The 141,811-nt window shown below is 40.9% G+C and overlaps 11 protein-coding genes across 14 annotated transcripts in view; 6 read left to right on the forward strand and 5 right to left on the reverse strand.

Annotated features, from left to right (window-relative positions):
• The first annotated feature begins 5,204 nt into the window (after window positions 1-5,204).
• On the forward strand, window positions 5,205-46,084 carry ripor2 (RHO family interacting cell polarization regulator 2). The gene is made up of 22 exons (XM_080045458.1): window positions 5,205-5,405; window positions 22,047-22,167; window positions 25,566-25,721; window positions 26,102-26,180; window positions 26,788-26,811; window positions 27,258-27,311; window positions 34,932-35,081; window positions 35,618-35,681; window positions 36,008-36,051; window positions 36,315-36,440; window positions 36,547-36,695; window positions 37,684-37,813; window positions 38,824-39,591; window positions 40,034-40,215; window positions 40,505-40,667; window positions 40,793-40,925; window positions 41,050-41,211; window positions 41,979-42,152; window positions 42,596-42,798; window positions 42,887-42,970; window positions 43,141-43,231; window positions 43,521-46,084. The coding sequence occupies exons 2-22, from the start codon at window positions 22,073-22,075 to the stop codon at window positions 43,619-43,621; spliced, it is 3,132 nt and encodes a 1,043-aa protein (XP_079901584.1). The 5' UTR covers window positions 5,205-5,405; window positions 22,047-22,072; the 3' UTR covers window positions 43,622-46,084.
• Window positions 46,085-48,515: 2,431 nt separating this feature from the next.
• Window positions 48,516-51,785, reverse strand: gmnn (geminin DNA replication inhibitor). Of its 2 annotated transcripts, none has more exons than XM_080046080.1 (7): window positions 51,672-51,785; window positions 51,245-51,313; window positions 50,107-50,208; window positions 49,846-49,999; window positions 49,679-49,761; window positions 49,260-49,370; window positions 48,516-49,065 (listed from the first exon to the last, which is right to left on the reverse strand). In XM_080046080.1, exons 1-7 carry the CDS (start codon window positions 51,759-51,761, stop codon window positions 48,880-48,882), a joined length of 795 nt encoding a protein of 264 aa, XP_079902206.1. In that variant the 5' UTR covers window positions 51,762-51,785; the 3' UTR covers window positions 48,516-48,879. The 2 variants fall into 2 exon arrangements, with proteins under 2 accessions (XP_079902206.1, XP_079902207.1); XM_080046081.1 differs by having other exon boundaries at window positions 51,245-51,317; window positions 51,674-51,730.
• A 99-nt stretch (window positions 51,786-51,884) lies between these two features.
• Window positions 51,885-55,740, forward strand: cUnh6orf62 (chromosome Un C6orf62 homolog). Its single transcript, XM_080046082.1, has 5 exons — window positions 51,885-53,497; window positions 53,678-53,854; window positions 53,949-54,074; window positions 54,225-54,359; window positions 54,464-55,740. Exons 1-5 carry the CDS (start codon window positions 53,369-53,371, stop codon window positions 54,587-54,589), a joined length of 693 nt encoding a protein of 230 aa, XP_079902208.1. The 5' UTR covers window positions 51,885-53,368; the 3' UTR covers window positions 54,590-55,740.
• Window positions 55,741-55,775: 35 nt separating this feature from the next.
• Window positions 55,776-57,419, reverse strand: acot13 (acyl-CoA thioesterase 13). Its single transcript, XM_080046083.1, has 3 exons — window positions 57,210-57,419; window positions 56,913-57,097; window positions 55,776-56,219 (listed from the first exon to the last, which is right to left on the reverse strand). The coding sequence occupies exons 1-3, from the start codon at window positions 57,291-57,293 to the stop codon at window positions 56,063-56,065; spliced, it is 426 nt and encodes a 141-aa protein (XP_079902209.1). The 5' UTR covers window positions 57,294-57,419; the 3' UTR covers window positions 55,776-56,062.
• tdp2b (tyrosyl-DNA phosphodiesterase 2b) lies at window positions 57,016-60,544 on the forward strand. 2 transcript variants are annotated; one of them, XM_080046079.1, is made up of 7 exons: window positions 57,016-57,028; window positions 58,702-58,823; window positions 58,937-59,086; window positions 59,248-59,339; window positions 59,535-59,653; window positions 59,763-59,933; window positions 60,046-60,544. In XM_080046079.1, exons 2-7 carry the CDS (start codon window positions 58,732-58,734, stop codon window positions 60,325-60,327), a joined length of 906 nt encoding a protein of 301 aa, XP_079902205.1. In that variant the 5' UTR covers window positions 57,016-57,028; window positions 58,702-58,731; the 3' UTR covers window positions 60,328-60,544. The 2 variants fall into 2 exon arrangements, with proteins under 2 accessions (XP_079902205.1, XP_079902204.1); XM_080046078.1 differs by lacking the exon at window positions 57,016-57,028 and adding an exon at window positions 57,596-57,874.
• A 7,471-nt stretch (window positions 60,545-68,015) lies between these two features.
• Window positions 68,016-77,186, reverse strand: tmem64 (transmembrane protein 64). Its single transcript, XM_080045155.1, has 3 exons — window positions 76,026-77,186; window positions 70,260-70,415; window positions 68,016-68,500 (listed from the first exon to the last, which is right to left on the reverse strand). The coding sequence occupies exons 1-3, from the start codon at window positions 76,734-76,736 to the stop codon at window positions 68,309-68,311; spliced, it is 1,059 nt and encodes a 352-aa protein (XP_079901281.1). The 5' UTR covers window positions 76,737-77,186; the 3' UTR covers window positions 68,016-68,308.
• Window positions 77,187-86,142: 8,956 nt separating this feature from the next.
• On the forward strand, window positions 86,143-112,740 carry necab1 (N-terminal EF-hand calcium binding protein 1; the record flags this gene model as incomplete). Its single annotated transcript, XM_080045849.1, has 11 exons — window positions 86,143-86,318; window positions 88,058-88,083; window positions 88,331-88,428; window positions 96,560-96,696; window positions 104,215-104,336; window positions 106,089-106,165; window positions 108,148-108,195; window positions 109,931-110,043; window positions 111,006-111,083; window positions 111,804-111,895; window positions 112,535-112,740. 11 exons carry the CDS (start codon window positions 86,143-86,145, stop codon window positions 112,561-112,563), a joined length of 996 nt encoding a protein of 331 aa, XP_079901975.1. The 3' UTR covers window positions 112,564-112,740.
• A 1,411-nt stretch (window positions 112,741-114,151) lies between these two features.
• pip4p2 (phosphatidylinositol-4,5-bisphosphate 4-phosphatase 2) lies at window positions 114,152-127,854 on the reverse strand. 2 transcript variants are annotated; one of them, XM_080046045.1, is made up of 8 exons: window positions 127,639-127,854; window positions 122,528-122,676; window positions 121,827-121,933; window positions 121,315-121,438; window positions 120,835-120,909; window positions 120,261-120,313; window positions 116,352-116,442; window positions 114,152-115,624 (listed from the first exon to the last, which is right to left on the reverse strand). In XM_080046045.1, exons 1-8 carry the CDS (start codon window positions 127,742-127,744, stop codon window positions 115,481-115,483), a joined length of 849 nt encoding a protein of 282 aa, XP_079902171.1. In that variant the 5' UTR covers window positions 127,745-127,854; the 3' UTR covers window positions 114,152-115,480. The 2 variants fall into 2 exon arrangements, with proteins under 2 accessions (XP_079902171.1, XP_079902172.1); XM_080046046.1 differs by lacking the exon at window positions 120,835-120,909.
• Window positions 127,855-130,300: 2,446 nt separating this feature from the next.
• Window positions 130,301-136,940, forward strand: LOC307263637 (uncharacterized protein). The gene is made up of 3 exons (XM_080044836.1): window positions 130,301-130,625; window positions 131,954-132,512; window positions 135,364-136,940. The coding sequence occupies exons 2-3, from the start codon at window positions 131,965-131,967 to the stop codon at window positions 135,509-135,511; spliced, it is 696 nt and encodes a 231-aa protein (XP_079900962.1). The 5' UTR covers window positions 130,301-130,625; window positions 131,954-131,964; the 3' UTR covers window positions 135,512-136,940.
• chrac1 (chromatin accessibility complex subunit 1) lies at window positions 135,930-138,958 on the reverse strand. Its single transcript, XM_080044839.1, has 3 exons — window positions 138,782-138,958; window positions 138,464-138,590; window positions 135,930-137,040 (listed from the first exon to the last, which is right to left on the reverse strand). The coding sequence occupies exons 1-3, from the start codon at window positions 138,938-138,940 to the stop codon at window positions 136,961-136,963; spliced, it is 366 nt and encodes a 121-aa protein (XP_079900965.1). The 5' UTR covers window positions 138,941-138,958; the 3' UTR covers window positions 135,930-136,960.
• An 879-nt stretch (window positions 138,959-139,837) lies between these two features.
• The window catches only part of gatad1 (GATA zinc finger domain containing 1), a 2,269-nt gene continuing 295 nt past the window's right edge, over window positions 139,838-141,811 (forward strand). The window contains exons 1-5 of the mRNA XM_080044898.1: window positions 139,838-140,291; window positions 140,942-141,064; window positions 141,306-141,365; window positions 141,476-141,659; window positions 141,753-141,811. The exon at window positions 141,753-141,811 is cut by the window's right edge and continues 295 nt beyond it. Coding sequence (XP_079901024.1) covers window positions 140,103-140,291; window positions 140,942-141,064; window positions 141,306-141,365; window positions 141,476-141,659; window positions 141,753-141,811 — 615 coding nt within the window. The 5' untranslated portion in view covers window positions 139,838-140,102. The remainder of the gene's footprint in view (window positions 140,292-140,941; window positions 141,065-141,305; window positions 141,366-141,475; window positions 141,660-141,752) is intronic.

Consider the following 141,811-nt stretch of genomic DNA (forward strand, 5'->3'; position numbering starts at 1 on the left):
AGAGGTAGTACAGGTGAAGAGAAGGTGTTTGCAATGCCACGTGATATTCGGACTAGGAGATCCATGGTGGTGACCAACAGAAGCAATGGAAGGAAAGGGACCGCTCTGCTGGGAGGTCAGTGGGGGTTTAGTACTGCAGCAACGATGGACAATAAAGTAATGTTTGCTTCCTGAGAAGAAATTCTTAAGAAGATACAGATACAGCCAATGCTAAATTCAGCTGTGATTTTGACTGGCAATGTCTATAAATAGCTAGTTATGTATCTGTGTGCAATGCATCTAAGTGTGAGTTTTTGTCTTCTTATGTATGGCGTGTGTTTGTGCAGGGAGTGTGTGTGTGTGTGTGTGTGTGTGTGTGTGTGTGTGTGTGTGTGTGTGTGTGTGTGTGTGTGTGTGTGTGTGTGTGTGCATGCGTGCGCAAGTGTGTGTGTGTGTGTGTGTGTGTGTGTGTGTGTGTGTGTGTGTGTGTGTGTGTGTGTGTGTGTGCGCTGTGGTTCTTCAGTAAATATAGCTGCTAGTCAGGGGCTGTTGATGACAGCCATAATTACAGGCTGAGCTGTTCAGCAGCTGAGAGCATAGGAGACTGAATTTATTTGGCAGCCCAAGGTGGGAAATCTCACTGACAACAGAACATGCAAGAGCGAATTATTTGAACTTCAAAGAGATGATGACTACTATTTCGATGCATTTTTAAAGGAATTATTCGATTTTGTAAATGCACTATTTTGCTTCTTCTTTTGTTTATACCTAGTGATTTGAGAAGACCAATACCCTACCTTCCATGTTTATGTGTCCCTCTATGGCAAGCCCCAACCTCAGCGATTTTTACCAGCATCCAAAAAGGAAGTGACCACAACTGTAGTAACCCGGAAGTGCCACTGGGGGCTGGATGCAGAAGACAGCCATTTCTCATTGACTCCAATGTTAAACATGCCGTTTTCACAGCATTATTAAACCTATTTCAGGCCTGGATTAAAAAAACATTCTAGTCTGTATGTTTAGGTCATATCTCCATGACAACACTGAGGGGGATGATTTTTTTTGGACCACGCTAGTTTTTATTCTTTTGGAAGTTAAAATGTATTGGCGCGATCTCTTGAGTGACAGCTCTCCGCCCGTTGTCCCTCACTTTGCCTCGGAGGTATACGTCAGCTATTTCCCTCCCCCCGACGTGAGGCGGAGTAAAAATCTCACAAAATTGCGACGCGCACAAACCAGGATTATTGGATGCCGTGTGAATAACTGAGGTCAGCACAGATGCTACATCCATATTATTTACTATCTATGGTCCCTCCCTCTTCTTCTTCCTGGTCCTCTGCCTCTGAATCTATGTTTATTTCTCATTCTTCTCTCTTCATCGCCATTGTCATCTTTCTCTCACCGCACAGATTTCTGTATTAAATTCCATCTTTTGTCCTATTCTCCCACACCGCGACTGGATTCCCAGCATCAAGCCCAGTCTCTGCTCATTTAGTAATTATGACACCCTGCCGTATCTCATCGATCCCCCAACCCTCTGAGGACAGCTGTCTCGTCGCTTGATCTTGACTGAGCATGAGTTCATTGTTGACTTTGGAAATTAAAGTTCAAAAAATTGCTTTTAGAGATTTAGACTGCGCATCAGTGGATGGAGTTTGCTCTGTTGTCCTCAGCTTCTCTTTGACTCTCCATCCAGCTCTTATACAGTAGGCTTCATCTCACAACAGCTTTCTATCCTGCATTGAAGCCATCTCTACACATGTACAGTCCCCTCCATAAGTATCGGAACAGTGAGGCCAATTCCTTTATTTTTGCTGTAGACTGGAAACATTTGGGTTTGACACCAAAATATGAATATGAGACAATAGATCAACATTTCAGCTTTCATTTCCAGGTATTCACATCTGGATCTGATACACAACTGGGAAGATAGCATTATTTGTAAAGGAACACCACATTTTTAGGTGAGCAAAAGTATTGGAACAGATAGACTTAAAATAAATTAAAGTGAATAAGACTTAATATTTTGTTGCAAAGCCTTCGCTTGCAACAACTGCATCAAGTCTGTGACCCATTGACATTACAAAACTTTTGAATCCTCTTTTTTGATGCTTTTCCAGGCTTTCCCCGCAGCCTTATTCAGTTGCTGTTTGTTTACTCTCTTCAGTCTCCTCATTAGAAGGTAAAATGCTTGCTTTATAGGGTTTAAGTCTGGAGATTGACTTGACCAGTCTAAAACCTTCCATTTCTTGACCCTGATTAACTCCCTTGTTGTTTTTGCAGTGTGTTTTGGGTCATTATCTTGCTGCATTATGAAGGATCTTCCAATCAGTTTGGTTGCATCTTTCTTTAAATTGGCAGACAAAATGTTTGTGTAAACTTCTGAGTTCATTTAGCTGTTGCCATCATGTGTTACATCATCAATGAAGATTAATGAGCCCATCCGAGAAGAAGCCATGCAAGCCCAAGCCATGACATTGCCTCCACCGTGTTTCACAGATGAGCTTATATGCTTGGGGTCATGAGCAGATCCTTTCTTTCTCCAAACTTTAGCCTTTCCATCACTTTGGTAAAGGTTCATCTTGACAACAACACAGTAACACATGATGGCAGCAGCAAAATGAACTTAGAAGTCTACAGAAACACTCTGTCTGCCAATTTAAAGAAATATGCAACCAAACTGATTGGAAGATCCTTCATCATGCAGCAAGGTAATGACCCTAAACAACAAAGGAGTTAATCAGGGGCAAGAAATGGAAAGTGTTAGACTGGCCAAGTCAATCTCCAGACTTAAACCCTATAGAGCATGCATTTTACCTGCTAAAGAGGAGACCGAAGGGTGTAACCCCCCAAAACAAACAGCAACTGAATAAGGCTTGGAAAGGCCTGGAAAAGCATCACAAAATAAGAATGCAAAAGTTTTGTTATGTCAATGGGTCACAGGCTTGATGCACTTATTGCAAGCAAAGGATTTGCAACAAAATATTAAGTCTTATTCACTTTAATTTACTTTAAATCTGTCTGTTCCAAATTTTGCTCACCTAAAAATACTTTTGCTCACCTAAAAATGTGGTGTTCCTTTACAAAAAATGCTATCTTCTCAGTTGTGTATCAGATCCAGATGTAAATACCTGGAAATGAAAGCTTAAATGTTGATCTATTGTCTCATATTCATATTTTGGTGTCGAACCCAAATGTTTCCAGTCCACAGCAAAAATAAAGGAATTGGCCTCACTGTTCCGATACTTATGGAGGGGACTGTATGTAGCTTTTGATGTTCCCTAATCCCCAACCCTAACCCATGTTTTATGATTGATTCCTAACCAGCACCCCAACAATGAAAGCTTCCTCCCTGCTGCTTTTTGCCTTTGAGGAAAAGTTATCCTTATCCTCCTTTTAGAATTTTGCCTACAAGGAAACCACAAATTTAATTTTCTTGCCACACGTGTCAGAGGCTAGGACCAGAGGTGAGAAAACCTCTGAACCTAATTTAAGATTAATCAAATCAGCGAGTCATTATGAAATCCCTTCCTCTACTAATACCAAAGTGATGGATTAAAAGGGACAAGCCATTTTCTGCTCTCTTTGCTTCTTGGAAGGGCGAGCTGAATTGGATTTGTATGGACTCAGCGGAACAGCATATCCACTTATGAAGGGGCAATTATGATGGCAGGAGCACTGAAAGACGAGTCACTCTCACTACATAACGGAAAGTTGTCCCAAAAGAAACGTATACCCCCCCCCCCCCTCAAATAGCAGCACCTATGTGTTTCGCTCTGTTTCCTGCTCCTACAGATGGATGTGTTTGTCTTTTTCATGGTTCACTTCCATGTAATTCAATTTGTGCGTCACTCGCTCGCTGTCCAAGGGAAAAGCAATCGCTGTTAACCCACTTGAGGCCAACGGATTGGAAAGGCAATTTTGAGAGAGCCTGTGTTGTTCAAAAAACTTAATCACAGATAATCACGCCGCCATTTTCACAAGCTGTCAATACATTTTTTGAGCACAAATAAAACTTGTTTCACGTGCTGGTTAAATGCTGCAGAGTGAAAAGTGTCGTGCTGTACCTCTTGTGAGAGTCCCAGTGAACACAAACAGTCTAAATTTAAACACACAAGGCTTTAAAAGATGGTATCAGCGCTCTATCGTCAACACTGGCCCTGCTACTCTTCCAGAGCACATGGGCAATGAGAAAGAAATGTTAGAGACAGTTCATAAGGTGACCGCTGGTTAAATGTGGTGCCCGGACGTGGATTTGCCCCTCGGGCCAGACATGGCGTGCAATGGAAGCAGAGAGAGAGTGAGAGCAGCTAATGCCCGTAGCAATGCAACACAGACTGCATTGCATGTGTGTGCAAGGGCTGCAGAGAATACAGAGTTCATGTCCGGAATATTTCCCGAAAATAGGTTGATTTGAGTTTTGCCGAGGTGCATTTTACATTCTATAATCAGCAGTTAGTTACACATCACACAGGGCCTTTGGGATTATCTTTTTCACACAGCTTGCTACAATCGCCACAAACATATCTTTACACAGCTGTTTCATATATATAAATGTAAGATAGAACAAAATGATACAAGAAGTATCCCAGTGCATTGAGTATTGCTGTTTGATAATCTAACCTTGTCCAATTGAATTGAAAGAAAAATGAACTGTTTTTGGTGTGGGGTTGACATGAGTGGCAGCACTTGAACTTATGACCCTGGCAGAGACAGAATCAAAGACAGAGAAAGAGGGGAGATTTTATGTGAAATTCTAATTTGCAATATGTAGTCTCATTTAGCATTGACAGTGTTCCAACCCTAAAATCCTTATCAATAAAGCTAATGTGATTTGATATTGATAGACACACGGATTAAGAGAAAGAGACAGGGGATACTCAAAGCTTTATTCATGCTTCCAGGGTGTGCACGCGCACGCACACACACACACACACGCACGCACACACACACACACACACACACACACACACACACACACACACACACACACACACACACACACACACACACACACACACACACACACACACACACAGAGAGAGAGAAAGGAGCGTTGGAGGCCATGGTTGGAGGGGCACAAAACAGTCTGTCCCCGCCCTCCTGGTGACATCCTCGGCTTCTGATTGGCTCGCTGCGGCTCAGGAGGAGCGCTGCAAACAAAAACTGGAATGTGTGTGAGGGGGCTTCAGTGTTTGCTCTGCACGGCCGCCGCGTCAAGACTCGCAGGGAAACAAACGTCGCTCATCCGGAAAGGCTGCTTCATTCGTGTGGGACTGAGAGATTTATTTTTTGACATTGCGATCGGTACTTGAAACCGCGCGTAAAAGGTGACTTATCCTTTTTTATTCACGCATGGATGGAGGGGCGCAGGTAGCCGCGCAGAGACGCCGCTGAGGAGCTACTCTTGTGAAGTTTTTACTGTGGTAAGTTCCAAGCATCGTCAGGTGCAACTTCATGGAGGCAATTTGAAAAAGGCGGTCAATAACACGGGCTTGTGTGGTGCGCTTATAAAGCGAAACACTACTTTCTCCCGACTGTGGTGGAAAGCTTGTTCTCCAGGGCAGTAGGTTAGTAGATCACAGCGATGCGGTAACTGAACTCAACAAGGATGCGGCTCATTAGAGAGGAGAAACCCACTAAAAGCCCTAGATATTTTCATTTGTATGTCGAGATTTCCTTCAAAAACCTGCACAGAATCATTTTGAAATAACAAACTTGATCTTTCGTGAAGCAAGCTCTGGTTTTGGAGATGCCTTTCTGAAAATATAGGCTAAGTTATTGTTAAAATGCTACATATTTGCCAATAAAATTTAATTCCAAGATAGCAGAATGTGAATTACAGATATTTTGAGCATCTTAAACCCCCTAAAGATATGTTCACCGCGTGATAATCAGTAGGCCCACCTCCTCTTAACAGATGATGTGTTGCTGGGAAGTAAGCCTTGAAGTCTCTTTTTTTCCCTGGAAACAAACACGTGACATTCGTTTAAATGGGGGGGGGGCTTTTGTTATGAAGCTTCTGTCACCGTGTTCATGTGGATGGGTGTGTGCTTTCCCGAGAGTGCAAAGGGGCACGCATGAAAAAATGCCCCTCCAGGTTGGTTGAGGGTGGAGTTCAAAGGGCATCAGTCTTCTATATTACACACTGATACCACCCACTGAGGATCTTCCAGCTCGACCAGAAAAAATAAACAGTTTCTAGGAGATATCCAGTGGTTTCTACCTGCCAGATGGTCTGAAAATCACTTTTTCTTAAAAAAAAACAAGAAACACCCTGCCTTGCTGCCTTCCTACATTGGGAGATGTGCCAATTCCTTGACATTTTAAAATCTGCTACTTTTTAAGAGCTTGCCATGCCAACCGAGCAACTTGGGAGGCCATTCAGCAGAAAAGATAACGCCAACTTGGTATCTCCCCTGGCCTCCCAAGTTAATCAAAAGTAACAATTTGTCAAGCTATCCCTTTAGTCCCCAATCTGCCTCAATACACTTGGAATTGAAAAACAAGAGGAATATCTTTCGCCTGAATAAGCATGCAGCTTTGCAGACAGCTCTTCTTCCCTGCGGCTCCTGCTCACGCTGTTTCCCAGAGAAAAGAGACGTTTTCTTTTTCAAGGCTAAAATGCTCTTTCAGTTCAGCGCCAGGCCGACTTTGATATGGTTAAGTGGAAGGTCTTTGCTTCTCTGCCAGCCTGTTTGGGCCACGGATAAACTGTTTGAAGGGGGCTGGAGACGAGGGGGCAGCGGGTTTGTGTGCCAAGCCGAGACTGCGGGGATGCTTCTGTTCCCAGACTCGGGCAGACCATCTCTTCCTCACCTTCTCTCTACTTCCTTGCATCTGCTCTTTCTTTCTTTCTTTCTTTCTTTCTTTCTTTCTTTCTTTCTTTCTTTCTTTCTTTCTTTCTTTCTTTCTTTCTTTCTTTCTTTCTTTCTTTCTTTCTTTCTTTCTTTCTTTCTTTCTTTCTTTCTCACTCACTATTTCCTGGCCTTTCACTTTCTCTGTCACACACACTCACACTGGCACACACTCACACTCTTCCTCTTTCTCTCTCCGAAGCCTCATTAAAGGAATTATGACTCTGTGGTTTGGAGGAAATTCAGACGCTCTTTTTCGTCAGGGGGTTTTCCCCAAAACTACTAAAGCACAACACTGCAATGTTGACTACGTGGACTGAATGGGATTCTAAAGGAATTTCCTACATCACCTGAAGAACTAACCTTTGGGCTGGAACCAAAAGATTATTTTCAATAGTCAATTGAAAATGCCAATTGTTTTCATGATTAAAGCTGGCCGGGGTATGTGATTTCTGATTGGTCAAAATGAACATGAGCTGTACACTTTGACCAATTAGAGCGAGGCTCTGATATTCTGTTCTTATTGGCTATTGGGACTGTCCATTCACTTTGGCACGACTGTGTTGGTGTAGAGCGTGTCAGGGAGGTACCATAGGGGAGGGACCAAAGAGAACAAGTGGAGCGGTTGAGGTATTTGGATTCGAATCTCTATGCCAACTGCCATTTTCTCCCCAAATCCTCCACCCCAGCTTTAATTATCCACAATTGGTAAAACAAATAATTTCAAATTCCTCAGAGCATAATAAAGTCTGGGTTACATCTTTTCATCTAGCCCCATCGTCAGGTCACCATATACAGTAGTTAGTCTTATCTTGTTGATTGATCTGTTCTCCTAAATTCAAGTTCAAAACCCAAATATATTCAAATGTATTATTAATATAATCCAAAAGACCTAGCAATATGATCTGGTAGTGCAAGCAGCCATTTAAAAGGACTTCAGTGGTTTAAAATCAATCAAAGTCTCACACACGGAGCACTTGACCTTTTCCTTTTTCTTGAGAACACCCACTTTCACTTGTTTGGAATACTGCCTTCCCCTGTGTGAGCGTGTGTAGGTGGCTTTGTGTTTGCATTCGCTATGTCTTTCCATCTGGGAGGATAGGCCTATACGTGTGGTTTGTTTTTTGGGGCGGTGTTAACGTAAGCCTTGCATTCTTACAGGAGGAGCAACTGCTTAAAGTTTTCACAGCTGATAGTTATTTCATAAAGCTTGTATAAGCTGCAGAAAGTTTAAAGTGCTCCATTGGGACATTATTTCACTTTGAGGTTTTGCCTTTGCTTTTGGGTACACCGTGAGAATTACACCATAAAGAAGATCTAAATTATACATTCAAATCTCCTGCTAAGTTTTGAACATCCAAACTTCTAATTGAACTCACTCGACCCTCAGGCTGCTTCTTCATAGGATATGCTTTTTTTCTGGTTCTTTGAGGTAACTTTGATGTTCCTTTAGCGGGAATTGGGTCTTTCTGTCACAGGTACTGAACTGTGTTGTATTGATACTTCTGCCATATATCTTGTACTTACAAACTGGTATTGGTTCTCATCTTGTCCTCTTGTGCTGTGATGTGCTGAAGTGATTGATCACACACAGAGTTGACAGTTACAAAACCTCCATTTAGATTGCGGGTTAGTGGCACCAGAGTCTGATAAAAAAAGAGGCCTCCCCGGCTGTGCTCCGAGTCAGAGGTTATCTGGTCTCAAGATGATGGTCTGGCTTTTCTCGCCTGCCCCAACATGTCTTACCCCTCCCATAACTGGTTCCCTGTGAGGGGGTGGGAGGTGTTTTATGGGTGTTGGGAATTTCTGCTGTCCAGAAGGTGGGCTGTGGTTGTTACACTGGGGTTAAGTGGAATGTGGAGGGAGGGGCAGCGGCAGGGTGTGGAGGGTTGACTTGGGACAGTGGAGACGCCAGCTTGAAGGAATGAGGAGTGGGTGGGAGGGAGGGTGGGGCAGTATATCTCAGTGGGAGGGGGGTTGAGAGGGATGGGGGGGGTTGAGGAAGAAGAGAAGAGTTGAAGAAGAGGGTAGGGTATGTCAGGAATGTCGGTCCAGCCTTTTGGTCTAGACTTTGATATCTCAACAGCCATAGGATGAATTTCAATAACCTTTGTGGTCCCCAGAGAAACAACTCTTTTTTTTCTGTGCCACCTATTAAGCTTATTGAAAGTTAATTTTCCTTGGGAGTTGGTAAAATTATTATAACTGGAGCCCTGGACTGTTCACCAAAACATGCCAAATGAATTACATTACCGACAGCATCAGCTGTACTTTGTATTTAGTACCATTTAGCAAATGTTAGCATGCCTACACGGATTTTAAATTTATGTTTAACTAGTACACATTGTCAGTCTTTGCATGTTACGATGTCTACATTAGCAGGCACCTCGAAGCACCACTGTACCCAAGTAGCCTACAGCCCTCACAGAGTTGTTAGCATGGCTGTAGAGTCGATGAGGCCACAAGTTAAAAAATTAAATGAATGAATAGCATAAGCTTGTAGAATAGTTATCGAGGGCTGAGCTGTCCTGAGAGAAATCAATGCTTTCTTGGACACTTGCTGTGAGCGAGAGTGAGGAAAGATTATTACATCTAGGCCACTGGCAGTTACGTCATGAAAATCTGCATGTCCAGACAACACAGCATGCATTTATATACACAGATGCATACTTGTGCAAAGTGTCAGTAAAAGTGTGTACATGTGTTTCTGCGTGTCTTTTTTTTTCTCTCTGATGACCTCATGAGTAAGAGGCAGTGATGTGTGAAAAATTATGACCGGAATCATTATGTGCTGATAATGGACTAATGAGGGAGTATGTTTGTGTGTGGGGGCATCTTTTATTATATTATATTATATTATGTTTTTTTCATCACTTTCCCTCCCTCCCTTCCTCTACCCTCCTCCATGTCTTACTCCAGTCCTATCCCATCTGTCCCCCACTTCCACCCCCCTTCTTCTACTCAACTCCTGGATACAGATGGAGAATTTATGGAAGCCCTCACCCCTCCCCTGTTGTCTCTTAGCAGATCAGTACAGCATTTTTTGGTGAGTGTGTGTTTGCGTGTCGGCATGGTGGAGGTGTTCCCCCATTAATCCCCTCCTGAAACTGTGACCACCATGCTATGAGGGGACACGCATTCACCACATGGGACATGCTCTACTCTAGACGTCATCTGCAAAGCATTATATTTGACGCACGCACGCACACACCTCTGGTCAGAGCAGCTTGGAGCTGTAGCAGCGTTTTGATTGCGATAAGCGTTTTAGGGTTCTAAGCTGATAATCTGTCTGTTTTGGTATTTGGTGCGATCCCTCTGCAGCTTCCAGCAGCTGGAAGGACCACTATTGGTTGACGACATCTGTGCGTCATGTTGGATTTATGTCCGTTTCTTTGTTTGCCAGCATGAGGACCACAGGCAGATACAATAATGGTGTGTGTCACGTCCAGTGCCAGCAGTCCTGACAGTTTTGGCCACAATTACTCATAATAAATAAGTAGTATATACAGTATGTGCTGTCATCATTTTTACAATATTACACTTTACCTTCCAGCCTCCCCTTTCCTCTGTCTCAGCTTGTTTTAAGTGTTATCATTGTCTCCTCTCACTGTTCTTCCTTGCTCTAAGTGCAGATGTTGTTTTTGACTCTTCATCTTAGCCATAGTACAGAGCGCTGAGTTTCAGCACTGTAATCCCATTTAGTACCAGACTGCATATTTTTTTTTATAGACAAGAATGTTTTGCACCTTTCCATAAATGTGGTTCCTTTTGTCACACAGTGGAGTTTTTGGAGGCACTGGGAAGTGGCTGTTCTCATTACACCACTGCCTGGGGTAAGCCGTGACACAGCGCTGTGATGACGGATGATTCAAAGAGTAGGGAAAGTGGGGGAGGCATGACAAGTGCTCCTTGGTCCTGTGGAGGGACATTGCCAGCCTGAATGATCACTCCTTTTGAACTGTGCTTCTCCTCGTGCAACAAGATCTGTCGCAGCTGCCCAGTGTGCTTATGATTATGCCGCGATCATATTTTGGGTACCATCTCTTAACCCCCCAAAAATGTCCCAGTTGAAGCTGGAGATGCGCTGTTTATCGTCAGCACTGAATTGATCCGTCGATCAACAGGACATTAGTCTGCCTAATTGTTAACAATCGATTAATCAATTCAGACAGCAAGCGTTCAATGACAGATCAAGTTGCATTATGGGAATGGTTGGATCCAGCCTTTTTAGAGCTTGAGCCATTGTAGCGAGTAATATACCATTGTTTTTTTAAATATGTCTTTCTGCTTACTGTATGCATTATCAATACTATGTGAATGTCCATCCATACCCCTTTTAAGTTATTTGAACTGAAACATGTAGTTTGCAGCTTTCTGCTTTTTGGTGCTTTTTTACTGTCTTCCTCTTCCTGAATCTATTTTTTTCTAGTTTTCCTAAAACTGCTTGGGAACTTGCAATGGGTATTTGACAATGTAAAAATAATCATCTTTTGTTGCTGTCATAGATGGGCTACTTCAGGTTGGCCTGGGAAGATGTCACATCGGAGTTGAGATGTTTATGTCTTTCTTATCCCCTGTTGGAAAGGAAAAGGTCAACCCTAGTTTAAATTGAGCTGTAAAATATGAAGGGCCATTGAACAGAAAGCAAGGCCTTGTACATTAATCTCCACTTTCCCCTCTACCAGCACTGAGAAAATGTCAGGGAATACTCCTGCACATACAGTATAAGGTATAATTTATTTGTCGACCAAAATTATTATTAAATATTATTATTAAATCATTTAGATTATGTTGAACAAGATTCATCTGAGCCCCTCATTATACTTTGAATTAGGATTTTATCTATTTTGTGTGCTCTGAAATGATAAATCAGGCTTTTATTGATTCCGCTGCATGTTCTTAGGAAGCACTTATGCTTAATGGCAGTTGCCTGCATGAACTTATCAAATAAATGGATAGCATTCATTATATAGACTTCCCTTTTGAGTGGCTGTTGACCCTTTTTTTTTGCATATGTCTTATCTTTCCTGCCTGTGTTGATAGGTACAAGAACGCTTAGAAAATAGAACAAGAAAGGGAAGTAATTTGTGTAAGAGAAGACAGTGGTGCCAGATGAGTGAGCAGGCAGCTTTTTTCTTTTCACTTCATTTTCACATCAGGTCTCTCTATTCAACTACATCCACTTCAAACAACTAAATAAGTAATGGCTTGATTGTTACTGTGAAAGTTTAATGTATAGTGTGTTTAATTTCCAGTCCACACGCTTTACAAGTGGCCATGGCAGCACTACAGAGCTTCAAAAGGCACTCCATATCTCAGTGCCCCCTGCTGAGTCTTTACCCCGGATAGCATGATACCCTCCACAATTATCTGAAATATTAAAATGTGGAACCACAGTTTAGGGAGATAGGGAACAATTGTCCCCTCCAGTGTATTTCTCTGCCAGGGAGAGCTCATTTCATGAACATGTGGAGATGTCTTTATTTAATTCTTGCCTCAGCCCTTTTTTCTCCTGCCGTGTGTCTTTTTTTCCCTTTGTCCAGCCACTCTTTAAATCGTTTATTCTGCTGTTAACATTATGGTAATGGCTTAGTCAAGGCTGCGGGAGCCATGATTGGGACATACATCCACTGTGACTTCTGTTTGTAAATGACACCCACATTCTGTTATGCATGAATCCTCACCAGCAGTATCACCAGAAAGCAGTATGAACAAAATACTGTTTGTTGGTTTTGTTGCTGTCATAGAACATATTGTACATAGTTGTAGCGTAAATTGCTGTTTTTTTTTAATTCAATTAATTTTTTCTTTATACATTTTGAGCCCTTTAAAGCTTTTGGTTTAGTAATCTGTCATGTGCACCATTTCCATGTCTGACAAAAACAGCTGCGTCCTAAAGACTGGGAACAGCTTCCCAGCTTCCAAGCTTATACAGCGCAGTCATGAATTGTGACAATAGCTGGCTGTTTTCCCACGGTTGGCCAATTCACACATAGCTGTACTGAGGGTGTATTATCACAGTCACGGCTATCAGTGAAAAGAATGCTGTCTAAAAATAACAAATGGAGCTGAAATAACCGTCAAAATCCTGTTTGTTAGCTGCATTCCAGCGTTTCAGCATAGGTGGTCACTTTCAATCAGAGACGTACATAATGGACAAATCAAAGAAGTACAGCAAAGTGGGGAGAACTGGTTCTCATGCTGGCCCCAATGAGACGTAGAACAGGAGAGGTGGTCAGTCCACTCTGAAGTCATTTCACAGAAATAGGTTTTGGTTAAGTTCTTTTTCTTGTTATTGGTGTAATTTTCCACATGGACAATGTGACATCCTGTGAATAAAATTTGACATTGTGTTGCCCTTTATTTGCTGAGAATGCATTTATAACAAACAGCTGACTAAAGTAAGCTTGCTCTTGTTGTTGTGGGGATGCCAATGTATTCTGGGAAATGAAGGAGGGTTTTAACTTTTAAATAAGGCTGAAATCAGGGGCTCCCTTTCCTCTCTGGTTGACTGTTTATAAAGAATAAGTTTTCGCGGTATCCACCCCCAGCCCTCGGATCAAACAAGCACAGCAGCAAAGGCTTTTGAGAAGTGAGTATCCACGTCTCCTGGAGATGGACAAAAAATGCTGTGCTCAAAAGCTGCATGCTGTGTCATGGTGTCACTAACTCGAATCTGTGAGACAGGTCTCAGGCTGTTGAAACCTGGACATCGGCGCCGTGTTTGATACCGACTTTTGATATGGTTGGTTGAATTATTGGTTGTTAGTAATCCCTCAGACGTGTTATTGATACTAACTGGATCATTCTGGTAACGTAGCGGCTGTGCAGTAGTGTCACAGTTGCTGATGGTGATGAGGTTATCATGTAACGACTTCATTATTGGAGTTATTGTCATTATGTGTAGACTAAAGTCAGCAAGAGACACATCATGTGCTTGTGTTTTAGGCTCTTGTCTCTCAGATGCTGCTGCTGCCGCCTTCAAATGTGCCGTCTATAATGTATTAAATGTTGTAAGAAATTCCTTTAATCTAGATTGTGCATTTACTGGTGTGGTTTACAGTTCTCAAAATTCATAACACACTGCTCTTCACTGAAATGTCAGCAGCAGCTGCTTGAATGTAACTTCAGCCCAGACACGCCTCAGTAAATCTGGTTATCTGTACATTTAAATGCCACTCCGTAGCCTGGCCTTAATTCTTCCACTCATGCGCTGCCCCATGAGGACACTGAGGACCTATAATTAGAATTGAGCGAGTATGATCGTAATATAACGACGTGTGAGGAAGTATGAACATAGTTAAGCGCGCACACACACACTGGGGCCTAACGAGCAATCGGTGCCTTCGAACAGGGGAAAAGGTGACACATTGATGGAACAGGATTACTGTAAATCAAGCCATCTTGAACCCATCTCTGAAAGTTAGATGTCGGACTAAATGTTATCGCGTGTGTGTTTTTCTGCGTCTATTCCTGCTTGTATTTTTGTGTGTTTTTCGGCAGCTTGTCGACTGTCATGTGACGGAGCTGGCACTTCCTTTCACAAAGATACACAGACACAGCACAGACTCTGTTTGATTCCTACACTTTGGCACTCACACCACAGTCACATCCCCTCTGCATCTGCATCAGCTGATTCCGGTTAATAGTATTTATAGAGTCCAGACTAGGTAAATGTTGACCTGATAAAGCTTTGGTTGTTTTTTCGTCAATCATTTGTCATGGGAAGATGCATTGATTTAGAGGAGTCTGATTATTTGGGTCAGGATGTTTGGCAGCTTGTTTATCTTTGGTCAGAGAAGGTCCTGATACAGAAAAGTACTCTTTCACACTGTGATTTGGGGGAAATATGCTTTTGTTCTTTCTGGCCATGAGTTAGATGAGTATATTGAGTCATGCTCTCTCATGTTTGGAGGGTAATTGCTAGTAGACAGTTAGCATAGCCTAGCACAAGTACTAGAAATGAGACAACCAGACTAGATGAAAGCGTATCTTAATTAGTGAGCTGTAGAAGTGCTTGGAAGCAGATTTTGTTACGTGTTTTTTTTTATAGGGCCAGCCAACCACTAACCTTTTCTTTTTGTTGCTTGTATTTTGTTGGTTTGTGGTCACACAAGCGGATTTGTGGAGTTGCTCATCAGTTACTTTGTTTTCGCTGTGTGTCAGTTGGATGTTTTTTGTCAAACATGTTTACGTTCCTTCAGGAATGTTCCACTGTTGTGGCCAATTCATAGAAAGAGACATTGTTAACATTTGCTGAGGGGGACTATTGACCAAGCCATTGATTCCTTTTGTACCTGAGGTGTCATCGTCGCATACCTCCACCACAGAGGAAGTGTTGAAAAATTGCTACTGCCCTTTGTTTCTTTTGTGTGTTTTGTCTTTGGGCTGCAACCATAATGTCTTTAGTCAGAGTGAAGGAATGTTATTTGTCATCCTACAGGTGAGGGGAGAAAAGGTGACTACATTCATAACAAGGTCTCTGTCAGTTTCAAAGCTTTTTGCTGAATTCCTCACTGTCACCAGGTCAAGTTATTTACAACATCCAAGATATTGATTATTGCAGCTTTATTTTGCTACATCCATCGTAATGTATAGACATACGCATAACATTATGGCGTTGAAATAATACTAACATGAAACTCCTCTGTGACGTCAATCTTTCTCCTGGTTTGATCCCTTTTCCGGAAAGTATTTTTTATTTCTTTACAGTGAGTCGTCCCAAATCGAGCTGATTGTTCTGTGAACCGTCCCTTATTATTTAAGGTGTTTCATCATCACCTCACAACTTGATAAAGGCATGTTTCTCCTCTGCTCTGTCCTCCTAAAATGGTTTCCTACTGTTTCCATTTATTGTCCTCTTAGTAGGCTACCTTTTTGAGTAGCCTTTTCGATGAAGGTGATGAATAAGCACTCCTTCCCCTGGAGAAACTCACACTTTTCCTCAACCCTGAGGATAACAAGGCTCTCTTTCCCTGGAGTCATTTTGCCTCATATAAGTAGCTACCGTAAACAGCCAAATCCTGAAATTTTTTAAAAAGCCACGTCGGGATCTCTCTGCTGTATAGTATTATAGTAGAATCATCACATTTGCATGTGCTCTGCTCTGGTGTCACCTTTCATAAACATTACTGTGCCTATGATTCTGCATCTGTGTGTGTTCTGCAGGCAGATTTTGTTCGAAGTCACACAGGTTAATGGGATACAGGTTGAAAAGTGGGATTAAAATGTGCTGCTTTTCCACTCAAAGTTAATCTTATGCACGTCATGCATGCAAGGAATTATGTAGGAAGTCTGCGAGAGCTGAATTTTCCGGAAATCTTACTACTGGATTGTTATCTTCGAGTAAGAAATTTAAGAAGTTTTCATTAACATTTACTTGTGTATTAGTTTATTGTGAGCGTGGTTAATAGTAGATCGAAGTGATGCTACCTAGTTTAGTTACCTAGTTTATTTGTGACGTGATTGAGACATTTGAGGTGATCATAACAAGATGATGTGCTCTTGTAAAAGTGAATCAAGCTCTGTCAGGTTTCTTGCACAGTAACAGGAAAAGACAAAGGCAGGACGAAACATTGTATATTTTGGCTCCAGGGATGGCAGCCTGCAGCGAGTTTGGAGCTGCATCAGCAGTTAAACCCCCCCCCCCCCCCCCCCCCCCCCGCCCCCCACACACACACACTGAACCAGTTCATACAAACATGGACACGGTGTGGCACAAGGCATAACTGCACAGCTTTCAGGCACGCGCTTCCATCCTGCAGGGCGCGTTGGAACATGTTATGTTATTTTACAGTCATATGTAAACAGTATATTATCACTGTAAACTCTTGGATTTGGTAAACAGTATATTATCACTGTAAACTCTTGGATTTGGTTTGTCTCAACAGAAGCCTGACTTGTTTGTATCTTGTTACTGAGCTGCTGCGTCTTTTGACACTCTTTCTCCTATCGAATCTGTCATCATAGAATCTCTTGGCTGCTCCATTCTTCTTTAATTCCTTCCTTAATTCCTTTATCCCTGCATCCTTTCAGATGATTACAAAGAAATCAAATTTGAAAAGGACGGGACAATGAAAAGCCGCTCAAAGGGTTCTTTAGATGAAGTTGTGCAAACATTACAAGCAGCGTCTGAATATAAAAGAAAAACTTGTTTTTTTCCAAATTAAGAATTGGTGCTTTAAAAGCCTCTGCCCTGTATCACGAGGGTGTGTGTGTGTGTGTGTGTGTGTGTGTGTGTGTCCTACTTCTTGGCAGTTGGCTCATAACCATTGTTTTACATAACACACTTCATCCCTTTTTTGGTCTGCTGTTGCTATGGTGAGGCTAATATATACAGGCATTAAGAATTAGGCTCCTGTTGTTAACAAGCATCGTGGCCTGACGCTGGCCCATAAATACACACAAAGACTATTCACGGAATGTGTGTGTTTATGTGTGACTCCTGTATGATAGAGGAGCATTAAGTGGGCACAATGAGCAACGTCTTGAATGCTTGTTTTGTGCAGAAGGATTGATGTGATTATTAGTGTGAAAAAGCAGCAATGTTTGTTTATGTAAACTGAATATACCAAATATGAAAGGCATATTCCTGATATTGAGCTGCAGCTTATTTTTGGACATTTACATTGCCTTTTTCTCCAGAGATTCTTCCTGATAAATCAGTTGTTTCTTATACCTTGACTTACCTCATCACTTCGCTTTAGGTCACTTATTACAATCAATACACTTTTGTGTTTAAGGGTAGAGAGAAGATGAGGACAGAACAGAACAAACAACAGAAGTAAAGGAAGAATAAAGCAAGTAATGCTGCCGGTCGAGAGGCGAGGTGACGTAGGTGGGGAAATGATTATGAAAAATAATTTCCCCTGGACATAAATGGAGGATTCAAAAGATGAATCCATGGCTGCAAAGAAAGACAGGGAAGTTGGTTGATGGTTCTGCTCCATGTCCAGTGTCTTCCCAGGAGACTCGCGACACTAGCTGGATGCCTCCTTTCCTTCTTCCTCTCTGTCCTCCTGTACTGCTTTTAAGATGCTCTCTCATCCCTCAACCAGCTGTAACAGAAGGTACTAATGCATTAAGGAACATGGACCTAAGAGAGATGGTAGCAGATCAAGATTAAATCAGGTGTCCTGCTCTCATGCTGCCTCCCCCCCTCCCCCCCCCCCAACTCTAACCTGTGTGAGTGTGTTTCTGGGTCCACTCTAGCCAAGCCGTAGCTCAGCATACTGATTAATCAGATTAATCACATATTCCAAAAAAAACACACTCTCACACACCTCGTAGAGGGCATTTAAGGATGTTAAGCGTGAGAGTGCCGGAGAAGAAAGAGGCCAGTGAATGGACTGACTGGCAGCTATATTCAACATGGGTAACGGCTGGCACCAAACCAGCACGCATTGCGAGTCGGCCATTGTTTTCACGGTTCTGAAAGCCTCTTTTGGACGAGATGAGCGGTGACACTAAGAGGTGTAGAGGAAAAAGGTTTTTACGATTCAGTGGTTGAGCTCAGCTCTTTGTGAGGGAGTGTGTATGTGTGTGTCTTTTATCCGTGGGGAACATTGACTCAAATGAGTTGCTTTTGAAGGGGCTTTTCTGAGGCTGGGAAAGGTTTTGGGAGTGCGAACATTTAGCATAACACTCATTCTGAAATGTCTACTGCAAAGACATGAGAGTAAAAACAGGCTAAATGTTTACAATACATGGCAAATATGTTTGTGGGTGAGGATGTTGTAGCCTACATTTGAGCTTGAAAATATAGTTAATAAATGACCGATCTGGGTGAAAGATGCTGGTGTTGAAACACAGGTTTTTGCTTTGCTACTGAGGGGGAGAAGAGGCAAAATTTAATTATCTTTTCATAACATTTCTCCAGCAGTGGGTGGGCGAGCCCCTGATGAATGAATGTAGGACAGACACTTTAAGTTAATTTGACACAGCCTTACAGTCAGCATAATATATTACAGGGAGTGCACTGTGTAACTATTAGGTAAATATTAAACAAGTTTTACCGTAGGAATTATGTGAGGCGTACTCGCTGTTATTCCCTCAGGTCCTCATCATGAGCAGATTGTTCCATTTGGAGAACTTCATGGTGTAGGAAGGCCTTGAACTGAACAGCTTATACCATTTGGTTAGCCTGGCACCGCCCGCCTACCTACTTCCGCTCAATTTTCATTTCCCTTCAATAATCAGTCTGGGTCCGCGGTATATTCACGGGTTTTATCAGCCAAGATTTGTGGCTGTCCCATCAGCGAACAGAGGGAGTGGCTGAGAACAATGACGTTGAGGCTGTGCGCTTGTTTCAGTTGTTGTCAGAAGCCGGCGCATGACATAGCCTACGTCACAACCACACGTTATGCGAATGGTTGGCAGATCTAGAGTGGCACTGGGCAGATCCAATAGTTTTAAACTTCAACAGACACCCGCCTTCAAGTGAGTTAACGTTTGTCAATTGAATGATTCCAGACCCTCTGGACAAATGAAATGAAGTATATGGTCTGGTAGGACCAGGGCAGGCTACCTTTTGATATCACTGTGTACAGTTTTTAGTCTTCAAGTGTCAACATCTTCTCATCTTTCTTTCTTTCACTTTACCTGAATCCGCGGGAAATCTTTGGGAAATGGCTGAAGTGGAGAGAACTGGCCGGCCTGTTCTGCAATCACCCCGGGAGCGTTGGGTAACAAAGTGTTCCATCATCTTCCACCCACTGCTCTTCTTTTAGGAGCGTGAGTCACAAAGTCAGAGAGACAAACATGGCAAGGCAGAAAACCAAAATGGACCAAAATACTTCAGAGCATCAGGAAAATCCATAGTGCAAAATAAATAACTGTCTTTCAACACAATCATATCATGATGGTAGGATCATGCATTTTAATTCGGCAAATTTCTGTTCAGCCCAAATGAGTCATAGCCATCAGAGTCAGCTAACTGCTATTATTAGCTGACCAGTTTAAAAAAAACTGGGCTCTAATCTATCTTCAAGTCTTTGTGTGGCTCTGTGTCAATCGCTTGATGCATTGAGGTGTCTGTGGACGGAGGTGTGTGTTTGTTTGTTGGTGTGTGTGTGTGTGTAGATGCTTTCCTTTTTGTATGATGAAATGAACCCCCCACAGACAGAAAAGATCAATTCGTCAGTGGGAAAAAAAGACCATGTACAAACAGAGTGACACACATGCAGAGTCAACACGGCAGAGTTTTCTAGTTACTTTGTTTGTCAGAGTTGTTTAAATGTTAACGGTGTGGGACAGCTCGTCTTTTTTTGTGTGAGGGAGAGGGGTGCTTGTTAGTAAATGTGATTGGACCCAATCTGTTTCTCTCCTCAAGGCACTTCTGTGTTCGCAATACTTTCGCTCAGGCTCAGTTGTTGTGAAGTGATACAGAACAACATGACAAATTCCACTTCTACTTCGTCCCTGCAGTGTTTACGGTTATCACACTATTAGCAATGAGGTCAGCGTGTTGGTCAGTTGACGCTAAAGTTTCACTCCATTCAGGATTTCTTTCAGTCTGTTTCACTATGCGTGTTTGGATTTGGTAGCTTTGGGCAGACTTGCTGTGTGTGGCTACAGACTCACGCTCTGTTTGTTTCTGCTTGTATACAAGAAATCAGCGTACCATTTTACCATGACGCCAATCAATCATCAATTATCATCGTTACTTTAGAATGTGAATTCAATTTTCACAAAGACAAAAGGGGAGAAATTAATATTTGCTAAGATGCTTCTGGATACGGACTTTTTTTATTGAGTGCACTGCTTGCATTCTGACATCATAAAGTGTACTTAAATTATGTGTAGCATATTCAATTCCTGATAAGTATTAGTTTGTTGTATGGATCTATGACAGTGAGTGAGTGTTTGCGGAGGGGACTCTGATATAAATGTATCCACATAATGACATTTGTGAACCTTTTTACTGAAGTGTCTTTTGAGCATCATACTTAATCCTCTCCAGCTGACACTATCCTCCATGTGCAGTCGTGATCATTTTAACATATTTTGTCTTAGAGCTTTACCGATCTGACTCTTATTTATCTTGGGATACAGATTTTGATACCTCTACCCAAACAATCTGCTGATTTACTGTATATCTCTACCAAATTTAAAATCAGTTTACTGCATCAATTCTCAAGGTAACAAGAGATTGCAGAAATTACTGTGGCACTAAAGACAGAGTTGGCTGCCGGCCATGACTCTTTGAACGTAACTGATCTCTGATACTGAATTTAAAAGGCACAATGATATTAAATATTTAATGTTGAAAGGTAATGTCTGGCAAATACCTTATCTGCTCAATACGGTCAGTAGTATTGATCACTGCAGTGGATAGATGTATCCCTGCTTTGTCTGTCATTTAAGAAGTTTTATATTCACTGAACTGCACTTAAGGTTTAAAAGCCTGCTGCCATTAGCACCATGATCTGGACAACATCTCAACATGATTGGAAAGTGTGTTGCAGTTATCTCAGGGGCTTCTTCCCTCTGGGCTCTTCGTCCCCTGCTTGCATGCATCATTATCTATCTGCTCTACGTCCACTTTTCTCTTGCCTATTTTCAGCTTGCTCCCCAAGTGCCCACGTGAGTCACTTCACATCCCCGGCTTTCAAAAAGGTTCAAATCTGGGAGGCTGCTGTTGCTAAATATAGACACTGACGCTGATCAAAGATACCTTAAACTATCGCAGAAGCCGACAAGATAACTCAGCCCTCGGACGCTTTGGATTATTTCCTTCACATTTTTACACAAAACAACTGTGGCTTTTTAAAGCTATACAGCAGATCTGTGCTAAAGTTCAGGTGCAAAATATTTACAGAGCAGGAACTGCAATTTTCTGGAAAGTGACATAAGTCCTGTTTTTTATGACACCTACCTGAGGATGGAGAATATAAAACAGTAACACTTGAACTATGTTTGCAGTGGAGTGGTGACAGAGTGTGGGGGGGGGGGGGGGGGTTCAGACAAGTGAGCACAGGCTATAGCTGATTGCTGCTCTTCCATGGCAAGCGTCATCAACAACAGTGCTTACTCTGTTTTGCTTTTGCACAATGCTCCCCCTCTGCACTCCAGTTAACCTCACAGTTGACATGTGTTACGTGTTACATTACTGACCCTGACCCTGAATCCTTCACTAGGGTGTCCCAATGTTGTAAGTGGATACGTATACCTAATGCTTTTTGTGTGTCTTGTCTTTTTTCTTTTCTCCAGGAGTGTCGTCCCGCGTCCCGGAGATCATGGCGGCCGGCACCCACTCCCCCGGAGGGCCCAACGGCATCATCCGGAGTCAGTCCTTCGCCGGGTTCAGCACGATACAGGAAAGGCGCTCTCGGTGAGAAGAAGCTTTTAAATCTGTTGCTCAGCTGATTTTATACATCTAGGGGTCAGGGTGTGATTTGAAAAAATGTCTTCCAAAATATTGCCGCAACATGATTTCAGTTTAGGGATTAGTTTCCTCTGAAAAACCATTGATTTGTAGCTTTTAGAGAAAATACATAAATGATCACCATTTTCAAAATGTCAACATTTATCGAGGGTCACAAATGGTCCTTCATTCTCAATAACGCAATTTGATAGTCTTTTTCATTTCACCATCCCTGCACGATAATTGCCCCCATGTTGTTCAAATACCACATCCCTTTTTATAACTCAGGCTCTCTGTTAAAAAATGTGGGAGCTTTCAAGGCCTAGTTTATTTTCTTAGCCTTTTAGAAAAAGCCCCTCTAGAGCCACAGTAGACATGATTTAACTCTGTTTACAGGCGGAGTTGTACTCCTCATAAAATACCCTGATCGTCATGGGTAACATGGGAGTACCCCTTTTTTTAAACGGCAAATAACCTCCATTAGGATCTGATGATTGTTAATTTTCTCATATTTTTACGGGCTTCTAGTGCACTTCTCATCAGTTTGCATCTCCTCAAGTAGTTTCTCTCGGGATTCATTTCACCGGGAATATACTGGATTATTGGCCGTGTTGAATATTAGCATCGACCTCAGCTATGCTTTTCTTCTAATCAACTGGAGTGCAGGGTTAGGAACAGTGGGACAAAGTACCCTTGTTTTTATAGGTCAATCTTACTTCATCTGTTACAAGTGCTACTGTCAAACGTCCCATTCAGAAATCCATCACTGTCACCGCACCTGGATTCAAACATTGTTCACATAGGAAGAAGGATTTTCTACTTAACTACGTTTCACTCTATAATCTGCTGCCAAACTCCACCACACACAGCCAGTCACAGCAAGTCTAAGGAGCCCGTAGAGAGAGGGACTGAATTATTTAGAGGTGATCAGCACTCTGATTGCGTAACCAACCACAAAGTGAACTCACTTTCCGGATACTAGTTCCATTCATAGTTAGAAAAGTCTGTTACGAGAAGTTAAATATTGATAAAGTTCTTGGGAGAAGAGTGTTATCTGTGTGCGCATACAGGATGTGACGGCGCTCCACTCTATTATCACGCGAGACAAAGCCCACTCACATACCCAGAAATATCTTTATCTGATTTAGGATCATTCGGCTGTCTGCCATTGCCCTGGTCTGGAAGGACCTATTGGAAGACAAAGTTCCCCCTTCTTTCTTTCTTTCTCTGCTCAAACACTGAATAGGGTAAATTGGTTAGAAGACTCGGGTGTGTTGGCGCCTGACAGCGACTGACAAAATACCATTCTGATAATGAGCTAGGAAAGCTACAGAGACGTGGATTCTGAGGCCGATGAAGTGTGTGTGTGTTTGGATGTGGATTTCTAATGTTTTGTTCGCATCTGTGCACACATGCATACTGCAGACCCTGCAACTATAAGTTGGTATGGAATTGTATAAGCATTTATGCATATGTCTGTTTCTGTGTGTGTGTGGTGTGTGTGTCCCTTCTTATACTGCATCTTGGGTGACCCGAGGGCTACGCAGCGCTCTCATTCAGCAGTGTGTCCTAGTTGTGGCGACTTAGTTTAACTTGTGCGGCGTTTCCCTGGCACGTCCAAACTTGTCGAGACACTGGAATTGGTTGTTGTCGCGGTGTCCCTGAGACTGAATCCGGGAATCATCTCAAAGTCATGAGGGAAATTTGTCAGCTCAGCCTGCAATAGTTTTAAAATCTGACGTGTGCATGATGATGACTGGGTAAGATGAGGCTGACCTAAAATGGTTTGATGTGCAGTGAGCAAGCTTTTGCGGTGGCCATTCTGTGGAGAAAAGTGGTCCTTTTTTTTCTTAAATTTGAACATAGAAAACTAGGCTTAGACACGGTGCTGAAACCATTAATGGAGTTCTCAATGAACAATTTTGATAATCTGTGAATGGTTAAAAGTGATTAACAAGCAAAAACGCCAAACACTTGCTGATATCAGCTTCTTAAATACAAAGATGGGCTGCTTTTCTGTGTTTAAAATTATAATATGTTCAATAGATTTGGACCTTTACACTTTTGATGATGTTACCTTTGGGTCTGAGGTTTTTACTGTTTACAATGTTTTATAACCCAAACGATTTGAATTAATAAATCAAAAAAAGAATGAAAGGAATCATTTATAATGGATCATTTGTTGCAGTCCTTTTGTTAGTATATGATGATACCATGTAAAGGAGCCTGGATTGCTGAATTTTACGCACACATATCAACTAATGAACCCTGTTTGACTCGCTCCAACTTTTTGTTGGCTTCCCCCCCATTTTAGTCAGTCACACTGATGAGCTCAACTGCTGGAGGATTGTAGAGAAGAGACCGTAGAACACTTGAATGTCATTGATTGCCTGGAGTGTGTTTGCTCCTCAGTGTGTGTGTGTGTGTGTGTGTGTGTGTGTGTGTGTGTGTTCGCTCTAACAGAAGATAAATGGCAGCTATGCACAGGTCGGAAACAGAGAGTTTGGGTTGGAAGCACATTCTTGCCAGTGCCGGGTGTATGAGTGCATGCACGTGATTCAGCACACCCCTGTGATTGATGGAGCGGTTCACAGCTGAGGTTATGCTGGGAGGTTTGTGAGAGTGTGTGCAAGTTCGGCAGGTTTGGCTGACGGTTTTTGAAAAATATTTAGGGTAAACGTCCTGTGTGGAGTTATCTCGGGGTGAGCAGACTCGGCGAACCCTTTCCATCTGTAAAATGAATTAATGCAGAGACTAGCCCACAGGCAAGTTCAGGATGCTGTAAAGTAATACAGAAATCTCTGCTAACGCTACAATATTGTAGCCATTACAGCTGCAGGCCTGGTTAGCTTAGATTCGGTGGAAATGCTGTGCTTAATATTTAATAGGAGCTGTGATTTTGTCTCAGTTACTCTGAACCAGGGGTTTGCGGATTATGACATTGTGCAAAATCATCACTTTTGATGCTCAAGAAAACCTAAAAATCTTATGATTCTCAGGCCATTATAGTGTGGGTCTCTTTTTTCTATAACGTTAAGGGGATCTATTGACGTTTATTGTGATTGCCGTCAGGGATAGTGGTACCCTCGGAAAGTGTAAATGACCCAGTATCTAAGAACGCGTCGAAGTTAAGTCTCCAACTAGTACAAGTTGAACTTTTGATGGAAATTTTGGCTTGTGCAGAGGGCCGCAATTTGAAAGATATTTTCTATCCGTTCCCTACTTTGCTGTAAATGTTTTGCACATCATTGCACAGAAGGATTTGAGGGTTCCTGTAAACAACAGTTCCTCTACTGCACTCACTAAAATATTTGTGTGTGTGTGTGTGTGTGTGTGTGTGTGTGTGTGTGTTTGTGTTTGTGTAGGTGTAACTCCTTCATAGGGAACTCGGCAGTGCAGAAGAAGCCCCAGTCCAAGCCAAAGAAGCCCCACCTGTCAGGACACAAGGGGGGCAGCAGCTCCAGAGAGCCGCAGCCCAAAAGACTGGAGGAGGTTTACACTGCTCTCAAACAAGGCCTGGAGTGAGTCAGTCACCTACACTTTATACTGTATACCCACACACTTCTCAGTCGTGCAATGAAAAATTACTTTTTCTCCAATATGTAAACTCATTAAATGTTCCAGGGTAAACATTTTCTTTAAAGTTAGTGAGACATTTTAGTCCACAAATATTAGTAATCATCTGTCTCTTTAATTTACACATTTACAGCCCAATTTCTCCTCCTATATTAAATGTAACTGCACAAATGTTTACACTCACATGTGTTTACATTGCAGTCATTAATCCACAAACATATCATTTACATTTGTATGTTTGACGTGTTTCCGAAAAGTTTTCTAAGGTTCTTTTTATTTTTGAATTTGTACAAAACTTGTGTGTTTTTGCTTTTTCTTCCCGTAGTGAATATCTTGAAGTTCATCAAACAGAGCTGGACAAACTCATGTCTCTGATGAAGGACATGAAGAGGAACTCTCGCCTGGTGAGAAGCTATGCATCAGTTTACATTCCAGCAGCAGTTTAGTCCAGCCTCACACACAGCTAAAAGGAATGGGTGTGATTTTTTTTCCGGAAATCGGCTCATTTGCTTCCGTGCCAAGAGCTGCCTGGATGAGAGCTGATCATCTGCTGACTAAGAGTGGAACATTGAGCTTACATGCATGAGAGTTGGTGTAGATCGTTTCATCTTAGTCTATGCAAGAAAGCGAATGAGAATCTTTCCCAAAATGTGTAAGCGTTCGTTTAATAGCGGCAGGAACAACAGTTTTGTCAGCTGCCGTCACTTTTCTGGTATCTCTTTTCAATTTTAATATATCACTTGCAATAATATTAATATTACAGCAACTTAAGCATTGCAGATTAACAAATGGTTAACATATTTTGATGTGTTACACAGGCACACACATATTGTACACATATAGAGTCAAGGTTGCCAGGAAATGGTGTTTAATAAGATCTTTCTTTGATGCCAGACAACCGCAGTCTGCCATGCATTACTTGAGCAGCCTCAGCTGTGCTTGTTCTGCTGTACTGTACTAACTGTGCAAGTGTGTGTGTGTGTGTGTGTGTGTGTGTTTTCTTTATTCCAGGGAGTGCTCTACGATCTTGACAAGGTGAGTTGTTGGAGAGGAGTGTGTAACAGTCTTTGATGTGAGACGGGAGTTGAGGGAGGGAGGAAAAACAGCTATGAAGGCAGAAGGATAGGGAGGAATGGGAGTGGAAGAGTGAGGGGCTGAAGGAATTTAGGAGAATGCCTATGCAGGAGAAAGCTTGAAAGTGAGAGAAATGTGTGACAAGAGAACAGAGGGCTTGATAGGGATTATCTGTGAAATACTGTCATATAAAAACAACACATACCATTTATCACAACATTTAATGATCACAAATGTCACTTTACTTGACACGTAAGCTCAGGCTTGCAAACTGGGCGTCATTAGTAGTTTTTTCTTTTGTTTTTCTTTTGTAGTATGGACATGCACATCATTATGTTTACCATATGTAGCCAATGTTCTCACGGGCACTTGTAAATTCTTGTGCTGTGTCTGTCTTGCCTCTGCAGCAAATCAAAACCATCGAGAGGTACATGAGACGTCTGGAGTTTCACATGAGCCAGGTAAGAGCTGATGTGCTCCTCTTGAAGACGAATTGTTTTAAATGTTCTGTTCTGAGGCTTAAGTCTGATGTGTTTTCTACATTTCTGTGCTACTACACCTGGCATCCTTTAAATGGTGTTGGGGATTTAACATCTCAATACCACCTTCCACTTCTCGCCTCTCTACATCTGTAACATTCATACACACACACACACACACACACACACACACACACACACACAGTTGCTCAGAAAACCACAATGCCATTTCAACTTCTTTTAGGCAAAAGCAAAAAAAAAAAAAAAAAACTTTACCAAATACGGGCCTATGCTTTATTAGAGAGAGTTGGATGACAAGATCAATACCTCTAACGTGTCTGTCCATTATTCATGAGGCTACAGCCAGCTAAGCATGATTTAGCAAGGGTGGAGACGGTGGGTCAGAGGCCCGAATGTAACAGAATCCACCTCCAAAGCTATTTAACTTGATACGTACAAAAACTGCAGTGTAAAGACTTAATTCTTGGCCATGCAGCACGCCAGGCTTAGCTTAGCTTACACAATAACAACAGGGAACAGATAACTGTGGCTATCTGCCAATGTTACCTCTAAAGCATTGTTTTTTTTATGCGTATTAGACTTGAAAGCTAGGCTAGCTATTGCCCCTGATCTCCAGTCTGTATATGCTAACCAGCTGCTGGCTGTAGCCTACCTTCATATGGCATCAATTTAACTTATGGAACTTGCAGCAAGAAGCCAAAATGGGTACTGTGACAGTTTTTTGTTGTTGTTTATTTCAACTTATTGCTTTGATAGAATGGTGGTACTAATTTGCCACCTGAGTTTCCACACACTTTATGCTTGTTTCATGTTGTGTTTTTGGTTGACGTGTACATAGTTTGGATTTTTTGCTGGCAGGTTGTGGTGGTACGCCTGCTCCCGTCTGTTTCATGAGTTGATGTATTAGTGAGGTCTCCAGCTGTTTTTAATGCCAAGTAGGGAGATTTATTTTTTTCTTTTCCTATGTTCTCCTTTGTTGCCAGTTGGGGATATTAATCCCCCTGCAAGGTAGCAGACTTTATTTTTTCTTCCACTAGGCTTTCTGTAAACCCTGTAGTGGTCTCCCTCGCTGTGCGTCAAATCAAACGTGACAGCAGGCGATCAAAGCGCACACACCCCGAACAACAGCGCAGTACCAAAGGTAACCATAGTTACCCGAGGACAAAGCTTTTGAAGTCCTGAGGAGCCTTCTCTAGGGTGACCTTAACCCTTTATGTTCACATACATACATGGCAGACTCACCTTTTTAGATGTCTTGTAAGCAAACACGTGTACAGAACAATACGACTGGAGACAAAGAGACACTTGTGAAGGGTTGAACACTGAATCTGGGTCAGGGCAGTTAGTAGGCTGCAGTGAGGAACGATTGATAAAGTCCATTTAAAGATAGAAAATGGATGGGGGGAACATGGAAAAAAAAACCTGATGAGATTAATTTGGGGAAAATAATAGTTGAGCTTGTCTCAGAAACTGAGGAAAGGTATCTATACCTGCTTACTTCCCTTCAATTTAGGTTGCAAAGAAGATGATAAAAGAAGATATTTGAAAGCTTGTTCAGTCTTGTGAGGTCGTCAGAAGCTGCAGTTCAAACCGACACGCACTCTCACACCTTTTGTACTTAACATCCAACGCGACGCTCTTCTACTCTTTCAAGTTCCGTGCAAAAAATAGATATGAATGCACTAGTAAATATTTGAAAGAGTTACTGATTTTATCTTGTCGGGCAGGTAAAAAGCAGGTTATCAGCTGGAGATCACCTGTTATATAAATTCTCAAACATTTTGAATTGAGAATTGACGGTTTCTACTTTTTTCCCCAGTGTGTCTATGCAACAAACGCTATTTGTGCTATTTTGTGACTGCAAGATGTAGTCCTGTAGTGTTGCACAAGAAAATTATTTTCATAGGGCTTGTAGAAACATTTCAATAACGTCTTCTTTTTTACTAATGTTATTCATGTGAAGTGAATTGTAAAGTACTAATAGGAAATGCAAGCTGGATTTATGACCTCTTTTTATATACAGTCAATGATTAAAACTAATGCCAATGCCAAATATATGTGCATAACTTGATGCCCCCGTCGGCCCCAAAACACACACACAAACACACACACAAATGCACACACTCACAGGAATGGTCCATTTTCCATACCTCCGCATCAGCAGATAGCCATTGAGTGAGATCAATTGTTGAGTGTTCAGCTAAGAGAAAGAATCAGCCAATCACAAAAGCATCGGGTCAGGAAATTAAATGACACACACGCACTGAGAGAGAGAGAGAGAGAGAGAGCTGCCTCAGCCTTTATATAAGGAAGGGGCTCTAGTTGTGAACTGATGCAGAGTTGGTTTACAGTAGGTTGATAACTGGTCTTTGAAAGAGCTCTGATACTGTGTGTGTTGATTAGAGAGACAAGCACATTTGTGTTGTACAATTGGTTAACAATTCGAGCAAAATAAATCTTAACGATCTATATCAAGATTGTTTTTACGTCATGTGTTATATCCGCTATCGTTGTTGGTTTTGTTAGAGTCTCAAACTATTGGTTTCCATGTGTACATTATGTATTGTTGTCAAGCCAATACCAATTGTAGTAGCCAAGACACGCTTACAAGCTGTAGGGCGGGGCTAAACGGGAAGTACATGGAGGAGGAGACCATCACTTTTTTATATTGTACCATCAGGCAAAGTGATGATGAGTACTTCAACTGCTGTCTCTGATTAGTAACTCCTTTGTGCAGGACACATTCAGGACCTGACATGAATGTGTTTCAATGAGCGTTCCATGATCAGCCAGGGAGTATTTAGTCTATTTCATGTGTACAAGAGGAAAAGCAGCACATGATTTGTTTTACCTCACCTAAGAACAGAACGCTAAAAAAAAAACTTCAGTCATATATTCAGCAGCTGTGAGCTACAGGGGGTATGTACATATTTGTCAGCATTAGTGCTCAGGCACAGGCGTGTCTCTTTGTGCAGGACAGCTGCCGCGAGGGATGACTTAACAATCATCAATCAGCAAGTTGTTAGTATGTATTCGAGTGTTTGTGAGTCACATCAGCCCAGTCTTTTGTTCGTGATTGTGCTGCTGGCTGTCTGCAGATGTCCGAGCTGTAATTGGCTCCATGAAGGAAGCAGGTGGTCCAATACAACCTCTATGATGTCCTGCATGAGATAAGGCCGTGTGCGTGTGTGCGTGTGTGCGTGTGTGTGTGTGTGTGTGTGTGTGTGTGTGTGTGTGTGTGTGTGTGTGTGTGTGTGTGTGTGTGTGTGTGTGTGTGTGTGTGTGTGTGTGTGTGTGTGTGTGTGTGTGTGTGTGTGTGTGTGTGTGTGTGTGTGTGTGTGTGTGTGTGTGTGTGTGTGTGTGTGTGTGTGTGTGTGTGTGTGTGTGTGTGTGTGTGTGTGTGTGAGTGAATAAAGAGATGAGTGACAGAGATTGAAGGTGAGAAGAGCTGATGCCAGACGCCTCCTGTTCCCAAGGGAGGGAGAGAAAATTGTGTTTGTGTGTGTTAACTAAGTGCCCAACTCCATCCAGGATGATTGTGAATACTTAGCATGTGATTATTTTATAATATTGGGCCTTTTTGCATTCCCCTCTTTCCCTTTAATGCTAATGCTACCAACACACACACACACTCACACTTCCCCAGAGAGGAGCTTGTGTGTTTGATGCTGTCTGATGTGCTGGCCCGCCTGTTTTAATCTGCTTATAATCACTTTCCCCCCTGGCAGAAAGTGTGTGTGTGTGCGCTTATATCCTGGATCATTGCCATATCTTAAGAGGATTCTCGCATACCCTGAATATTATGCTTCTGTTTAAAATCCTGGTGGTTAAATTCAGATATACAGTGGATACAGAGACAATCCTTTAAAACTCCCAGTCATACTTAAATAAGATAAGCTTGCGAGGGACTTAAAAAAATATAAAAATTAAGAGCTATAATGGATATTTCTCCCATAATAAATATGAACACATTATTATGCTCTGGGTTATTACCCTGGCCATAATTGATTCTCCAACGGTTTTTCATAATCCTCCACTGGGTCTCTGAGCCGTGCAGCTGTGATTAATACGTGGTCTCTGTGTCCAACATAAGACTACATTTTTTAATAAATTTACAGCTCTTAACATCTGGTCCAAGTTAATTAAGACGGTTCAGGTGTTTGCTTATTTTAATGGGATGAATGAAGTCAGTCAGGTTTGATTTTTGTATTGTAAACACACTGGTGCCATATGCCAGTGTTGTTATTGTTTAAGAAAAATTGGGACCAACATTTTTTTTTATCATTTTGTTGTTTGTCACTAACAATAATTTTTTTATCTGCTTTTATTTTTCCTTTGCTGAAATATCCAAACAAAGCAAAAATGTTTTCATCTGACACCTTTACACTACTTGTTTGTCCAAACAAAGAGGAGTCAAAAACCACAATACAAAGTCACAATACTCAGTTTGTTATCATGGAAAACTAAGAAAACGTATGTTGACATTTACTACTAGTACTTTCCCCTCCTATTACATGACCGAAAACTTTAACTGATTGATTTTAAATTATTCTTAAAATAGATCAGTTTTTCTGTTTTTTTTTTCTAATTTAAATACATAAATGAGATGTGTGCCAGACATACACCATATACCTGTGTATGTGTGTTGATGTGTGTATCGAAAGGGCTTTATGAGCTATAAAAGTATAAAATGAGCTATAAAGGCCATTAGCCAACAATATCTTGTGTTTTCTTTTCTGCTCAGTAGTGTTTGCCAGTGTTTTATTTTTCATGACACATTTTATCCTTTTGCCAGTGTTGAGGTTTCTGTCTTTTTCTTTGTTTGTGTTCCTTCTCTTTCTGGGCTGAAATGTGCCCGAGGCGCAGCAATATGCTGATGGCGTCCTCTGGAGTGGAGCTTGGCTGACCTTCAAAAGGACTTTCCCTTGAAGGCAGCAAGAGGCTTTTGTATTTGGGGACAACAAATGTCTCAATTAGCTGATAATGATATGATTGTGGATTGCTAGAGAAGAATGATGGCTATTCATCAGGCCCAGTTTGGTGAAGGGGGCGTAATTTTTTTCCAAAAGAATAACTCACTGTAGTTTCATTTCATATGTGGGCACAATATAGTAGTATTTCTTGACTCAATTGGTGCAAAAGGTCACTTGGATGAACGTGTGTTCTCTTGACTTAGGCTCAGCTTGGTTCTCAACCAAAAATGGGCTCCACTGCCAATGTTTGACCTTGTCCTTTCGTAATACAAACGGCTTTCAAAGCTGTCGATCGCTGGATCTGAACCATCGCCACGCCAATCGGAGAACTGAGAAGAATAACAGTTGTGGTTGGAGTTGTATTTTATAGCTGGCTCAGCTGCTGCAGCCCCGCCACATACACCACATACCACAGACAGACAGACGGGGCTGGGTCCCAGTCGTGGGGTGGGGGAGTTGAGGGGGGCCGGTTGGTTTAAGGTGGAGTTGTTGGGATTGGAATGGGTGCTTTTTAATGTCATTTTGCCAAGAAAAGTCATTGTAACATTGCCAGGCTACGTGTCCGATTCTCTGACACACACACACACACACACACACACACACACAGACAGACACAGACGGAGACACACAAAAGCCAACCCACCACCAACAACATGCTCTCTCTATACTATACATGTAAACATGTTCACTTACTCGGTCACAGAGTCTCCTCTCATAAATGTGCCTGAGAGTGAAAGTCTCAGACACAAAGATACACACAAACAAACACCCAGGGAAACGGTCAGGACGCCCGCAGCCAGAATGGCCCATTTTCTCCCTAATGAGCGCCATAAAGAGTGCGATGCATCAATATTTCAAGACCCTCGTCAGGCAGACTGCAATACTTTCCTTTGATGAGGCTCAGCAGAGGTGTTTTGTTGTTTTGTCCCAGCTGCCACTTCGATCATGAGAATTCAGGAAAACATCAAATGAGACACTGAAAAACCCTTGACTGCTGGTACATGTAGTTTGAGTGACTCTGCAAAAGTGCATTTTTGTTTACGTCATATAAGGACAGTTGATGGACTTTTCCTTTTGATTTGGGGGGATTATAATATTAACTACATTTTGTTTTATAATAATATGTGCATGATTTTTCTTCCAGCGTTTTTGAAAGGATAACATCTGGTTTTGCATGACATTTCTCAGATTTTGAAACATTCATGTTTCACACATGCAGGACGAACTATTGTATTTTTGCTGATCCCCTGAAGTTTATTCTTCGGTTTATAATCAAATACCTGCAAAACTAATAACATTACCATCAGCTGCACTTGCCGATGTTGAACATGGTAAACATTTGCTTAGCATTCACATTTTATCTTTGCCCATTGTGTTGATGAGCAACTAGCAAGGCTAATGAATTGTATTTCACTTTGATACACTCTAAAACCAATTTTGCAATAAATACATTGCTTTATTTATATATAGCACTTTCCTGGACATAGTCGTTAAGGGTTTTACTGTAAAATATCAGAGAGGAACAATAAGATACAATTTTACCACAGCTTTTTAGATCGGAAATTCAAAGACCCAACTCTGCTAACATCATGAAATATGAATAGACAATGTAACCTTCAGACAAAAACATCAGAGGATCCATTTCACTCAGCAGAAGCCATTATGTGTAGAGTGGTTGTTGTTCAGGCCATTATCTTGTAACTAAATATATCATGAGATGAAATGTGTCCGCATCTCCACAGCATCTTAGGTTAAAAATAACTGAAAATGCTAAAATAAAGAAATGAGATTACCAGAGAAAAATACAGGAATAACAAAATTAAAAGACCCTTTTTTTAAACCAGGAAAGTAATTTAAAAGACTTTTCCACATAAGTAACTGTAGGAGCTACATCATCCTCATCCTCATCATTTCTTAAACTCCCAACATTACAGTGAGGCAGCAGGATGTTGATGGTGCTGTTCCCTCTCCCTGAGGGGTTGGGTTGGATCAGGGCTCTACTGCTGCAAAACCAAAGTGGACCAGACGTCTCTAAATGAGCTCTCAACGCCGTCTGTTGTTCCCCCTGCTTTGGGCGTGTCCCACTGGGAGTTGCTCATCATGGGCACGGCGTAGGCATCTGCAATCGGAGGCTACAGTAACACTGATACAGACCAGCTGTATCTGCTCAGTTTAGGACACATTTTCTCTATCGCTCTGTTGTTACTCTTTACTTTTATTGCCCCATCAATGCTTCCATGGCCTCTACCTTTGCTGTCTTTTTTCTTTTCTTTTTTGGAAAATATATAGAATATTTTCGAACATTTCATTTTCAACAATGGCTATACTTCTTGCTCGTTGAAGATCTGCTAATAAAAGTTACTGAATGCGGCACAGGCCCAAAGCTGTGTCGGGGCATCCTTGAATGAATCCCAATGAGATGTGTACAGTATCAAGAATAATTTAGATGGCTGTCGGAAGGTTTGTTGAGGAGTTTTTGCTTCCTTCCAAGGGATGTTTTGATGTAACGAATTGAGGGTTTTCAAGCTTCAAAAGACTTGCTTTGTTGCATTTGCAGTTTTTTCTCATGGAACATTTATTAAAAATGTGTTTGTTTGTGTGTGTTCAGATAGACGAGCTGTACGAGGCCTTTTGCATCCAGTACCGTCTGAGGGAAGGTGCCAGCCGGATGAAGCAGGCCTTCTGTTCCTCTCCCTCCACTAAAGGCACCAAGGAGAGCATCGCAGAGGTCAACCGCCGATACAAGGAATACACTGAGGTACTGTGAAGGATTGTTTTCATTGCACGGGGAATAATAGCAATAATTTACAGATTCTTCATGATTACCTTATCAGAATTATTTATAGCAAAGCTAGTTGAGTAATGGAGTCTAGGGGCGACACAATCTTATACATTTTCAGGAGAGAGGAACTAATTACAGGTCAATTGCCATGGTTTACCATTATGTAACACAGGTATAGATTACTGCCTCTGCTGTCATTTTGTCAACACCGCGTGTCTAGTCAGTAACTCACAGAATTATCCTATCTCAGACACACACACACACACACACACACACACACACACACACACACACACACACACACACACACACACACACACACACACACACACACACACACACACACACACACACCTGTCCTCAGGGCTTATGTCAGTCATCCCGTCCCCTCCGCAGTGTAGCTCTGATTGGCTTTGTCAAAATCTCTCGAGATAACATGATTGCTATTGTTGTTCTAGCCTGGTGGTGACAAAAGATGTGTTTATGCGAAGAGTCTTATCTCTCCTCTCCAGAATATGAGCACGTTCGAGAGCGAGCTGGAGAACCTGCTTGGGGAGTTTCACATCAGAATGAAAGGTATATAGTATACCCATTCCTATCCCTACAGTATAATGTTTTCTGAAATAAGAGGTATTAATTCACTTATATTTACAATACATTTCTTTGTGATTAGAGGACAGTTAATCCTCATACAGATTCACTACACAGTCCTTCCTATGGAGCAATTCCACACCCTCCCAATAACAAGAAAAGTGTCCATTAAAAGCCATATGTACTGTATTTGGGCACTACAGTACATATGGCTTTGTTTTTAGTCACCTCAAAACAATTGAGGTTGTTTGGTTTGGCCCCATGCATCCTGTCCAAATGTTCTCAGAAAATCAATTTCCTCCCTCCAACAGGTTTGGCGGGCTTTGCTAGGCTATGCCCTGGAGACCAGTATGAGGCAAGTAAAAAAAGACATTAGGAAATTTTAAAAACTTTTTGTTGATATCCATGTGTGTACTTTTTTGCAGAACTGTTTAGTTAAGAGTTAGGACAGGGAAATTGATACTTTTAGTTCAACAAAGAAAGTCTCAGTTTGGTCGTTTCCAGTAGAATTAAATGGTGATTTTTATTTATTTAAATTTTTGGGTGTATGTTAGAAGCAAAGGTTTGTCCTTTCTCTGGCTTTAAGTTTACTTATTTCTTTTTGTACTCTCCTTTTAGATCTTCATGCGGTATGGTCGCCAGAGGTGGAAGTTGAAGGGACGCATTGAGGTGAACTCCAGACAGAGTTGGGATGGGGACGAGATGGTCTTCCAGCCTCTCATTGCTGACCTCATCAACATCAAGGTACTGCAAATAAAAAAAATTGTATATTACTACAGCTGGTTGAAGAAAAAACTATTCGTAAAACAATCAACCTCAACTTATTTCTTTGGTGCCTATTCCCGATCAGGTGACTGAGCTGAAGGGCCTGGCTACTCACATGCTAGTCGGCAGCGTGATCTGTGAGACCAAGGAGCTGTTCACTGCCATGCCTCAGGTGGTGGCTGTGGACGTCAACGATCTGGGGACCATCAAACTCAACCTGGAGGTCACGTGGTAGTAAGTTAACTGTAATATGTATACAAAGAGGGGTCCGTTTTCATGAAGGTCATTGTCTATTTAGAAGTTGGTTACTTTTAATCCTCGAGGGGGAAACTGGGGTATCGCTTGACTCTATGGAAAAAAAAAAACATTCAAGGTTGGATATTGTTCATAGAAAATCAGGCATGTTAACAGTGACTTTATAAAGCTAGTTGGATTTCTGCATAGTCAGTATTTCAATTACTGGCCATATGTAAAGTTGCCAGTGCACATCTACGGTAACCCTCATTAGTATTGCATCTTTAAATTCTGTCTACATAATTTATGGTGTTCTGCCATCTGGTGGGCAAAATGAGTCATTACAAGTTATCAAAGTTAAAGGTACCGTGTGTTATATCAGAATATTTACTGGCATCAAGTGGTGAAAGTTATAGATTGCAACGTTCTCTTGGCAACCCCTCCCTTTTGAATGATTACAGAAGCTACTGTGGTCTTCAAGGACTTCAAGTCTTTCCACAATATTAAGTGATGAGGAGAAGATGTTTTTATTTATTTTATTCTAAAGTACTTCTTCTTTGTCTTCCAACGGGTGTATTTTCCCAGGACACACACTATGAAAAACACATATCCCTGTTAAGTTTGTCCTTTCTGTGCTTCTGTAGAAACATGTAGAAACGGTGCAACATGGCGGCCTCCATGTAGGGTGACCCGCTCCTGTATAGATATTAAAGGTTCATTCTAAGGAAATAAAAGAAACAACAACTTTTATTTTCAAGCGAGCATAGAATGCACTAATTAAAACATACTTATGAATATTATATTCCATTTCTACCGAGAAATGCCAATAAATTCTACACAATGCAACTTTAATCAAAGTTAATAAATCTTCCTCTGTGACTTAACCAAATTGAGAAATCCTTATACAGTTAATGTAGGTACTAGGCATGAGTAAATCACCCTGAGCGATTACAATACGTGTCTTATCATTATTTCCCTCCCTGTCCAGCCCCTTCGATGTGGAGGACCTGACTCTGTCGTCTGGCAACGTGAGCAAAGCCGCTGCGCTCCAGAGACGAGTGTCGGTCTACAGCCAGGGCACGCCGGAGACTCCCACCTTCCAGGACACCTCCTTTTTTGTGAGTCCCACACACAGGCCTCCTTTAGCCTCACTGCTGTGGCGGGAAACAGTAGTTAGTTATTGTAGTTTGTAGAACCCGAATCAATGTATATCATCATCTAGGGCAGAAAAGAACATCTGAACTTGTTGTTTTTATGGCTTATATAACTGGATGACATTTTGGCTTTTAATGCTTTCTTAGTCTCTGCACACTAACTGTCTGCACCCTACTATATGGATATCTTATCGTGCCACACAAGTTTTCTGTTGATGCATCATGTTTATGTCAGCAGCGACGCTAGTGCTACTCTTAAACTAACCCTCACCCATGTAACCTGCTATCCTCCTCTCCCCTTGCATCTCCACATAAAAAAACCATTACCCACACTCTTACTCGCCTGCCCTCGCTCGAACACCCGGCACATTGTCCTATTTGCCTGCGTGCATTATGTAAAGAAGTGGCGGCCATCCCCCGTGGAGCACCACCGCCTCTCCTTCCTGCACATGCTCCGAGAAACCCTGCTAGAGAAGCTAAGGCGCAGTCGCTCGTTTGGTGACCTGGCCTCACTCCGGCCAAGGCCCAAATCCAGTCTGGAGGTTTATGTGAGTGTGTTGTGGCCCCCTCTCAACCCTCCTAACTTGACTTGTGTGTGCACCTTCCCCCTACCTCCCTGACTTGACAGGGATGTGCTCCTCTGCCGGTTTGGACACACCTGGGCTAGTCCAGTCCCTTTCTGTGGGCTGAAAAACGCCATGTGTGGCTGTTTGCATGTTTATTTGCATGACATGCTTCAAGCTTCTGTCTTTCCAATTCCGATTTATCGTAATGCGGTCATTCTTCTGGTCACAAGAATTAAGAGAGAACACGGGAGTTCGTTTTTAAAAAAAGTATGTCTGTGATTTGCGTGAGAAAGCTTTCTCCTGTTCTTTTTTGGTCTTACCTGCACTGATTTCAAGCTACATCTCAGTCTTCCTCTTCCATCCACTCAGTTGAAGGCCTTTAACTATACCTTGTCCCTCCTTTTTCAGTCCACTTTACCAGACGATATCTTTGATAACGGCAGTTGTGGCGGCATGGCGGAGTGCAAGCGTCTCTCCTTTACTTTCTCCGACACGTCTGGCTCCACGCCCAGCCCCAGCCCCGCCCTGAGCTCCCACTCCCCGGGACAGTCCAACCCCGAGATCACCGTCACTCCTCCAGAGACCGACCCGTCACAAACCCAAATCCTCCCCACCAGAGAGGACTCTATCCCAGAGGAGCTTTCAGTAGAAGAAGAGGAAGAGGAGGAGGAGGAGTATGAAGAGGATGGGGAGACTGGCAGCAGAGGGAGTGCTGGCACCAGTGCCAGCCTGGCCAGCGATGAAGCCGAGGTGGCGGAGGACTCCGAGTGGGAGCGCACAGAGTCCCAGAGGAATTCCAGCTCCAACTGTGGTTCTGCCGCCCTGTCCCTCTATTCTGACGGACACCTGTCTACAGTGGCTCCAGAGGATGTTTTCTTGGACCACACTGATGAACTGAAACCTGTGGAGCTGGACACGGAGGAGGAGGCAGGCAGCCTGACCAGGCAGCTTGTGAAGAGGCTGACCTCTTCGGAAATGGTTGGAGCGCCAAGCGGGAGCTCCATGGAGGGAGGAGGGAGCCTGGGCTGGGCCGGAGAGGGGAGCAGGGCTTTCCTGGAGAGCAGCCTGGAGGAGGCCGTCCACACGCTGCTGATGAGGCTGGAGTCTCTGACACACCGCTGCCGAGAGCTGCAGGATCTGGAGCAGGAAGTCATGCGTCTGGAGGACCTGCTTAAGGTGACTGATTGTCTCTTAAATGTATCTGTACAGGGTTAGGGTTAGGTTTAGGGGTAAGAGACATTTTGTAGTAATGAACAGAAGAAAAGAAAAATAGCTTCAGGGAATGTTACTTTCAACAAAATGTTTTTTTTAAATTTCTTGTCAACAAAATGTTTTTTTCACATTGTGTTATCCTAATATCCCTTTTACCACATAATACTTACAAAAAGTACTTTCAAGTTCCCCACCAATGAAATTTGAAAAAAATTGACACGCGAAAAGACTATATACAGTATGTAAAAGACATCAATGGACCTTCCACTGTCCATAAGGCTTTAATTTACAAGATTCTTTTGAAATTCAACCATCAAAACATCAAGTAGCATCTGTGGGGGATTACATCTCCAGGACTGTTAAAAGTAAAGTCATTATTAACCCAATAACCCCCTCCTCTGCACAGTGTCGTCTCCCGGGTCACAGGAGCCGGTCGTCCAGCCTCAGCTTGACAGTCGAGAGCGCCCTGGAGAGCTTCGACTTCCTCAACACCTCTGACTTTGACGACGAGGACACTGGAGACGATAACACCGTCCTCAGCCTCCCCCAGAGCTCTGCGCTTTTCGATGCCGACGGAGAGAGAATCGGGTGAGTGGGGGAGACGGTCTCGGGGGGGGGGGGGGGCTTATATCATCTTACTTTGACACTGTATATTTCGACATTGTTTTATGGCATTTGACTGCTGTGTATGCACTGAAAAGCAAAAAAATAAAATGTTGGGGTTGGTTTCAAGTCAATTAAAACACAGCTATTTATTTGTAAAAGGCAATCGTTTTCAGTTGTGTGCGATTGCAATACATGTAGTATAGTAGATTGTTGTTCTGTGTGATGCTGCTGCTGCCCCTCTGTGGTGACTCTGTGGTACTTTCCTCTCCAGTGGCCAGCATCCAGAGGCCAGAGGGCACCTGAGTGAAGCCCTGACGGAGGACACCGGGGTGGGCAACAGCGTGGCGGGGAGCCCCCTGCCCCTCACCACTGGAAACGAGAACCTGGACGTGGCTATCGTCATCCACCTGCAGTACTGCGATCACCTCATACAGGTGGAGCTCCTCGGCACGCCCTGACATCGTGATTTTTTTTCAGTTTAAAAATAAATGAATAGCAATAGATGGCGTAGGTTCAGCTTGATAATAACATGACTTTGTTTTCTTCCCCGTAATGGCAGCTGTTGAGCAGTGTGGTGAGTGCATGGCAGCGTCGCAGTATTCTCCTCAAATTGTCCAGACAGACTCAGCTGTTGGAGGAGCTGGCGGAGATCAGTGCAGACAGACTGGCTTCTATTACATCTGCTGCTGACGGTACGTACAAACATGTGAAAAAGCAGTTCGCTTTACTGGCGTAGTATTGTATAAAGGAAAAAAAGGGACTTTCTGCTTGGAGGGGGTTTATGTGGCGTCTGACCTTTCTGTCCTTGTCTCCCAGTTCTGCCGGGCCTGGCAGAGCGCCCACAGCTGATGACTCTGTGGTCGGAGTGCAGCGGGTCTGCAGGACTGTTCCACACCACACTGGACCGAGTGTTCAAACACATGGAGCAGCAATACACGGCAGTGCTGCAGGAGAGACACCCACGCAGCGCGGACACAGGTTGGATCATCCTTGCTTTCTCTCTGCAAACAGGCCACAAGGTCACACTTAGAATAACATAGTTGTGTTCTGGTTTGCAACACAATCTTGTTCCCGGGGGTTTTAATTACTGTTAGGCTTCAACTGAGTCACTCATTTGGTTTGTAAATTTGTTTGTCCCTGAGGGCAAAATGAGATCATTGTAGTTGCTAAGGAGGATAATATGATTGAAAAACATTTGAAAACAGAATAACTTGGATTAAAAGGAATAAACTGTTATGATAATTTCCAGCTATTACAATTGTAAGTATATTTACTCAAGTTCTGCACGGATGTAAAGTACAAGTACCTTGAATCTTGTAGTTCAGTATTTCCCTTTTTTACTACTCAATACTTCATATAACTCATTTCAAGCATATCAGCTGCAAATATTGTACTTTTTTTGCCTGCGAGCTTTAGTTACGATCATGTGTGGAAATCATGTGTGCGCAGCCTAAATCAATAATATGCAACATACAGATTAATGCAGCAGTAATTTTAATCCAAAAACATCATATGTAATAGTAACAATGGTTACTTCTTATAATTGATGGCTCAGTATAAGTATACTTTTGCATACTTTTACTTAAAGTTTTGATTGCAGGAGTTGTACATTGCATTGTTGATACTTTTACTCCAGTACTTATCGAAACACAATTGTATAAAAAATAATATATATCTTCTCATTACAGTTCCAGTGATCTAGAAACACTTTTCTCTGACCACAGATGTCTTTCTCTTTCCTCCAGTGATCACTGTTGTTGTGGGCGAGATGGTGGACAGGAGCGACCTGGTGAAAGCCCACAACGCGCCCGCCGCTGCACTCTCCCAGGACGTCCTCACTGTGTTCCAGTTCCACAGCTACATCTTACAACAGGAGGTGCAAGACATGGAGACACACCTGCTGCATCTGGCCAGAGAGGGTGAGCAGAAAGAGCTTACACTTCTCTGGTCTGCTCAACTATTTTTTTTTTTTATTCTGACTCTAGTATAATTTTGTTAATGGCATAACAAGGTCATGTAAAGTGAGTCATATTGCGCTGCCACTCCAGGACAAGGATAAATGTGAATCATCCATCATAGACAAAAATAGAAGATAAGGTCCTAGAAAATTAATAGAAATAGAGAGGACACACACACAAAAACAAAGCTGAATAAGGCCTTTTAGCAAGTAATAAAAAACACAAAAGGTGAACAATTGATTGTTTTTTGAAATACTGTTTTCACTGATCTTTTTAAAATATAATGGATCATATGCAAACCTCAAGCTTACAGTATGTCAGGAGTGCAGAAAAAGCCCTTATGTTTGATGTTCTACAGGATTTTTAAACCTTTTGCCATCTCTCTGTGTTTGTGTGGTACTCAGAGGTGTTTGCGGAGGCCCTACACAGTGGGGATTACTCTGGCTGTCTAGCAGAGCTGGTGGAGGTGCCCGTGTCGTCCCTGTGGCCTAGTGACAGCACCCTGAGGGCCCTGGCCTCCCTGCTCACTGCTGAAGACCCTCAGGTCAACAAGGCTGCCGCAGACTACCTCACCTCCGGAGCATCGCGCAGCCACTTCAGGACCAGAGTGAGTAGTGCTGTAGAGATTGTGTGAATACAACATTTCAAATGGGTTTGACAGAGGCAGCAACCCATGTCTGAATGTGTTTCTACAGGCAGTGGAGTGCTACACCCAGGCGCTGTCAGAGGCTGGAGGGCAGAGCCAGAGGGCGGCCTGTTCAGCTCTCAGCTGTTTGCAGGTCAGTGGCCTCTTACATCACCACCACTTGTCATATTGTTTAGCCAGTCTTATTCTAAAAAAAAACCAACTGATACAACATGCAGTCATGAGTGCGTTGAGCTACTTGTCAGGTCATGGCCCATCAACATTCTGATTTGTCTGTCTGTCTGTCTATCTGTCTGTCTGTAGGCAGTAGAGAGTATCAGGGCGGTGGTAGCACTGTGTGACTCAGCCGATGAAGAGCTCCGCCATGTCGCCATAGAAACCCTGCTCACATTTGGTGAGTGATATACAGTACATCTATGGAATCCAAATGTGAATCCAGCCTCAATGTTCCTCACGTCATTAAGTATGTAGTATAAAAACTTTTTTTTTTTAATGTAGCGTGTACAGAATAATGACATTTATATCCAATAAGTCCAATAAATTATTTTATAATGTACATTTTTTAGCTTATTATTATTATTATTATTGAGACCTAAAGCTAAGATTTACTGACTACACGGGAATAGCATTGCTCTGGGCAACAGTGTTAATATGTAACATTTGTGTGTGTGTGTGTGTGTCAGGTGAGGACGGGCGGATGGCGTACGAGCAGCTGGACATGGTGCCTGGGGAAATACTCCGTTTAGGCACACGGCGAGGAAACGCCATCACCACTGCCTTCTGAGCCATCGTGCCACTGAAGACAGCACTGCCCCCCCCCTCCCCCTGCTTCTTAACCCCCTCCACACTGCACACCTCACAGGGCTGTTAATGACTGATTACTGTATTGATCTGCTTTTTTTTTTATGGCACAGACTTAAGGATCTCCAAAACCGCCACATTAGATCACTGTTCTCAACTGATACTGCCTCCTAGAAGGAACTAACCGCCTCAAAGACACACAATTTATACCCCTCCCGCACACACATGCACCTCCCCCGTTCTGCTCCCTGCTTTCTGAGCCAGGCAGACGGTCATGTTGAGTTTAACTGGACACAAAGGCGCTAGAAGCTGCTCCAAAGACTGCGGAATCTTAGCATAGCCTCTGTCAACAACACTTGTAATCACTTACTCACAAGTCCTCATCTTGATTGTTACAGAGTCAGTTGGGTCACGCAATATACTAATTATTATCTTTTTTGTAACTACTGTTTATCACATGTTTTAGTTGGTGGTTTTGCATTTAAAAAGGTTCCTGGCGCTTTCGGAAGATTTGCACTGTTGTAAGGCATGTAAATATGGCATATTTTTTCACAGCTGTGGTAATATATGTGCTTGTATTTAAGATTTATTTTAAGTTGTTTTGTTTTCTAGTACGTTCCATTTTGCATTTCAGGGATTCCTGTATGGATGCTTTTTGGGGAGGGAGGGAGGACCATTAATAAGTTGAGAATGGCTTCTAATAAGAGGCAGCGATGTGGTGGTTTCCAGGTTTAGCAGCTGTTTACAGTCTTGGAACAGATTTCGATCTGAGCTATCTCTCAGTGCAGGTAAAAGGAAAAGAACTGAAGGGCAGAGGTTAAACAGGTCGGAACCAGTGCCCACAGGTGTACCCACTCAGCCGTTCATGTCTGAGTTTCCTCATGTTTGCAGTTGAACAAGTGCAATTTTTCTGTACATACGTGACTGTTTTGCACCTAGCTGTCATGAGAAGAAGTTTGATAAAGTCAGCATTGACCGTTTGAGCCTTGATATGGGCGAACAGGCAAGTTCCTCCGATACACTCTTTTGTAAATGTATTTTTTCCTACCGGGTATGGAGCCGGTCGAGGGCAATAAATTTGGTTCCGGATCGTGATTTTGCACTTTCTCAAGAACCACTAAGAGAGAATAGTCCTTTGGGCTGAGTGAAGGTGTAGCCTCCATTTTGGCTAAGTGCACATTCATTCCACAGTATGTGAGCTAAAAGCAAGATGAGAAATTAAGCTCTTCTTATGAGAAACCGCAGACTGAAGTGTTCTGTTCGGCATGTCTTGGGTCTGTTTTATTTCCCTGGACCCTAACTGTAATGTGGGAAAAGTGAACCAGAGGTAAGCGCCTATTTCCAACTCTTCTCATTGTAACTGTACTACTGAGTCTTGTGCTCATGCACGCCGACTAAACTCACATGTATTCACACATCTTATTTATTATTTACTCCTTCTAATTCTAATATTCTTTGGAGTAATACTGTAATAGTGCAGATGGCATTGTTATGTAAGTGATTTGCCTATTTAATGTTCTATTCTGGGGCAGGTCTAGTATTTGAAATATTGTTTAGAAAAAGGCCTCCAGGTTAAAACAATGCAAATGATCTTGTGCTTATCTTTTCACGGAGTTTATTTTAAATGAATTATTATATTAGATAAATTATTATTTTGGAGAAGATTGAGATTTGCTAATAATAGTATTATATTTTCCCTGAAAAAGGTCCCTAGTGCTATGGGGAATTATATATTACAAATGTTACTTTATCACTTAAAATAAATTACTGTCACCAAAGGAAGACTTAATTTTAAACTGTTTTTTGATAAGAGCTCATAATTCATTAAGGAGAATGTATTTTCAACACATTTCCATTTTGGCCAGTTTACTCAGACTTATCTTTAGAAGCACAACTTTTTTTTTAAACTAAGGAAAACCCATAATATATGAATATTGTTACATTTGGTTCTAACTGCACAGTCCAAAAGCCATATTGATTCAAAGCAAGTGGTAATATTTCTATGAAATTTATTTTTTCTTTTGTATTATAATCTGTAAATGTGTGAAGTTGTTACTTAAAGCTGAAAACGCTGAAGTTTTCTTTTCAATACATCCTTTTGCAAAGAAAAATCCATAATTTAAGTAACTGTTAGCCTACTTTAATTTCTTCCATTATGTGAATAGCATTACAGTATTTTGGTCAAGCATCTAATTCACCCAATCATTCAGTGTTTGTTCCTTTTTTTCTTCTTCAGAGTGAGCTACTTTTTACAAACTTGCAGTTGACCAGTGTTACGTCAAGTTGATTCGTTGGCTACAGGTTGTCAAATTGTGCACATCTTTAATTATTTACTGATTGGTTTTAAGAATCACTTAGTACATTTTGCTGAAATTGATCTTTAGCTTCCATACTGATCCATTTAGTTGCGTACCACTCTTCTCCATCGTCAGTATTTCCTCTGCTCATCAACAGTTGCAATAAAGTTTATTTTTGAATAATTAAAACTGCAAAATTGTGGATTTATTTCATTCATATACCTACGTGTGTATATATTTTTTTTAAGGGGGGGGGGTGCCTGCAAACTTGTTTACGTGAAATTTAACAAGGGGTGAAAAGCATTGGTTTCATATTTAGCAATGATTTGTATTTTATAAACAGGTTTTTTTTATAATGCATAAATCTTGAAAAAGTAACTAAAAGTTGCACACAGCTCCTAAATTACTATTGAGACCTACTTGTGAAAATTGCACTGGACCAGATTCAAGAGATACCAGACTGGAACCGGAGGTAAGACTATCTTCAATATATAGCGACCAATACTATATACTTATAGAATACATGTATTGGTTTCTTACTGATTTGAGATTAATGTGAAGCAAAAAGTAAAATATCCAAAATACAGAGCAGATGAATTACAATGTTTTGCACCACAGCTCATGTTATTTTACCTGTTTATACAAGTTCTTATTTACTATGCCAGATAAACAAAAGCCTTCATCAATATTCTAGGCTTATAAACAGGATATTAAAACCTGTAATAACATTACAGTTTTTCACAATTGTTTAAACACATTTTTTGGAACATCAGACACAATGTGGACAATCTGAAACTAATTTACCAACTGCTTAACCAATTCTGCTGAACTCCAAACACATTTCCTGCCTTAGACTCATATTCTCATTCCAAAACACACATTTTTCACAACACTACACACAATTCTCTATATCTTGCACACTCTTCCTGAATTCTCTCTCTTTGTATTCACACAGAACACACTGCCAATCACATTTCTAAACTCAAAAGGCTTTTGTGCAGTTAGCTATAGAAGGGTCAGAGATGAGCTCCTGTTTGCTGTGATTTACAGTAGACTGCAGATTTTGGTACACATTGTTTTTTCCGAATACTGTAAACACTCAAAGTGACTGCTATGACCACAGCATCACAACCTCTAACTTTTATAACCATGCCCTAAACCAAAGCACCAACCCTACAAACACGATATATGCTTTACACTGTGTTTGAAATTCTCCAACACACTTCTTGAAAAAAAATTAAACTAATTGAATACCAATCAGTCTAAACCTTAGCACTACAAATAGACCCCAGGTGAGCTCAGCTCCTTTCTGAGACAGTAAGAGTCAGGGGAAGAGGAGAGAGCGACAGGAGGACGAGGACAAAGAAGGCAAAAGACAGAGACACATACAACAGGAACACTATAGTGGACCATGTTATAGATCATGGCCTATCAATGAGGGAGCCTGGACAGAGAGTGCAGCCCAACCTGAGTCGCTCCATAATTAGGAGATTTAGACTGGATATCAGGTGATCATTTCCCTGTTGCTTCTCAAAGGATGACATTGAGTGTGATGTTGATGAGGCGATGTGGTCTGCGATCTATAAAAGGATTCATAATCCAACCACCCAATTCCTTACAACGCTGTTTTTTTTTACCAGTTCCCTAATTTTACTGTAATTTTTTCTTAGTTTATACTGACACACTGAATTGCTTTAACTGCAGTCCTACCTATTCATTGTGTGTTTGAAATGGCAAAATAAACTATTCTGCAACATGTGTTAGCATTTGGCAAAAACTGTAAAGTATTTGTTGTTACTGTAGGTGAAAGTGTATGAACCATAGATAGCAAATAATAGTATGAACATGCAAAGGCATAATTCTACTGATAAAGCATTCATATAGTGTTTTCCATTTTGCACACCAGTGTTCAATGAGTGCTAGAAATGTCTAGTCGTGTTTGTCATTTGAAAAGAAAACACCATTAAGTGAAAAATTACCATTTTGAGGGTAAAGTGTGCTTTTGCAAGAGAAGTGAAGGATTTTGCATTTTGTGTTTTGAAAAAGTGAGGTAGTCTAAGAAATGTGTTCAAGCAATTGTGAAAAACTGCAACTGCTGCCCTCAAGACCAAAGGCATGAGCACAACACTTAACATCCAGCAGTTCTGAAGCAACATTTTTATTTGGAGTTGCATTTCTGACTGCCTCGCCGATAGTCCAATTACAGTAGTTGTCTTGGATATTACAAAATCCTGGGTGAAATTTTTGGACATTTGGCAGCTGACTTCACAACTACAGTATAGGTTCCGATATTTGGTATTCAGAAGAGCTACACCCTTTGGCTTGATCACAGGGTGAACCAAAACACGGCGCTGCATAGTCAGGTGACCTTTTAGTTGTTGATTTAGACATGGTCGGTAACTTGGAAGTACAGGATCACATCATCAAGAAGCAGGAGGTGCAGTTACTTCTTGCCACAGCCAGATAACATTTCATGACAAAAGTCATATTGCAATAAGATTTTTAGAAAAGTGTTTATTTTACATATTGCACAATTTACACTGTAAACCAAAACACTGAGGTACTTTTTCAAAGCACAGGTACAATAATATCAAGAATGGGCTCTGGCCCTAAGTACCAGGACCCTGAAAAAGCTAAAGGGAGTTAAGCCAACAGTCATTTAATGTACACTTCTGAGATGTGGGAAAAAAAGCCTACGCTGGCATAGTTTAACATCCTTACGAGAACAAATGGCAAAAGCCAAAAAATAAATAAAATAAAAAATAAAACCAGCCCCTGTCCATTAAGGGGTTAAAAATCTAAAATGGCTTTTCAAAAAGAAAAAAATGCAATTTGAAGTACATACATTTTGAAGAGCCAATCCAAATAGATGACCATGTTTTGCTGACAAAGTTACAATCTGCTAATCTGTACAATCAGGTCAAAGTCCCATGATTTATCTCAGTCAATCCTGCTCTCCAGAGGGTCCAGCTTGTTCATGGTCTGAAGTCTCTCCCTCTGAATCACTTTGATTGTAATCACAGTCATCCTCGTCACTCTGAAATGACACTTCATCTTCATCCTCATCATCCACGTCAAGGGCAATCTCCCTCATTTCCTCCAGGTTGTCTGGACTCTTCCCAGTCAGCCTCTTAAAATAAAAAAATAGATTAAGGTTCACTTAATTATATAGGTCCTGGTAAAGAATAAAGCTTAACACATGCACATGTTAACTATGCTTTACAATCTAACAAGATCTACCAGTAGGAAAATGGTGATTAAAATGAAATGTGCACAGAAATGTTAAAATAGACATCAGGTCATGACTCACACCAGTGTGCCTACCTCAATCATGTCTGCCATGTACTGTACGTGTTGTGCCAGCTCCTGCAGTTCTTCATTTTCACCCTGGAGTGTTGTTATCCGTTCATCTTTGGCCTCAATGTCTTTGTGTAGCTGATTTAAACAAAAAACACACATTAGGCATGATATAGAGTACATAAGGGCACAATAGGCTAACCAAGTTAATGCAAAACAAAACGCATACATCCAACCCATTCAAAATTAATGCAGTTTTGGCACCTCAGTTGCATTGCTTTACAGTTTAAAAAAAAAATAATAATAAAAAAAGTTACTTCAACACGGTGCCCTTAAATTCAATGCCAGCTAGACTGGAGCCAACTAAGGTTGAACCAGTTAGTGGGAGCGTGGGAACAGCCTCAAATGACAGCTAAACATTAGCCACCGCTAAGTGATTAACTCACCTTTTCGTTCTCCAGTAGAACATTGTACAAGGCTTTCCGGCGCTCCTCGGCTACCTCTTTCCAGTAAGTGGAAGGCGGTGTTTCTGAAAATTTAAGCACAAGATCATGTAATTCTTGAGTAGATTGCACAGTCTGTTGGGATCAGTGATTATAATGCTCCTACATACCTTTGACCATAAGCTCATATGCTTCATTGGAAATGGCATCTGTCAAACACTGAGTTTCTTCAGTTTGTGTGGATTTCACTTCTGCCTTCACCCTCTTTGGACCTCTTGTTTGTTCTGCACTCCACTGCTTCCGTTTGGGGATGATCTTACCCAGCTAAAAAACACATTTGGGAGACCATTTCAAATGTAGCCTTCTGCATTTTCAATTAGTGCGCATCTGGACAGTCATCACATGACCGTCAGCAATAAGCCACTGCTTACCTGAGCTGACCTTCCCAAGTCTTTGTTGACAGTTAATGGTTGGAGGGCCTTCAGGGTTTGCCTTGGGGGTCCCATTTCCTTTTGGGATAGTTTGAAAAAGCTCTGGAAGACCAACACAAGTGTTATCTTTTAGCCGACTACGTCACATATGAGAACCTTGAGCAGAACGACATATACACATCGCTAAACATGCATCTCAAAATTATCATTGAGCCACATGGGAAACTAACATGACCAGTTTTCTCATCTTCAATGTCTATTCATCTGGGCTTAGCGTCCCTTTACTTAAGTTACACTCACCATGGGAGAGGGCATAAGTGAAGTGCCTTGAAAGCACTGCTACAATGTACAACAGGGCTCACAGGTGTGGGAACAGGGGGAAGGGCCCAAATTATTTCAACAGCCGTGGGAAAGTTTCTCCTCACACTCATTACAGAGAAGCCGACAAGCTCAGTTTGTTAATGTTTGGCCACAGCGTAACACTGAGGGTGGAGGTGTGTTTCAGGCCTGTGAAAGACGATATTTGGAGCTGCTGATGCGTGTTTGGGGTGGTCACAGACATATATAAAAGCAAGAGACATGCCATACCACATTGACACAGTTCTAAAATAGGAGATGTAAATTGCAAAATCATAGTGTGGGTAGATCCTCACATCCAAGAAATATGCAGCTCAAACAATGCAGTTAAACAGTCTCTTGCTGTATTTGCAGAATTCTGTAACGTCAACAAGCAGTCAGAAGACATTTTGACCTGCCATAGGAGAACACAGGTGGTGTTACCAATAATTTAAAGACAGGCCCTGTTCTAGTTAAGGCCCCCCTGTTAGCCACCCCTAGAAACCATAGCAGCAAAATATAATTATTAACATTTAAACCTGAGATTGAACCTACCCTTACAGTCCGAGTACGTTTCAGACCTTTTTTATTTACATAGACAAAAGTAATACATTTACCAGTTACGAGGTAAATCCTTCCTGCCTCAGTTTACAGATGGAAATCTTTTAGCTAATAATGAAATCAAAACAGCCTTTGTAGTGAAATGCAATGTGGAAATATAAACATATATTTTGAACTTTAGCCCTAAACTCGTACAAAACACAATTTGCTGGACACACTTCAAAAACAACGAATTACTCACCCTTATATTCTCATCAGAACTCTGAAGGCTCTGTTTTAGCTTTCCACTCGAACTCATTTTTCTAGTGAGAGACCTGAGAGGGAAAACAGTAACACAACAAATTAAGGCTCGACAATGACACATTTAACCTTAAGGAAACTGCCAAAAGCACTCCCGTTTAAAATGAATAGGGAATAGCATGGTGAGGTTGGATTTAAAACGTGTTTTACTTCATACCTTTGTAAAAAGCGAGTTATCGAGCAACAGTGTTGCCAGCAATGTGTGGAAAGGGTAAAAAGGGCACACGCTAAGAAATACGTTTATTTAAAAGTCCATGGCTATAGATGGCACAAAGATAGATTCCATAATTTATATTTAGAGAGCAGCATGTGTGGAGATAAGTAAATGTAGACAATATTCACGTAGATAGCCGTTAAAAATGTAACTTACCGTCGTTTCGCCGCACCTCGTTGTTTGGACTGCTTTTCTCTTCTCTATGGATCTCGCGCCAACACGTTAAATACGCCCACCCCGTCATGTGACGAGGGCGCCACTCTCACGAGGAAGTTTGGTTTTTTTCCGTGCTGTTGTTTTTTTCCTTGTGCGGTCACATGGCAACATACGTCACATCTTTGTAGTTGCCAGTGCAGCCATTTTGGAGGAGGTTGTGGCTCGATCGCGATCGACGAGCTTGTGCCATTATTAGCTGCCCTGAAAAACACACACAAAGAAACCAAACGGACAGACGTTGGACGACACGCAGTTAAATATGGGCCCGCCGGGAGACAGAACACGCGACATGTCGACTGAAAGAGCGGAGGATTTCAGCTGGATTGTCGATTTATCTTGACATGGCATGCGGCAGGGCGAGTCGGAGGTTGTGACGACTGACGAAAAGAAGAGAAAGAAAACAAAACACCTCGCAACTTCAGACATGGGAAGGGGAGATTGTGTTTAGGCCAACGTTTATTACCGTCGTTCAGCGTTTTTCGTTGATTGGCAACTACTTTCCCAGGCTTTCCCAGAGTTTTTTGTTTTTTTTGGTCGACGTAGTTGTTGACAAGACACGACTGAAGCGAATAATACCGAGATAGAAAAAATGCTGAGCACAAGCGGAACGAGCTAGTCGGTCAAACCCTGTTGGTCTCCGGACTATCATAGCACTGGCACTTAAATTGTACCGTGCGAGAAAATGTAAACGCGTGGAAAGATGACTGTACGCTAGCTAGCCAGCCACTAACAGGCCTCGATTAAGCCAGTCAGTCAAAAGATAAGATGTAGCTATATCGTTGGTTCACTACTAGTTAGTGTCGGAAGTGAATGCCTAGGTTAGCCTGCTAGCTCACCTTAGCTAGTGTGCTAAAAATACGCCCACATCATGACTATCGGCAATGGCAGCTCTGCGGGCCGTGGGCCAAATGAGTGGCAGTAACAGCCAAGGAAATGTCAAGGTACTTTCGCAGTAGTCTTCGATGTTACCCAGTGCCAACATCTCCTGGCATCTGTATTTAACCTGCCATGTTCGTCCGTATTCCCAATCCTCTCTGTAACACGCACATAACGCAGTCTCTACAGAGAAACAAACACAACACGATAGCCATGGATGAGAGACTTTGAAATGATCCAAACAATAGAATATCTGTCTGCTTGCTAGTCTCTGTACTCCTCAATTTCACTAGCAAACAAGTGTATATTGCAGGTATGGGTTTTCTACATTAGCAGGCGTTTCTGAAGAAAAGTAAAAGAGTCAAATTTGAGTTGCTTATTCATTTAGATTTCTGTTTGTAATCCCTTGTCGATGGCAGGTTGAGAAAAAAACAAAGGCTAATTTGGCTTCAAAGTCATGTCTTAAAACATGAATTTGTGAACAAGTAATAAGGAGATGTAGTCTTAGCCCGATCATTCCCCTCCTCAACACTGCTCAATTAAAAAAAATTAAACATGACTTAGTTCCGTTTCTTATTTGTTGACCTTTTTTAGTTTGTAGTCAGTGGGTAATTCACAGATCTAAGAGTTGTTTGATGCGTTGTTTCTGCAAAGGGTAGCTTGCTCCATCCTCTATCCCAACGTATAAATAGAAACGTAGTAGAGTGTAGCAAAAATATTCTGCACACTAGAGGAAGACCCTGCCATCAAAATCTAACCATGGGGGACCCAACTTCACGAAGAAACCAGACAAGAAATCGACTTCGAGCTCAACTTCGGAAGAAAAGGGAATCTTTGGCAGATCAGTTTGACTTCAAGATTTATATAGCCTTCGTTTTCAAAGACAAGGTTTGTCAGTGAAATGGAAGAACACATTTATTCGACACAATCCTAAAGCACCCTTGTTCTTCATACCTGCACATATAATTCAGCATTTGTTTGTTACACATTTAAATGTTGTATTCAAACATGTTCCTCATTATATGACCCCTGCAAAGTGATGACTTAAAGTGTATTTTGTCGTTACAGAAGAAGAAGTCTGCACTCTTTGAGGTAGCTGAAGTGGTGCCCGTGATGACCAACAATTATGAAGAAAACATCATACGTGGTGTGCGGGATTCCAGCTACTCTCTTGAGAGTTCGATAGAACTCCTGCAAAAAGATGTTGTGCAACTGCACGCCCCCCGTTACCAGTCAATGCGAAGGGTAAGTCAGTGAAAGATGGGGCGTGGTTTGTAGCTTGAAGAAGACAATGTCTGGTTTTGTTGTAAACTTTTTCTTTCTCCCCATTTTGCCGTAGGATGTGATAGGCTGCACACAAGAGATGGATTTCATCCTTTGGCCACGCAACGATATTGAGAAGATTGTCTGCCTGCTTTTCTCCAGATGGAAGGGGGCCGATGATGAACCCTTCAGGCCTGTTCAGGTCAGAACATGGCCCAATGTGGTCCGATTGCTCAGGCTGTTAATGTTTGAAGCATGTTATTCTATTCTAACTAAGGCTGTGACTTGATCAAGTGAAGAACATGTCTTTCAACGTCCTTCTTGGCTCACAAGCCTCTCTTATGATTTTCAGGCCAAGTTTGAGTTCCATCATGGAGACTACGAGAAGCAGTGCTTGCATGCTTTGGGTCGTAAAGACAAAGCTGGGACAGTCATGAACAACCCAACTCAGTCTGTATTTCTCTTCATGGATAGACAGCACTTACAGGTGAGTCAGTAATGGAAAATCATGTCACTGATTTGATAAACTGAAACACAGACACCCTCTCTACAAACATTACCCCTAATGATCTCTGTCCACCTCTCGTGCAGACTCATAAAACCAAGGCCACAGTTTTCAAGTTGTGCAGCCTCTGCCTGTACTTGCCCCAGGACCAGCTGACCTGCTGGGGTGTGGGAGACATCGAGGATCACCTCCGCCCATACATGCCTGATTAGGGCTTCCCACTCAACCCAGCCTCATAGGGAAAAGCCCTTCCCCTCCCTCCTGCCTAAGCTTTCAGAAGCAAATTGATGTACTCATCTCCACCCGTTTCCTTTTTAAAAGATGTGAACTTGTGCTTGGATCTCTCCTTTTTTTGTTACCTACTCGTTTTCCCCTCCCTGACCTGAAGCTGATTCAGTTCCCATCCTTTTTTCACCCCCTCACACTCCCAATGTTCCTCCTCTTCTCTGCCATTTTTGGATTGGTTCCCTCATTTTTTTTCTTCTCCCTCTTCATTCCCTCCTACTCACTCATCCATTTTTGTTTATTCGAACCTGCACGAACATTGATTTTGAGTGGTTGGTTGTTCTCTTGGAGCCGCACTGTCAACAGCACCGGTCATTGAAGGAACTCTTTATGTTGCATCAAAACAGGAACAAACAATACACAGCTCTTCATGGTGGTTCTCAGATGGACGTGTTTTTATATCCTTGTTGTCATAAGAAAGGATTGTTAAAGCTTGTTTGTTATGTCAATGGGGTTTCTAGAACAACTTTACACAATCGTTTGACCAAGGACAGGTGTGATAGGCGTTAAAACACCTTTAAGAGCAAAGAAAACAAGATGGAACGATATTTGTCAAATCATATGGTGTAGGTATTGCTTCTTATAAACCGCCTTAGTTTTTTTTTTTGCTGGACTTTAAAAAAATGTTTTGGTGTCATTTGCTTTTCCTCTGAAACATGCTAGGCAGGCCTTTTCTAAAATCTCGTGTGACTTGAAAGGCATTGTACACAAAGTTGAGACATGTTGGTTAGATGTCGAAGGTCATTGTCACCGTTCATTTAAGCTACTGAAATCTGTTTTATGTTTTGTTTTATTTGGGATGTGGGTTGGTGAGAAACTGAAAATGATGACATACTTAATGTTTAACATACCTAACGGAAAGTTGCTGGAAGCTAACTTGTTTAATTTGACCTACTAAAATGAAAATACTTTGCTGCCATGTTCATCAAATTGGGTTTTGCAGGCTTTTTTTGTTCAAGAATATAAAGTACTTAGTAAATATGATTTTGCTCCTTGTTGATTCAGTGTGTTCAGTTGAAAGGGTGTAAGGCGTGTAACTCCTGGGTTTTTCTGTTGATTCTCAAATCAATACTGCTGAGCATATCCCAATACAATGCAAATTCTGAAAGCATAACTCGTCTATTTGTTTTATTGCACATGCATGTCATCATGATACAGTACCAATCATACAATAGGGCTCTGACAATAATACAGCCATTAGTTCTTGTTGATGACAAATATGTTATCTCCAGCTGACAGCTGTTAGAATGATCCGTAATACTATTTACATTTTCTGTACATACTGATTCAGGCAGAACAATTTAAAGGCAGAGGTTAGTTTACATGTGGACTCAGAGTCCCTTGTTTTGACATTACAGTTACATTGTGTGATCCACAGACAGGCTCAGAAGAGTGACAGTTTAGCTTCCAAGGTGTTTAGTGTGTCTCCCCTGTGCTATGAGCTTCCCTGTGGACTTGTCAGTGAGATCCACTGTGGCAAACGCCAGCGTCCGTCCTTGCTTCAGAACCTGAGCAGTGATGAGTACGTCCTCACCGATCTTGGCAGCATTCATGTACCTGTAAGACATTTTTTATTTTTTTTTGCCAGTCATTTGTAGTTTATGGAGTTAATCTTCAACCTGACCTGGTTAACATGCGGAAGGACAAGGTCACCCTCAGTGGGAATAAATGGGAACATACAAGTGTGGAGTCAAATTCAATACATTTTTAAGATATATTCATATTTTGATGGTTCCAATGTTGATATGAACATTAACTTTACTAAAATCTGGACTGTACTGATGACACTGAAATCATATCTGTATTTTGACTGGGCTTGTAGGAAGGAGTTTGCATCGTAATTCAACTAAAACTTAAACTAAATACTATTATTTCTTTATGCTCTGTACTTTCACGTTAAATGCGCATTCTTAGAAAATTTAATCTCAATATAAACTTTTGGTCAGTATTTCTAAAAATTATCGTAGACATGCATTTTATAAATGTTAAATTAAAATATAAGAGTAAGTTGAAGTGGGGGAAATGAAAATATGAGCGTAAATGGTGTTCTAAGTGGTAGCTGTACGTCTCAGGTCCATGTTACAGTAATCTGTGAAGGTTTATTCTACACAATTATTTCATAACATCAATTTGGATTAGTGACAACTTTTTTCTTGGTATGTCATAATGTGTCACGGTAAAAGTCTGAAGTGACCATATCCTTTCATACTATGCTTATCTGTGATGTCAAAGAAATAAAAACTAACTCACGTTATGTTCATATCCACGCTGACGCCCGGTGATCCTCTTTCACTGTACATGATGGCCACGGTGGAGATGACGTCCACCAGAGTGGCAGTGAGCCCGCCGTGCAGCGTCCCTCCCCGGTTGGTGTGCTCCTCTTCTACCCGCATCTCACACACCACCTTACCCGGGCTGGCAGACAAAATATCCACCTCAGGGGGTAACACACAACAACAGCCGCTTATTTCTGACAGTGCAGCAACGCTTGATTTGTAATATAGACAATACACGCCCGAGAAGCGTCGGAGAAGATCTTTTCTTTACCTTGCTCAGGACTCTGTCGAAGCCAGGAGTATCTATCATTGATCTCATTACCAGTTTTAACGTATTTAAAGACATAGAAACCATAGTTAACGTTAAAAAGAAAAAGCTGTCAATGTCAAACTTCTGTTTACTAGACTACGTGCCGGAAACTGCTGCGCTCGATAAATTGTCCGGGTGAAACTTGAAGCTATCCTGCTAGCTATGTACCAAATATGAAGTTTAAAAAGTAAATAACACCGCAATAATACAAATATTTGGTGTTAATTGATAACTGCACATGTTACCTTGGGTAGTAGACTTTTTAATCATACAAGTAGAATTTGCTCTATTGTACAGTCTATGGTGGGTTGTTGTAACAACCGAACTAGCAACTTCACCCGGAAGCCTTTCAATGTTACAGAAAAGCCAACTTGACTTGACAACATGGGCTAATATTTGTTTTGTTTTTTCTTCATACTTAACGTTTCTTGTTTATTTAAGCCGACTTTTTACAGTCTATGAATTCGGCCAGTAAAACAATGGCGTCAACATCGGACTCCGCAAAACCACCAGTTTCGAGTGATGAAGAAAGCAGGACTCGTCTGTGCGAAGAGTTTGCAGCCATTGCGGGAACAGACAGCGCTGTGGCTCAGTGCTACCTGGCTGAGAATGAATGGGTGATGGAGGTACAGAGTCTGACTCATGGTCTGACTGCACCAGAGGCTTCTCGATTTATTACCCCGATAGATGACTGTTGTAGCTTCTGGGTTCCTGTATATCCTTAAAAAGTATTGCTTTAAGCTGTAATGATGAAAAAATGCTAAACGACAACCGTTATTTCTTTTTTCTAAATCTTTTCTATTTAAAAAAAATTGTTTCGATGTGTTTTGGAGACATGCATTAATTAATTTCACATCACACACTGGAATTTTGAGATGTTAAAATGCAGAATCTGAATCTGTCTGACCCACAGTGTGTTTGTGGGTCTGTATCATTCATTATAAGAGGTCTGTATCAGCACTCTAGACAAGTCAAGATTAAGGCGCAGTGACGTCACCCAGTTGAAGTGAACGCTCGTTAGTAAGTAAATACTCTAGGAGTCAAGGTAATAAGCCCAAACTTTATCAAATGTGTCTAACCTGCATAAATGTGCTCATACGTGAAAGGCTATATACTCTGTCCGTCCACAGAGTTGAAACTCTTTTTCAATAGGCCTGCAGTCAATGAGACGAGTTGAAATGAATGAATGCCTGTCTCACAAGCTTAACGCTAGCTCAGCAGCTAACAGCTAATTGTTACAAACGAGCTAAAAAGAAAGCTGCCAGTGTATGCATAGACTGTAGTAGGCCCTATGTCCATATTTCCCCCATACATACCCACATACACTCCATAGGAATGTTACACGAAAAATTGCCCCCGTTTTGTAATTTTTGTAAACGTTCACACCCCTAAAAGGATTGTAAATCTTAATGCAGTTAGTCCCAATTGACCTCATCATTCACTTGTCTTTCAGAGAGCTTTGAACTCATTCTTTGAGGCTGACATGGAGAGAGTGTTTGAAGAGGATTTTCCAGAGGAGGAGACCGGCCCCAAAGCAAAGAAGCAGAAGGTTGAGGAAAAACCTCCAGAGAGCTGGTAGTGCTAAGTTAACGTTTCAGATGAGAATTATGGATGACTTTTTTTGTTATTATAACCAGTTAGCATTCAACAACTCAAAATGTATTAACAGTGTCTGTAAAACCTTCCAGTATAGATTTGACTAAGGACAGTCCAGCCCCCGCACAGAAACCCTCAGACGAAGACGACAGCAAACTGTCGCTGATCTCCTGGAATGTGGACGGGCTTGATACGGACAACCTTTCAGAGCGAGCCAGAGGCCTGTGCTCCTTCTTAGCCTTGTAAGCTTTTGTTTATATACGGTTGTCTACTCTGTTGGCATAACTTGATATTTTAATACAATGTGGGAAAATCCACTCAAGGATACAGATGTCACATATTGGACAGTTCCCCTTCTTATTAGAAAGATTTCAGTTGAAAAGTGAATCTTCTCTTCGTGCAGGTACACTCCTGACGTGGTGTTCCTCCAAGAACTCATTCAACCTTACATAGAGTACTTGAAGAAACGGGCCGTCAGCTACCTAATCATTGAAGGTACTGTGTGTTCATTGGGGCCCTTTTTCACTGAATACTCAAGGTATTTACACAATGTCTTCAGTGCTCTGGTGTAGTTGTTTTATCTTTTGTAGGGTTGTGCTAAATATGAAAAAGGCCCCACCCCAACTGTATTATACAAGACATGGGATAAACTGTAGCCGAGCTCAGTCTTTCTCTCTTTGAACCGACCAGGTGGTGAAGAGGGTTACTTCACTGGGATGATGCTGAAGAAGTCCCGAGTCAAATTGGTAGAGAGCGAGATAGTGCCTTACCCCAATACTCAAATGATGAGGAATCTGCTCGTAGCTCAGGTTGGTGCACAGATAGCCGTCCCAACATACTTGATGTCATGCACTTGAACTCAGCTTGAACTTAGCAAATACAAAGTTGGATTTATCTCTTTCTCTCTTTTAAAATCAGGTGACTTTCAAGGGCCAGAAGCTGTGTCTTATGACGTCCCACCTCGAGAGCTGTAAAGGCCAAGCGGAGGAACGGATGAAACAGCTGCGAGTGGTGATGCAGAGGACGAGAGAGGCGGCCGACGACGTCACCGTCCTGTTCGGGGGAGACACCAACCTGAGGGACGCAGAGGTAAGTCTTTGCATTATTTAAACTAAAAAAACTTTAGTTGTCAATTTTCCTCCATGCCTGGAATCACACAGGTGTACCTCCTTATTAATCATTGCCCTGGGCTCTATTTTAGGTAGCCAGGGTAGGTCTGTCCCCCGGCGTATGCGATGTGTGGGAGAGGCTGGGAAAGCAGGAGCATTGCCGCTACACGTGGGACACCAAAGCCAACAGTAACAAGAGCGTTCCTTACATCAGTCGCTGCCGCTTCGACCGGATCTACCTCCGGCCAGCCACCAAGGCAGGGGTACCACGCCTGGCCCCAGACCACATGGCCCTGGTGGGACTGGAGAAGCTGGACTGCAGGCGCTACATTAGTGATCACTGGGGAATCTACTGCAGCTTCTCTGCTGGCTAAAGAAAATGCACAAAACCACCTGAAAGAGATCTGCAGGACTATAGTGTGTTCCCAGTGTCTGGGTTCAGACCACAACTCTCTCTCTGTGAAAGAAGATGTTCTGACCTGGTTTATCTGTCTCTTGCTGGAGCAACTGTTTATGTTTAGTTTTTTTACTATTTGCAAGTAGCTAATGTACAATGTAGAAAAGCACCAATAAATGTTAAAATGCCAAAAGTTTGCACCGTTTTCAAATTAAACTTGAGCAGTTGAAAGTTGGAAGTCACCTAGGCAGGTGATGTTTGCCCAGTGGTCATGGTATTGTAGCAACTTTAAATCTTCTCATCCACATCATCCCATCAAAATGCTTCTTTCAACATGAAATAGTTTCCAGATGCCTTTCAAAATAAAATCCACTTAAGTGGATGGCTTCTGACATATATAATGTTAAAAATGAATGCAACTGATAGTTACAATACTAACTCATGAGGGCAGGACTGTGTGTTGGTAGTTATAGCATCTCACCATTAGAGAGCACTGCAGAGTTGAGCTGTAATTGTAAAAAAAAAAAACATGACCACCTCTAAAGACTGTCCAGAGCTCAATATTTACCATACAAATACATTAAATACTGAATGTTGACTCCAAATTTAACTTAATGGTGATCCATTACATCACTGTAATTTAAGCTTTAAGTCCATAAACAATGACCAAACAGCAAATTCCTGCTGATTTAACCCACTGAAACATTTATTTTTCACTCCTTATTCATCTTTAATTCTCAGCAGACTTACTTAAAAATTACTTAAATTTTACTTGTCTTATTATGAGTGGGTTTGACATAGTAAAAAAAGATTAAGACAAATTACATTTACACAAATAAAACTCACAGGGCCAGACAGAACAGATCAGTCTATATAATTAATGTAATTCACTGATTTCTTTCTACATAATCTGTTAGAATAATTAGATAATTTAGATAATGTGACAATAAACGTTGAAAAATATGTACCGATGTAAACTTTAATCAGAGGGCAATAACAACATCATTTTAAAGGGAAAATGTTATACCCAAACATGATTGAGTTTGGACGGTCCAGCTTAGCCCTGTTAGTGTATGTGTGTGTGTGTGTGTGTGAGTATTTATTTATTTGATTTTATTAGGATCCCCATTAGCTGATGCAGAAACATCAGCTAGTCTTCCTGGGGTCCACACAAAACATATACAAAAAAGAAAAACATAAAAAAAAAAATATATATATAAAAAAAAAAATAATAATTTATACAAAGAAAAACAATCACAAAACATATAGGAACGAAACCATTAATACACAAAAAAAACAAAAACAAAAAGCATTTAAAAATATAAAAATAGCAGGTCTCTAATCTCTAATGCGGACAGCAATTAGGTGTTGTTTCACATGTTTTTTGAACCCAGTTTTATTCAGATTTTTAGAGATATGCCCTGGGAGGGAGTTCCATTCAACCATAGCTCTATACAACACTGTACGTTGTTTTGAATTTGTTTTGGCTTGTGGAATAGTGTAGTTTCCACTGGTGGCATGTCTAGTGGGGTATGTGTGTGCATTAGAACTGAGTGTGAGTTGCCTATACAAACAATCAGGGGTTTTGAGTACATTGATATTTTTCACAAATGAGAGAAGGGAAGCTTTTACCCTCTCATCTACTTTTAGCCAGAGGAGTTGGTCATGCATGACGTTTATATTAGCTCTCAGTATCATGAATGTGTGCCTTTCTCAAAAGTAAGCCTTGCCGATGGGATGCCATAGACTGACTGAGAAACAAGTTAATCTACTTTCTACATTTTGACAGTCTCACTTTTTAGGTATCAGTCGAAACCTCCTCCACAGTCTCTGCCAACACACTGTCAACGCGTCTCCCTCCCCTCTCAGTGTGACACACTCTTCAAATCTCAGAGTGAGTTTTCATGTTTTTGCTCCACGAGCGAGCAGACAGCACAGTATTCAAAGTGCAGTCGCACAGAGTGAATAAGAGCTGACCTTAGGAGAGGCCACGGACGTGACTCTTTCCTGGGAGCAGACGTAGAACAGTCTTACATAGGGCCACTGATAATGATCTTCATTTTTGAATTATCATTTCATCTTAAAATTGTCCACAAGTAGTGAAAAATGACAATTACAATTTCCTAAAACCTAAAGATGTTTTGTTTTGTCCTACCAATTCAGACTTTATGAAAAAGAGACGCCAAATACTAACGTTTAAAAAGTTGGAAACACCAACATTTGTGACATCAAAAATAACTTAAATTATCATTTATAAAATATATCTATTTTTAATAATGCTTTCTTTCAATGTAATTATTATTTATTTATTATTTTAATCCTATTTTTAAAATGTTTTTTGTTGACAGTCCAGAATATAGTGATTAATAAGGGGTCAGCATGCATGACCCAAGACAAACAGGAGTGTGTTCGGTTACTTTCTGATACTAAACAATATACTGACATAAACTTATCACAGCTTCAAGCCAGTAGGGGATGGAAATAAACATCCAAACAACTGTTGGGGAGGGGAGCTAAAAAATGTTTAGATAACAGCGGTTGATTCCCATCAACATCCAGAGGTGCAATGCTTTGATCCTAGTTGTGTAAGCTACTGAGCAGTTTTCCCACTACAGCTCAAGGAGGAGGAGAACAGCAGGTCATCCACGGTACAGATGGAGGCAACAGCTGTCTGGCCCCAAGAAAGTGGCCATGTGATGTGCCTTGAGCAAAATCCCTCTGACAGAGGCCCATAAACATTTCCCTCCTTCACAAAATCCATTCACATCTGCATCATAACTTTTCCCACCGGAAGGCTGCGTGGACGTACTCCAAGATCATTTCACTCTCTCTTCACATTTCACCCCGAGACGTGTTTTCCCAAACACCAGCAGGCTCTAAGATGACGACCTATTTTAAGAGCTCTCCTTCAAAAGTGTAGCCTTCAGTGATAGCTGGGGCTTTCATTTGAGGCCCCGTCAAAATGAATGTTCTCGGCCCGTGTGGACGTATCCATGGTCCTGTGGGGAGGCTCTGGGGTGAGGTTTGTCCTTTGAGGCAGGCTTGGATGATGATGGATCGGACACAGATCTGACCCCAGCCCGGAATGGATGGGCGTGTTGAGTGGACAAAAATCTGTGCTGCAACGCCTTCTAACAGCTGATGCAATAAAATGCATGAGGAATGTGTTCTGTTGCAATTGTGATTGATTGATTGTGATTTGCTGTATTTGGGATGTGAGCAGATGGCTGCTTGCAGCATAGCCACTGTACTGGTGTGTGTGTGTGTGTGTGTGTGTGTGTGTGTGTGTGTGTGTGTGTGTGTGTGTGTGTGTGTTTGGGGGTGTGTGGGGGGGGGGGGTTTCACCAGCAGAATCTATCCTAACCATGTCTGTTAGATCATCTCCATACAGACGCCCACCTACCCCTGTACAGATAGCTAGTCAGAGGCAAGGCAAGGGCAAGTGTAAGTGGTGCTCAACTCGATATCACCCCGCCACATCCATCACTACTTCCCATCAAAATCACAGTGACAAACTGCCCCAGAAGCCAGAATTATTTCTGGACGTACAGTGCTGCTGCATATTTGAGGACTGACAGTTATTTAGAGGTTTGCAAGATAAGGGGAAAACCTTCTGAGCAAGAAAATGTTGTCTTTCATCACTCTCAAAGGGGTCAGAGAGACTTAGATTCAGGGTTGAGCTTATGACGTGTGAAGAAAGATTATATGAAATGTGTGGCACCTCAACAAAGGTAGAAATGTATCTTGCAGTGGAAGCTTTTCAACACATCTGTGAAAACATCTGTAGATAATGCAGTGTTTCCCCACCCAAAGCAGCTAATCTAGGCAGCTTTTTCCATCTTAAATAACAGGGTTGACAGATTGTTAAGTAAAAGCAAAAAGGACAGGGATTCACTCAGTATTACATAAGGATCCTGAGCTGTAAATAATTAAACAAACTGAGGAGTGGATTGGATACAAGTTCATATATAGTAAAAGTTGCAAATGAGAAGATTCCCCAAAATGTCAAACTATTCCTGTAAGAACATTTCACATTTATTACATTTATAACATAATTATTAAAAGGTGGGTTTTAAAATATATGTGGGGAAAAAAACAGATTCTTTTTGTAACAAAGATTTTATTTTCTCATAAATAACACTGAACAAGCATCGTACAGCGATAAATATCAATATTTATACACTGTAAAATTCTCTGTATTACAAAATACAGCATATGTGTAATGCACTTGATACAGATGAGAAGTATTGCATTTCATAGCACCAAACAAGACCCTTAACTCAACACCTTTAAGACAGTTCCGGTGTACAGTTCCCATATTCGAGTCTTGTGAGGGTACTCATGAAATATACTTCCCTTAGGAATCAGTTGTTGCATAACTATTATCTAAGTTAAGTTAGAGCCCACCTAGGAAGTACCAAAGCCTCTACTGTAGACCAGATCATTTCACCCATAATCTTCACTAAAATGGTATGACGTGTGTCCACAGCGGCAAGTTCCATGTGTTTGATTTTTGCATTTAAAGCTCCCATATTATACACTTTTCGGTTCTATTATACACCATATTATATGGTCTTAGTGGTCCCTAATACGTTTTTCTTTAATTGTTTGCTGAAAAAAACTTTCAGATAATTTATTGTACTATGCTGATGTTCAGCTAATCTCACAATGGCCTATTTTTTAAAAAGAGCTGCAGCTCCCCTCGTAAATATACAATCTTTGAGCTGCCCCCGCCCCCTGTCCGGAAGCGAAGCCAGATACGCCTCGCCCTCTGTCTGTCAGGGCCGTGGACCAATAAGAAATAGGGGTGTGGGCTGCACAGTGGAAGCTTCTGGCTTTCCAGTTTGTGAGGTCAGAAAAGGGGAAAATTCTGACTGGAGTATATTGGGGGGGAGGGGTGGGGGTTTCAGAAAGGGGGAGAGTGAGAACAGGAGATATTGTTATTTTTAAAAATATTTTGGCAGTCTCTAGGCACACCGTGGACCCATGGATATGTTAGAACACATTTAAAAAGTGCATTTAGCATAATATGTGACCTTTAACAAAGAGGAAGACCCACTTGCTTTCACACACGTGAGCAGAACAGTTTCATCAAATCACCCCTTATTTGGAGGGTATAGACACTTCTTTAAGAAATGTCACTGCTGGCTAGTATGTTTACTTTCTTTCTCATCTGGAACTGTGGGTAGATTTTTATCAATCTTGCAGCCATAACGTTTTCTCATCTGTCTGCAAAAGCTTTCAATTTAAGTAAGAAACCGTGACAATTCAGAAGATTTTCATGTGATAGGAGTGAGAGGTATCAATGAGCGATACGTATTGGTTTAGGTACTATCGAAAAGGTGTTGAACGAGTTGTTCTGATCACAGGTGTGTGTGTGTGTGTGTGTGTGGGACTCTTCCATGTCGGTGGCAACGCAGAAAGGTCTGTCAGAGGCAGCGGGAGGTAACAGGCAGGTCGAACACCAACACAAACCTGGGAATATTGACACTCGCCTTTTACAGTGGCTCAACAGACAACTTAAATGCAGTTTATGTTCACTTTCCGAATAGAAAATAAATGTTTACAAGCAGATCTTTAACACTGGAAGTAAACAGCTATCCTCCACACTTGGCTAAAGACCTTATTGGTAGGACTTCTATCATATATATCTATATATATATATATATATATATTTGCTTTCAAACATTATTGCTAATTTCATACAGGAAGGGGCCCTTTTAACCAACATTTTAGTGTGATAACTCACCTTTTTCAGAGACTGACAGCATGGAATGTGTTTTGGCGAAAAATCGAATAACAAATAAATTGTACAAAAATTGAATTAAAAAAAAGGTTGTCAGCATTACAAACAGGCTTTAGTGAACAAATATGGGGACAGAGATGGATATTTCATATAGGAGCCCTTATTATTCCTCAATCAGACTTTGTCTGAGGAGCAGCATCACAATAATTCATGTAAAAAAAAGAAAAAAAAAGTATTATCACAATCATCACCTAGTGTCCGTGTTGTGTTTGATTGTCGGCTTCGGAGACACATCAGTTTCAATTTATGACCAACCAAACCCCTTCCAAGTTTAACTCATCCATACGAAAATAACATTTGTTTGTTTGTGGTGGTCTGTGCAAAAGGAACCTGCAGCACGAAAGCTTTGCTGTTGCGTTATTGAGAGCTAAAACACAAAACACTGTTCACAGATCATTTTACATAATTAACACCAACGTTAAAGTAATAAAGTAAGTCACGTGTAGCCACAGCTCAGGTGTCATGGCAACTGACAATGATATCAAATTATGGCACATAAAAAAGATCAGCCGCTTTCTCTCATCTATAGCTTACTCGACTAATACAAGATAAACCTTACATTAACGTAGGTTTGTGTTATTTTGTATGCATGTCAGATTAGTTTGGTTTCAGCACTGAAATCAGACATTCATGCCATTTTGTCACATTTCTTCAACATTGCACAGCGTTGTCAAAACCTTAAGTAAAAACGTTTTCATAATCTTAACGGATAATCTCTCGGCTAAAGAAAAATGTGTGTAAAATCAAAAGGGAATTATCAACATTTAAAAAGGAATAAAATCTTGACATCTCAGTTTCAGTTGGGCGTGGGAATCTTTGGTTACGTTCCGAATCGCATACTTTCTACTATATAGTATGTAGAAAAAAGATTTAGGATGTCCCGATTCTTGTGGCCAGATTTAGGATGGTTAGAAGTACCCGGATGTCCTACTTCATGCGGCCAAGATTGTTAGTGTTGAAAACTGCATCCTATTTGGGCGATTCTGACCCACAATCCATTGCGCACGTGAAGTGACGTCACATCGACGAAGCCTCCATATGAAAACTAAAGGGGATGCGACGGATATAAAAGCAAGAGGCAAGATCAAGGCGCAATGTTATGTTGAAATAAGAGAGTAAAGTATGTCCCAATAGTATGCATACTGCATCCTAACTAGATTATTTTAATCGTCGGATGTAGTATGTAGAATAGAAAAAAGAAAGAGTATGCGATTCGGAACGCAACCTTTGTTTAGCAGAGAACATGTGGCCGTGCTACTGAGGGGAGATGATCACGCTGCACTTTAACTTTCCAGAAACATTCCTGAGTTTCCCGCTGTGAAATCTGCTCTCCTCTCCAGCTGCTCTTATCAAAACTGCAGAGGCGCTAAAACCATCTCGGGCCAGACAAGGCCAATACAGCTGACGTGCTCATAAGCCAGCAGAAATCACACAGAGGAGGGGCTGATGCTCGCGTCGGAGAGCTTCTCCCCCTCTCTCTCTAGAATCCAAAAATAAGACACTTGAAAATAAATTAACTGGACTAAAACAGCCAAATCTTTCAAAACATATGAATAATGCCCTTATTAGTTTGTGCCGTGAAGTGGCACTGGGTGTGAAACAAATCAGGATCTCAAAACAAAACAACAAAAGATGTAGTATGAAAGAAAGGTGCATAGGTTGGCATTCTTTTGACACCAACAATGGAAAAAACAATTCCTTGGTTCTCTAGAAAGCTCCAAATTGCACATTCATAGTGTTAGCAGGCAGTAAATGCCTGGTTATATTTTTGTTAATGACTCACTCACTCAGCCACCTCTGATATCTATAAAAGAAGGGGGGTGGGGGGGGTCATCATTTCATTGACATCTCTTGTAAATGTTGAGAAGTACCTTCATGAAAATAACAATAAATTCCCAATATGATGTACCGCAAAATTGTTTCTTCAAAAAAGCTTTGTGGTCCCCACATTTTCTAAAACACCGTACCGACTAAAGTTGTATGCTTTTTCATAGTTTTTCTCCCAAGGGTGGTGAGAATAAGGTATGTAAAAAAAAATTAAATACCACACCTTCCGACACTTTCCCCCACAGCGTCTAAACTCAGAGAGGGTTCCTCTCAAGCTCCACAGTCTTACAATTTTGGTGAGCAGTTCATAGGACGTTTTGGCTGGTCACACCACATTAACGCAGTTCCCCCCGCCGGCCGTGGCCCTCTTGCTGCAGTAGGAAAAGCCGCTGTGGTTGGCGGAGGAGCCGTTCATGTGTGAAGACTTCAGCTCCATCTGGCAGGCGGCGATGGCGGCGTTGAGCTCGACCTGAGCCCGGTGCACCACATAGAACATCAGGCCGATGCTGATGATGATCTGCAGAGGACAAAAAGGGGCAAAGTCATCATGTTGTGTTCGACAGGGCTGAAACACAGCATACATGTTTTTAGAGCTTTATTTTTTTGTGCTTTTGATGGTGAGCTGAACTCCATAATATTCTGATGCGTTTACTTATAGTTGGCTCTCCTCATAATAGTATAAAAGGCGAGACATACACATCTATTACCATAGTCAACATGTCTTATATAAGCCTGTCAGATACACCGAGCAGCTATAACATGTATCAACTACTAACTACCTTATGGGAGAGATTTTGGAAGTTAGGGATGCACCCATGCAACTATTTATCTATACACCCATAATCATATGATGATACCAATGCTCTTATTCCCAAATCAAAAATTAAACTCATTGGGATCATTTTAAGTGAAAGCATAGTTTGGTGTACTATGAATAAAGAGAACTGTGAACACATGTATATACTGTATAAGGCCTAGCATTCGTACAAGAGAAGAAAACAAACGTTATTCATCTCCAAAGGGAAACTGTATTGTTACTGGGGCAAAATGTAATTACAATGAAAAATCTAAAGTTCATTCAAAATTAGAAATGTTCATGGTCCCATTTTCTCTGATTGTAGCAGTCATCTGACCTCTCCCAGCACAGAAAGGAGTCATAGTTGATGGAATTATTGCCAAAAAAACTTTCTGTACCGGCTGTCAACTTCCAGTTGAGCTGAAGTATGCGAACTGTGTGTCTTTCAGAAGCCATTGCTACATCCCTTTCTTCACATAAACATACTATTCATGTAACTTAAGCTTTTAACATAGGATCATGTTTGACAGGTTTGGTAGAAGGGAAATACGTTGAGTGTGTATAGGAGAGAAGAAGCACTGACTTCACTAACAAAACATTTGACAAATGTCAATTCCTGTAATGTTGTCATTTACTGTAAGGATGCAACTCTAAGCTGTTTGTTTGCTGGAAAATTCTTATTACAGATGCAACTTTAGATTTTTGCAGATTGGGTTGCACTCTCAACCCTGCCTCTCTCAATGAGAGACCATGATTCACAACAGGGTCTATCAGTGTAGCCCTTACTGTATTTCATCAGACATTACAGCTCTATGTCTTCTAGGTCTTCCTCCACACATCCACACTCTCACTGCCACTCTTCTACCTCCAACAACCTGTCTTCCTGGGTCCATTTCCAAAAAAATATATATTTTTGAGCTTTCCCTTTACACTGTATATATGTTCACTAACAAGTCTAAACAAGACATCTTAGTGTTTGAGTTGAAATTGCAATCCGCAGTGTTTGAAAGGGATTCATTCTGTTTTGAATGTGTGGTTTATAGTTGTGGCAGCAGTGTGTTAGCATTTGAAAAAAGTGCTGGAAATCCACAGTGTTGTGCAGGCTGTGGTTAAGCCATGAGATAGGTGTGTAGAGTTTTGAAGGTTGTGTATAAGCAATGAAAAACGAGCTAAAACGAGATACAGTTTGGTCCGAATGAACCGCTGCTCTGCATACTGTTGTTAGAGTTTTGCACTTGTCGTTCCAGTTGTGCCCACTGTGGTTTAGCAATCGTAAAAAACTGTAAAGGTTGAGACAGTGATTCTGGAGAATGCTTGTTTTTTTCTCAAAATCAGTGAATTATCATCACGATCTGCCATGTGTGCTCTGATCAATCCATCCAATCAATCAATATGTCTTAACATTTGCGACATAATCCAGGTCATGAAGCATACGTGAAAAACAAAGTGTGATGTGATTCATTTATCGGCTAAGGCTCACCTGCAGGCTGAACACAAAGTAGCCGCTGACGCTCTGCTCGGCGATGACGTCCTCCATGGTGCGCAGGGTGGTGCCCAGGTAGGAGTTGAGAAGCTGAGTGGGCAACAGGCCCACAGAGGAGGCCACCAGGTAGTTTGGCAAGGACACATCTGTGATCTTTAAGAAGGAGAAACATCTTGTGTCAACTTCATATATTTACTCAAGTACTGCCCTTTAAGTACACTGTAAAATGCAGAGGAGTATAAATTGAAAGTAGCAGTATGGAAATATTCAAGTAAACCTCAACTAAAACTCGTGTTTTCAACAAATAGACCTTTCCCCTTTAAAGTTTCATGTCAAGACCCAAAGAGGTCAAATGATCAAACAATTCAAAACAAAGTTAATGTTATAGAAAAGTCCAAAATATGAATTCAGATGAGTGTATCAGAACTTGTTATAGAGAATCATTGCATTATTCTACGTTTACTTAAAGAACAGAATACTGATTTTACCAATGAGCGCAGGTCATGTGAATTCACAGTATTGACATCCGTCCTGTAGAATATAAAACTTAAAACTGCTGAATCCTCTCTCACTGTCTTTTATCGTTTAAAAAAAACATTTTCTATGTGAAAATAAACCAAAACATCAACTAGCGGCAGTTTTTGTAATAGGATAGTGCAGATGTATTAATTTCAAAATCTGCAAGATCCTATTTGGTACGATCTGGTGTAATTGCCTCATGTAATAACATTAAGCCACCGCACATCCAGCTCAGTGTCTATTTTCCTATCTCATTACAGCCACCGAAATTTAAGCAAGTGTCTGCCTCGCCGCCACCCTCGATCCCTTGATTAAGGGATGACATAATCCGCTGTGTGTCTGTGCTGGGTGTGTAAGGATGTGACCTTGGCACTGTGTGCACTGTTCACAGATAGCGGGAATGTCAGGGGCCAGTGGTGTGTTGCTGCAAGACACTGCCTGAGACAAAATGTTATCAGGGCTGAAAAAAAGTTCTACTTGATCCAGCCAAAGTGTCTCCTCCTGGTGATAGATCCTAAAGCCTCTCCTGTTATCACACTACACACTGATAAGAGCCTGGGTTACACTTCATGGGGCACCCGGCTGTTATCAAAACATGGCTGATCCCTCTGAGCATTTTTCTCCTCCTCAGTGCAATCATGTAACAGGCCTTTTCTCCTTGAAATATGTGCCCTGATGTGTCCACGCCATGTGTCAACCCAGACAAAACGCCTTCAGTTCAGTTGATCTCTGAGACATGACATGTGAGCCTGTGAGAGCTGCAGAAGAAAAAAAAGGAGTGCCCTCAGTCTTCTCTCAAGCCTATAACCTCTGAAGTGTCTTTCCACCCAGGCATCTAACATGTGCAGCTGTCTTATAAAAACGACAAGGGCTGGCCCATGGTATTTTTATAACCGTGCCGAGAACTGCTACTCACTTCTGCAAGCCGGTTTATCAACAACCCAATCTGCAAATTCAAGTGAAAAACACATCCCTTTCCTGAACTTGACATGATTTATTTAGAGCAGCTAGCGTTGCAGGTTTGAGTTTGTGCTCGTAAACAAACAGGAAGGAGGGAATATATATATATATATCTCAGGATTGCTTCTGTATGCCTTTTTATTTGGACAAGCACAGCAGGGTTTCTTAACCTTTGTAACCAAGACTGAGGTGTGCAGGGGTGATAATTGGCTGCAAAAACATGGGGTGCCTGTAGTTAGGCTCCTATAAATAACACGGCGAATTCTCCAATTGCTTCATCAGCTGGTTATGACATCAGAGGGATGGAGGCAGGCCAGCGCAGCGAGCGGTGGCAAAGGGCATAATGCTATGATAAAAAATACACCTGAATCCGCCTACTTTGTCCGCAAACATTTTTCCCGAGCTGTCCCATTATTTTGTCAACTGCTGCAGTATGTGTGTCGTTCTTAGGTTACCCGGTAAAACATAGCACCATCCACTTCAGCAGAAAGAAGCAGGGGGCACGGTGAAATGTAGCCTCGGCCCTCGTCCACTGAAAGTGCTTACCAAGGGCACAGCAGACAACACATAACTCCTGGGTGAGCCAGTAGCTAAAAGTTACCCACTCACCGTTAAGTTTCACCTTTTGTGGTTGAGAATAGGATCATAAAGATACAAAAATCAGCCAGGCTAAATAATGAGCCCCTCAACATTAGTAATATTACAAGGTGATACTGCAAGAGGCTGAGCTGAGTTTGAAACACCAGGAAGAGTAAATGTAGCAGTGGAAGCAGGCAAACTGTGGGATTCATAATTCCCCGGCAAAGGCTGCACTCTGTCTCTGACATTCACTTCACCAACTGTAAAGCTACATAACCTGCTAATTATCCATACACATGACATATCCAGCAGTTACTTAGCCACATTATTATTTAGTCTTGTTCACTAGCTAGTTGCTAACTTTGTCTGTGTCTGCTGTTAGGTACTGAGCAGGTACACGTGTTCAGTGTGTTTTTAGAGCTGTATTACGAAAAACAGTTGCCTGCTGCGTCTGACAGCAATAAGAGTGTTGAGAGTGAACCAGACACATGTAAACTTGAAGCTGCCCAGTTAAGCAATCTGCTAAAACTTGCTGTCAAGCTCTGGAATAACAACCGTGGAAGTCATACTTTGGACTTTGATTTATGACAGTTCAAAGCACTATTAGGTCAGCCAACTCCGCTCAGGCCCAACCCACGGATGCATTTGTAAAATAATAATAATAATAATAATAATAATAATAATAATAATAATAATAATAATAATAATAATAATAATAATAATTAATAAAACTAAATTTACAATTAAAAATGTGCATATCTATACATCTGTGAACCTAAAATATATAAAAGGGAACAATCTTAAAAATCAAAACAAGGACTCAACACGGACACACTGCTGTCAGAAGAAAACAAACAACTGACGGAAGTTGAGACTAACCAAATGAAATATGACAAATAAAACCTGGCATGCAACCATATATGACCTACTTGTGTAGCATCATTGTGGCTGAGCTGTCCGAAAGCTGCTTTCCTCCTCATAAAGTGTTTTATTTGCTTGTAAATAATGACCCAGAGCAAGATAGAAAACAGTATTTCTTCGAGGCTGTCAATTAGACGGCACAATTTGACCCTGGTAAAATGATTGTGGAGAAGCAACATTGCCAGTGACATAGGCAGCAGCTGGGCAGTGCAGTGTGAAAAGTCTGTCCCTTTGACATTGACACCTCATTTTAACCTCAGCAGAGTGGAGCAGTAAATTCAACGTTGTAACTACTGTTAAAGCTTGTGCCATGGTGTACTGGCATGAGAGAGAGGGCATTTCAACCTTTGGTCACAGAGATACACTATGTCCCAACCACGAGACTGAAAGTATGAACAAATGACAAACAGAAGACACTTAAAGTCAGTCAAGCAAAAAGAGACCATCTGCTGGGTTTGCAAGTCCTGCTCAAAAAAAATAACCCTTTTTTTACAGGTGAACCATCACAACGGCCTGAATCAGTCAGAAGAGTCCACCATGATCTCAGCTCAGTGTTACCAAACGACTATTTTTTGCTTGTCTAAAACTGTTGTCTTAGTCATAAATAATGAGCAACTTGCTCCAGATAAAAGTGTCGAGCTGGCAATTTTTTTTTAAAATCTGCATCTATCTTGATAATGGATTCATTGTTTGACTTATTTTTCCCCGAGTAAAAAAGGAGAATGTTTGCTTGTTCCAGTTTCTGAAATGTGAGGATCTAATGCTTTTTGTTTGTCACACGTGATAATTAACTAAAAAATTGTTTTTGAATTCATGCATATATTGCCATCCAATTCCATAACATCAAATGTATTATTCTCTTTATATGATAGAAAATAATAGATTTTGGAAAAGGCAGCCTGAAACAATGTTTTTAATGGTTTTCCAACCTCTACAACAAATAATTAGAAAGAACTTTGAATACAATGAATAAAGGAAAACTTCCACCAAGTATGGCCTCAGAATTTGGGGTTGGATCAATAACAGCCAGGACCCAACACGAGAATATTTTAATGCATTTCACAGAGTGAGGGTTGTGGTTTTGAGTGTGGATATATAACTGCCAAAAGCCAACGCGTAATCCATACAGCCCAGGAATGACTACGTAAATCATTCACCCCAGATAAGTCACAACTGCTTTTGCAGCATGCAATTACTGTGCTTGTAAAAGTTACGTCATCTAGTTTTTCCGCCTTTCCTTTGCTTCAGGTCTGTGCATCAACTCCTTCATCCCTTTAAGCTATAAAAGCCATTTAAGCCTTCACATTCTGGATGTTTGCTCTCACAAGACTGGTTTCCGTACACATGCCACATTTCAAACGGTTCCACTATTCACTTTGTCACAATGACACTATTCACTCAAACAGAATTCAAGTAATACTGAATCATGGTGATGGCTTCAACTGCATGATTTTTTTTCATCTGTTCTCTGTTTTAACATGTTTAATGAAGGTACATTTCAATTGATCTAAAATACACTGAACTGTGCCCTTCCTGCAGACTTTACAATTATTTCAATGCTAGTTTTAAGGGCTGTGAATCATTAGGAATCCTGCGATTAAATTCCGATTCCTGGGGTCACAATCCGATTCAAAATGTATTTCTCGATTCAGTTAAAAGGAGTATTTTAGGATTTACTCCAGTCCACTGTGTGCTAAGATGCGGTTTAAAGTCCAAATTAAAGTCTATCGATCTTAATTTAAGTCTATTTTAATGTGAAACTTGTAATGCATTTGATTTTAAGGCAAGTCAACAATACTGGCAGAAACAAACACATATATTTAAAAAAAAAATGAAAAAAGAAAGGAATAGCAATTTTTACATGAGTATTTTTTTTTTCACCACCCTACTAGTTATTATAATCATTTAAAGTAATCTATTGTTTGGCAGTCAATTTCAATTCCAGAGAGATATTGTGCAGTCAGGTTCACTTAGAGAAAACGCAAAGACCTCTGTTTGCAGCAGTGGCCTGTATTGGCCCAGACAGCTTAGCTTGGATGGCTACATAACATCAATTCCATTTGGAAGTATCAATGAGTTGACTGAGAAGGGTAGTCGGGGGTATAAATTATTCATGACATGGATGAAGGTCAAGGACCTCAGGTTAAGTGAAGGAGGGCAACTGATTAGCTTTATAATGTAGGTTACGTGGTGATTGTTGGGTTGATCAATTACTTTAGATTTACCTTACAGAAAGGAAAAGAGGATGTCCAGACTTTGTCTTAATTATGGACGTCACCAGATCATTTTAAGTAAAAAAAAATAATGCTCCATATGTTATTAAGTATGTCTTCACTATCAGTACCACAACTGATTCTATAAAACTGATATTTGATGCCCTTATAGGCTAGATTTCATTTTATAGCTGCACTTCTTGTATCTACAAGTGGAACAAGCTTTCTTTCTGGAATGGCCTTTTACTTTCATGTCTGCTAATACTGTGGTCTGCCTAGCTTGAATATTGAACTAACATTATCAATCGAGTTGATCAATTGTTGCTTACATGTGGCTGAAGATCCTGTTTATTATTTCTATTTATGCTCATAAGTTTTTTTTTGTGTTAGTTTTATTTTCACGTGTTCAAATAATTCACAATCTATTTTTTTCTCTCTCTGCTCCTGGCTGGTCCCTTGCTGTGACCTTTCTGCTAAAATCCTATATCAAATTACAATGGACATTGCATGACCGTCTAATGTCCTTCTGAAGTAGGAAGGAGAAGCTGGCAATAAGTGTTTTCATACTCACCGAAAAAACTGCATTTTGGAGCCCAAAAGGAATGGGGGTGAGTCTCGCTAAGGCCACAACTTTGAGTCCACTTCCTCCCTCCACCACTCGTATGACAGCGCTTAGCTGTTCACTGTTCCCAACCTTGTTCAGCACCCACTCAGTCAATAGTCGTTTGCACACCAGGTGTGCCACAAAGGTCCCTATTAAAACCCCCACCATAACTAGTCCCATGCCCAGCACAAAGCCGTAGAGGTAGCCAGCCGCCACGTTCAGAACAATATATCCCCATCCGCACGGGAACGACACGATGATCAAACCCACTATGAACAGCAAGGCTCCGACCAGGCTGTCTAAGCTCTCCACCCAGAGCAGGAGTTCCTTGAGGTATTGGCGCACCAGGGCCACAGAGGAGAAGCACACTGCGGTCAGGATACAGACCAGCAGGGCGCTCTTCAAGCAGAAGGTGGTGATACAGCACGGGTGTCTGAACTCACCGCCACTGCTGAAGGTCGCTGTCCCTGTGGCACCTATGATCTCAGGGTCTCCATCCGACTTCCCTATGGGGGCCCCTGTCTCGTTGAAGGCGCTGCAGATCAGGATGTCAATTTTGTCACAGTCTTCTGTGGCTGTCCTCTGCAGCCAGCGGTTCAGCTGGATCTGTGTCTTGCCCACCGCATGCTTGACAAGCTTGGAGAAAAGCTGGACAGTCGTGGCCCCAGACATTGACATGTTGGCCCCTGGAGTAAGCTCAGCCAGGCTCAGATGGCCTGCACTTCCTAGAGACAGCTGTGACGTCTCAGATTTCACAGAAGGTCTTTACACCCAGTGCAAGTCCATGTCTAACGATAATAATTTGTAGAGCTTCAACAGAGGCAAGAGTTTGTTAACTTTAAAGAAGATGGCTTCAGCATTGGTAAGTCATTCTTATGACATACATATTATATCCGTCACTGTCCTTGGCCATTACATGAATTTAAAACGTTTATCTTGGGTACACAGGCTGGTCAATGTACCAGTCCAATGACTTCAAAGTGCCAGTCTTGTGGTCTCTGTCTGGAACACTCGCCATATTCAGGAGTTGTCGCTCAGCTCAGGTCAATGTAGAGTCAGCGGATGGAGGAGTCTGTCAGGACAAAACAATCCAACACTTCTTTGGACTGAGATGATTAGAGTAGAAGAAGTGGCACAAGAACACCAACTTTTTATGTGTAAACCAGCATTGGCATCCAGTTTACGTTTTACAAACTAGCATTAATCACTGCGTGGCTAACTTACTCCTGTGGTTAGCTAAAAAAACAAAAACTCTCCGTGGCTGCACTCGACCGCAGCATTTCAGGCATTTAACCCGCCGTAGTCGGCCTCCTCTTCGGGCTTCTCCCGGGACAGCAAATCGGCAAACAGAACGCACGAGTCGGAGGTGGAGAAGAAGTTCCCTCGTTCCTCTTGCTAGCTGTGTGTTGTTGTTTCTCTCGTGGCCCCCCCTCCACAGTAGAAGCTGCTGAAGCTGCTGCTGTCGCTGTTGGAGCTTTTCATACTGACCACTGTTTGTGTCCCAGAATGCCAAGTAACCTCAACGCACGTGACCGACAGTTACACGCTCTCGCCCAATCACAGTGCCTCGAGCGTCATCGCGAGAATCACGCGCGACAAGATTCATGTTTGTTTTAGATCAATTATCTTTGAAGTGTTTTAGCTGTCAGCCACCACACTGCCACATAAGCAGGATATACTGCTGACAGATAAGGACCAAGGACGTGACAAGGTGTTTAAATTGATTTAACTTTTCGATTTATATTGTGTTATTTTATTTGGTAGATTAAATTAGGCCTACCGAAATTAAAAGGTTATTTCAAATCTAACCACATATCCAGCTTCACAAGGCTCAATAATGAAAAGCGCTCAATCAATAAAGGAGTTGTGGCAGAAGATGCATAGCCTACGAGAATATCAATACACAAGCCCATTAATAACATATCGAATCAGAGCTTGCTCCCTTTTCCAAAGCAGCATATTTATTTTATAGTTCATTAAATGGGATAAAATGTCATAGAATATTTGTAAATGAGCCTAAAAGCAGGTCTATATCAAAGTATTTTATAGTTTTAAGTGCGGTGTACATTTCATCTAGCTGATGAAATGAACACATTTACTTTAGAAAGAATATCTGTTTATAAACTCTGCTGATATAAGCAGTAGGGGAGAACGGGGTAATATGTCACACGGGTAGGTTGTCACAATCGTTATATCTCGGAACCAGAAGGTGCTGTCTGTTAAATTTTGGTATGTAAATATCCACAACTGGGATCAGAGGTCACCTACATAGTCTTCCTTGGAGTTAGACTGCTGAATTTGAGGTGAGAGGACTGTTAGTGTTTTTCATGTCAAATTGAAAATATTTAGCTCCTCAGTATTTTTCTTCTAGGCTTTTACACAATGGATTTATAACAAAACACTGGTTACCCTAAAAAAGTGTGAAGGGTAAGCTATAGTTTAGATTGTTTTTAGCAAGCTAATTAGTTGTCAGATGGTTGTTGGCCTTGATGCTAGCAAGAAATTCCAGTTGGGGTTGGTCGTCACATTTTTTGGGGGTTGGTTGTCACATGATATCCAAAGGGTGCAGCCAGGAAAGGAACCCAATAACAAAAGAAAATGTCAAGCTGTATCCTCACTGACACCCCAGAGAAGGAGAGAATAGAGCAGGAAAGGCAGCTAGCATGCAAAAGAGAAAAAGGGCAACAAAATCAAAATGACCCAGTGCATCCCAAACTAGACCAGTTGCCAAGGCTACTGCACCCCAGTGCACTCCACCCCAGCTGGGGAAGAAGAAACAGAAGAGAAAGAGACAGGAGGAGGAATCTTCATCAGATGAAGAGGATAGTTTGTGTTTGGTTTGTATGGAAACATTCTCCAGCACCCGTTCAGGGGAGGTATGGGAGAAGTGTTGTATGTGCAACCAGTGGGCACACAATCTGTGCTTAGTTAGTGAGCAGACCCTACATTTGCCATCACTGTAACTCAGATAGTGAATGTGTGTATTGTGGTTGAGTAGGCTATTATTGTTAGACCTACTTGTTTTGTTCTTTATGTTGTTACATACAGTAGGTTGGTCTTAATATGGATTTCCTTTTGTTTATTCCTTGCTCATTTTGTGTTAAGATGCATACAGTTATGTAGGCATATTTTTCAACTTGACAATGAAATTAAACTTTCAAATTTAGTTCTGCTTTCTTGCCTTCTTTTTAATATTTTTCCCATTAAAATAACATTGTGATTGATGGGGTTGGTTGTCACAATGTGTTAGAGTGTCTTTGATGGTAAATTTATTACAATAATTTAGAAAAAGTGAGGGGTTCACATTTCAAGCCAACACCTTAAAGGCCTACTTCACCGGTTTGAATATGAAGGTGTATTGCATTCTGAGATCCTATGTAGTATAAATGTGCAAAAAAAATTGAAATTGGTTCATCCTAGCCTGAGAAAAGGCAGAAAGAGTGTTTTTTTAACCCTATATTAATCTTACTGTGACATCACAGTAAGATAAATATAGGGTTAAAAAAAAAACCTTACTTTGTAAATATTACTGTGATTTCTCCTACTGTGACATCACAGTAATATTTACAAAGTAATTTTTTTTTTTAACCCTATATTTATCTTACTGTGATGTCACAGTAAGATTAATATAGGGTTAAAAAAAACACTCTTTCTGCCTTTTCTCAGGCTAGGATGAACCGATTTTTTTTTTTTTTGCACATTTATACTACATAGGATCTCAGAATTCAATACACCTTCATATTCAAACCGGTGAAGTAGGCCTTTAAGCTTCAATTTAATGTAGGAATGACTATTGAAAGATGTTTAGGTGATGAGCAATTCTCACTAGAGTAAAAAGTGTGCCTACTTACCCCGGTCTCCCTAGATGAAAAAGTACTTTTTATTAAAGGCGCTCCAAGAACGTTCAGTTTTTGTTCATTCCTTAACACCCTTTGGACAAAAGCGGTAGTGTTATTTTACCACTCCAGCTGTTGTTCCTGGGTGAGCTTACCCATGACAAAGGCATAAGGAAAAACATTATAAAAAAATATCATTCTTTGCACTGATGGTCTTGTTTGCTGTTAAATGTAATTTATGATCACGAGAGGAACAATTAGACTGTTTCAGAAATATTTAAAAGTTTCTTGTAGCACCTTTAAGTAAAAGGAATATTATAAAATCCAATTACTCCATGGTCAAGTAGCCTAAAAGTCTTGCATTCATTGCAATATGCTATTACTCAAGTTAAAAAATACGAGTTAACAAACAAGATGGACATACAGTAGGCTGCAAAAAGTACATATTATACACAATGGCACATGTCAGAGTTTAATAATATCACATTCAGTATATTATATTGTATTCTATTATTAGATGTATAAACATGTATTTGAATATAGCTTGTAGATTTAAAACTCATGGATTGTTATATATACTGATGTTTACCCTTTATTATGACTCATATTTTGAAATTAAGTTATTTGTTTTGATTGAATATTGTAATCTGCAACCTAACTAGTAACTGCAATAGAAAGCAAATGTGTAGTGGTGAATATTTCCCTTAGCAATGTACCTGAGATGTAGTGGCAAAAAATAATTAAAAATTGAGCTGGAGTCCATGTATTTTGGTTCATGTAGATTTTTCCCCACTTTAAGGAAGAATATGAGTTTTTAAAAATAAGCTGAAAACATAATTTACTCAAGGAAAGATAATAACACAATGTAACTTCATTACAAGTAGCCTAGTTAGTAAGTTGTTTAAAGTGCTTTATTTATAAAGCACTTTTAAAAACATACAGTTACAAAGTGCTTCCACACACAATGTAAGTGAAAGGGGAACACAGAAAGTAAAAGCAAAACATTGAAATAAAAACACCACACACAGAAAGTAGATTTTCAGCTATATTATAATAAATAACCTTTGTCGTGTAATTAACATTTCACCAAGCAGCATCATAGTATTATGAGTGGTTGAGATGGACAGTGCACCATAAGTGATAGGCTACTAATATTTTAATGTAAAATATTACTCTGCAAAACCACAGCTGTCAAATGAGTTCAAGTACAAACAGTGTGTAAAGGTAAACATATTAAGCTAAATATACTGAGGACATTTTTATTTTGAAAATCAGTTGTATGGACATTAATCAGTTATGGTTAAGTCATAGCACAATTATAAATATGAATTCATACACTAAAAAAACATATACATAATAACTGTATAGAATTACTCATATACTACATAGTTATGCATTACCTCCTAATTTTTTTAATTTTTTTAAAAAATTTTAAGACATTATTTCTGAGAGCATATATTATAATATATGGCCCGAGGGGAATCTCCCTGCCTCGATATAAATTCATAATGAGGGGAGTGAAGCAGACGATATGCGCATTCATGCATCTGCTAGCCCTCACGGCCTGGCTGTTCCAGTTCTGGCCAAAGAAATCCTGAGGTGGTAATCCTCAAAAAACTTTTTGTCATCTCCCCTTTCTCAAAGGTGTTTCTTGTTGCAGTCACTATAGTATACAGGTTGCATTTAATGCATTACGGAACATGTTTAGTTTGCCTTTATGGTGGGATCAAATGAGATGCTGTTGTAACCCTCCACCAGATGGAACTGTTGCACAGTTTTACAACCAACCCAAGCACATTGCAGTGGTTTATTTGTTTTGTAGGACTTCTTCATACTGAAAAATTTAACAATTGATATTTCATGCATTTCTTAGTTTTTTTATGGGATGCATGAAAACACCTTTTGCCACACATTCGGAGGTAAACCGTTTTACAAGCAATCGTACATGCTTGTGTTTTCAGTGTTGTTTTTTCCAAATTGATGAAGGTGTGCAAAGGGGAATCCAGACAGTGTTTTAAAGCTGTAACTTGAAATGTCAGGTCTAATATAAAGCTATGGTCATTTTAAAGCAGCACATGATAACAGATTTACAGAGTGAGTCTGTATGACATATTTCACTGTCTTTTTTTAGGACTACCAAGGGCTGAAATGTCCTTTCATCTAGCCTTTGCATCTTTTAACAAAAGGTTAGGCTATATGGCTGTACAGCATTCCTACCTGGGTAGGCAATAAGTAAGCTATTTGACCTGTTGATTTGGCTGTAGCCTATGTTTTGCTGTAGAAGTTAATTGATTGTAGTGGTGTTTCTGTTCTAACATATTTTTCAGTGACCTGCAAGACGAAATTAAATATTCTTGCAAAACAGAGTGAAAAACATTTGCATCTGATCTGAGTGACACTTTGCGCTCGTCATTGTAGCAGCTGAAGGGAATAGCGCGGAGTCAAGACCGATGGACACTAGGAAGTTAAGTGATTTTGCTTTCAAAATAAAAGCACACAGCTTCAGACCAAAAGCTTCAGTGTGTCGGCCCAATGCAAAGAAAATCCTCGGAATTATCCACATTTGGATCATATTTTAGCAACGAACGCCTGCGGCAGGAACATATGCTTAGTCAGAATGATTTATAGCCACTTGTATAGGCTATATTATCCTATTCAACAAAGCGATATAGGCCTAGTGATGCGTTGTGATTATTTAATACGGAAGTGGTGTGTTGCATTCCGCCTGACTTGACAGTGATACAGAGTGAGTCGCTCCTTTAAACCAGCGGCTGTGATCAGATAAGTGCACACGGACACATTCCCCCGCAGTTTCTTTCTGAAGCTACACTTTGAGTGATGGACTGTTCAGAGGAGGTTCAGACTGTTTCCCAGGAGGAGTCACGCGCTCAGATGGAGCTGAAGAGGGGAATGTCGATTTTCATTGATGTAGGCTAAGTAAAACTCATTTTAATATCCTCAGTTATAGTAGCATACATGTGCAAAATATCTTGCATCCTCAGTATTAATACGCAAGTGCAGAAAGCTAAGCATAGGCTATATGTTTAAAAATCATTGTATATTTAAATTGCCTATAGGTCGTCTAACAGTAGCCTTTAAGAGATAATCCTTTTTCAATGTTTTTTGGATTGAAATAGCTATCTAATGGAGGTTTTTGGATCACTTAAGTTTATTAGCACCCCACAACCTCACACACACACACACACACTATTGTGTAGGCCTATATATATTAATATAATGTGTTTTCCCGTATAGCCATACGCAAACATAATATAAGCTGGGTGCAGAGGGTTTCTTGTTTATTATTATGAATTCATTTGACAGGCCAGACATTTAATTTTGCTTCATGGTGTGAGGATGTCAAGGGCTGGAGTGGTTATCCATTTTCATATCAGTGCTGAAACCAGATACCAAGTTAGTGACTGTTAGAATTTGATCAAAGTCATGATGTTATTGATGTGCTTACCCCCCTCATCCAATTCTAGCCCCATAAAGCAAACGATAATACTGATTAGAACTATTTTACTCTTAAAAGTATTTTGAGAATAATTTACTATTTAGACGATAGGGGTTTTAATATTAACATATATAACATAAATTATGATTAATATTAATTCACACACTCACACACTTTGATTATGCATCAGTACCCAGCACCTAATTATATTCCCCTCATTCCTCTACTCTTTAATCCCGTCTAACCTGTTGGCTGCCTTCAGTGTTTGAAAAACACAGGGGAACCAAGAGTTATTAAAGGCAAAGACCTGTGTATCCACTACATCAAATTGATGTTTTAAGTGATTAACACCCAAGGTAATGCAATAAATTGCCTGGATTTGTCTGACCAGCATAAAAAATAGACAAAAATTCAAATTTACTACAATTAGAGAAAGGAAAGAGGAGCAAATTGTCACATCTGAGAAGCAGGAAAGCCATCAAATATTTGGCATTTTTCCAATAAAATTTTTTGTTGTTGTTGTTGCTGCATCAATTTACTTATAAATTGATCAGTAAATGTTGCAGCTCTAGATTTAAAATATGTTCAATATAATATGTGGGCATGGAGAAGTGATGATTGACTGTTTTGACTTTGTGACTTTAAAGTTTAAATTTTCCTTTATGCGTAGCCTATTTGTTGATTTGCATTTTTTGCCTCTTTGTAGCCCTTCCCTTGTCTCGATGGCATTTTAAAATGCATATAAAGCAAGGCCTATAGTAGGGACAATGTGTAGGCTATGTACACTCAAAGTTCAAACCCCGACAAGAAGAGCAATGCTATTTCGAGGCTGTTCGACCCTTTCTAAAGGTGATGTGGTCATTGCCACTCTGTCTTTCATCTCCTCTGAACCCAGGGACAGCGCTATCAATAATTTAATGACACACCGCTTTTGGGAGTTTGATCAGTGACACACACACACTCACACACACAAAAACACATACTTCAACTTTATGAACCCTTTGTTGACACCCTTCTTTTTTCTCACTTTGTCTCATTACAGATTCTACGAAGAGCTGATAAAAACGGTAAATCTTGCACCAAACACTCAATCCTCTGTCTATAACATTGCTTCCATCTCTCTCGTGTGTGTGTGAAAGAAAGAAAAAAACTGATTATCTCAATGAAATTCTGATCATGACTGGCTGCCGATACTCTTTCAGTTACCATGGAAACTGGAAACTGACCATGCCCACTGAGGTTCAGTATCAGAAACATTCAAAAGAAAACAAAAATTGTTGAAAATTTGTAACAGTAGGCTACGAAATATTTTATCACGGTGGTCCACGGTTATTGTAGCTGGATGTTTAGTATTTTCATAATGTCTATTGAGTCTAATTTATTCAGTCAAGTCAGTCTTATGGACTCCTCTGTTTTTCATGCATTTTTATGCGGTCAGAAAATGACAAAAAAAAATCCTTTAAAAAAACTATTGTTGGTGAATTTTTCTGAACTGTTCCACTTTAGTTATTGTCATTTGTGCATTTTTCTTAGTTTTTTGGGGAGGGATATTCACCTTATTGTACACTTAAATGTGAGTAATAACATAGATACACTAGGCCTAAAACATTCCTTTTTGAAGCTCTTATACTTGTGTGCTCCAGATAAGATTTCCCTCTGGTGCATTTAATCTCTGCACACACTCTGGACATTAAATAAGATCTAAAAAAGGTTTTTATATAATGAAAAAATGAAAAAAACAGAAAAGGGTAAAAGCCCAATGATTTTTTGTCCTCAAACTGCTAATTATATTTAACTGCAGATGAGACCACTGTTTGATTGTTTGTTTGTTTGTTTGTTTGTATTACTGTACGCTGACACCATCTGTTTATGCCAAGCTAGCACGTGTCATTAAACACAACCCTATTGACACACACTTTCACACATCCTGTTAAATACTGATGCGTGCTCATTGCTGGCACAAAACCAATTGTTTGTATCTTTAGTTAAGTCACACACTCAAATCAGGTTTCATCTGACTTTGTGAAACTGACGTCAAAAAAAAATTCCTCTCACTGCAAACATTTCCTTTCCGAATTAATTATTCGCATGGTGAGACGCGCTTCAATATTAATTACATGTGAACGGTTTGACTCTCGTCAGTGAGATGAGAGGACATCCACATGTTTGGTGTCGTGCAAACAGCTGCATTTCTATGTCAGATCTGTTACCTCTGAGCTCACTGTGCGTCACTGCATGCACGTGCGTTTGCCTATGGGCAAGTCTCTCGCTCACATCTTCTATGGCGAAGTGACAAGTCGCAGTAAGCATCACCTCCAGTACAACAGGTCAAACAGAAAAAAGGAGCCACTGGAGCCAGAGCTATGTGGAAAAATGACGATGGTTTTGTTGAATATCTTAATTTCAATGACGTACTGTTTGAATTTCTGTTTATTTTCACCTCATACATTTTTTATGTAACTTGGGCCCATTTTATTGTAATCATAAATTCAGCCTCAAAACACAGAATTATTGTTTGAGATTATACATCAAGTGTAATGGACCGAATGGTGATTGTTGGTATGTTAACAATGTTTTTTAAACTAGAATACTAAAAAATGTAGGAAGAAAAATGTCCTTTGTGTTTTGACCTTCAGGGCCCCTTTAACATTTTCCTGATAATACTTTTATTAAAGCAACATGCTTAATGCAAGACTCTTAACAGAGTATTTTTACAGTGTGGTGTTATTGTTTTTACTTTACTAAAGGGTCTACTTCCTCCACCACATGCACACAAGGAAGGTTTTAGAAAATGTCCAGCCTCACCTCACAGGAAGTTGCCATCCTGATACCACGTTGCCTTTGTGCTCTGTCCCCAGATGATGGAAAGCTGTCCTTTGAGGAATTCAAATCCTACTTCTCTGATGGAGTCTTGACATCCGATGAATTGAAGGAGCTTTTCCATGTGATTGACACCCATAATACAGAGTAAGGCGATACATTGCTGTGTATATATATTGTTTTATTATTCCATGAAGGAATTGAGATACATGACAATGAGGCACATATAACCTACTGTTTGGGGATAATGGAGCTGTAGTTGCTGCTTTAGAAAGCAGGGAACATCTGCATCACAACAGTTGACACTAAAACAACGAAACGTTAATAAGAATCGATCAAAAGCTAAGCCAATGATACTGCGAAGCCAATGACTTCTGTAAAAAGAATTGCTGCAAATTATTATGAAGTAGCGCAACACAATATGCAATGAGAGAACATTTTCTCTAGTGAAGTGTGGTGGTCGTAAAACCGTCGTAAAACAGTGATGGCGATGATTTCGAAACAAGATAATGATCCCTTTTATCCACACTTGCATTAGTTATCCTCATTGAGAGAATCGTACATTCTGTAATGATGCCATCACAAAGTATTTCATGTCAAAGGGATAATTTGATGCCCAAACAAACATATATTATTTGCAGCATAGGCTGACATACACCTGTATTCGGTATAAACAAGCAAACACATCATCCTCATCATCATCGCAGTGGCTAAATCTGAGAGAACTCCATGCTAAACCAGAACGAACAGGCGCCTCCCTCTGTGAAATTAACACATCCGGAGGAAGGCAGATGGCAAAGTTGTTAGAAAGTCATTTGGAAGTCTAAAATTGAATTCTGTATTGATTAGAGGTTAGGTTAGGAGTCACTATGCTGCAAGGTCTGCCCGACAGGCTAACCCGCCCTGCTGGTTGTCTAACACAGAGAGAATATTCCATATTTTCATTTGGTATTTTTGAAATGCACAGAATTTGCATGCAGTTTATAAATGCTGACAGTTTTCTAATGTGGCTAAAGGATTTATATAGTCACAATAACACGGAAGGATCCTTTGTGCACAATGAATGGGATTAATTATATTTCTGTTTAGCTTTTCACTGAGAATAACAATACATTTAGACACCACTACAGTTCTTCATTCTTCTAAGAGTTTTAATACAACTACATGCAGAGCTGCATTTATCTTAAAATGTCAAAACAACCCAGTATGAGCTTTTTAGTCTGTTACTCAGTCTAGTATCTGACCTGGTTCACCTCATCTGTTCTTGTCCTCTGTGGCTCTAAGTGTTTTCTCTTGTTTGGACCGACTGATTGCTTTTGCACTTTCCCCCTTGGTAAACGTCAGCTACAGTTTGTGTGGAATAGATTTAAAAAAACAGTGTAATTTCCCGGCTCCCTTGGCTTTAACAAGGAACAAGATGTCTCCTGCTGCTAGCTGTAAAGCGGGGAATACAATGGCTAATTGTCCACTTTGAAAGATTGTCTTCACTTCCTTCGCCGTCGCCTCTTTCTTTTTCCCTTCTTTATTTCGTTTTTGTTCAGACATGGATACACACCCTCAGAGCTCCCAAAAACACACTCTCACATGAAAACTTGTCACAAACAGTTGCACATCCTCAAGGGTATTGCTGTGAGGGATTGGCTGTCTTTCCTGTGTGTCTCTGAATGCACGACTCAAGGGAGAAAAGCAGCTAAACTATTAAATTATTCATGACATATTTGATATCGCTCCCATTTGTCATCACACACTGATTCACCCAATCAAAGTCTGTCCGAAAAACGTTTCTGCAAAGATGAAAGATGAGTCTGTCACCTTCTTTAACCTTGAAGCTGTTCTTTAAAGTAATTATTTTAATTTATGTCTATATCTTTTTTTTTGTCTTGCAGCAATGTGGACACTGACGAACTATGTGGTAAGTCGATCCTTCACTCGAATAAGAATTTTTTTTAATATTAGCATTAGCTTTATCATGCTTTCTCTCATCAGTCAGGAGCACCAAAGACTGAGATGCTATTTGAAATGTCTCAGCATAAGGAGAGAGCCATGTTAGATGTGATCACATGCTCCATGATCATCAAAACCCTACAGGACCAATGCTGCTTCATACCTGTCCAAGTTGTTTAACTCACAATTCTTTTTTCTTTTTTTTTCCTTTTTAGAGTATTTCTCCAAGCACCTTGGCGAATATGAGAATGTTCTTGCGGCCTTAGAAGACCTGAATATGTCCATACTGAAGGCAATGGACAAAACAAAGAAGGTGAGATGATAGAAATGCTTCCTTCTTTATGTTACATTTAATTGTTTTCCTCCATATTTACTTCCTTTGGTTACTTTAGCTGCACACAATATGTTGTACCATGTACCTAAATTAATCAAATAACAAAGCAAAATTGTCAATTGAATTATAGCCTACCTCAAAACTGACTCTAATTAAAGCTGTGTAACTGGTGAACTGGGGAAATACAAGTAAGACATGCATTGGAGGACATTTCATATAATTATAAAAAATAATAATATGCGGAGATCTGGCTGAAAATGAAGTGGTTATATTTACAAAAATGTTGTCTTTTACATTCCCTTACATTCCATATGTTCCCTCCATCTTTTGTCTTGTTTTTTACTATGAAGGTACCAAGCTTCAACATCGGCACATTAGGGAACAAGACACAAGACCCACAGCTATTCTTGTTGACCTGCGAGTCCTTAGTTTTGCAGGTATTTGGTCACATACCAAAGTACTGGACAACATTTTTGACCTGAAGAGACCACCAAATCATCAGGGTTCATACTCTTGGCACTGTGGATATCTGTACTAAATTTCATGGCAATCAATTTAATATTTGTCAAGACATTTTGGATAAAAGCCAAAAAAATGTCAACCTACCAGTGGCTCTACAAGAAAAGTGAGGGCAGTGTGGCCTAGAGTGGTTTCGCTAACAGGACTAAGACTAAAACACTTTTCTGCTAGTCTCAGAGCATATTTTCTGTTCACATTCAAACAGACTGACACACACACACACACACACACACACACACACACACACACACACACACACACACGCACATGCCACTGCACAGTTGTCATCATATTAATGATGATATGTCATGCAGTGCTCATAATGATAATAATAAGAGATGTTTGATTAACTCACAGTGTGCCCCAAACTTTCACTCTTCAATCTCTCTCAGCATGCTTCTGTGTTGCCCAGCTGGCTTCCTCTGATGTCCCATTAGTCAAATGTAAGGTACACGGCCAAAGAGGAAAAGCCATGGCTCATTCATGCCACTAATAAAACTCCAGAACAAAACACCTTAAGAGTCTCTTTGGACTTGGAATAAAATGCGCAGTGGAAAACAAATAATGCCTTCTGATCATGCTCTGGTGAAAAAAAAATCCCAATGTCCTCTTGATCCGTACTGCAGAGATGAGGCTCAAGCCCAGAACCTTTTTACGTTAACATAGACGAAGAATATGGGTGGTGATGGAGGGAAAGGCAAAACAGACAGAGATGAAGGTAGATCCTAGATATCAGATATTCAACAAAGTTATAAGAAAACAAGAGGAACAAAAACAAAGGCCGAATCATAAAGAGGAATGTGAAAATGGTTGTTGGGATGAAGAAGAGACTTGGCTTATTAGATATCTACATGGATATCTCCTTTTTCTCACTACCACTCTCTTACTCATTCATCATGATCTGGCACATATGACACAAGCTGTGAAGCTCAAATCGCCCCTAAGAACTGCACTGAAGGAGACGCGTCTTATTTTGTCTCCTTCAGAAGAAAGAACATGGGAGTCAAAGCATTCATTTGTGAGTGTTTGGTATTAAATACAATGGTAAATGGCAAAGGTTAAGTATATATCGTTTGGACTCAATGACAGCAGCGGGGGAAGACTTTTTAAGGCGTTCACAACTAATACACGTTTTCAACAGGTACGTACATAATCCTAGAATAACTTTTTCCCTCCATGAGAAATGCAGCCTTTATTTCTACAAAGGAAATGTAAGACACAGATACTTTGCCAATCCCATTTTAAATATTTTTCTAGACCTCAGTGTGCGCCCAAGCTGTGCTGAAATCCAATCCAAAATTACTTTTCTGTTCTCCAAGAGAACAGTTATAGAGCGGCAAGTGAGACGGCAGGAGAGGATCAGGAGAAACAGCACTGAGGCAGTATGGATGTGTTCTCCGGGGATGCAGCTGGATACTATTGAGTTTGTTGCAGATTTTTTTAAAGCTTTAAATGAGCAGGCATGAGGTACAAAGGAGAAACAGGACTTGGAACGTCACAGCTGTGAATCTCACAAATCTCTTTTTTTTTAAATCAACCCACTCTTTGCTTTTGTTCAATTACACACCGTGCAGTACAATATGGATATTTGAGCTCAATTACTTTGCAAACGTTGGACTGAATTGAGGAGTTAATTGACAAAGGCAAAAACTGCGAGATCGAATTGCATCACGGGTCTGTGGACTGGGAGGATTCCACCCTACAATGTCTCCCAGGGAGCCTTTTTATTAAGTTTGAGTGAGGAGTAGAAGAGATGCTGCATTTATCACAGACTTAAGCGTGATCGTCTCTCTGTTACACTGTATCTGTATGTGAGTGGGTGGTCCCTGGCTGAAGATGTGTGCGAGGGGGGCCGACTGCATGTGTGTGTTCTGCATTATTTTGCGACGTGTGCACCTCAAACCTAAATGTGCGGCAGGTGTGGGGGGCTGAAATGAGATTGTTCAACTAGATCAGAGCCAGGCACATATACATATACCCAGACACTTTGGGCCAAAACTGCCAGCTGTGACAAAACCTATCCCAGCTGACCTGATGTGTTTTACACCTGCTGATGCATACAGAAAGGGGTTGTGTTCGCACATGTAACAGTCTATTGCATTTTTAGGGATACACTGGGTTTTTAGCCAAAGATTCTAATACATGAAAAAAGCAGCAAGCACTGTTGCTGGATGTTAAAAGGTACGGATGCACAGCTGTTGGTTCGTTCAAACTTTGCCTAGTAATGTTGTCAGTGTTAAATAAATGGAGATTACCACATCAATACATTCAAACAGGTTGCACCACACATACTAGTTCTAACATGTCTGATGATGACAGTATTGAATGGTTGTTAAATTTCAATGTTTATGAGTTAGGCTCCTTTGTTACAAAAGCATGGAATAAAGGTCAGGCTGGTTAATTTTGTTAGTATTTGTAGTGTTAACCATATTTTTGGGGGTCTGGTCTGTTTGTTTTAATAATGGTGTCTTGTAAGCCATTGTGGGTTTACAAGACATATTTCTGCAAGGTGTAACTGTTGTGCAGTTAACTGAGCCTATTCTGACAATTTTACACATTTCAAAGCGCTCTTTGGGCTGTGATTTTAGCCACAGGATACCTCCAAAGCTTTTATGTAACACTTTTGTATGATAAGAAAAAATTCCGGCAGACCTTAAGCTGCTTAACATGATTGCAGATGATGGGAGGTGGACACACACACACACACACACACACACACACACACACACACACACACACACACACACACACACACACACACACACACACACACACACACACACACACACACACACACTAACACACAGCTTAGTTTACAGGAGGCATCTATACTCAGATGGTAGACAGAGGAGATTGACCTTTACCAGTTTTGTCGTGACTCACTCTCACTGAGTGAATGTGCACTCGTGTGTGTATGTGTTTGTTGTTGTCAGAATGTCAGGGGATCAAACAATATGGCCAATAGCGATTATCTTTAAAAAGGCAACTTGTTGCACTGTGGCAACAAGTTGTGAAAGCAGAGTTCAGATTGATACCTCTCATTTCAGGACAGGCAGTTCAATCTTCAGGTATACTGTTGGATGGGAGACTAATGATCCGCTCTGTATTCTGAAGAAGCTGTTCAGCTCTCTCATGGAAAGACTCCTGCTTAACATACTGTAATTGGTGTGTTTGTGTGTGTGTGTGTGTGTGTGTGTGTGTGTGTGTGTGTGCGTCTGACAAATCCTGATTTTAAAATAAAACCCTATTTGTTGCACTTTTAAACATACACAAGTATGTTCCCCCTCACCTTTCTGTCACACGGACACACACACACACATTCCTATTCATGCATTCGACTGTCTCTAATCTAACTTGCATTAGCGCCCCCATTCAACACCCTCATTGTTAGTCGAGTGCACAAACAGCTCTTGGCTGTGGGGAGCAGGTGCTGTGTGCGAACAGCAAACGGCTGCGCATAGCATCATCCATTTTCCTTTGATTAGATACAAGACAACACTCCTGCTTTGGTCCAGGCATTGCAAATGACTTCTCTCCAAAGTGTCATTGAGTTTGATATATTTTCCGTCAGCCCCCAAAACCAACACAGCAATAAATGTCCCCTTGATTGACAATATGACAAATTGTTCCTCGGCGTGAAATACAATCATATGAAAAAGTTTGGGAACCCCTCTCAGCCGGCATTATAATTGACTCTGCTTTCACAAAAAAAAGATAAAAGTGGTATGTCTTTAATTTACCAGGAACAGCTAAGTACTGGGATGTTTTCCAAACAAAGATTTTTTGAAAAGCAGTATTTGGTTGTATGAAATAAAATAAAATGTGAAAAACTGGCTGTGCAAAAATATGGGTACCCTTGTGGTTTTGTTGATTTTAATGCCTGTAACAGCATTTAAAACTGATGACTTTAAACGCAAAGTTGGTTGGATTATGTTGTTAAGCCTTGAACCTCATAGAATTGTCTGTTTAATCATGAGAAAATGTATTTTAGGTGCCTAAATGCAAGTTGCACTTCTCTTTGACTCTCTGCTGAAGTGAGACAGAATGGGATCATCAAAACAGCTCCCAAAAGATCTTAAAAACAAAGATTATTCATTGTCATGGTTTAGGGGAAGGCTACAAGAAGCTTTCCCAAAGGTTTCAATTGTCAATGTCTACTGTAAGGAACGTTGTCAGGGAATGGAAGGACACAGGCACAGTTGCAGTTAAACCCAGGTCTAGCAGACCAAGAAAAGTACAAGAGCCGCATATGCGGCGGATTGTGAGAATGGTTGCACACAACCCAAAGATCACCTCCAAAGACCTGCAAGAACATCTGGCTGCAGATTGTGTATCTGTACATGGTTCTACAATTCAGTGCAATTTGCACCAAAACATCTGTATGGCCGGGTGATGAGAAGGAAGCCCTTTCTGCGCCCACGCCACAGATACAGTTGCATGGAGTATGCAAAAGCTCATTTAGACAAGTCAGCTTCATATTGGAAGAAAATGCTTTGGACTGATGAGACAAAAATTAAGTTATTTGGTCTTTATAAAAAGCAGATGTTTTGGTGCAAATTGCGCTGAATTGTTGAACGATGTACAGATACACAATCTGCAGCCAGATGTTCTTGCAGGTCTTTGGAGGTGATCTGTGGGTTGTGTGCAACCATTCTCACAATCCTCCACCTATGCCGCTCCTGTTTTTTTCTTGGTCTGCCATGCCTGGGTTTAACTGCCACTATGCCTGTGTCCTTCCATTTCCTGACAACGTTCCCTACAGTCGAAATTGACAATTGAAACCTTTGGGAAAGCTTCTTGTAGCCTTCCCCTAAACCATGACAATGAATAATCTTTGTTTTTAAGATCTTTTGGGAGCTGTTTTGATGATCCCATTCTGTTTCACTTCAGCAGAGAGTCAAAGAGAAGTGCAACTTGCATTTAGGCACCTAAAATACATTTTCTCATGATTAAACAGACAATTATATGAGGTTCAAGGCTTAACAACATAATCCAACCAACTGTGTGTTTAAAGTCATCAGTTTTACATGCTGTTACAGGCATTAAAATCAACAAAACCACAAGGGTACCCATATTTTTGCACAGCCAGTTTTTCACATTTTATTTTATTTCATACAACCAAATACTGCTTTTCAAAAAATCTTTGTTTGGAAAACATCCCAGTACTTAGCTGTTCCTGGTAAATTAAAGACATACCACTTTTATCTTTTTTTTTGTGAAAGCAGGGTCAATTATAATGCCGGCTGAGAGGGGTTCCCAAACTTTTTCATATGACTGTACTCAGGGCCGCTGCTACGCTTTTGGGTGCCCTAAGCAGAAATTGTCAGTGATGCCCCCCCCCACACCCCTCCCAAAAAAAAAACACACCCAGAAGCTTGCGTCCGCAGGGCGCGAGCGAAATTTTTTTGCCCTTGCAAGATCTCTGCGACTGCTTTCTGGCACATTTGCCAGCATTTACTAACAGAAAGACCAGCTTAACTTGTGAAAAACTGCCTTTGCAAAGGAATTGAGTGATAGGATCATAGACTGATTATGAGATAATGGGCCCCTGGGCTTACACTCTTAAAGGGCCCCCCACTTGTCCCTATCCAGTCAGGTACACTGAATTTTCTACACGGATACATACAATTAATGGCAAAAACATATTAAGGAAGTCAGTGTTTCCCACAGGATTTTGGGGTATTGTTGGAGGGACCCTGTACCTTGTTGGGGGGTGGGTGGAATTTTTTTTACCTTTTTAAAGTAAAATGCATCAATCTGGTGCACTTTGTGAGGAAATTTTAGAGACTAGAGAGATATCAAATCCTGAGATGCAGAAGGAACATTATTTTTCAGATTTTTCTTAAACAGGTAGCACTCTTTACTCTGCAACTGTAAAAACAGTAGATTGGTCTGCAGACCCATGTTCTATGATGGAGGGGCCCATTTCAACAGATAAAGGGTGGATATGAACAATTTAGAATTCACACATATAAAGTTTATTTGTGTATGTGTGAGGGGGCCTTCAACCCCCTTAGACAGAGCTACTAATGCTATTGTTTTTAATTTGCTTTTGTATTTCTCCCCTACTAGTTGAGGGGCCCATGATGATTTCTATCTTGTTACATTTTAATGAGTACTTATATTTAGGCTATTCCTTTTTGGACCCTGTTATTGACATCAGTGACTGAGCTCTTTGACTATGCAACACGAAAAGTTACTATCAGTATCTCTGGCTAAGGGCCCCCCTGAGCCCTTGGGCCCCTGGGCCTGTGCCCGGTGTGCCTGTGCAGTAATCCACCCCTGGATAGGTTACACAATTAAGAAAAAACAACGATGGGCCTGTTCATAACTAATTTATATATTTTTTGTAATGTAATGATTATCATGAACTTTAAAAAAAAAAAAACTATTTTGGGGGGCCCCCGGACCATCTCTTTTTCCTTTTTAATAAAAAAAAAAAAAAAAATTATAATTTTTTTTTTTTGGGGTGCCCCCCCAGGAACTTGGTGCCCTACGCAGTCTGCGTACTCTGCGTATAGGGAGCGGCGGCCCTGACTGTACTTGTGGAGGCAATGAAGAAATTATTCCTTAGATTGTGATGAAAGGTGCAAGTGATTGTTTCCCATTGTTGGTGTTGTTTAAGACCAGAATGTAGAAAACATAATTTCACGACTCACCAAAATGAGACCATAGGCAAATGTAGAAGAACACAACATTTAAATTAATTCCATGAGTTAAAATGTATTTTATTGAAAAGTATTGTGACATTATATTTGCCCTAAAATGTTTATCTTGTCTGCTTCCTGCATGAAAAGATATTGTGTTTTTATTTTATTTATATGATTCAATTTTCTAGTTCCTTTTTATTAATATTAAAATAATTGTAATGTAATGGAAGACTCATTAGTTGCATAAAGAGAAATCTAGGACCCAGAGGTTTTTTTTAAGCTCAACTCAATTCAGGAACTTAAAGTCACTATACAGTATCTCGTCATTTATTGATTTGGACCAAATTCTTTTTATACCTTGTTTTTATAACAAGTTACCCAACTATAAAAGTGCTGTTCTTGATCAACCTAGTACTCATTTAATGTCAGAGATTGAATGCTGGTTTCCGGTATTAGAATTGTATTTTATAGATATATTATATCATGTTATTAACAATCTAAACCAAAAAGCAAGGCAGTAGAAGTTGCATCGATATGTGCAAATCTTATCAAAGTCAAAGTGATTGAAATGAGTCACAGTCTCGTTTCAAAATATTAACTGATTTAGATTTATCTTGCAATGACAACAGTAAATTGAATGTTCTGTTGTCTTCTAATCAGCCATTCAAAATAAATTGATCAAACACAATTTCAGAGGCATGTTTTATTATACTATCTATGGTTTTATCAGATAAAATACTGTATGTGTAAAGTGTGAAGACCACGTATTGTTCTTCTGCTCTCCTCTTATGCAGCTATCTTAAGTGAACTTTTCTTCGTGATAGATCTTGTTGACATCCTTTAATTATCCGTGGAAGTCTGGACATTGAGTGACACCATTGTCATTTCTCTTTATTGTGCCTCCCACACTAACTCCTCCTCCTCTTCCTCTTGATTGACAGGATTATCAGGAGTCCTCCCACCTGGAGCAGTTTGTGACACGCTTCCTTCTGAAGGAGACGACCAATCAGCTTCATTCACTCCAAAGCTCACTCGAGTGTGCCATGGAAACCACAGCCGAGCAGACTCGACAGGAAAAGTAAGGACAAATGGCTCCGGTCCCTCACACACACAATTAATCATTAAAACATGGACAAAGTGTATTGAACAATGGCACACATAATTACAGTTCTCCCAGCTTGTAAAATAATTTTGTCGGAGCCAAACACACTCATTTGCAGCCCACATTTTAGACTTTAATGATGCTTTTATCCAAGTTGCAGTGCAACAACACAGGTTCTTACCCAGTAACACTTTGGTCTTCCCTGTAATCCAGTTGCTCTATAGAGCGTCTTTAGCATCTTTCAACACATGTTTAAGTGGTGTTAGCCAAATTTTCCAGTCACAGCTGCTATCAGTAAAAAACGTTCTGATAAACTGACTACTCAGTATGTTGCAGCAGACAGACGCAGTGAGCAACTAACTGGTGAACATAGTGTAGCATGTAGAGGCTTGAGCCAGACATTTCCCTCAGGAGTCAACTGGATGGAGACCAAAGCAGAACTACAAGGAGTAGTAAGTGGATGTGAGCCTTTAGAGGACACAATTAATGCACAATGATATTGTGTTTCGCCATATCAACTTTGTTAATTATGTTTACAGCTTATTGGGCTGGCCCCAAGTGGCCAAAAAAACATGAATTAATTCAGGTCTTACAAAATCTTTCCAGTTTCCAGCTGTGTTAATCCAGTCAAAATTTGGAAAAAGGAAAAACCGAAACCAGACCAAAGTATCATATTAGAATCAAATGTGTGTGTGTGTGTGTGTGTGTGTGTGTGTGTGTGTGTGTGTGTGTGTGTGTGTGTGTGTGTGTGTGTGTGTGTGTGCGTGCGTGTGTGCGTGCGTGCGTGCATGTGTGTGTGTGTGTGTTGGGATGGGTGCATGCTACATTCACTTTTCAGACATGCCCCTGGTGTGCTTAGTTCATTAGTGATGATGACTCACCAGTTTATAAGTGCGCAAGATCTGTGTGTGTGTGTGTGTGTGTGTGTGTGTGTGTGTGTGTGTGTTTGTGTTTGTGTTTGTGTTTGTTTGTTTGTTTGTGTGTGTGTGCGCCTGTGGGTGTTTGTAATTGTAAATCCATCTTTGTGGGGGCAATTTGACTTTTAGAATTTAGGACTGACTGATGACATTTTGGCTGTCCTCACTTTGGGACAGACTTTCAAAAGGCTGCTGAGGGTTAAGACTTGGTTAAGGTTCAGGTTAGGGGAAGTGTAAGGCATTAGTTGTGATGGGTTAAGCTTAAGGTAAGGGCCAATGGAATGCTAAATGTCAATGAGGGTCATCACAAAGGTAGAGGTACACAAGTATGAGTGTGTTGTGTGACTTTGAGCGAACATGTGCGTGGGCCTGGCCCTGCAGGTAATGTCTGTGTTCATGGTGTATTTATTCATTCATTTTTCATTTTCCTTTATTTATTCTCGAAAGATCAATTGAGGGTTACCCTCTTTTACAATGACGTCGAGTCAATTACAGATACACAATATACAATGAGAATACACAACAAGCTTACAAAGAGACAACAACAATGAAAACATTCAGATCAATTGAATAAAGCAGAACCAATAGCCTAATTAAAACAGTTACAAGTGGAGTGGGGCTGATTCAAAATAATAACTTTAAATTGGTTAACAGTTATGAGTGTATTTATTTTAATTTGATGTTGTAGGCTGTTCCAGGAGTCAGGGGCACTGTGGCTAAAAGCAGTTTTACCAAGGTCAGACTGGGCGTATGGAACATATAACATGAGCATTTCAGTTGAGCGGGTTTGATAAAGCCCATCTGAAATATGCAGCATTGTTGTCAAATAGAGTGGTAGCTTTCCGGTCAGGGCTTTATATATAAAAATATGCCAATGTGCATCACGTCTCTCTTTAAGAGAGGACCACCCAACCTTTTCACATAAAACACAATGGTGTGTGTCATAAGCATCTCATAAGCATTTAAAGGACAGGTGATGACGCATGGCCTTTTCACATCCTGTCTTCACTGACTTCCTCTGACTTTTGAGTGGCTTGGAGCTTGGCCAACTGTGATATGTGTCTTGCTGCTCCTCCTTCCATCGAAAAAAAAAGTTTCCTCCACAATGCAATACAAGAACTAAATGTTGATTTTGTCACTCTTACGTTCACTCTTATAATAGGTCCATGGTACATTCACCCTGTAGCCTACTGTGTTGACTGTGGGCTCTTTTAGTTTGTCATTAAACTAATGCATCTAAGAATTATTCTGTTGTCTTCCCATCCTTGATTGATGAGTAATCCCTGGGAAACTGCGGGATCATCTACTAGCGAGGATGCAAACAATTTTTTTTACCAACATTGTTTTAGCCTTAGTCTTTTAGCATTATATAATTTCGGCTACATAGCCTTCAAGTGCATATTTAAGGTTACATTACAAGGGTTTAATTGTTAAAACGAACCAGCTAGACACATTTAGAGGTCAGGTTGAGAAAGCATCCTTATTGGAAGGAGAGTTAGCTCAAGTAGCCAGCTGATTAAATGCAAATGGATAGTTCCAACTACAGCTTTGTGTCGGAGGGGGTCAACTGTTCGACCATTCGAACACTCTGTATAAAGCATAGCCTATACTGACCAACTAATTTTAACTTTAACTTTCCAAAATCGACTATCTGCCAAGACAGTCTGTTTCAAAGTATGGGCAAGATTTAAATTTGATATGTTCTGAAGACAAGTTAGCTTCAAACCTACTGTATTCTTCCCTTCCTGTCTTGGTCAAATTATGTCTTGTGTGTCGGTAGAGACCATGGTAGAGACCTATACTTTGTGTACAGCTTAATAAATTATGGCATGTTTTTGCACAAGTTCAGTTTAAAGTGATCAACGTAGAATTTTTTTGTGCTCTCCTATCCTTAGAGAGATGGACCGGGTAATGGAACTCTCTCTCTCTCTCTCTCTCTCTCTCTCTCTCTCTCTCTTCTTTCCTTTTCTCTTCTCGCCTCCTCTGAGTGCTGCTTTCTCCCTTTCACCTCTCATGTCATTTTGAAGTGTGACAGTCTCCTCGCTCGGGGAACAGCTTCTTTTCCTCCAGTATTCTTGAAAAATTCCCCTGCTGCATCTGAACGCAATCAGTGTTCTTCCAAACATCTAGAGGATCTGGCTGTTTCTCTGGTGGCTTTAAATTGGTTTCTGTGGTCAGTTTTTTTTACGTGTGAAGGGGACAAACAGGAGCTGCTATTTATAGATGCATGGTATGAGTCAGAGATTTATATTTGTTGTGGTGTTCTTTTTAAAAGTAATAATGCTTTCCCCTTGGTAATTGCCCTATAGATAACCTCAGCCAAAAAACCTCAGCCATTCATTTTTCTCAGCTTTTAAACTCAGTTTGAGTGGGAGCAAAGTATATAAGAAATGGACCAAAAGGTCCTTGAACTGCTTATTCTGGCCATACGGTTTGCTGCTCGGCTCTGAACCTTCTCTTCCTGCTTCTCAGCTCACATAAAGACTGTGGAAAAATATGATGATGACTGCTGAAATTTGTTCAGGTCAAGGACATTTTTAGCAATCAATGTTTCCACTTAGCCAAGATTACAGTATGACTCACCAGCAGAACAAGAGGGACCTGCCACCAGTTCCTCCTTCACCACCTCATACATCAAGCATACACACACATATTGCTGCAGCCAGTGAATGAATTACACTGTATTCAAACTCATACAAGTGGTTATATGAAGCGATCACAATCCGCTTCACAAAAGATCATTCTGAACATGCTCATAGGGCCCAAAAACTCAGGATAAGGAGGAAGCCATGCTGAGGTGTTATTTTTCAGCACATGCGACCATAGGAATTAATACTGCCTACCTAATTGCCTACTTTGATGGCAATATCCTGCTTTCCTTAACACATCAAAAGTAGAGCTAGCAGGCTAGCTGTTTACTCCTGTTCAGTGCTACGCTAAGCTTACCATCTGCTGGACATAGCTGTGTCAAGAAATAGTTGAACTCCATCGTACAGATGACAGTGGTATCTTTTGGTAACTTTTGACAAAGTAAATAAGGATTTCTGCTTACACTTGCTGGATGGAACCAGTTATTTTGACTATAGGGGAGAACGGGGAAATCTGAGGCATCGGGTAATGTGAGCCACCCCCTGTATCTAGGCAACGGAAAAAAAATTGGTCATGTGAGATATATGTTTTCAAGCCCCTCTCATTTCCCCATGGCCCTGAAAGAGAGGACCTCATGGTGCTGTGGTTAGCATGTTTTTTTCACCAAAATAGGTATTTTGCATGTAAAAGTAAATTTTCTTGCTGTCAACTTAATCAACTGTTGTGCCAAAGCAAATGTATTCACGTAGAAAAACTTCTATCATACGTGTTGATGAACTACCAACATATAAAAACCATGTGATGATATTAGCTAAAGATTAGCCTGAAATGCTAAGAGAGGTAGTTTTTTCTCAGATTGTGGTGGTGGGGGAAAGTGAGCCAAATGCTGTGGGGGAAAGTGAGACACTAGCCCCTTTTACACAGAGATTGCGGCATATTGACGGAACAACATCACTCCAATATGCCGGCTTTGCTTGCTTCTGTGTTATTTACACAGAACCAAGCAACGCCGGCCTGCTGGCGCATCAGTAGTCCCTTTTACACAGCGCTCCGGAATGAAAGAGGTGCTTGTAAACAGCGTCAGGTGTGACGTAAACATTTAGCGCCGCGCCGGTCAGCTGCTTTACAACAACAACAATGGCCGGTGAATTGAGAGCAGAAGTGCTGGAGCTTGCAGTAAGAGGGCCGTATTTTACTGTCCCCACGATGTGCCAGTTGATCTCGCTACGCGCTGAGTCCAACATCACTGGGACAGTTAACCAAACTGACTAAATCAATCCGACCGCTTCACCTCTGTGTGTGTGTGTGTGTGTGTGTGTGTGTGACAGGTTGGTTGTGAGCGAGTCTCTTTGTGAGGCCAGCGATCTGCCAATCAGACATACACATACACATACACACAGTGTGTGAAGTCACGTTACTGTAGACAGAAATAAAGTGTGGATATACGCTCAGACTTAGGATAATAATAGCGGCGGCGGAATGTGTTAGCAAAACAGTAGCTCTGTGGCTAACAGCTGAGCCGGAGCCTTCAGTCAGTTGAAGCAGACAGTCTAGCGGGGCGAGCAGACTATTCCCCCGTTACTAGGTCGACCTTCAAGCTGAACAAGAGCCCTCCGCTGCGCGTCGGGCTCCTGCTTCAGCTTGTTGGTCTTTATTTCTAGCAAGTGACCCGTTCGCTATACTTTATCCCTTACTTAGCCTAGCCTAGCTTTCCATTGTACAACTTCTCCTGGGCAGAAATAGACTCATACACTCTGCAAAATGAAGCGCGGGGGTTTGGATTGAGCAACGGACCTTATGATCAGTTAGATTATACACCGTTCCTTTTATTTGGTGATTTTTACGGGACATCAGGCCGCCGTGGTTAATGTTAAACACACGTCCTTCAACTGCTAACATGGTCGCATGTTTAGAACGTAGACTATGGAACGTCAAACGCCCCCCTGTTCCGCAACAACAAGCTGGAGCATTTAAACAGAGAGGCGGAACTGATCGTGTCGGGAATCTTACTACCCCCCGAGGTAGTAAAATTCCCGGAACGATCACTTGCACCTTTCTTCCCTCGTTCCGCAACTGTCGCATTTACACAGCAGGGCGGAGGGCCGAAAGGCCGGCATATTCCCGGCTTTCACTGGCTGTGTAAAAGGGGCTACTGTCTCACTTTCCCCCACCATGAGGCACAAGTTAAGTTTTGTCTTAAACATATTTTAATGTAATATTACATAACATGTTTTATTTTAATGTCATACACATTGTAGAAAAGCCATCATGCCAAGGAAATACACCAGGAAGACGACCTGGGGCAACCACACGGCAAGAGCACCTTCTCATCTTTCCCTGTAACCTTCAGGGCTGGAATGTAGAGTAGGCCTAGTTATAGAGTATGACAGGCTGGTGTTATAATCCAGTTGGGTCTTCTCCTGTGTTCTGAGTCCCAGGCTGTTCTCACTGGTTCTGATTTTCCTATGCTTTGACCCCCAGACACAAGCTGGCTCTAAGGGTCCTGTGTTCTGACCACCAGACTGTGTTCTAATCTAACTGGTTCTATCTTTCATTTGAATCTTATTAAAACCTTTTGAATTATAATATGTTGTATTTGATTTTGTTCAGAGTTACTTTCAAGTGTTTAGAAAATTTGCTTTGCTTAAATCACCAAACCCCATCATTCTTTTACTAGTCCGACATTAGTTCTGGAATGTGTGGCTAGCTTTCAGGATTCTAACTGTTACAATATGTGTTGTTGTGGTAGTTTCAGAGTGGAAAAAGTAAGTGCATCAGTTTACCCCCTTGATTTTTCTGGTCTGTCTCAGTTTACCCCACAGCTGGGGTAAAGTGAGCCACATGACAACTTTTTTTAAAACAATCATATTTTCACTGCCCTTTGTCTTGAAAAAATTCTGCTAATGCCCATTTCTAGGAAAAATCCTGAATTAATGGGAAATGTGTAAATTTGAGTGATAAATCATTTTAGCTCGCTTAGAGGGGAGCAAATGTAAAAAGTGGCTCAGATTACCCCGTTCTCCCCTATGTTATGAATATTATTTTATTACTTACTCGTTTACCTAAAACTTGTAAAGACAGACTTTTGAAAAACGGTTTGCAAAGAGCGTAAGCATTCAACCTGAAATTAAACAAAAATTTCAATAAGCAAGGTTGAACTTAAAAATTATCATAAAGCACCAAACTCTCTCTCTCTCATACATACACACACACACACTCTCTCTCTCTCACACACACACGCACAAAAATGAATGATATATATATATAGGCTATATATACGTATATATATATTTATTTTTTGGCATTTTTTTTAATGCTTTATTGATAGTGTAGAGACAGAGTTGAAATGGGGCAGAGAGGGGAGCGACATGCAGAGAACGACCGCAGGCTGGAATCGAACCCGGGTCCGCTGCTGGCCGAGGCCCATGGGGGGACGCCCTACCAACTGAGCTAAGGGCGCCCCCTTATCTGTGTATATTCACCGGCAAACCAACATCCCCACAGACACCCTGAGGGCCTCTCAAAATGTGTGACCAAATAACTTGACAGCACTACAATAAATCATAGGTGATGTCACCCTGCGGCTGCATGTACCTTGTCACAGGCATTAGCTTCACTGTCAGAACAACACAACATACACATATAACTTAAGCCTCAAGGAAACCTCTGCATGGCGTGCACTCAATTTTTCTTTCTATCAATAAATAGATTGTTAACAGTTACTCCAGTGATTAGTGTCAGTTCCTAAAACATTTTAATTACACATTAAATTACATCCTTCATTTGATGTGCCTTTTTTCAGATTCGGCGGAATGCCAATCCAAGCAAAAAATGCTCTTTGTGCTGGGTGTGCAGTGCAATTCAAAAACTGTTGTGTAAGGTCAATGTGGGAAAGGTTTTTGATTGTGAGACATAAGAGAACTTCTTTTTTATTTAATTGCTAAAACATTGGGATGTCTGGCTAACGATGGCCATGTTTTGACTCCAGACAGGGCCCGTTGAAGCCAGAGGGTTTGTCCATCCAGTGGTCAGGCCGTCGCTCACATCGGAGGCTTCAGAGGAACAGCAGTCTCTCACCCAACAACCCTCTGCTCAGTCTCGTCAATTCAAGTGGGTTTATATGTTCTACTGTCAGTTTGTATAACTCGTCTTACCGTGTTCTGCTGTGTTGTGTACCATGTTTAATGTTTCATCCTGTTCATCTTGAGTTATGTTGCCTTGTAGCTGCCACCAGCAATATACCAACTGGACCAGCAGTCAGGTGTGTCTCCACAGAGGATTTCTGAGCAGGGAGGTTCGGGGGGGTTGGGGTTCTCTTTAGGTGTGAGAGAGATACTGGGGTGAGAGACTGAAAGGGAGATTGTGTTCTCATGTGCCTGTGTGTCGATCCCAAGGCCATTGAATGTTCTAACACTTTTTGCTGGTGCTCAGAGGGAGTTTTGAAGTGTGTGTGTGTGGGGGGGGGGGGGGTCACCATGTGATGAGAGTGTGAATACACTTTCACTGTAAGTCAGAGAATCCCCCATCACAAACTTGAATCAGATATACCAACCAGCAGTTCGCCAAGATCTCATGTGTGGTACGGAGGCTGCACACTCCATTGAAGCTGAATAAATACAGAAAATTACCACAAAGTTACTATTGAGGAACCTATTTGTTATACCATTGAACACTTAAGTCATTTTCTTTTTCTTCATCTTATTATTCTTGATAAGATTACTAATTTTCTAGAGAGGTCTATATGTAATGTGTGTTAGGCTATACATGTTGATTTCATGCTATGTTACATGACCTTATACATTTTGTTTTCATTGCACAGGAATTTCCAAAGACAAGTGTATTTTTGTAAAGTAATATTTGAGATTAAGGGCCCTATGGACAAACTTGACTTCCACTGTGGTGGATAATAAGTATGCATTGTGTTATATTTTCAAAATACTAAATATGTAAATTAGGAATATTTTAATATACAAAAGTTGGAACACCTCACACTGATGGTTAACAATCAATAGGTGTGACTTATAGAATTAACAATTACTGCTGTATTCAAGTGTCCCAGTAACATGAAAGTGTGAAGGGGAGCAAACAGGACCTTGAAACTGAAGCAGCTAAATGGAATTCAGCCATCATTCATTTGATTTTTTACACAAAAAAAATGTTCTGTCAAAATGTCTGCTCAGAATGAGAGATCGATTATTATTATTATTATTTTATTTTTTTGAAGATATTTTTTGGGCATTTTTATGCTTTATTGATAGTGTAGAGACAGAGTTGAAGTGGGGCAGAGAGGGGAGTGACATGCAGAGAACGACCGCAGGCTGGAATCGAACCAGGGTCCGCTGCTGGCCGAGGCCCATGGGGGGGACGCCCTACCAACTGAGCTAAGGGCGCCCCTTGAGATCGATTAGTTTGTGACTAACTGTGCCCTATATTATTTATATTCCTTTTGCTAATATATTGTTTTTGTTGCTCCTGTGTTCACGGATTGTTACCATGAGCAGAGTGTTTTAGTTGTAACCAAATGTCATTGTACTACTTTGAAAAAATCTTAATTTGGAACCAAATGAACTTTAACCGATTCTTGTGTCCCTTTCACTATTGTTTGCACACAGTTTTCCATTAGACCTCCACTATGACCTCATCTATGGTTGCTATGGAGATTGGATACACTTCGATTACAGGCCTCAAAGCTTTTCTATTGATCGCCATGATTGTGCACATGAAAGGAAACCATAAAGTATACAGTTGAAATAAAAAATGTGTTTTAAAATACATAAATGGTGTGTGAAGCACCTTTCATCCCTTCACCTTTGTTGTTTGTACTGAAACCCATCCACTCCTTGTCTCTGCTCCCTCTAACAGGTGTTTATGATGAAGACAGCCAGTGGACCATCCAGGTCAACAGACTGCAAAAGCTCATCGATCGTCTAGAGCAAAAGGTGACCAAATAGGTCCTTTCTTTCATCTTTTCCATGCTCCTCCTCTTCTCCGGGCTTCTCTTCTGCTTTTCTCTTCAGCTTCTCTTATTTTTTATCTTCATCTGTCTATTATCTTCATCTGTCTCTCCCCTCACCGTCTGGTCTTTACATCGCTCGCTTAAATGAACCACAAATCATTGGCCAGTGGACTCATGTAGTAGCCGGATGTTTCCCATGGCTTGACAAAGACAGAGGCGAGGCTGGACTCTTTCAATCAATGTTCCAAGTTTATTTCAGAGGTTCCATTTAGACAATACAGAGGACTTCATGGTAGCGTGAGCATGGGGGGCTGTCCCCCAAAGGCTGCTAGCCCAAGCCCAATAGGCATATGGTTTCATATCACAGGTCCCAGCAACAGATGATGTTTATCTATTAAAAGGTTGTCTTCGTCTCTCACAGTGACCTCCAACATTTAAAGGCCTTTGCTCAGCAACTCTGGTATTAACCATTCAAATCCACTACACAGCCCTCCTTTAAAAGCCACTGCTTTTACAAAAACGAGATGTTATCAAACATATTTGAATGGCCCAACAGTAATCCAAAATAAACACTGAAACACTCTTTATGAGTTATGTAGAATACAATGCATAGTTAAAGGCATTACTGCAGTACACTACATTTTATTAAGACCAACAATTTCAAATGCACCAAATCCCAAACGATAAATGAAATTGAGACAGTGAGTCCTGACACCATAACAATTCCCTTCCTCCAGAGGTCAAACCACCACCCCAATACAGTGCACAACAAATCACGTTACGTGGAGGAGAGACCGGTTTCATAGTCCGGTGTAAGACGACACAGTTCGGCAGTCAGCAGGCCGCTGACGTCACAGCCAGCGTCTCTTCGTGCCATCATGCTGACCGCAGGGTTGTGGCGAGCACTCACACATGGACCCAAGCCTCTCACCAGCGGTGACGAAATCCCTCTCTTGGCACGCATGGTAGCAAGCCCTCCTTTCACCCTTGGAATGAAAGGCCAATAGCCTATATTTAGTTGGTAGTGGGCCAAGACGGCCAGGGAACCAACGCTGCAGCTTGTGGCTCCCTCCTCAGATCTCTGATGACAGCTTTGTTACTGGCAGGTGTATTGCAGCCACACAACAGCCAGTATAGGCATGATTTTGTTGGTTACTAGTCTTGTGGCATCTGTTATTCAAAACTGCAGTGATACAGTTCAGGAAAGCCCACGTTCTACGCTTTTTCTTTGTCTTTTTCTTCTTTTTCAGAGGGTAAATGAACACATAGCGACGTACCAGCATGATTGCAGTCCAGCCATTTCCTCTCAGCCCAGTCTCAGTCAATGAAAACTGCACACGGTTCTTTTTTTGTATAACAACGAACAGTCTTGGAACGGCCAGAGCTCCTCATGTCCATTGTCATTTTATCCTGTTCGTGACGCCAATTGTAGTAGCCGGATGTTTCCCATGGCTTGACAAAGACAGAGGCGAGGCTGGACTCTTTCAATCAATGTTCCAAGTTTATTTCAGAGGTTCCATTTAGACAATACAGAGGACTTCATGGTAGCGTGAGCATGGGGGGCTGTCCCCCAAAGGCTGCTAGCCCATGCCTGTGAGCAGTCTTATATATCAAACCTTGGCCTGATGGTACTCCCTAAAATAGGCATATGGTTTCATATCACAGGTCCCAGCAACAGATGATGTTTATCTATTAAAAGGTTGTCTTCGTCTCTCACAGTGACCTCCAACATTTAAAGGCATTTGCTCAGCAACTCTGGTATTAACCATTCAAATCCACTACACTCACAACAGTTATCAACACAACAACACCCTCCCACATAGAAACACATACACATATGCCCCCCAAGCTTTGAGACACCTTGATAAAAAAAAAGAAACAGGATGCACTTTCAGAAGAGTTTGCTGTTGTGTTAGCAATATGTTTATGTGCATCATATTGTATATATTTTCTCTTGTGCTGCAGGAGATCCGCTTGGAGCCTGTGGAGGAGGAGGTCTTGGAGAGCAAATCGGTTTGTTTATTCTGACTCTGATCCACTCTTTCACTGTTTTGCTGTGGTGACTGTCTGGCTGACCGCTCAGTATTACACAGAGAAGGAGGCCCCAAGGATGATAAGCAGCGGTTGTCATAGCAACAGCAGGGTCTGAAAGCTTGACAGAGACATGTTCCCTTTGCCATGTCTGTTTTTATCTTTAATCTTTGCGTTTAAAGCTCAATTATCAGTTTGACATAGTCTCAGCAGACTTTTCAATAGCTTAAGGGAGCAGAGTTATATTAGCGATTAGGTCTCTGCTTGTTCTTCAGTTATGCTCACACAAAGCCCTTTACATATTATTTCAATGCTTTATTGCCAACAAATGCCCTTAGTTTGAAATATATATTTACAGTATAACTACTATAATAACAGGGCATATATTTTTTTAACCACTCATGTGTGTAAACTCAAAATGGAAATGCCTCTAGCAAAGAGACAGGGTTTTTTCAATCCAGGATTCATATCACTCATTTCATGGCTGACAATCTCCATAAATGATGACTGACACGGGAAACAAAACACTCGCCTAAAGGAACTTAAAGGGCACATGTGGTGTTTGGATCTCATGTGAAACAAAACATAAAATCACTTAAAAGTAAATTTCAAAAGCGTTTGCATAATTTTTCAAAAAATCTGCTCCAGGTAACATGCAAATACGAGGCTTGGGTAATACATACTTTGTAACATCCAACAGCATCCTCTCGTGAAGAGAGAAATGCTTAATATGGCCTCTGTGCCTCATTCTGCTACAGGCTGTTTCAACACAGTGCACTGTTTGTTTGACCCAAAACAGAATAATGTCTCACAAACAAACACACAGTCTGAGAGAGATTGTGCACTGATGAGAGACTTTTACTCCAAGGCAACAACCATGAAAAGTACAAAATCATCAATGTCACATGCACTCTTTTTTAAGGAGTGGTTAGTGCCAGGATATGTTTACGAGATGTATCCAAGCACAGCAGAACGTGTCTCATCACCAGCTTGATGCAGCAGACGTATTAATCAATACATAGTTGGTGTATGTGCTACGAGATAATACCAACAATGCACATAACCTCTCAACCTGTGTGTGTGTGTGTGTGTGTGTGTGTGTGTGTGTGTGTGTGTGTGTGTGTGTGTGTGTGTGTGTGTGTGTGTGTGTGTGTGTGTGTGTGTGTGTGTGTGTGTGTGTGTGTGTGTGTGTGTGTGTGATTCTTCTGTAATGTGCCACTGAGAGACAGTCATACACACCTTCTTAACACACAGCGTAAATTAGGCCAATGTGGGGAAACCAATCAATTCCTGTTCCCATCAGTCTCTCTGGCCCTGTCAACAATTCCTCCTTAGCAGCTGTGGGGAAATGATTAGTTGTCATGATCACACACCTCATCTTCCTCCTTGTTGTTGCCTGCTGTTAACACCTTCGTAGTACAACATGCAGATGCTTTAAGTGTTTCCTCCCCCTTCACAACGGCAAATTAATATTCTTACCTTAATCTTGATTGTCATGTTCGGATCTCACTGTGGGCCAAAGGTTGGCTAACTTAACGTGTCTGCCATAGTGTCCATGTGTTCTGGTAACACAATGAGCCAAAGTGAATCCTGACCTTTGAGTGTGTGTGTGTGTGTGTGTGTGTGTGTGTGTGTGTGTGTGTGTGTGTGTGTGTGTGTGTGTGTGTGTGTGTGTGTGTGTGTGTGTGTGTGTGTGTGTGTGTGTGTGTCCTCACAGCACATCCTGATCGTCCAGAGGCAGCTCTCGGTTCTGGAGGAGGAGCTGGAGGAGTTTCGTGTGGCTCTCAGACAGTACATGGACTGTGCCTGCGCCCAGACTGGATGTCTACAGTCAGTTTATGTTCTCTTTATTTTCTTTGTAGCAAGAATTTATTGACATTTTATTTTATTTTTTTGTCTAGTTTTTATCAAAAAATGTTAAAGGGTTTTTATTCATTATTAATTATTATTTTGGGATCCATTAAAAACAATTGACTTATCATATTCCCAAGCTGTGATTTAATTTGAACAGCTGCAAGAAATAAAATATTACGTTTTGCGGTGGAGGACTTTGGCTGGAAATGTACACGATGTAGTTAGGAGGCATACAGTGTAACTATTCAGCTATAGCTTTCACTTAGAGAGAGTTCAGAGCTTTATTCCTTGAGTTTTTGAGTCATCTATCATTAATAGAGACCATCTTTGGACAGGGGGCAGGGTTTACAGTATATGCAACCACCTTGAGAACATAGATAGAAGGACACGAGGGACACTTTCTTTCAACACATTCCACCTTTGTGAACTGAAACCATGCTTTGGTCTTTGTGCAGCACCACCACACTTCAACACAGTGGTTCAGTAGATTAAAAGAACATTTGCATTTCCTTTCAAACATAGCCCCTGATGCTTTCTGGAGAAGAATTCCCACATTATATCCGTCACCTTGGACCACATCCAGCTGCTTGAAGGACAGTGTGGCGTTCCATGTGCTTTGTCGTGACTGCTTCTCTAAATGCTCTGCCATGTTTGCTCATTTTCAAGTTAAAATGAGATTGAAACCTCTGACAAATCATACAATGTACAATTATAATCTGTGCGTGACACCAGAGTAAACATTATTCAACAGATTCATATTGCCTGCTCCCAGTCAGAGCAGGGGAACAACTCAGAGCCAGAGAGGCAGCGCTGGGGGACACGATGTCGCACACTAATTAGCAATTGCATGACTAGTGCTCTCTCTCTCTCTCTCTCTCTCTCTCTCTCTCTCTCTCTCTCTCTCTCTCTCTCTCTCTCTCTCTTTTTGCATTTGGCAGCATCGCAGTGCAACGGCTGGCAGATGAATCACGCTTCATTCTTTACGAATTCTGGGAGCACAACAACGTGTGGAAGAAGTAAGTGTTGGCCTGCACCATATACATCGTCATGAAAAAGGCACCGTGGCCTGGTTTCGGATCAACCCCAAAAATCATTTTCTTTGTTCAGCTTGAGTTCACTTGGAGAGGCTCTAATTCAATCTGTGTTCAGTGATGGTGAACTCCACGAGGCTTTAATTAAACTAATGAGAAAAAGCAGAGTGGCAGCAGAGATACAGAGAGGAATTCATTCAACCTAAACTGAGATAGTGAGGCCAACCATGGTTTGACTTTATATTTTGTTCCCATGGGTTTAGTCAGTCAAGTCTGCCATGTTTATTTTCCATGGTAAACATTCAAAATGAACTTCCATATGAAAAAATTATACACAACCCTATTGAGGTATTTGATTTGACATTTGTGCATCTTCAATAGAAGTGAGATCTGCTGCTGGGCCTTTTAGGATAAATGATCATATTCATGAAACATGACATATTTGAACAACCTGGCATGAGAAGGAGGTTTTGGATATATCCACTTAATTAGAATAAAAGGAGAAAAATAATGTTCACTCTAACGTTATTTAGTAAGAAATACCATCTCTACTACAAAATAAAAATCTCTAGTCTACATATTGAATTGAACTGCTTGTTTTTTGTTTTTTTTGTGTTTTTGTTTTTTTTGATTTGTCGAATCTTAACTGCAGAGTGGGGTCATTGATTTACAATCTGTTAAAGATGTTTTGTGTCCTTTGTTCAGTCACCTGCAGACCAACTACAGTAAGACCTTCCAGAGGGGGAATGTGGACTTCCTGGAAACTCCTGAGAGCGTCAACACCATGCTGGTCCCTGGTAAGAACATTCATTACAGCTGCTGTCTGACTCAGCCATTCACACCTATCACATATAATAATAAGATTAAGATAACCTTTAATAGCCTGATCTAACACCTCTAAAGGGTAAACTATTCAGCCTTAGGTGGCCTTTAGCAGGTCTCCCATCAACCACAAAAGACACGCTGTGCAGACAAAACCCCTGTCGAACCCTCAGAATGTCATTTTAAATTCTAGTCAGGATGCCAAAGTTTTCAAAAATCCCAAAAACAGTCAATGTTGGGATATGTTGGATATTTTCATTTAAGCATTTCACCCTTTATATGTGATGAAACATCGATGCTGATATAAGCAGCTAAAGAATGTCAGATTTGGATTAAGAAAAAACTGAGTTTAAAGACAAATTTTCACCACGAGGAATATTAAACTTCCCCTCTTTCTTATCCGTATTAAGTCTACTTTTGCACGAACGTCCTTAGCAAAAGGTCTATGTGTTGTTTTACATACATTGTTTCAATGAATGGATAGTTTTGTCTCACAAGCATCAATGCCATATTCACATAACCACAGAGGGCAGTGCTGAATTAATGAGCTGTGCGACATAGGACATTTATATGGATATTATTTGTCATTGTATTTTTCTTCTTCGCCTCCACAGCTTCATGGTGGGTCCTCAACAACAACTGAGAGTGGACCAGAACATCTTCACCCATCAGGATGTCCATGACACGCACACATATTTGAACACACTAACTCAACACAACTTGTGAAGTCATGGTAATTAGTATCGATTTTATGACCTCCATGTTTCCTTCATAGTTAGGTGGTAGCTGCAACAGCCGCCCATGTGTGTGTGTGTGTGTGTGTGTGTGTGTGTGTGTGTGTGTGTGTTTGTTTGTTTTTGTTCACACTACTAGACAACGCTCTGACGTTCGAAAAGCAATGACCTTGTCAGACAGAGATGAACCGACATCACCATTTTGTTTGACGTGTCATCAACAGCGTCATTCTGTGTGTGTGTGTGTGTGTGTGTGTGTGTGTGTGTGTGTGTGTGTGAGGTAGAGAGAGAGGGTCTGGAGGAGGACAGATCTATAAGTATATTGTAGCAGCTCTGGGAGCTCATTAAACTCATTATTTTGTTGTTTCTGTATTTAATGTGTCAAATTGAGTCATAAATAAAGACATTTTATTGTTGTGTATGCCACGTATCTCTTTCTCAATCTTTATGTTATGTAATTACGATCACATTTTTGTTTTGTTTTCTAGCCTCAGGTTCTTGATAATGTATTTATCAAAATATAGATATTGTCCACTTTCAAGAATCAGGGATGGACAGATGACTTCCTAATCCTACCAGTCATTGTTGATTTAACAGTAACTTTAAGTGGAACAAAAAGATAATGAAATGTTCCTTCTCTGACTTGTCGGTTAGTCAGTCAGACAGTCAAAACCAGCAGAGGTGTTCTCTTGTTATTCCCAAACACACATACAGCATTTCTCAAAGTGCCGATGGCACCACCCTGTGGAAAAGTAGTGGCAGAAGTAGGATTATTATAAACCAATTGGAAATATAGGAAATAACAAATGAAAGAAGCAGGAATGGAAAAGTCAGGTAACATGTAAAACTGGGTTTATTGTATTTGATAGTGATAGGAAATGATACCTTTATATATTCATGACAGGTCTTTATATAATTAAAAGTTGTGGTTTCGCTCCATTTTATTGGATTAGGAGACAATGTCATCTAAAGGTGTCCATGCTCTTTAACACTTGACATTTGCACTGTAACCTTATGATCATAAAAAAGGTATTTGGACCAAGGAAAGTTGCTAGATCCCTTACTTGATGAAAGTAAAAAAACAGCAATATAATAATGCTTTTATTAAACAAACTACATACAGTAAGCTTACTATCAGCACAATGTATATAGACTGTCAAAAGTTGAAGTACTCACTAGAAGAATGTTTATATTACTATATCATTTGAATTATTGAACTATTATAACACTGTTACGATACTGTAGGCAGGGTGTTAACATGGAATCAGGTTGTAATACTGTTTAACACGATTCATCATGTATTCCCGGGAAATCTTTCATCTGAAATATAATTCTAGCTGTGAAATAAATAGAAAAGATTCTCAGATGTACTTTAGGCACAGTATCGGGGCAGATAAATGAACACTGAAATATGACAGAAGTGGTACTGTATAGCATGTTTGTTTGAACCTAGTGTGGATGTGTGCAAGTCCAAAACATCACAGCCAACGATTAAACAGAACAGCACAAGCAGTTTTAACATTTTATTGATAAATTATCATTTTTAAAAAGACCCTTGGGCCCATCCTCTCCTTCCATCTGTCTCACTACAGTTTTCCAAGTACTGAATTTGAACTATGTACAAAGTTTAATACTATTTCTGCTTCATCATCATCATCATCATCATCACATTCAAAACAAGGTTAGAAGCGTGAACTGTGCCCACTGGTCAAGGTCAGGAGACAGGATGCTGAGTTAGCTTATAGCAATGCTAGCGAGCACAGAGTTCACCGGAGGTCAGAGTATATAAGCGGGGAGGAAGAAGGAGGAAGGTTTACATTCTAACTCACAGGCAGAAGGCGCAAAGACGGGAACATAACACGCTTTAGCTACCTCTCTGAAAAAGGAGATGAGAAACAGCCACCTCCGAGACCTCAGTGACGTTAACGAGTCAACATGCAAACATGGGTCACCACATTTTCACTTCTCGCCAGGCAAAAAGAAAACGCAGTGGAGGAACGGTTCAAAGTCACTCAAATTAAAGGGTTTTGCTGTTGTGGGCTAAAAGCTGTATGGTGAACAAATGAAAAAATTTACGCTGATTTAAAAAAAAAAAATTAACAAGCTCCTGTTCATCTTGATGCTCTTCTTGACTACTACCGGGCAGAAAAATTGGCACACATGGGACATTTAAGGGAGGATTTTCCTATAAAAAATTGATAATTTCTCAGAGTTAAAATCATACAGCAATACTATGTCAGTATACACAGGCAAGGTCAATGGTTACAATAGAAGAGTTATACTAGCAGCAAAACAAACACACACTATTGCATATAATCGTAGTGCAATGGGCAAACCGTTCTCAGGCATCATCTCATTTTGGTCTGGTTCGTAACAAAAGTCATCAAGTGGGTAACGTGATGTGCAGTCAAGCTGCTGAAAAAGAAGAAGAAAAGGTCCAGAAAGACCAAATCCAACCAGTTTGCTTGATTTTAATTTTGAAATCAGCTAATGTTGGCATTCATTGAGAAGATGGGGGGGGGGAGAATCACAGTTTCTTTTTTAAGTTCTTGATTCAGCATTTGGGTGAAACGTTGGCAGGATTTGGCTCCTTGTGGACGAGCAGGAGGACTGATGAACAAACATTGGAGTTTTGTTCAGCGCGTCAAACACTTTAAACATTTCAGACCCAAACACAACAAGACACACCTCCGACACACACCCTCGTCAACACATCCACAACACCTCTTCAACACACACACGTCAGCGTTTGCATTTTTAAACTCTGAACAAGATGAAGAAACTAAAAAGTGGGGTTTTGTTCTTCGAAGCTGAGCCGAGCCAATTCTAGGCGAAGCTGTTCTCCGGGTAGCTGACTTTAATGGCTCCCCAGTAGCAGGCTCGTATCAGACAGATGAGGCCCAGCAGGTAGGCGAAGCCCCAACCCACGTAGACGGCGTTGTATTGACTAGCAAAGTCCCGAGTGCCGACCTGTTAATACAAGGATAGAGGGAAAAAAGTGGTTTAAAAATAAAAAAGCAAGAATATAGAGTTTCATTTATGCATTGATCTCACTAATATCTTGCAGAGAAAGATTAACAAAATCAAGCCCATAGTTCATTATGTTTGGCTTCATCAGAAAAAAGAAATGAAAAGGCTAACATATTAATGAGTCTAATCCCATGAGATTATTAAGAAGTGATTATGACTCCAACATGATTATACAAAGTCTGATGTAACTCTGATATACTGTGAGGAAATGAACAATATTTGGTTGTTTTTGTCGACTGAACAGTGCAGTGGCTTAAAGGGCCAAAGTTTACTCGATATGTTATATAGATCATGTATTTATGGCATGGATTAGGTGCATAACCAAAGCAGAACACTGCCATAAACCTGTGTTAGTATGCTAACATGCTAAACTACAATGGTGTACATGGTGGTAAACATAATACCTGCTGAAAATGAGCATGTTAACATTGCCATAGTGAGCATATTGCCATGCTAGCATTAGCATTGAGCTCAAAGTAAAGCCTCACAGAGCAGTTTAGATGTCTGCAGATTCTTGTCTCATTTCATTTTCTTTCTTTATATAATTGATATTGTTAGATATTTCCAGCTAAATGCTTCTTTGTGAAGCACTTTGAAGCATATAAATCCTCGCTTACTTTATGAAAAAAATTCAAATAAACCCAAACAAGACAAAGACAGTACTTACTGTTAAACCCACTCCAATGAAAATGCAGATCAATCCTATGGTTATATAAGCACAACAGCGCCTCCTGGGAAGCGCACTGCCCACAGACGATCTGAACAAAGACAATCGAGAAGAGAGAAGGGTCAGTGTTCAAAGAGAAACGGTTGTAGAGATGGAAACATACAGAATACATTTGAGACGTTATATGTTTTGTTTGTCTAACACGGTCTCTTTCTTCTGTACATGTACATGCTTGTACAATTCCTTTCTAAATCAAACCTAACAGCCCTGCAATATCACTATGAATACTTTGAGACCGAGGTGAAACATGTAGTGATATATCATCTTTTCATGATGATGCGCCTGATGCTGCCCTGATACCTTTTTCTTTCTTTTTTTTATATTATTTTTTGGCATATTTATGCTTTATTGGATAGCTCGGAGAGACAGAGGTGAAATGGGGCAGAGAATGGTAATAACATGCAGAGAACCACCACGAGCCGGGGCGAACCTGTTTTCTGCTGCTTCTGAGGGCTGAGCCTCTATGGACGGGCTCTCTAACCACTACACCACGAGCGCCCCCCGTGCCCGATCAGTTTACCCAGTGCTCTCCCTCTTTCAATACACTCATACAATCCTATGAGCCAAAAAAAAACATCTCTCTCTTCCTCTTCCAAAGTTATAGCCTACATGAAAGCCCTGGAGGTGGGTCACATGTATAGCTCGCAACAACTTCAGACTACGACAAACACATGCACAAGTCATCCCCCCTCTTACAAACACCGGCCTATAGTATCTGGGTACATCACCATTATTTAACTCTCCTTCCCCTCTCTCGCTCTCACATGCCTCTCATGTGACGGGACTCGAGCATTCTCCAGGAATGGCTGGCATTCAGATGGCTTAAAGGGGAGCCTGATCACCTGATTCATTACCGACTCCTTTTTAAATCCCCTCCCGCTTTTTTACACATTTCCTCTTTGTTTCCACTCACTCTCTACGTTTGTACAAATTCATTCATTTGAGCAGCGGCCATACACAGAGCCTTCTTTCTTATTCAAATTATGTTTTTTAAATATGTAAGCCCCCTGAGGTGCACTTTACATCACTTACAAATCCTAACTAATCAGATTGGATGTATAGTGAATCAGTCAGACTGGGAGGAATTGGGGGATTTCCCTTTGGTACTACTAAAAATGTATCATACTGAAAAGTGTCCGTTCCTTAATTATACTGTAGGCATTTAGTTTAAATCATCACATGATATGACTCAATTTTACCTCAACTGTTTTGACTTCTGTGACATTCTTTTTTTTGACAAAATAATCGTCCTTTGATTCACCATCAGTACCATTAGCTAAGAAACATAAACTTTAAAATGGTCTCCAAAAAGAGTATCGGCGTCGCTTTTTGTATTCAATCTCACCTTAATGTGCATTAGGTGAGATTGAATACAAAAACCATTGTATGTTTTGCTGCTTGTTATATCAAAGGGATCGAAGGGATACATATTCTGCCAACTCATTATGGTCGGATAATAATAAGTTAATATAATAATATAATATATAATAGATATAATAAGTTTTTGGTTTGCAACGTGATGTTTAATGTTCTTTTCAAATGTTTTTTTTGGTCAACACACCTCAGCCTGTGTGTTCTATTTTAGATTAACTATAGGAAGATATAAACATGGACAAAATACAGGGGTGGAGATATTATTAGGGATCCTGTCTAAATATAGCAATAAATGGAGCAAACAGAGGCAGAAATACAGGGAAAGTTGGCAGAAGAGGAACGGAGCCAGATGGAGACAAATATGAGGACAGACACAGACATATAGAAACAGACCCAGAGGCAAAGACAGCATGTTCTGGCTGCAGCTTCACTGTCTGGTGTAGATTTTGTCCATGTCATCCCTTTCTGAGTCACCTTTAAATGCCCTCCCATCACCCATCACCCCTCAACCCATATGACCCCCACCCCCCTCTCTCCTTCCCACTTTAACTGCATGTAATGAGGCCAGGCTGTAAATCCTGTCACACGTCTAGATTAACCTCCCCTTCCCTTCCAAGAACTGAGAAGTCCAGTGAATTTATCCTTAAAGCGAGCGCTCGAAAACTTCTCAGGAAACAAAACCTTACCACAGATCTAAAGGGCTGGATGTTGATGCCAATGCAGAAGTGAATATTCTCAAAAGTATTTTAAAGCCTTACGCGCCCCACACACATCCTGCGTCTACCTCTGGAGCGCGTCGCGTTACCTTACTGCTGCCTCTCTCGGACTTTTCTCGGACACACATGCAACGTCTCAGCAGCTGCTGCTGCAGCGCTGCTTCTAAAAGCCCTATCTTTCTACATAGAGTTTTCATAGATAATTCCCATTAAAAATGAAGTTCTTTCATGTCATCTATGATGCATATGATTTATATTGAGTCTGGACAGTAATCCGTGCGCCCCATTGCCATTTTTTTTCTTTTTTTTTGCCATATTTTCGCTTGTTGGAAGTTTTATTTTGAAAGGGACACACCAGGAAATGGTGAAACTACAGCGAAAGCTGCCAGTATGAAGTCAATATGACTCTCAGCAGAGTATTTCAAAAATCACTTTACTGATTTATACGGGAGAGAGAGAGGGGGGCGTGGTCGGGGAAGAAGAAGGCCGTAGACACAGATAGAGCAACGGAAAACTGTTGCGCTCATCATGATCTTTTTTATTTCTTCACTATATTGGATCTCTATATGTGTCATTTATCCAAAAATGAAATGCCAGAACTAATTGAAAATTAGGTTTTAAATCCCTCGGATTTTGATTGCACAATTAAATCGTGAAATAAAGGGATTATTCGCGTATACGACTGAGGGATATTTTATTTTGAAATAAACACACCGGGTAAACGTGTAACTAGAGTGAATGCTGCTGGTATGACTGTCAACAGAGTATTTCTCTATCAGTTAAAGCACAGAGACGCGAGAGAGACGCGCTGCTCTCAGAAAAAAATAGGCGAGCCTCCTGAGGTGAAGGGGAGCGTCGCTGCAGACGTGCCTCCGACGCGCCTCAGCAGTGCGTCTGAGGTTGGATGTGTGCTCGCTCTACGTTGATTTCACAGTCTGTGACTAAAAGTCAGACGCAGACGCGAGGTAGACGCGCAGTAGAGGTAGGATGTGTGTGGGGCGCGTTATGCTTCCTCTACTGTGCAGTGTGCAGTGTATCAGTAGTTAATGAATGTCCTAATGAGATTAAGATAACGGCTTAATAGCTGGATAAATCGGGGTGTGTTCACCACCTCAATGTGATGTATGATTCAACAAACCTCACCTCCACCCTGCTGCCCAAATTAAGATTTGCTGGCTCGAACCAAAGCTTAGCTACTGTACAACAGGTCCTTTCTGAAGGCTGAAGTATTTATCAAGGCTGTGGTGTATTCACCCCTTTAAAGACCAAACTGGTGGTTTTGCACGTTGAAGGCCATTTTCTGCAAATCATTAAAACTTCACATTAAAAGAGTACCATTTTACAGCAATGCTCACAGTCCCTTTTAACTTGGCAGCCATTTGGAATCACAAAAATGAAGTTGCTGATTCTTGACACACTTTGCAACATCACCGTGAATACTAAGTATACATTAAAATTTGTCAAAACTTACTAAAATTAGACCTTAGATCTTCCCAGGGAAGATTATGCACTCAAGAGTCCGTTAAATAATTTAAAGAGAGAAATGAATAGCATTTAATTGATATATAAGTGTGCATGAGTTATGGGGATTTTAAATGTCTTTCTTCCATCCTACGGTGACATAAATAAAACTCGAAATACAATAATTTCAAAGTAGTCAGGCAAAACCATGACTGATCATGGAGTGTGACGGTAAAATGTGTGTTTCACTGCAACCTTTGGGCCTCTTTGACCTTACATTGAGGTTTGTTGGACTCACATTTTTTTGCAGTGGGGACACTTGGCTAGTGTGTTAAAGCGAAGCTCCATCCACTGTGAGGAAAACAGAAGAAGCAGCGCTGTTAGGTTACATCACAGAGGAGCATACACTCATGCAACAACAACAGCAAACTATGATCATACGGCGCTTTCAGACCAATCAACGAGGATTTTACATGATCACATGTGTAAATCTATTTATTAATTTATGACTGTATTGGAGAAGAAAACAGGCTAAATTAGCATCTACTATTATTCCCCTGTTGTATTAGTTAGGATTCTGATGTTATGCAAATGTTTATCCCATCACAGATCAGCAGACTTTTTTAAGGTCTTATTTGCACAAGTTTAATATGTGACTTTTGACATCAGGCTTCAGAGGAGGAAAGAGGAAACAATCCCATGCAGAAAATCCCAGTCAGGCCCAAACCAGTTTCATATGCTATAAAACATCAACTGAAAGCCGGATGCGTATAAGTTCATATTATCCCCAGTGGAAATAAGGCCCGCAGATTGAAGTGGAGCAGGTTAGGCTGTTGTTAATATGTCCGCCAGTGTGACCAGCTTTTCTCAACCTGCTGTTGTTGTGGGGGAGAGCCATCACTGGGGAGGCCAGACATTGGCTGGGATGACGCGGCGTCCTCACTGCCCTACAGACGCCGCAAGCAACAATGTGCACACGTTAAGGGGACAAGAGCGCTGATTTTGACATGCGAGTCGCTGTCATACTGACTACTATACAGTACCTCAGGTTCTGCACCTTCTTACTGGCCAGTCCCCTATATTAAAATCAATATTTGATACAATAACTACAAGTTGGAGGGGTTTAAAACTCCATGAAAGTGAACATTTTGAACATGTCAAAAATACATTTAGTATAACCTCAGCTGGTAAGACAATTTATTTTGAGATGGGAATAATCTCTCAAGAGTTGCAACCACACTGCATTTAAAGAACGAGCAAGATTATTAACATGCACTCAGCAACAACAGCATATTCCTGCATGAAGAAACTCTACGATTAGTTCAATTAGTTGTCTTGCTAGGTTTACATACTAGGAAGGTGTTGCCACAGTGTCCGCAGACCACCCTCATCCCCTCTGGCTGGAGGGGCAGAGCCGGCTGGGCAGGTTGCTCCTCGGGGATCACCATCACCGGGCTCAGGTTGATGATGCGTCTGCTGTCGAAGGAACAATGAGAAAGACAGGTTTATAATGGCAGCCTATCAAAGAAGAGTTTTTGTTGACTTTCAACTTTTCAACATAGTTCAACATTTTAAATGTTTAGCTTTTTGACTCACTCTCCGGCTCAAGAAAAGGTGATATAAACCGTTCCTGTAACTGTGCGTGCATTTTTTATATAGAAATGGGCAAAGTTCGTTCATCCAGGTAAGCTTAGCAAATGTTAAATGTTGAGCTATTCCTTTAAGTAAGGGCTTTATTTGTCTAATAAAAGTTGGTTTTCTCAAAGCCAACAGTCAGAGCTTCAAATGTGGCTTGGGGAAAATAACCTGGTAACATACGAGAAATGTTCCAATAAGCAGCTGACATTGACAGTCGGCTACCTACCAGTTTGGTCGAGGACATCCTATCCTCCTTGATGAGTCTTTACAGATGAGCAGGCAGTTACAGGGACACCTCACGTATTTCTTCCCTGTAGGGGGGTTCTTGATGGGCTGGAAGGGAATGTAAAAAAATCAGCTCACTGGGAACTTGTCAGTATAATACAGAAGACAAAACAAAGACATAAAAGAAGAGTGTCATGTTAGCAGGGTGGAAAAAGTTCTGTGCAAAAAAATCAACACCTTTTCCTTTTATCTATGAAATCCATATTGGTCCATGTTATGAAATGCTTTATCTGTCAGTAGAGAAGCATTTACCATGCTAGACTACGAAATGTGTTTATGTTGATTACACAAAGCCCTGACACATATCTCTCCAGCTTTAGATTCAGGGCAGCAATGTCTGTTAAGCCTGAACTGAAATATGATACAACAACTGAAAGGCCAAACGTTATACACTGTGCACTGTTTTGGATCCAGTGAAAGAGAATCTCACGTATACAATGATCAGACGGTGGGAATGGCATTTCCCCACCGAGTGTTTGTGATGACAGCCATTCGTTCTCCACTGACAGCTCGATCAGACTGAGACGCAATCAATTAGTTCTTATCACTGGACTGATGGATTGCTGTGACACATGTCCACATCAACATAGGATCCAAAAGGTGGAGAGGGCAGAGATGAGAAAAGAGACGGCCTCCACTTACTGTGGCTTCATTGCAGACCGTGCACTTGACCACGTGCTGATGCAGCTTTCCATCCAGGTTGATGAGCGACTGGCAAACGCGGCAGTTGATGACAGGCACACCGCCGGCGTCTGGGCTGGCGATGGCTGTGTAAGGAGGAGGTAGTTCGGCTTTGAGGAAAGAGGAGGGCACAAAAACACACAACACACGGCCAGCTGTTATCGACATGCCTCTATAAAAGTTGATTTGTACACATAATTACAGCATCTGTGGAGGTATTGCTTAACACATGAAGTAAAATCAGTGAATGCAATTTTTTCTTTCAGGAACACGTTAACAGGGTAAAAACATGTATCCTTCCCAAAACATCTTACAGTTACAGAAGTTCATTTTGAAGACTTATTTTCTCTAACAACAATCACACAAACAATTAAATCCCTCCCTTTATGCAACTAGTGTATAGTCGGTCCCAGGCATACTGTATGCAAACCCATGACAGGCCTTGCCTGGCTCTGATGGTTCAACATGTGATTCTTCTCTCTTTTGTCAGAGGTCAAAACACCACACTGTATGTTTAAAAAAGAAACAATGGGCCTTTTAAGATGTCAAAGGGACGTGGCAAAATCCAATCCAGCTGTAGCCAAAGTTAACATGTAAAACATATGAGCCAGTCATCAGATTATGAGGCCATGGCACTTAGAGGATATATCAGTACGATATCGTGTGACATTAAAGCTAGATTTGAATGTGTATTCATTAATACATTTACATTAAGAAACACTTCAGAAGAAAGAAACATCCACAAAGATGTTATGAAACAAAGAAAAAAAAAGGTTAAAACAGCAGATGTAAAAATGCTGTTCCATGTATCACATGTTTGCAGACTTGTTCAGTTGGTGCATCAGTTTGACGGGCAGCTACACAAAATACCTCCGCTAATGAGGCTAAAAAGCACTGAACTGCTTCACTTGAGAAATGAAGAAAAAAATCCAGGCTGCTGATTAATGTTTCACGGCCCATAAACGGGGGTAATCAACCTGATCAAATGGTCGACCTGCACAAACTTTAAAGATTTTCTCTTGACGTCTGAAATAACTACTGTGAAACAGCTACAGAAACCCATGTAAATGAACCCTGCGCTCTTTAATCCCACTTTAACCTTGTGTACTTGGTCTACATTCCATGTGTTTCTCAGGGTTCTAAAACCAGTCATGAGCATCGCTACTACTAGTGTAGTGTTTAAGCACACTCTATATTCAGTGTTTTCCCATAGCAACAATTTTAAATCTCCATTAAAACACTTCATTTAAACTTCAATATCAAATTAATTTAGTCCATTTTCGTTGTAATTTTCACCTGAGAAAATATGTAATTGTCTGCAATGGAAAATAAAGCAATGACTTGGCATACCATCAACTATAATACTTCTATTACTGTAATTAATTTGAAATGCAAAGCCATGTAAAATGCATGCGTCTGCAGTTAAAGTAACCACCTACATTCTTCATAAGCTAAGTACAGATTTACTGCAGAGCTCAGGCAGCGACAGGAAAAATGTAGAGCTGAAAGGATTTGTAAAATCATAATCATTCAATCGTCAGTTCCAAAACTATAGTTCCCTAGTTCCAGCTTTTCAGATGTGGAGAGCTGTTTTAAATGTGTCTTCGATTAAATTTTAAATGTGTCTTCGATTAAAGGAAGCCGATAAGTAACTGTGTGTGTGCGTGCGTGCGTGCGTGCGTGTGTGTGCGCGCGTGTACGGTACTGATGCATGTCTGAAAGTCAATATGGCAGCTATAGGTTTTCACTGTCTGTGTCCTCGGAGCCGGAGGTAATATGAGAGGACGCTCCTTTACAAACCACCAGCAGCAACACAACATACAGCCAGCAAGCACGTCCTGCCTATAGCTGGAGCCGTCACTGGCTGGATCATGGGTCTGTTGTGGGATTGTGTGGTTTGTGGTGAAGAATGAAGGCTGATATAGAAGCTGCTCTTCAGACACAAGCTGCTCTGGGAGATTTTCCTGTTTTTTATTCTGTTTTCTTTTTCCTGCGTGGCATCAAATAAAAAAATCGTTTTTTTAGGTTAAAGGATAGGGCTGGTGTAATTCTATATTTTTTCGTATTCTCAACAATTGCCAACCAACAAGAAATAAGTGTGTCCCAGTACGATCTGTCTGTGAGACACTATAGTTCCAGCTTAATAATTTAAAATAAAGACTCAAAGTTAGAGTAGGTGGGCACTGTAGTTTCGTACATATATATTTCGGAGTAAATAGTATATTTGTTGGGGAATATTTTCAACCACGGATTAATGCACGTTTAGTGCTCCTGTGTAGGGGTGAACTATGGCCTTATCATGATGTTGCAAATTATTTCTGTGATTATATTTAGATGATGATTTACTTACATAGGTAGATGATGATCAGAAACCCATATTTAGCCTTGGGTTTGACAGTTTATATTCTGATTTATTACCGTTATCACGTTAACATTTGTACCGATATATTTCCTGTACATTATGATTACACACCCCTACAGTGGGCAGTATACAGCAGCCGGGTAGAGTAGCCTATGTGACTCAAAATAAACTACAGTTACCGTGTAGACTGTAATGAATAGAACATGTAAAGCCAGTGCAACAGTTTGGCTCACTGATGGGGTTTCAATTGTTTTTTTGGAGCAACAATGGAGAAAGAAGATGTATCAGGCTTTAGCTACACGGACAATGTAATGTAATAGGAATCAGTTCTTTTAATTGGATTTGTTTGCAATGAGAAAAAAATCAAAAAATATGACTGGATGATTAGCATGTCCCTGACCAGCACAACTGCACAGATTTGTTGCAGACTCTTGACAGCGGTGGTTTACAAATGCGATAAAAATGCATATTTTAATTGCTTCTTCTATGTCGGTGAAGCGTTGGCTGAGAAAGAAAGTAAAACCGAAGAATTGATTAATCACTTTCAGGATTAAAAAAGCTTGTGCATGCTTTTGTTGAAGTCAAGTTGTTCTGCCACAAATAGAAAAACATCACGCAAGTGGCAAAGAAATCGGGCACGGCGTCTTTCCAAGCAGTCGGGAGGCAGCCAAGGTCATTGGTTTCCTCCCCTCACCACCACCACCACAACACTGTGAACACTGGAGGAAACAGTGCATACAGTTATTCACTACCTGTTACTGTTGCATTCAAAAATTGCCAATCAGAATCAAAATTGGTTTTATTGTAGGATTTTGCCATAATCATACTGTGTCCATAGTAACCATATTATTAACACAAACCTATAGAACATAAGCGTATCTTAAAGAATATAAATACTATATTTGATTTATATTTAAACAGGTTCATAATTTGACCGTGTTGTGGAGATATTGAGGAAATGAACACAGCAAGACATTGTGCTCACTTTCACACATCAAGATATTTCCCTCAAGAGCACCATTGCAGGCATTGTGTTTCAACACTTCAGTTTTGGCATCTTTGATTCAGACTAATCCATTATTAGAAACTGACTGAGAGGAGATTGTACCCAAACAAAAACCATGAGAAACTCGAATTATCCATAATCCGGACTGCAAAGAAGGGAGGGAGGGGTGAGAATTTAGGCCATGAAATGTACTGAGATTCATTCAGGCTTTATGGTACAGTACCGTTGTATCCAAACAGGCTTACAGGTCCATACAGTTCATTATAATCTAGAGGTAAAGTCTTTATCATAAATCCGGTGGTGATGGTGAAATATGAATGCTGCAAGATTAGACCGCTACGAAACAACAACATAAGTAGTTTGTCCTGAAACGCTCTGGAGAGAATATCACGCGGTCGTCAATGAATCCATTCATTTTCCCCAAAGAAATGTATTTTTCTTAATGAGATCGTAAACAAAAAGGTGCAGTCAGGGGAAACAGTCCAACAGTGTCTGAAACCTCAATTTACTTCAGATTTCAGATTCAGAAGATTCATTTGGTCAGTCTATCCCATTCCCATCCATGTCAATGAATTAAATAAAATACAAAAACTAACGACAGCAATCAAACCAAGCTGCCAGTGACAACAACAAGTGTACAGTCAGATCACGTTAAGTAACCTGATTCCACAGTTGAATTAGATTTCAAATCAAACAAGTCGTGAACAAAGCATATACCTGTGACATGAGTGTCTGATGTGGAACTTCTCTCAAAGGAAAGCCTCCGGCAAAGGGAAACCGCAGGTTTGGTCATGTACAGGTACTAGGCCTATGTAGGCCTATGTCAAAACACAATTTGATCTTTTGCTACATAAACTACTCTATCAGACTACATTCAGTGCAAGGGCCAGACTTGACAGCAGCTTGTAGGCTGAGCAAACAGAGGATTTATGAACAGTAATTGTCTGGGCCATTCAGTCCTTGTTGCATGCATCATGATACTGTAGCCGACATTCAGCTGTTTACTATAAGCAGACTGTCGACGCAGGATCGGTTTCCTGGCAGTACATTTGCATGACATGTGTTGAACTGTATTGAAGACGCAATGGTAAAAAGAACAGGTTCAAACTGTTTGTGCAAGATCGAGGGTAAACATTTGTTGTTGACAGTCAGTGGTGCATTTGAGCAATCAGCTGAGCTGCGATCACTCAGATGTCACGTTACGACATTTAAATCGTGTGCTGTTGATTTGGCCTCATCCACAATGGACACATCTGGGCTTTTTTTGTCGATTGGCAGCTGGGACAAAAGGCTGCTAAGGCTGTAGCATCTGCATCCCCACCCCCTCCAAAAAGAAATCAACAACATAAGCAGCACACATCATATGAGTCGTCACAATGCCAGATCACGACTCGTATTATTAGTAGTATTATATTTTTTTCATGAAGACCACCAAAAACATTACAGGCCCTGGCGACTTGTGAATGATGTGCGCGTCTCTGCAGTGAAAACAGAGCTTGCTGTTATTGTAGGCCCTCTTTCCCTAACCCACTGCTCTAGTTCTCACAGAGCAAAGCTCCACCTTTTTTCCCCAGCCAGTCTTGCCCTTGCAATTGCCTTGCTGCTGTTTTGATTTACGCACTTCATACTCGATACGCCCAAAAATGATTCAGCATGCATGCAGGCAGGCAGCGGGGGCTCTCTACCAGTGCGTCGCGTGTTTACCTTGGGGACTTGAAGCCTGCAGGTACGGGGGAGCGGTGGGGGTCACATTCTCGGAGTTGGGGCCCGACAGCAGCGGAGATCGTTCGTCCATGCCGTCGGAAGCCATGCTGTCGGCAGCCGTGAGAAGAAGAAGGAGACTGGGTAGAGGCGGCGGGGCTGGGAGGCTCCTGGCTGCACCGAGTCTTCACTCAGCACGGAGGAGCAGCCGGCGGCTGGTTGTTGTTGGTGCCGAGTTGCTCCGGTACAGCAGCAATCCCGATGACGGAAGCCCAGAAGGGGAGGGGCCACGCGGTGTTTCCCGCCCCTTACTAACATGACCCGGGCACGGGCAGAGCTCTGAGCACAGAGCCCGTGCATGGGCCCGTAGGATAGTGTGAAGGAATTTAGAGTGCAAAACATGTCCAGAGATTTAAATTAAAATCTAAGGCGAGACACAGCAAGCAAAAACATTGTTTTTTCAAGCTCTAGTCAATATTGATATTTGTGTCTATTTTGCTTCCATAATATTTATCCTTTCATACTAGTAAAATATCCAAACGTAGGCCTAGCCTATATCTAGGTGTTTATTTTACTCAATCTTGTCTGTTTGCGCGTGTACTCTCCAATGCAACCATATTTAACGGCCGTTATCTCCACTCTGGACCAAAAATCTCCACTTCTAAAGCACTTCCATCTAGCCTACTAGCCTACTTTTTTTTACCCTATTCATCTGCAGTGTCTCGCCTTACGTGTATTATATTATCGTGGGCTCTTATTTGGCTCTTATTTTAACTTGTTAACAATATCAAAATGTTTTGTTGTCAACACGCAGATACAATCTCAGGGTTTTTAATGATGGAGAGGCACAGTGGTAAATCTATAAAGCTGCGATATCCAGTGTCCGCCACTGGGTGTCACTGTAGGATCACTGTGTTCTGTACAGTCCATATTAAGATCTTAATGTAGGCATATTAATTAAGCACTCTTACGAGGGGTAAAAGGTAACAGAAATTAAGTGATAACAATTGCGTTGATAAATTGCATGTGAATTGATTGACAGAGTAGTTCCTATTTTGGGTGGTCTCTGTACCATTAGTACACAGTGACATTTCTAGAACTGTTGTGGTGGACAAATTACTTTTAGGTATAAAATGTGTTTCTGTATTGTCATGATTAACTGGACTTTTTACCTAAAGCTTGAGAGAAGGTTCAAACTGTCCATTGAAAAGATTATAAGACCATGATGGGGTCTATTTCTGATGGAGACTGGATTCTATTGATTAAACGAGATGACTCAGAAGAGCCATGCAAAAACGTCTTTGTGGCCTTGTTTTCTTGGGTTTAACTAGACCATTGGAAAGATTATTTGTAAAGGAAACTCCATTGGGTCGGGTCTTTTTCCTGGTACCAGATATGGTAAATACATACTACATTCAGTTTAAAGACAGCAGAGAAGGTGATACTGTATATTCATCCAAGTATATGAACTTTTTGCTCTTTTTATTATTATTTGTATGACCCGGAACTGCAAAACAAACTGGGATCCATTCATGTATGACATTTTAATTGGTGAATGTGCTGAAGGGCCGGACTAAAATAATATAATAAAGTAAGAGGTGTAGATGGAGACTTTTCCAAGTCTAAATTGAGTCTCTGTGGCAAATGTTATATTTGAGGAGAAAAAATAAAATGTACTTTAATGGACCATTTTGATTATTGGCATACCATTTGATAACCACGTTGTCAAGCCAATTAGGCCTACCAACCACTCACATATTACTTACATATTATTAAATCACTGTGCAATTTACTTATGTTCTGCTATGTCTGACTTGTTGCACTATGTCAATCCTGATTAGTTGAGCAGTGCAATTGTGCAGGAATCTGAAAGTTGGCTCTTCAAAATCACTCTTCACTGTAACTGTGTCTGCTTTTCTGGCTCTTTTACCTAATAGTTTTCATCATACAGTCAAAAACATGATTTTTCTTCATCTGAATGAATTTGTTAAACCCTTGCTTCTAGTCTTGGCTCCTAAAATGGTTCGAAAAACATAATCTGTCTGCAACATAGGCCAAAGCAAAGTGATCTGAATCTCACAGCCCCAGTTGAAGTGCTTAATTTCGACCCCAGATTCACAGTGAATGTATCACAGGATTAGTGGCGTGTCCTTTCCTCCCTTTAAAAACTACAACTCCCTCAATTGTTTGTGCCAGAATATGCCTCCCATTCCTGGTTGCTTATGTCAGGGTGAAAGCCTCAGGGTCATATAAATTCATTCAAATCACTCAGTAAATAAACACAGATGGTGCGAATTAAGGCCAAGTTCCTTGTCTTTGGGTCAAGAACAAGAACACATTTGGGCACATCTCAGAACCTTTCTTATTGGTTCATAAAACAGCAGGATTGCAAGATATTTGTGGGAATATCTGAACGGACAACAAGCTTTTTGGATGCACAGGTATAGCTGAAAAATGTATAGATCTCATGCACATGTTGAGCTTAAAATATAGTCAAATTCTTCAAGCCTGGCATGGTCCTGCTTTAGGACATTGTAAAATGGCTCATAAATTCCAGGTGCATCATACCTCCTAACTCCATTCACATGCTCACCAGCTTGTAATCCTTTAGAGGAAGCTGCAACATAACCACTCACAAACAAAGAAGTCCATATTATTCAGTGGGCATAAGATATAGAAATGCCCCTTTTTTTCTACCCAACATGCTTGACTGGTGTTTGCACTTGTAGGTCAGGGAGACATTCCCAGACATAGGACTAGGAGTGTATTTTTGGGGTAAATTCCCCCCCTAATTACTCCACAGACTCCGACGGAGGGAAACCCTGGCTCCTGGCTGTTCTGAACCGGGGCCAGCAGTAAATAGTGATCACATCGCATGTAACAGGCTGCAGTCAGCGACAGACTCACTTTTTCCGAAGACTCCAGGCACCAGAGGAGCGTCGCAGCTCTCTCACACCGAGACCGCTTCGTCGCTGGGGTTTCTTTGCAAAGTAAGACCATAGATTGTATATAAAATAGTAAGAGTAAGACACATTTACATAGCTACAGCTTACAGACACGCGCGAACGTTATATGTGCTGATAAAAGAAAAGGATGTTTGCATGAAATTAAAGTTGTCGCAATTATTAGGAGACTTGCGGTGGTGCTTCCGTTGCTTTCTAAAATTGTCAACTGCTGGCAAACTGTGGCGCTATAACAACAGACTTGGAGCAAAACATCCGAAAATAACATTAGAATTAAAACCCATGCTGCAGATGTATGATTTGCTGCACTAAAGGCAATGATTTTCTGGATGGATACAGATGTGACAGTATGTAGCCTTAATACAGTAGGCCTATAGGCTAATGACCATGACTTTGATCGAAGATAAACATTTTAGAACATAACTTGAGTAAAAGCTTAAAAAACTAAGTAATTATGATATTAAATGCACTTATTATTATTGTAGTAAAGTTAATAGTATAAAACAAAGTGCGTTGGAGAGTTTTTAAACATTTGGTTATGAACTTTATTGTAGCTTCCTACAGGAAAGCATAACATGCTAACACTAAATATTTTGAGAGAGCTGACATAAACAAAGAGAAAAGGGGATCCTTGATGCGTGGCAATAACTGTTACATCATTATCATCATCATTATGTTGTGATTCGCCAAACCTGCTCAGTATTACGAATTTCATTTGATTATATTTTGTAGTAACGAAGATGCTCAGGGGAAATGTATTTGAGTAAAAGTGAATATTTTATTAAGGAAATGTAGTCTAGTAAAAGTGAAAGTTGTCAGAAATATATATAACAAAGTAAAGTATACAGATGCATGAAAATGTCTTCGTAGGTATTACATTACAACTTTGCTTTCATGCCAGTGGAAAGTCTGACGTTTATTCTGAAATTCATAAACAAATAGTTGGAAATTACTGGCCCATCAAAAATAACCAAGTGTGACTAAAAGTCGCATGGGATTGTACATATTTTGATGATTTGTTCATTTTTAGAAGTGTCAGTATTGCTGTGGTGAGAGAAGAGGCCTTTTGTATGAATTAAACAATAGCTTTGTTTCAGAAATACACCCCAGTATGAAAAAAAGGTTTGCAAAGAAGGTCTTTCATGATGCCAAAGCTTGACCTTTCCTGCCATTCCTATGTGTGTGTGTGTGTGTGTGTGTGTGTGTGTGTGTGTGTGTGTGTGTGTGTGTGTGTGTGTGTGTCTGTCTGTCTGTCTGTCTGTCTGTCTGTCTGTCTGTCTGTGATTGTTGTTGTGTGTGTTACACTATGTATCCTGCTCCACAAGTCTTATCAGACCTTGTGCTCCATGTTTCAGCCACTTTGGAGATGCTCCTTGGGGCAGCGAGCAGGGGGGCTGTTCTGTGCTCCCTCCTGTTGGGGCTCTGCTCCCCTGTGGAAGGTGCAGCAGCAGGAGCAGCGGGTCCACTTCCCACTCCCCCCCATGAACAGCAGTCCGGGGAGCCAGACTTTGAGGACTTGGAATGGGGCTCTGGATCATCTCTCCTGCACCTGCTCCACAGCTTCCCCGCCGACAGCCCCTTCGTAACCGAGACCCCGGGGAAACCGGTCAACTGCAGCCAGCGCTTCCTGCTACCGCCGTCCTCTGCAATCTGCTGGGAAAACATAGCCGGGCCCGAGGAGTTTGCCAAGTCCCGCCTGCTGGTCCTCCAGAACAGGGCCGCCCTGCAGGCCGTGTCCACCTCCAGCGGCGTGGAGGAGGGAGGGAACTCCTACGAAGAGCAGGCCAGAGAGGAGGTCCAGGGCATCCACTCAGACCACCTGAACGTGTCGGAAACGGTGAAGACCATAGAGAAGGTGTTTGTCTCTCTGGAGGAGAAGAGGAAGGAGGGCACGGAGCAGGGCGTCCTCACCAGGTGAGAAACAGAAGTTCATGGACCATTTGATGGATTGAAGGTCACATATTATGCTCATTTTCAGGTTCAAAAATGTAATTTGGGTTTCTTCTGGAAACTGTTTTCATAATGTAATGTCCAACAAACCGTTCCTATTTCTCATAGTGCCGTTTCTGAATCTCCTCTTTTGAGCCTCTGTCTGAAACTCTCAGTTTTAGAGCCTGAATCTTTAAACGAGGCCTTCCAAAAAGCCCAATCTCAGTGCTCTGAATTTGACTCGAGTTTTGGAACACAGGTTATCAGAAAGACAAAAAGTGCATTTTGCATATAGGTGACCTTACATGATTTAGGGGACCGCATTCAAACGTTTGGGATAAGAAGGGAACTGGATCTTATATTTAATTTTATTAAAAAGTGTGATCCTCCCAGAGCATTTTTTAAATTTTCTTTGCACCCTCTCTTTGACTTAGAACAAATCCCAAACAATACATTTTTGCTAACCATAAGAAAATGGTGATGTGTGTAATTAAAGAGCTAAATAAATTGCCATTACAGCCACAGAATGACTTTTCATGCAATTATTCTGGAATTTATACTCATGAGATCAGATGTTGTCACATGATGCCTGAACTACACTGCCAGATGTTGGGAGATTCCTTCATGACTGCTGTTCCAAAGAGAACAGAGTAAAATATCGAAAATGAAGCCATCATTGTGATATAACTATTAGAAGAGGGAATCTGTGATGTGGAAAAGCCAAAAGACTGTCTTCAGCGATCCCCCCCAAAAAATATTCAAACAACCTTCTCTTTAGCAAAAACATAAAATAGAAAAAACCCTCTCATACATTTTTTTCGATCCCTTAACAGTGGGCTCCCTGGATTGTGCAGTTTACAAGCCAAACTTTTTCAACCAGCAGATGTAATGTGCATCATTATACCCTTTCATTTCATATTTAATTATGTAGTAGGAGCAAGTACATACAGTAGACATAATATACCGTATTGGTCCAAGTATAAGACGACCCCACTTTTTTTGACCTATTTCCAGGGGGAAAAACTTGTCTTATATTCAGACCAATACAAAAATGGTTTGTTTTTCTGTGGTCACATATTTATGGGTAAATATAAATTCACAAGATACGCCTACTACAGCTACAAGCCCCACAGTACAGAGACTTATGCATTTGGCTTCTGGTAAATACTGATCAAGGGCCTGCTGTGGGATTATTCCTTAATCATTTTTAGTGAGGGAACGCTGGATCAAGTGCTGCTCATTTGGCCCCGAAGATGAAACTGCTTAAATGCCAAACAAGACAGAGTGGAAACACCATCCAGACAAGCAGCTGAGTCATACCAAGCGTTTTCCAACAGTCATCTGTCGGGAAATCTGGCCCTGGAAATTAGTCTCTGGCACTAATGACCCTTGTAAAGAAAGTTTGCAACTCAATGCTTTCTGTCCATACATTGGATGAGAGAGATCAAAGTCATCACTCCTGGACATAGAAAAACTCACACACACCGACCTCACCATCTCCGACCACCTAGCTATAATTGTAGGGATCAGCACTCCCACTCCACAACCCAAACAACAACGCTCTATCACTTTCCGTAATCTCAAATCCATCTGTCCCATCTCCCTCTCCACATGTATATCCAACACCCTTGCTGACTCCAACCTCCCTGAAAACCCAACTCAAACGGACCTCATCAACTTCTACAACCACACTCTGTCCACCAGCCTCAACCAGCTGGCCCCCATAAAAACAAAAATGGTCAAATTCAATCACTCTGCCCCCTGGTACACTCCTGAACTACACAAACTCAAAAAACAACGCAGACAACTGGAACGCCTTCGCAATAAAACTGGACTCACTGTACACAACCAAGCCTACAAAGAGCACACCCTTCTGTACCAGACTGCACTCAATCAAGCCTGCTCCACCTTCTACTCCAAGATCATCCACTCTGGCTCCTCAAACCCCCGCACTATTTTTCCACCATAAACAAATTCCTAAACCCAATGGACAATATCCCACACTCCTTCACCCCAGACAAATGCAATAATTTCCTATCATTTTTCCACTCAAATTGAAAACATTCACAGCCAGCTAACCACCTCCTCTCCCACCTCCCCTGACCCGGAACTCTCAGACCCCCTTCCTGTAGACCTAGGTTTTTCCTCTTTTTCCCCCATAACACCATCTGACCACTCCAAAATACTAACTGGCATCAAACTCTCCTCCTGCCCCTTGGATCCCATCCCCTCTATCCTTGTCAAAGCCTGTCTCCCTAATCTCACCCCGCTCATCACTGACATTTCAAACTCTTCCCTCACCTCTGGTACGGTACCCCCTTCTTCCAAGCTTGCTCCCATCACACCCATCCTCAAAAAGCCAAGCCTAGACCCTGAAAACCCTGACAACTTCCGGCCCATTTCAAACCTCCTGACACCAACCTTCTGACCCCCATCACAAGATCAAAGCACCGCACCACAGGAGACAGAGCTTTTGCCATTGCTGCCCCAACCCTCTGGAACTCCCTCCCCACAAACATCCGAAATGCAGACTCAATAAACTAATTTAAAAGCCAACTCAAAACTCACCTCTTCAAGAAAGCATATGACCCCTGTCCCACCCATGACTATTCCAAACCTCATTTTGAATTTGTATCCTGTTTTGTTGTTGTTGTTGTTCTTTTCCTTATGTACTGTATATTCTATGTGATGTAAAGTGTCTTTGAGTGACCTCCAAAAAAGCACTATATAAATCTTATCAATTATTATTATTATTATCAGTATATATTGAGTGTGTGGGCGGCAAATGCAGAGTAGCGTGTGGACATTAACTTGTGACCTTTGTCATCGCTTTCAGTGTGAAGGAGCATCTCGCTAACACAAGAGACGCCATAGATGGAAGAGACCGCGTGGCGAACGTCCTGGAAAACCATTTTTCCACTTTAGAGATGACCCTGCTCAACATGCAGCTTCGACTCAACAAACTCATCCAACAGCCGCACTGACGAGGTCACGCTGCCTCGCTTCCTTTCCTTATTTGAACTGTATTTATATGTTCATGTATTGTACCACAATGACGCAAATGCATGTAAGCTCAGGATGATGTTAAGTCTGTAGTTTTAGGGAAACCACCGGTCGATCCGCATCTCATGTCTTCAGAACTTCTACCAAAGGAACATCTGTAGAGAGGAATGATCAGAGATAAATAAATCTCAGATTTATCAGGGAGATTCGATCAACATGTAGCCGGTGGATCCCGTTTTATATTTCCAGCTTGCAAACGTGTTCCACTTGTGGATTTCATGGTTGCACTAAAACAGGCTCTAGTAAAACCATCTGTCCGACATTTCATAAAACCACGTTTTCGTACGTCTGTCTCTCCAAGCTTGTGCTCGTTAAACAACATGGTGCACCACAAATATCTGACAGCATGAATCTTTATTTGAATATCAAATCTAAAACAATTTGTTTGGAAATGTATGAAGAGGATGCATTGCCTTGCAAGGTGGTCCGCTGTTATTTACACTTTAAATAGTCGCTTCTATTAGGCTGAGTGTGGGTTTTCATATGCGAAAGACACAGCATGTTCAGTTGCTTTATAGTTAAGCTGGAAGAAGAAAAAAACAGAGGTATTTGTACTTTAGTTAAGTTCTTACAACTTTTCAAGTATTTGTGTTAAACTACTCACAACATTAAACATCAACTTAGAATCAGTAACGAGAAGTCAATGTTCATCGGTGTCTAGCTCAATCATGTTTTAAAAGGCAGTAATAACTCAGGAAGGGAGACATCTGTGCTCCAGCTGTGTGGAATGGATTCCCCATTAAGTCCTCGTCTGTTACATGGAGTGAGCTCATGCGGGGGCCTGCAGGTTGTTACGGAAACACACTCCTCCTGATTGTTGCTAAGAAAACACAATTCCTTCCTGATTGTTGTGGATGCAAGACAAGCACGGAATTTATAAAGACACTACTGCCAGGAAAACCTTCAAAGACAGTCTAGGAATAAGGGGCCAAATGCAAAATCGTTCTTCAGTGTTTAAAATCTACCATTCAAGTGCATCACTTATGAGCAACAACAGTACTTTAGCCTACACACACTTAAATGTTGTGATCAACTCTGCATGAAAACCTGAGGGGTGGTTGCACTATGATACATCTAAGGCTGCTTTTCTGCAGGCCATTGTTACAAATTTAGATTTCCGGCATCAAGTATTTCACTTGGAAAAAAAAAGGTATAACTTTCTACGTTCCTCTAAAACCCTGTGTGTCGTCGCTTTACTTTCAGCTCCATGTCCACTAACTTCCTCCATGGAGCCCTACAGTTGAACAATGTAAAAGCACTGAGAAAAGTGCAGGGTCTCTCCTGCCCAGTCACTCTGCTCTCAATAAACGGTGTGCACATTTGATAACATATGTCCAGACGTGGATTGCAGCAAGTGTCCTTTTGTCTTTTTATGAGTCGACTTCCTCTTCGTTCATTTGCTCCAAAGAGTTGAGGTAATCCCGAGCCAAGATCTTTTTCGGCAGGATATCTGTTGGTGAAAAAGACAATATTTCACAGTGTCAAACCCGTTCCCGTCTTACCGTTGTTGTACAACTGTGGAAACTTAGCTGTGACAAATGCTTGTGGAAAATGTTTTGTACCTAGCTGGAAGCGATGCTATAAGGGCTTTAAAATAAATCCTGATTCATTAATCAACATGTCAATATAAACATTGCAGCAACTGACATTTTTGATTATTGCAACAACATAAAACTTGAGAGCTGCAAGTTTGAATTGAAGAAAGAATTAATTGAGAGGCAAATAAGCTGCCCACTTGTTGATTAATGTACAAAGTAACTATTTACTGTAAGAGGAAATCATTTTACACTCCCCAATATTTGTTTCTAGTACAGGCTGGAACTTTTAATATATTGTAATGCAGCAATAAATAAATAAATAGATGTTAAAAATAATGCTAGATAAAAGGAAAAAAATAACAGCACATACAATTTTTTAGGGTTTATTACAGTGAAATAAGAACTTTAATAAATAGAAGTTACAGTTAAGATAAAGAACTGGTTGAACTAAAGCTGGGAAACAAATAAGCCTCCTCTTTGAGGGCTGTATTTTATTTTATATTGCAATATTGTTATATAATGGGACATATAAGCAAAAACATATTCACACTCAGTTGGTAATACACGTAGAAACAACTAATGCAGTCTAATAAAAAAAGGCCTGCAACAAACACCTCTGCGGTAAAAAGTTAATGCTTAAGTTCTAGACAGGTCCCCCAAAACCTCCAAAAAATTAATATTTCACTTAAATTAACGTAATGGGACCATATCATATCATGCTGATATGCATGATGAAAAAGCAACAGGCATTTATAAATTATATATTTTTTTAAATGTATACAAATACATTGATTCAAGGCATTAATACCAATTAAGATTTATTGTGATAAACTAATTCAATGGGGTTAGGACTTTTTAAGGATCTTCAGGAACCCTGGAAGTGTTCTACTAACTGTGGTGGTTACAGAGGCATGTCTCTCATTTTGCCAGGCACATTTATATCAATGAGGGTTTGCAAGATGTTGTGCAGCATGTTGGTCAACTGAGTTTGTTTTAAATGTGCTATACAAATAAACTTTGACATGAGATGTTAAAAACAAAAACAAAAAACACACCTCAGTTCGAAACAATGTCACAAACTACATCAATCAAAAGCCCATAAAGTTAAATCCGGACCACTTTATAACTGTTTCAGTAAACACTGAACATTGGAACCCTCGTGGAAATATATACTGTAGGGATTTTGAATTAAACTTGAGCCATGTGTCTTGTTATCTGAATGTGTACTGTGGCCATAGCAGAAGCATGATTTACAATAATCTTCAAAGCTCCATGTTTCTCTAATGTTTGAACAGACAGTCCGTGCAGGTGCCTGGGCCTGCGGAGGGGTCTCACCTGTCAGAAAGCTGAACGTGTCCGTATCCTCCGCGGTTTGAGCTAGGTCGCTGTATGACAGGCTGCCGCTTTCTTTCCCGGAGCCGTTGTTGAAGGAGGACAGAGCCAAGTGCTGGACGAACAGCTCCTGTAACAACACAACAACAGAAACTCAGTGTGAACAGGGTAATAAACGATGATAAAATAACTCTCTCAACCCGGAGCAGCGAGCTACATGAACGGTTCAACCGAGAAGCTAACAGCGAGGCTAATCCCCGTTAGCAGCAGCAGCATTAAGGACGATCAGATACATGATGATAGAAGTAATGTGCGGCTTACTGTCGCCTTCGTGGTGAGAAAAAGAGCGTCCTGGTTGATGCAGGTTACATCGGGAGAGCTCTTCATGATCAGCCTCACTCTGGAAATCGGCAGGGAGATGTTTTTTTTGTTGGTTGACGTTTGTTCGTCTTTGTCGGGATTAGTTTGAGACATCTTCATAAATACGCGGCGCCAGACCCTCACGCGGAACTCAAGTATTGTTTTGAACTGTGACGCGTTTCTTCCTTTCTTCTTCTTCTCGCCATTGACGGCCGTTTTTGCGGACGTCGCACTGGAGGACCGCCACCTGCTGGAAGGAAGTCACTTCAGGAGAAAGAACACTTTTTGTGTGCACATTTTTTATTATTGTCATATTCCTGCAAGCACATTGTAAGGTAATATTTTACCTTTCCTACATGCTATTTTTTTAATGTCTTGATATATTACTGAAATTAGTCATCTGATTTAAAAATATCAATTTTATAAATCCCTTTTTCTGTTTTGGGGAACAATAGTTGTGACTTTCTATCAGCACTCAAAGGCTTTAAAAGTAGGCAATTTCAATGAGTTTTTGAAGTGATCCCCTTTCCAACTTGGACAATTAATTAATTGATTATTTTACTTTGTTTATTTGTTTTTTTCAATTACATTTTAATTTAAATTTTAATTTGGAGAGTTTCATTTAATTCCACTACAGTCTGTTTTTATGTAAATTATCCTATGTTATATTAAATATATTAGATAGCTATATATATATTACATGTGTAGTCTAAATTAATAGACTAAAATAGAACATAATTCGTTATTTTACATTAAAATAAGCATTCAAAAGTATGAATTATTCAAATAATTTGAAAATGTAATATTAAACCATCAATAAACAGTTAAACCCAACAGGTATTTAATGTATTAAAACCATAGTAGTATATAAATGATTAAAACAACATACTGTAAAACAGTCATTAAACAGAAGACAATATCTCCTCCAGACCAGCGGTGGCGCTCGACTTTTCACCACAGTTTAAACCATAGAGCCGATGTAAAAGAAGGCAAAGAAGAAGAAACGCTGGCGTTAGTGATGGCGGTGATTTGGATGCAAAAATAAACATCTCGGTTTGCATATGGACGCTGGAGGGATTACTGTAATTAATTTAATGTCTCGGCGGGTCGTCTAATGTCTGTTAATCGCCGAAAGGAAACATCATTCTCTCGGTTTGTGTCATTTGTCAGAGTCTCCTCACAACGTTATTGGAGCTGAACGAGCAGCCAAACTCTCATTGTTGAGCACCGTGTTGTCGTCTATATTTTCTCGGACCCTAGCGCCGTTTATAGGACATTAACGATGCCGCTGGGCCTGAAGCCGTGCTGTGCTGTCTGCAAGACGAACTCGTCGTCGATGTGGAAGAAAGGAAACCTGGGAGAGATTCTGTGCAACAACTGCACAGGGAAGAGCAGCAGCAGCGGCGGCGGAGGAGCAGCGGGACCCACCATGTCCTCCAGCATTCTGCCCAGCAATGGCGGGGGGAAGCAGGTAGGTCACTGCGGGGATATGAGCCTCTTTTACACAAGATGTTTGTCTCGCATTCTGTGGATATATTAAATGGAACACCCGCACACCCTAAAACAGAGCCCACAGAGCAGTAATTGAACTATAACCAGCTCTATCTCCAGTAAGTTTGAAGAGGTACCCCCTTTAACTGAAGCAGCACAATGGACTGAAATGTATTGCTTAAATCCCTGAGCAAATCCCAGGTGACTATATTCACATGGAGTAGGATATTATGAGGTTGTTTTCTACATATCCATTGTCGATGATCCTCCTAGGTTAGAAAACCATTTTCTGTGTCTGTAGATGTTGAGCTGAAACTAGTTGCCAATTAACCAATCAACAGAAACCACACTAAAACGTAACTAGGAAGTAATTAAGAAAACATGCAAAACATTAACTTGTTCCAGTTTCAGGAATATAAACATGTGCTGCCTTTATCTATATCATTGTTAATACAATATATCATTTGAAACAAGGACTTGGAAAGACATCATCAAAGTTTTCAATCAATTGCTCGATCATCATTTGTTGCAGCCAAAGTTAATTTGTTGTAAACAGTGAATGAAGGCATCTGGGGCAACTTCTACTGAGCTGCAGCTAAACACCCTGCCTCTGATGTTTTTTTCATTCAGTCCAAGCAGGAGATCCACAGGAGATCTGCACGTCTCAGAAGCACCAAGTACAAAGCTCCTGCGTCTGAGAAGAAGGTGTCAACAAAGGGAAAAGGGAGAAGGCACATATTCAAACTCAAAAATGTAAGTTAGAAATGGACTCTATCGGCAAATGTTGTTATAGCTCTTGAATTTATGTGTTTAACCTCTCTCTCTCTGTGTGTGTGTGTGTGTGTGTGTGTGTGTGTGTGTGTGTGTGTGTGTGTGTGTGTGTGTGTGTGTGTGTGTGTGTGTGTGTGTGTGTGTGTGTGTGTGTGTGTGTGTGTGTGTGTGTGTGTGTGTGTGTGTGTGTGTGTGTGTGTGTGTGTGTGATCTCTTTTCTCAGCCAATCAAATCACCAGAATCTGTTTCAACAATCATCACATCTGAATCCGTATTTTATAAGGTATAGTAGTCAGACATTAGCTAATCATTTCAGGATTCCTTCATCTAACTGCAGCTTTAATTCCAGCACTATTCTACTAAACGTTCATCCTGTGCTTCATGTATCCAAAGGGTGTTTACTACCAGACTGGAGATGTGATCAAGGTCACAGATGAGGATGACGGGAAGCCGTACTACGCTCAGATTCGAGGCTTTGTGCAGGACCAGTACTGTGAAAAGAGCGCTGCACTCACCTGGTTGATTCCCACAGAGGCCAGTCCAAAGGACCTGTTTGATCCCGGGACATACATTGTTGGTGAGAAATGAGAAATTCCAATTTTTGGTTTTCCAATTTTTTTTTAAGGTCATTAGTGCGAGAAGTTAAGAACTCTGTTTGTATTTGTCACAGGTCCAGAGGAGGAGCTGCCCAGAAAGATGGAGTACCTGGAGTTTGTGTGCCACGCCCCG

The sequence above is a fragment of the Ammodytes marinus genome (genome assembly GCF_949987685.1).
Source record: "Ammodytes marinus genome assembly, chromosome: 17".
NCBI classification, from domain to species: domain Eukaryota; kingdom Metazoa; phylum Chordata; class Actinopteri; order Uranoscopiformes; family Ammodytidae; genus Ammodytes; species Ammodytes marinus.

Bases quoted from the DNA above. Each gene is read 5' to 3' on its own strand.
- cUnh6orf62 (XM_080046082.1), top strand. From the start codon at position 53,369: ATGGGGGACCCAACTTCACGAAGAAACCAGACAAGAAATCGACTTCGA. The intron at 53,498-53,677 runs GTTTGTCAGTGA...TTGTCGTTACAG, and splicing joins CCTTCGTTTTCAAAGACAAG to AAGAAGAAGTCTGCACTCTT. The intron at 53,855-53,948 runs GTAAGTCAGTGA...ATTTTGCCGTAG, and splicing joins GTTACCAGTCAATGCGAAGG to GATGTGATAGGCTGCACACA.
- ripor2 (XM_080045458.1), top strand. From the start codon at position 22,073: ATGGCGGCCGGCACCCACTCCCCCGGAGGGCCCAACGGCATCATCCGG. The intron at 36,052-36,314 runs GCAAGTAAAAAA...CTCTCCTTTTAG, and splicing joins GCCCTGGAGACCAGTATGAG to ATCTTCATGCGGTATGGTCG. The intron at 42,153-42,595 runs GTGAGCAGAAAG...TGTGGTACTCAG, and splicing joins GCTGCATCTGGCCAGAGAGG to AGGTGTTTGCGGAGGCCCTA.
- tmem64 (XM_080045155.1), bottom strand. From the start codon at position 76,736: ATGTCAATGTCTGGGGCCACGACTGTCCAGCTTTTCTCCAAGCTTGTC. The intron at 70,416-76,025 runs GTGAGTATGAAA...TCCTTCTTAAAG, and splicing joins TCCAAAATGCAGTTTTTTCG to ATCACAGATGTGTCCTTGCC. The intron at 68,501-70,259 runs GTGAGCCTTAGC...TGTCCTCTGCAG, and splicing joins ACTTTGTGTTCAGCCTGCAG to ATCATCATCAGCATCGGCCT.
- pip4p2 (XM_080046045.1), bottom strand. From the start codon at position 127,744: ATGGCTTCCGACGGCATGGACGAACGATCTCCGCTGCTGTCGGGCCCC. The intron at 121,934-122,527 runs GTAAGTGGAGGC...ATTCCCTTCCAG, and splicing joins CGGTCTGCAATGAAGCCACA to CCCATCAAGAACCCCCCTAC. The intron at 120,314-120,834 runs GTTGAGAAAAGC...TTTTCCTCACAG, and splicing joins CTCCCCCACAACAACAGCAG to TGGATGGAGCTTCGCTTTAA.
- tdp2b (XM_080046078.1), top strand. From the start codon at position 57,707: ATGAATTCGGCCAGTAAAACAATGGCGTCAACATCGGACTCCGCAAAA. The intron at 57,875-58,701 runs GTACAGAGTCTG...CTTGTCTTTCAG, and splicing joins AGAATGAATGGGTGATGGAG to AGAGCTTTGAACTCATTCTT. The intron at 59,087-59,247 runs GTAAGCTTTTGT...CTCTTCGTGCAG, and splicing joins CTGTGCTCCTTCTTAGCCTT to GTACACTCCTGACGTGGTGT.
- chrac1 (XM_080044839.1), bottom strand. From the start codon at position 138,940: ATGAAGATGTCTCAAACTAATCCCGACAAAGACGAACAAACGTCAACC. The intron at 138,591-138,781 runs GTAAGCCGCACA...GTGTTGTTACAG, and splicing joins TTCTCACCACGAAGGCGACA to GAGCTGTTCGTCCAGCACTT. The intron at 137,041-138,463 runs GTGAGACCCCTC...TTTCACCAACAG, and splicing joins CACGTTCAGCTTTCTGACAG to ATATCCTGCCGAAAAAGATC.
- acot13 (XM_080046083.1), bottom strand. From the start codon at position 57,293: ATGGTTTCTATGTCTTTAAATACGTTAAAACTGGTAATGAGATCAATG. The intron at 57,098-57,209 runs GTAAAGAAAAGA...TTACCCCCTGAG, and splicing joins TCGACAGAGTCCTGAGCAAG to GTGGATATTTTGTCTGCCAG. The intron at 56,220-56,912 runs GTGAGTTAGTTT...AATGTCTTACAG, and splicing joins AGCGTGGATATGAACATAAC to GTACATGAATGCTGCCAAGA.
- LOC307263637 (XM_080044836.1), top strand. From the start codon at position 131,965: ATGCTCCTTGGGGCAGCGAGCAGGGGGGCTGTTCTGTGCTCCCTCCTG. The intron at 132,513-135,363 runs GTGAGAAACAGA...CATCGCTTTCAG, and splicing joins GAGCAGGGCGTCCTCACCAG to TGTGAAGGAGCATCTCGCTA.
- gmnn (XM_080046080.1), bottom strand. From the start codon at position 51,761: ATGACGGGGTGGGCGTATTTAACGTGTTGGCGCGAGATCCATAGAGAA. The intron at 49,762-49,845 runs GTATGTAGGAGC...TTAAATTTTCAG, and splicing joins ATATGAGCTTATGGTCAAAG to AAACACCGCCTTCCACTTAC. The intron at 49,066-49,259 runs GTAGGCACACTG...TTTTATTTTAAG, and splicing joins ACATGGCAGACATGATTGAG to AGGCTGACTGGGAAGAGTCC.